The 114,396-nt window shown below is 42.9% G+C and overlaps 3 protein-coding genes across 11 annotated transcripts; 2 read left to right on the top strand and 1 right to left on the bottom strand.

Annotated features, from left to right (window-relative positions):
- Window positions 1–37,515: 37,515 nt before the first annotated feature.
- On the top strand, window positions 37,516–49,988 carry LOC135549967 (bromodomain-containing protein 2-like). Of its 6 annotated transcripts, none has more exons than XM_064980378.1 (12): window positions 37,516–39,792; window positions 43,197–43,503; window positions 43,784–43,921; window positions 44,177–44,324; window positions 44,666–44,856; window positions 45,125–45,598; window positions 45,738–45,866; window positions 45,999–46,214; window positions 46,583–46,857; window positions 47,007–47,332; window positions 47,578–47,706; window positions 47,970–49,988. In XM_064980378.1, the coding sequence occupies exons 1-12, from the start codon at window positions 39,761–39,763 to the stop codon at window positions 48,086–48,088; spliced, it is 2,484 nt and encodes an 827-aa protein (XP_064836450.1). In that variant the 5' UTR covers window positions 37,516–39,760; the 3' UTR covers window positions 48,089–49,988. The 6 variants fall into 6 exon arrangements, with proteins under 6 accessions (XP_064836450.1, XP_064836451.1, XP_064836448.1 ...); XM_064980379.1 differs by having other exon boundaries at window positions 37,517–39,792; window positions 45,999–46,202; window positions 47,967–49,988; XM_064980376.1 differs by having other exon boundaries at window positions 37,517–39,792; window positions 47,967–49,988.
- Window positions 49,989–52,036: 2,048 nt separating this feature from the next.
- On the top strand, window positions 52,037–58,532 carry hsd17b8 (hydroxysteroid (17-beta) dehydrogenase 8). The gene is made up of 9 exons (XM_064980375.1): window positions 52,037–52,104; window positions 52,844–53,046; window positions 53,327–53,443; window positions 54,859–54,954; window positions 55,064–55,149; window positions 56,471–56,555; window positions 56,639–56,681; window positions 56,803–56,877; window positions 56,986–58,532. The coding sequence occupies exons 1-9, from the start codon at window positions 52,059–52,061 to the stop codon at window positions 57,003–57,005; spliced, it is 771 nt and encodes a 256-aa protein (XP_064836447.1). The 5' UTR covers window positions 52,037–52,058; the 3' UTR covers window positions 57,006–58,532.
- Window positions 58,533–58,746: 214 nt separating this feature from the next.
- On the bottom strand, window positions 58,747–104,424 carry LOC135549965 (collagen alpha-2(XI) chain-like). Of its 4 annotated transcripts, XM_064980371.1 has the most exons (64): window positions 103,905–104,424; window positions 93,615–93,776; window positions 92,507–92,717; window positions 91,699–91,861; window positions 87,665–87,787; window positions 80,442–80,561; window positions 78,640–78,843; window positions 77,636–77,689; window positions 77,340–77,381; window positions 77,176–77,238; window positions 76,762–76,836; window positions 76,430–76,516; window positions 76,144–76,200; window positions 75,903–75,956; window positions 75,609–75,662; window positions 75,265–75,318; window positions 74,906–74,959; window positions 74,561–74,614; window positions 74,060–74,104; window positions 73,820–73,873; window positions 73,066–73,110; window positions 72,870–72,923; window positions 72,622–72,666; window positions 72,276–72,329; window positions 71,824–71,868; window positions 71,611–71,664; window positions 71,460–71,504; window positions 70,717–70,770; window positions 70,373–70,480; window positions 70,124–70,177; window positions 69,955–70,008; window positions 69,760–69,804; window positions 69,483–69,536; window positions 69,270–69,314; window positions 69,103–69,156; window positions 68,943–68,996; window positions 68,628–68,681; window positions 68,300–68,497; window positions 68,117–68,170; window positions 67,889–67,996; window positions 67,668–67,775; window positions 67,352–67,405; window positions 67,137–67,190; window positions 66,906–67,013; window positions 66,745–66,798; window positions 66,553–66,606; window positions 66,262–66,315; window positions 66,106–66,159; window positions 65,866–65,973; window positions 65,708–65,761; window positions 65,423–65,476; window positions 64,855–64,908; window positions 64,633–64,686; window positions 64,293–64,400; window positions 64,009–64,062; window positions 63,695–63,856; window positions 63,450–63,503; window positions 63,146–63,181; window positions 62,970–63,023; window positions 62,426–62,711; window positions 61,353–61,465; window positions 61,174–61,242; window positions 60,645–60,881; window positions 58,747–60,271 (listed from the first exon to the last, which is right to left on the bottom strand). In XM_064980371.1, the coding sequence occupies exons 1-64, from the start codon at window positions 104,020–104,022 to the stop codon at window positions 60,125–60,127; spliced, it is 5,310 nt and encodes a 1,769-aa protein (XP_064836443.1). In that variant the 5' UTR covers window positions 104,023–104,424; the 3' UTR covers window positions 58,747–60,124. The 4 variants fall into 4 exon arrangements, with proteins under 4 accessions (XP_064836443.1, XP_064836444.1, XP_064836445.1 ...); XM_064980372.1 differs by lacking the exon at window positions 80,442–80,561; XM_064980373.1 differs by lacking the exons at window positions 87,665–87,787; window positions 91,699–91,861; window positions 92,507–92,717; window positions 93,615–93,776; window positions 103,905–104,424 and adding an exon at window positions 82,416–83,222.
- Between the last annotated feature and the right edge of the window lie 9,972 nt (window positions 104,425–114,396).

The raw sequence follows: 114,396 nt of genomic DNA, 5'->3' as shown, positions 1-114,396 counted from the left end.
ATGGAGTTGGTCCCCCTTTAGCTGCTATAACAGACTCCACTCTTCTGAGAAGGCTTTCCACTAGATGTTGGAACATTGCTGTAAGGACTTGCTTCCTTTCAGCCACAAGAGCATTAGTGAGGTCGGGCACTGATGTTGGGCGATTAGGCTTAGTTTGCTTTCGGCGTTCCAATTCATCCCAAAGGTGTTCGAGGGCATTGAGGTCAGGGAGCTGTGCAGGCCAGTTAAGTTCTTCCATACCGATCTCGACAAACCATTTCTGTATGGACCTTACATGGGGGCATTGTAATGCTGAAACAGGAAAGGGCCTTCCCCGAATTGTTGCCACAAAGTTGGAAGCACAGAATCGTCTAGAATGTCATTGTACAGTTGACATACTTTCGCAAGGCACTGTATGCTGTAGTGTTAAGATTTCCCTTCACTGGAACTAAGGGGCTAAGCCCAAACCATGAAAAACAGCCCCAGACCATTATTCCTCCTCTACCCAACTTTACAGTTGGCACTATGCATTGGGGCAGGAAGCGTTCTCCTGGCATCCGCCAAACCCAGATTCATCCATTGGACTGCCAGATGGTGAAACGTGATTCATCACTTCAGAGAACGCGTTTTTTACTGCTCCAGAGTACAATGGCGACTAGCTTAACACCACTCCAGCCGATGCTCGACATTGCTCATGGTGATCTTAGGCTTGTGTGCAGCTGCTCTGCCAAAGAAATCCATTTCATGAAGCTCCCTACGAACAGTTCTCGTGCTGACCTTGCTTCCAGAGTCAGTTTGGAACTCAGTATGGAGTGTTGCAACTGAGGACAGACATTTTTACGCGCTATGCACTTGAACACTCGGCGGTCCCATTCTCTGAGCTTGTGTGGCCTACCACTTTGTGGCTGAGCCGTTGTTGCTCCTAATCCACTAATATGAAGGGGCGCCCACATACTTTGTATATATAGTGTTGTTGCAAAGTTGCAATTAAATAAAATGCTAAATGCTAAACCATGATGAGATTCAAACATGCAACCTTTGCATTGCTAGATTTTTGCATGATACCAATCTCCTTTCTTTTTTTCCCTTAAGTAACCTACTGTCCATGTCAAGCTTAATATATCATACTACATTGAACAAAAATATAAAGTCAACATGTTTTCATGGTCCCATGTTTCATGAGCTGAATTAAAATATCCCAGAAATTGTCCATGTGCACAAAAAGGTTATTTCTCAAAAATGTTGTGCACAAATTTGTTTGCATCCATTTTAGTGAGCATTTCTCTTTTGCCAAGATAATCCATCCACCTGACGCAGACCACGTGTATGAATGCTGATGTCAACGTTGTGAACCGAGTACCTCATGGTGGCGGTGGGGTTATGGTATGGGCAGGCATAAGCTATAGACAATGAACACAATTGCATTTGATCTACAACAACTTGAATGCACAGAGATACCGTGATGAGATCACAGATCACAGATCTTCAGATCTTCCATGGTCTACATACTCACCAGACATATCACCCGTTGAGCTTGTTTGGGGTGCTCTGGATCGACAGTGTATTCCATTTCATGCCAATATCTAGCAACTTCACATAGTCATTGAAGAGGAGTGGAACAACCTTCCACAGGCCACAATCAACAGCCTGATCAACTCTACGTGAAGGAGATGTGTCACGCTGCATGAGGAAAATGGTGGTCACACCAAATACTGACTGGACTGACTTTCTGATCCAGCCCCTAACTTTTCTTTTAAGGTATCTGTGACCAACAGATGCATATCTGTAAATCCATAGATTAGGGCCGAATGAATTTATTTAAATTGACAGATTTTCTTATATGAACTGTAACAGATGATGCCCCGGAGGGGATGGCTGCCGCTTTATTGGCTCTTAACCAAACGTGCATTTTTTTTTTTTTTTGCATTGTTTGTAACTTATTTTGTAATGTTGCTGCTACCGTCTCTTATGACCTAAAACAGCTTCTGGACATCAGAACAGTGATTACTCAGCTCAAATTGGACTAATAATTTTTCTTTAACGAATCGGACGGGAAGGATATAGTCCAAACACCCATACAGGCCCTCATCCCCAGCTTTCGCTGGAGAAAGAAACTGATATTTCATGGAAAGAGATCGGGGAGCATTGTGTGAATCAGGCGACGAGTGGCTAATCTGCCTTTGCCTTCCGTACTGCTAGCTAACGTTCAAGAGGGTGATGCGTATGGCCCAGTACATCACCGGGGCCAAGCTTCCTGCCATCCAGGACCTCTATACCAGGCGTTGTCAGAGGAAGGCCCTAAAAATTGTTAAAGACTCCAACCACCCTAGTCATAGACTGTTCTCTCTACTACTGCACGGCAAGCAGTACCGGTGCACCAAGTCTAGATCCAAGAGGCTTCTAAACAGCTTCTACCCCCAAGCCATAAGACTCCTGAACATCTGATCAAATGGTTACCCAGACTATTTGCATTGACCCCCCCCCCCCCCCCCCACCTACGCTGCTGCTACTCTCTGTTATTATCTATGCCTATGCATAGTCACTTTAATAACGCGACCTACATGTACATATTACCTCAACACTGGTGCCCCCACACATTGACTCTGTACCGGTACCCCCTGTATATAGCCCCGCTATTGTTATTTACTGCTGCTCTTTAATTCATTATTTGTTATTCTTATCCATTACTTTTCTAGGTATTTTCTAAAAACTGCATAGTTGGTTAAGGGCTTGTAAGTAAGCATTTCACTGTAAGGTCTACGCATGTTGAATTCAGCACATGTGACAAATACAATTTGATTTGATTTGAACTCTGTAAAATTTGACATTTCTGCATGTTGCGTTTATATTGTTGTATAATTTGAATGTCCCGGATTTACATTTACTATGTTACGTCAAGTCAATGTAATGTAACCTAACGTAAAGTAACATTTAATACTAAATGGAGTGGCACAGATCTTTGTCAAATATAATAATTTTTGGTCTGAGACCAGGTTGGGACACAATAGGCTGCATTAGATTACATGTCCAAAATTATAGGTCCAAAATGTTTTCCCACATTCGATAAATATGAGCAAAACAGACTGCATAAAATAAATAATATAAATACTGAGCTACAGTTGAAGTCGGAAGTTTACATAAACTTAGGTTGGAGTCATTAAAACTCGTTTTTCAACCACTCCGCAAATTTCCTGTTAACAAACTAAAGTTTTGAAAAGTCGGTTAGGACATCTACTTTGTGCATGACACAAGTAATTTTTCCAACAATTGTTTACAGACAGATTATTTAACTTATAATTCCCTGTATCACAATTCCAGTGGGTCAGAAGTTTACATACACTATGATGACTGTGCCTTCAAAAAGCTTGGAAAATTTCAGAAAATTATGTGATGGCTTTAGAAACTTCTGATAGGCTAATGATATAATTTGAGTCAATTGGAGGTGTACCTGTGGATGTATTTCAAGGCCTACCTTCAAACTCAGTGCCTCTTTGCTTGACATCATGGGGAAATCAAAAGAAATTAGCGAAGACCTCAGAAAAAAAATTGTAGACCTCCACAAGTCTGGTTCATCCTTGGGAGAAAATTCCAAACGCCTGAAGGTACCACGTTCATCTGTACAAACAATAGTACGCAAGTATAAACACCATGGGACCGGGCAGCCATCATACCGCTCAGGAAGGAGACGCGTTCTGTCTCCTAGAGATGAACGTACTTTGGTGCGAAAAGTGCAAATCAATCCCAGAACGACAGCAAAGGACCTTCTGATGATGCTGGTGGAAACAGGTGCAGAAGTTTCTATATCCACAGTAAAACAAATCCTTTAATCGACATAACCTGAAAGGCCGCTCAGCAAGGAAGAAGCCACTGCTCCAAAAACCGCCACAAAAAAGTCAGACTACGGTTTGCAACTGCACATGGGGGACAAAGATCGTACTTTTTGGAGAAATGTCCTCTGGTCTGATGAAACAAAAATAGAACTGTTTGGCCATAATGACCATTGTTATGTTTGGAGGAAAAATGGGGGAGGCCATCCCAACTGTGAAGCACGGGGGTGGCAGCATCATGTTGTGGGGGTGCTTTGCTGTAGGGGGGACTGGTGCACTTCACAAAATAGATGGCAACATGAGGGAGGAAAATTATGTGGATATATTGAAACAACATCTCAAGACATCAGTCAGGAAGTTAAAGCTTGGTCGCAAATGGGTCTTCCAAATGGACAATGACCCCAAGCATGCTTCCAAAGTTGTGGCAAAATTGCTTAAGGACAACAAAGTCAAGATATTGGAGTGGCCATCAAAAAGTCCTGACCTCAATCCCATAGAAAATTTGTGGGCAGAACTGAAAAAGCGTGTGCGAGCAAGGAGGCCTACAAACCTGACTCAGCTACACCAGCTCTGTCAGGAGGAATGGGCCAAAATTCACCCAACTTATTGTCGGAAGCTTGTGGAAGGCTACCCGAAACGTTTGACCCAAGATAAACAATTTAAAGGCAATGCTACCAAATACTAATTGAGTGTATGTAAACGTCTGACCAGCTGGGAATGTGATGAACAAAATAAAAGCTGAAATAAATCATTCTCTGTACTATTATTCTGACATTTCACATTCTTAAAAATAAAGTGGTGATCCTGACTGACCTAAGGGAATTTTTACTAGGATTAAATGTCAGGAATTGTGCTAGGAGAAGTGGAGAAGTGGCTAGGGTGAGAAATGGAACCGAGCCTGTGTCCCATACCAACACACTGACTGCCTACGCTACTACCTTGGACGTCCGTGTAGTCTTGCTTTGTATGACTTTGTTTTGGCGTTCTCGTTTGCCTAGTTGACACACACACCTTTTCATCAAGGTCTATGTATGTTTTCATCAAGGTCTATGTATATTTGCCTAGTTCACACACATTACCTTTTCATCAAGAGTTTAAATGTATTTGTTTAAGGTGTATGTAAACTTCCGACTGTATATTGTATGCTCTATTTTTTTATACTAATACAATTGCTCGGATAAATAGATTTTGTTAAGATTAATGCTTTTTTGTGTATATATATATTTGTTGAAATTATTGGCAACCCTGTTATCAATACCTCAATATCTCACCTTGCAAGGGTAACAACACTGAGCCTTTTTCTAAAATGTTTTATGAGATTATAGAACACACTGGGAGGGATCTTAGATCATACCTCCATGCAGAAGCTTTCCAGATCCTTGATCACCTTCGTCTGTGCTTATGGACTGTCCTCTTCAATTCAACCCACAGGTTTTCAATGGGGTTTAAGTCCGGAGACTAAGATGGCCATTGCAAAAACGAAGATTTGGTTGTCAATTAACCATTTCATTGACAAAAAAAGGTCCAGGCTAGCTGCCCCTCCCAGACCCTGCTGGTGATTGCTCACAGGCTGATGACCATCGAGAGGATGGATCAGATCATTCTGATTGACCAGGGAACCGTCCTGGAGCAGGGCACTCACCAGGAGTTGATGGACAGGAAGGGGGGCTACTACAAACTAAGAGAGAGACTCTTCACAGAAGACAACACGTCACATTGACCAAAGAAATCCTCCTGTTTGAACTGTAAATATTGATGTAATTCTCTCACTCTCACTCTGACCAATACTCACAACCTCCCAATATATATGGTAAATGACATGTACATCATGACATTGACATGTATAAAGCCACATTGATGTAAATATTGAATATAGTTAGAGATCATTTTCTCATTAGAAATGGAAACTTCTTTTGGTGCCATTTTGTTTTGGCCTATGAGTTGTTTTGATTGTATTGCATTGCTCTATTATTTTCTAACCTTTCTTTTGTATAAAAAAGGAAATGTTTGATTAAAAGAGAAGGGCAGTGAGTGGCCCACGCTATCTATGGTTCTTAGGTGACCCCAGTTGACTGTAAAACCATTTATGGAGCAATGGTCTATTAAGTTGCCTATCAAAGAGAAGAAGTTAGTTGACTATCAGTAAGATAGCCTTAGCATTGACCTACACTAGAGATCAACTTTGTTGCCTGTATTTTTGTTGTGTGTGAGATTTTGTCTGTGTATAGTGTGGCTTTTGGGAGTTTGATCAACATGAGTGTGTAGATGAGCACATTTGATTGTAGGACGCAATGAATGTTTCTTATTTCTACCACACAGAGCACAACATCTTGGAAAGTCCCTGAAGGCCCATCCCCTTGCTCTTTGCCAATGTTTTCGGCAGCTTGCCTGTCTGCACCACGGCCAAAGCCACAACAACATGTCAGTACTCCACTTCCCCCTACCGGAGGGTAATAACACATAGACCTTAGGCGATACTGGCAACCATTTTGTGACCAGATCTGCGACTAGTACACATCACCGTGAAGTGGCAGCAGTCGAGTCTCTATACCAATATTGAGGCGTTTCCTTTTAAGAATCCTTAACACTGATGTGCATGTGTCTTGCAGGTGTTTTGAAGTATTGACTTGGTCAGTGTCTTGTGAGAGTCTCTGCTCACCTTTACTTTTTGTGCATCTGCAGCACTGGTGCAGGGAGACATTCATCATCAAGTCGTCCATATCATCAACTTAATCAATCAAAGTATTGAGAAGAAGTGCCTGAGTGTGTTTATTTTTGGGCTGCTGCGGTTTGAGCACAGGACATTCACGAGTTAACTGTAAAGTGTCAACATTCATCAACTCTTGTATTGTCTCACTAGCAGAAGTTTGCATTGCCAGTTAGACATAGACACTATCCTCTCCTCTCCTGTCCCTTTAGGTTGGTGACTTATGGACAACAATCCACCTACCCACTGCCTGCGGATACCAACCAGGAGGGAGGGAGAGCACAACCAGGAGGGAGGGAGAGCACAACCAGGAGGGAGGGAGAGCACAACCAGGAGGGAGGGAGAGCACAACCAGGAGGGAGGGAGAGCACAACCAGGAGGGAGGGAGAGCACAACCAGGAGGGAGGGAGAGCACAACCAGGAGGGAGGGAGAGCACAACCAGGAGGGAGGAAGAGCACAAGCGGCCATCTCATCACAACACCTTCTAGTATCACAAAATGGCTGACAAAAACTTGATCTGTATCTGACATGGGGGAAGTGGCAGTTGTGTAACCACTCCATGCCGAATCAGTTGGCTTGCAATCACACCACGTTGGCAAGTTCCTTCGGCCTTTGCTTTCACTTTCCCTTCAGTGCACTTCACCAAACCAAACCAAGCCCTGGGTCATGTGATTGCTATTGAGGCTTTGACACACCATATCGCTGTTCAACAAGGACACCTTCTCTGGTTGTAATAAACAGTAGGCTGCGTTAGATTACATTACACGGACTTGCTCTGGTGTAGATATTTGATAATAGTCTTAACAAATGAAGCACAACATAGCCTCATCATCAGAAAGCGTAACCTTAGGTAAACCAATGTTGAATGGTGAGTCACAAATGTGACCTGACACAGAAGATGATATCATACGTTCTGATGGTAGTAAACAAACAGCAGAGGTGAACAGTAAGGTGAAACTAGAGAAACCAGTTTTTGGGCACAGAGGTTGAGGCACACACCAAACCAAACTAGTCAGATGATCTCTTCCTGTCTGGCCAGAGTTCATGTTTATTTTTTAGTTGATTTATTTCACCTTTATTTAACCAGGTAGGCTAGTTGAGAACAAGTTCTCATTTGCAACTGCGACCTGGCCAAGATAAAGCGTAGCAATTCGACACATACAACAACACAGAGTTACACATGGAATAAACAAAACAGAGTCAATAATACAGTAGAACAAAAGAAAACAAAAAGTCTGCATACAGTGAGTGCAAATGAGGTAAGTTAAGGAAATAAATAGGCCATGGTGGTGAAGTAATTACAATATAGCAATTAAATACTGGAATGGTAGATCGGCAGAAGATGAATGTGCAGGTAGAGATACTGGGGTGCAAAGGAGCAAAATAAATAAATAAATAAATACCAGTTTGAGGATGAGGTAGGTAGATAGATGGGCTGTTTACAGATAGGCTATGTACAGGTGCAGTGATCTGTAAACTGCTCTGACAGCTGGTGCTTAAAGCTAGTGAGGGAGATGTGAGTCTCCAGCTTCAGAGATTTTTGCAATTCGTTCCAGTCATGGGCAGCAGAGAACTGGAAGGAAAGATGATCAAAGGAGGAATTGGCTTTGGGGGTGACCAGTGAGATATACCTGCTGGAGCGCGTGCTATGAGTGGGTGCTGCCATGGTGACCAGTGAGCTGAGAAAAGGCGGGGCTTTACCTAGCAGAGACTTGTAGATAACCTGTAGCCAGTGGGTTTGGCGACGAGTATGAAGCGAGGGCCAACCAACGAGAGCGTACAGGTCGCAATGGTGGGTAGTGTATGGGGCTTTGTGACAAACCGGATGGCACTGTGATAGACTGCATCCAGTTTGTTGAGCAGAGTGTTGGAGGCTATTTTATAGATGACATCACTGAGGATCGGTAGGATGGTCAGTTTTACGAGGGTATGTTTGGCAGCATGAGTGAAGGATGCTTTGTTGCGATATAGGAAGCCGATTCTGGATTTAATTTTGGATTGGAGATGCTTAATGTGATTCTGGAAGGAGAGTTCACAGTCTAACCAGACACCCAGGTATTTGTAGTTGTCCACGTATTCTAAGTCAGAGCCGTCCAGAGTAGTGATGCTGGACGGGCGAGCAGGTGCGGACAGTGATCGATTGAATAGCATGCATTTAGTCTTACTTGCATTTAAGAGCAGTTGGAGGCCACGGAAGGAGAGTTGTATGGCAATGTAAGAATGACACTTACGGTTGCCCTGTGTTAAAGCTACTTTAAACTGGATTGTCTAGACTGGACCATTACTCAATTTGTTGTACATGCAGCAGCCGCATTTGCCAAATCCACTTCAGTAACCAAGACGACTGAAAATGGTATCCGACGTATTATATCACCACGATATCACATGATATGGTGGACCCAGCGGTATCCAGCTACAGTATTTTGATTGTCCTGATTTCTGACTAAGACACAGTAGTATCATGCATGTTTGGGGATTTGATAGCAGCCTTTTCCACCTCCTGAGAGGACGGAACTTAGCATTACATGCTTGAGGGGTGTGTCAGGTGTTGTTGTGAACCCCTAGATTTCCCTGAGGACAGCACGTGTTTATTGGCCCTTATTGGTTCATCATCTTACAAGATGACATGCAGTTTCCTGTTTCATTACAAGAAAGAAATGTGAATGTGGTCTGCTGGAAAGTCCCTATGAGTGTGTTGAATGAAGGATTACAGTAGTTAGGGAGTTGCGCCCCACAGAGGTATCTCAGCACACTGCCCCACCACGTGATTTCAATGAATTGAAACTCTCGATCTGGAATTAGGTCACTAATGTGGACAAGAAGGGGAGGGAACTGGCACAATAACAAAATTGAGGACAATCTTAAGGGATAGTCAACTGCTGTTTTGGCTAATAAATGGTCGCTCCTATTTCACCCCAGTTTCCACACTAACCCTGATTCAGATGACCATCATACCCATGCTAGATTACGGAGACATCATTTATAGATCGGCAGGAAAGGCTGCTCTCGAGAGGCTAGATGTTCTTTACCCTTCGGCCATCAGATTTGCCACCAATGCTCCTTATAGGACACATCACTGCACTCTATACTCCTCTGTAAACCGGTCATCTCTGTATACCCGTCGCAAAACCCACAGGTTGATGCCTATTCATAAAACCCTCTTAGGCCTCACTCCCCCCTATCTGAGATATTTCATCCTCCACATACAGTACCCACTCTGCCAGTCACATTCTGTTAAAGGTCCCAAAAGCACACACATCCCCGGGTCGCTCCTCTTTTCAGTTTGCTGCAGCTAGCGACTGGAACAAACTGCAACAAACACTCCAACTGGACAGTTTTATCTCAATCTCTTCACTCAATCATGGACACTCTTACTGAAAGTTGTGGCTGCTTTGCATGATGTATTATTGTCTCTACCTTCTTGCCCTTTGTGCTGTTGTCTGTGCCCAATGTTTGTACCGTGTTTTGTGCTGCTACCATGTTGTGTTGCTACTATGCTGTGTTGTCATGTGTGGCTGCCTTGCTATGTTGTTACGTCTCTCTTTATGTAGTGTTGTGTTGTCTCTCTTGTCGTGATGTGTTTTGTCCTATATTTACATTTTATTTATTTGTAATTCTTAATCCCAGCCCCCGTCCCCGCAAGAGGCCTTTTGCCTTTTGGTAGGCCGTCAATCTAAATAAGAATTTGTTCTTAACTGGCTTTCCTAGTTAAATAAAGGTTAAATAAAAAAAATTATAACAACCCCAAACAACTGCCAAGAGTTATGAGACACAAACAGATGGTCTTTGCTGACATCTAGTGGATAAAATTGGATGTAGGCATACAACCACATTATTGGCAACATTCAGCTACTTTTTTGTGACACTAATTCCGAAACAATCATAGAGAATATGATATGTCATAGGAAACACATTTTACTTTTTGAAATTGTTATAATGTGGCTACACTTAAACATATGGAAATGTCAAGGGCTTTGTAGCCTGTGAGGAACTTACAGGAAGCCACAGGTGGTAAGAGGAATATGGTTTAATTGCAGACCGCAATTACATTCACCATTAGTGACATTAATTGAATGACCATACAAAGTTGAAAACATTACAACAGTCTAACTCTAACACAACTAAACAAAACATTTGACAGTGTGTGTGTGTTAATAATAATACACACACACACACTCCCCAAGCCAGGGGTGGCCAACCCTGGTCCTGGAGAGCTATAGGGTGAGCAAGCTTTGTAAGTTACATATCAACACTAACACACCTGCTACAGCTTATCAAAGACTTGATGAGAGGTTGATATGTTGAATCAGATCTGTTAGTGCTGGGCTGGAACAAAAGCCTGCCCAATGCCATTCTAAGACAGATCCCTCAGTATCAGGAGAATGCATACCAACTCTGACATAATTATGCAACATATTATACGCTATACAGTACATATTGTGAATAAACACCAGTGACCTCACAGGGTCAGAGGCGAAGAACTGGTTTGGAATGCTGCTAAGATTGGAGGAGAGGAGGAGTAGACTTTCACCTAGGGGTTGGTATCTTAGAGCTGATGTGTAACTGATGGACTGTGGTTTGGTCTGTGTGTGTGTGTGTGTGTGTGTGTGTGTGTGTGTGTGTGTGTGTGTGTGTGTGTGTGTGTGTGTGTGTGTGTGTGTGTGTGTGTGTGTGTGTCTACCTGACAGACTTTAGTTTGACCCAGAGGTTGGACCTGCGGACCTCCGTTCACAGGTTTGTTGGTGAAAATGAGGTTGCAGAGCTTGTCCAATGTTGGCTAAGGTTCAGAGTTCGCAAACTGGGCTGCATCCTCAATTACCTTCCTGATCTCTTCATCTAGTGTATCTCCTAATGGGAGGGAGGAAGGATGGAAGGAATGACATGTATTTATTTTTATGAACGCGTGCGTGCGTGTGTGCGTGCGTGCGTGCGTGTTTCGGTGAAGGTGTGTGTACCTTGATCTCCTCCACAGAAGCCGTGTTGTTGGACAGCGCACATTCCTTCAGCATAGTGATGGGGTCACTCTTACTGTGCACTTCCTGGATCTCCTTAGGGGTATGCTACACTCTGTCCGCATAAGAGAACCCTGTTTGGTTCCAGGTTAAAGCTATTTTTGGATCCAGCTAGAACTCTTTTGTGTTCCATGTAGAACCCGCTGTGTAAAGGGTTCTACCTGGAACCAAATAGGGTTCTTCAAAGGGTTATCCTATGGGGACAGCCAAATAACCCTTTTAGGTTCTAGATAGCTACAGGAAGTTACATCACACATAGGAAGAGGGGTTTGACCTGTTTAGCAGGGTTCAGCTCCAGCTCTTGGCCGATGAGAGATTGGGATGCATCCCAAACAAACACTGCCCTACACTGAGGGTGTCTATGCAGGCTAACATAGGGAGTGAGGGAGAGTGGCAACACTCGGAGGTGGGTAAGACTAAAACAGAACAGAGTAAAGGAGGAGAGAGAACGAGGAGAGGAGGTGTGGGGAGGAGTGAGGGGGCAGAGAGAGACCAGTGGTCAGGTGACAGTTACATGGTCAGGTGTCAAAGGTCAGAGATCACATCTCACCTAACCCCAGCGGTAGAACAAGTACCCAATTGTTATACTAGAGTAAAAGTAAAGATACCTTAATAGAAAATGACTCAAGTAAAAGTGAAAGTCACCCAGTAAAATACTACTTGAATAAAAGTCTAAAAGTATTTGGTTTTTAATATATTTAAGTGTCAAAAGTAAATGTAATTGCTAAAATATACTTAAGTATCAAAAGTAAAAGCATAAATAATTTCAAATTCCTTATGTTAAGCAAACCAGACGGCACCATTTTCTGGAGTCGAGTCATGCATCCTCCGAAACATGACCTGCCAAACCAGGCTTCATAACACCCGCCTTCCTAACCCGGAAGCCAGTCGCACCAATGTGTGAGAGCGCGATGAGCCAAGTAAAACCCCTCCGGCCAAACCCTCCCCTAACTCGGACAACGCTAGGCCAATTGTGCGCCGCCCTATGGGACTCCCGATCACGTCCAGTTGTGATACAGCCCGGGAACGAACAAGGATTTGTAGTGACGCCTCTGCGCTGCAGTGCATGCGCCACTCGGGAGCCACTCTTGTATTTTTTTTTGTTATTTACGAAAAGCCAGAGTCACACTCCAACACTCAGACATCATTTACAAACGAAGCATGTGTGTTTAGTGAGTCTGCCAGATCAGAGACAGTAGGGATGACTAGGGATTTTCTCTTGATAAGTGCATGAATTTGACCATTTTCCTGTCCTGCTAAGCATTCAAAATGTAACGAGTACTTTTGGGTGTCAGGGAAAATGCATGGAGTAAAAAGTACATTATTTTCTTCAGGAATGTAGTGAAGTAAAAGTAAAAGTTGTACAGATTGCCCCAGGCTGGGGCAACTGGGTCTCAGAGCATTTCATTTTATTCTGTACGTAAATGTAAGACACTCCATTTAGTACAATATGTTAGGTTTTGTATGGTAGGTATTACTGGATGTCCATCCCCCACTTCATATGTAATTTACAAATTACAATTCCTATCATATGTTCTAAATTTGAAAAATTTACAATATATTACGAATTTGCTAAATTTATGATATGTTATGAATTCTAGCTAGGTGGCTAGCTCGCTAACGGGTGGCTAGCTCGCTAACTTTACCTAGGCTAGGGGTTAGGGATAAGGTTATAGGTTAAGTTTAGAAGTTAGGTTTAAAGGGTTACGGTTAGAGTTAGGGGAAGGGTTAGCTAACATGCTAAGTACAGTGCATTCGGAAAGTATTTAGACCCCTTGACTTTTTACACATTTTGTTACGTTACAGCCGTATTCTAAAATGGATTAATTCGTTTTTCCCCCAATCAATCTACACACCATACCCCATGATGACAAAGCAAAAACAGATTTTTAGAAATGTTTGCAAATGTATTTAAAACAGAAATATCACATTTACATTTACCCTTTACTCAGTACTTTGTTGAATCACCTTTGGCAGCGATTTACAGCCTCGAGTCTTCTTCGGTATGATGATACAAGCTTGGCACACCTGTATTTGGGGAGTTTCTCCCATTATTCTTTGCAGATCCTCTCAAGCTCTGCCAGTTTGGATGGGTAGCATCACTGCACAGCGATTTTCAGGTCTCTCCAGAGATGTTTGATCGGGTTCAAGTCCGGGCTCTGACTAGGCCACTCAAGGACATTCAGAGACTTGTCCCGAAGCCACTCCTGCGTTGTCTTGTCTGTGTGCTTAGGGTCGTTGCCCTGTTGGAAGGTGAACCTTCACCCCAGTCTGAGGTCCTGAGCGCTCTGGAGCAGGTGTTCATCAAGGATCTCTCGGTACTTTGCTCTGTTTAATCTTTCCCTTGATCCTGACAAGTCTGCCACTCTACCATAAAGGCCTGATTGGTGGAGTGCTGCAGAGATGGTAGTCCTTCTGGAAGGTTCTTGATAAGGGAATTTATATGTTTAAGGTAATGACTAAAGAATGTCACCCTGAAAAGTAATTATTAGATTATGTAACATGTATTATGAATAATTAGAGTGATAAACTTAAGTCCAAGAAGGTTTGGCCGAGACTAGTAAGGGAGAGAAATGTGTGTGTGTGACTAAGAAAATACAGAGGACAATTAAACTATTGAACTCTAAGAAACTTACGACAGGAAAGGGAGTCCTGTCAAGGTCCCTCTAATCTCGGGAGGATAGAAGTGCCAGCTTGGTAGTGATAGATGAGGAATGCGGACGGTGGGGAAAGATACATCCCACCTACTGTTTGTGTGTCTGTATTTGCGTGTAAGGAGGTGGGGGAAATGGGAGTTATAAAATATAATGTCTTTGCATTCTTGACTTTAGAACGTTCTCTGAATAAACTGTACGGAACTTTTGCATAAGCTGAGTCTTTGCATAATTATTATGAAACCACGGGTCTTATAAACCTCAGGGATTGGTCAAAGCTTAAATAATTGTTAGTTATCATCATCGGGATTGAAAATTCTCCTGACAGTTCTCCCATCTTCACAGAGGAACTTCGGAGCTCTGTCAGAGTGACCATCGGGTTCTTGGTCACATCCCTGACCAAGGCCCTTCTTTCCCGATTGCTCAGTTTGGCAGGGCAGCCAGCTCTAGGAAGAGCTGGCTGCCATTTAAGAATGGTGGAGGCCACTGTGTTCTTGGGGACCTATTATTGTCACGCGGAATGATTCTGGAGGGACGAAGCAGGTACGGGGAGTAAACATTTAATAAACAACGGACATAGACGAGACAGGGACAGCGTCAGAAACAAAGACAAAAGACAATCAATGAAGCTGCAGGGCACAGAGCTGGGGAACTGACAAATATAGGGGAGGAAATAAACAGGAGATAAGTGAGTCCAGGTGAGTCCAATAATGCTGATGCAAGTGAAGGGGGAAGGCATGTGTACATGATAGATGGCAGGAGCGTGTAATGCAGGGTAATCTGGCACCCTCAAGCGCCAGAGGAAGGGAAGAGCGGGAGCAGACGTGACAATTATAAGGCGTTGCATCCTTCCCCGGCTATGTGGATAGGCCAACATTTCAGTTCTGCAGAATGAACGAGTCGTGCGTTCCACCTGGTCATCTTGCCACCACGTTCAGCAGTCCCTTTTGCGCATCACATAACCTATCACCTTCACATGAAGAGTGGAAGCCGTTTGTGTTCAAATATTTGAAATCGTTTTGGGATGGTGATTTTGAAGGCGATGTAGCTGCCGTCTAATGCTCTGTTCGTATTTGGCAACCTACTGATGGCATCAAGTCAACGAAACACCTTTTGACTTCCACCTGTTGTGCAATGATGTAGGGGAATTGTATGTGTGACTGTTTTGCTGATGATTGCATCCAAAACATTGGCTTATCGAGGCCTGTCAGATGACCATTAGCAAGCTCCCACTGAAAAGTGTTCTTTGCATAAAACCCAAGGGTGGAAAGCACTTGGATGTGCACCGGAATGACATGTGTTTGCCTTTTAAGAGCAGGTCTTAAATTCTCGCAAAAATCCTATAAGATTGATTTGGGGAAATTATATCTGATGAGCCAATCTGTACTTCCTGTATAAAAAAGTCCTGCTTGTCTCTATGCAGCGCTTGGCAAATCTCCAAACAGGGCAAGATCTCACATTTGATTTCCCATTATCTCAGTCTTTTATAGTGTTCCAGCAATGTTTTCACTTTCACACATACCAAATGACTGTACTTTATATGGATTATTATCGTAACAAATGCACTGATGTGGTCAAATTATATAGCATGTCAAGAAGATACAGTGCTTTGGATCATTGTCTTGTTGGAAGTATTTGGCCCCCTTGAACTTTTGCAGACTCCATTTTTCTTCCAGAATTCCTGTAGGCTTCAAACATAAAATTTAAATCTTCCCTGTTTTGCTGAAGAATCAGGCCCAACAAGTGGGACACAATCATGTTTGAAGTGGAACAACATTTATTGGATATTTCAAACTTTTTTAACAAATCAAAAACTGAAAAATTGTTGCCAAAATTATTCAGCCCCTTTACTTTCAGTGACCAGAACCTTCTTCCACATGTTTGGTGTGTCTCTGAATGATCCAATGTTGAAACTAAATGACTAATGATGATAAATATGGCAATCCACCTTCCATGTTTGTAATCAATTGTCTCCGTATAAATGCACCTGCACTGTGATCTCTGCAGTCTTCAGAGGATCCGGGCCTCTTGGCTGCATCTCTGATCAGCATCATGAAGAACTGAAGGTTTACACACGGCAGGTCTTGGTAGATTTGCAGTGGTCTGATACTCCTTCCATTTCAATATTATCGCTTGCACAGTGCTCCTTGGGATGTTTAAAGCTTGGAAATTTTTTGATCCAAATCACAAAGATTTCCCAACAGTATCTCGGACCTCCTGATGTGTTCCTTGTTCTTCATGATGCTCTCTGCGCTAATGTTGAAATGGAAGGTGCATTTATCAGACCACTGGATTGTATTTATCATCATTAGTCATTTAGGTCCCTCTAAATCATTCAGCTCATACAAGGAGAAGTTTGCTGACTGAGAAAGATGCTGAATAATTTTGAGGCCCATTTTCAGTCTGAATTGTTAAAAAGTTTGAAGAGATCTAAAGCTGACTTGGGATGATTGTGTCCCACTTGGACAACAATCAGTTTTATATATTTTGAAGCCTGAAATGTGGCAAAAGGTCGCAAAGTCCAAGGAAGAGTGGCAAGACTGTATGTTGCACAAATTCACATTTCAACATACAGTGAGGATCCATTACACACCTTCCTAATATTGAGTTGCACTCCCCCCCTTTAACCTTAGAACAGCCTCAATGTGTCAGGGACTGTACAATATATTAAACGAGTTCCACAGGGATGCTGGCCCATGTTGACTCCAATGCCTCCCACAGTTGTGTCAAGTTGGCTGGGTGTCCTTTGGGTGTTGGACCATTCTTGATATACACGGGAAAAGATTGAGCGTGACTAACTCAGCAGCGTTGCAGTTCTTGACACAACCCGGTACGCCTGGCACCTACTACCATGCCACGTTCAAAGGTACTTAAATGTTTTCTCTTGCCCATTCACCCTCTGAATGGCACACGGTACACAATCCATGTCTCAAGGCTTAAAAATCTTTCTTTAACCTGTCTCCTCCCCTTCATCTACACTGATTGAAGTGGATTTAACAATGGATCATAGCTTTCACTTGGATTCACCTAGTCAGTCTCTCATGGGAAGAGCAGGCATTCTTAATATTTTGTATAGTCAGTGTATATTTTCCCCATTCTACGCGGGACAAACAGTTCCCTTATTCCACCGCTTGGCACTGTGTGGTCATGGCTGTGCGCAAATGTACACACACTCCCAAACAAACGTTCATACCGGCCGTGGTCGAAAACATGAAAACCGTGATATATCATGGGTAAATTGTGACTGGCTGATCTACAAATAATATTGAGCAGTTATTTAGACTGCAAGGTGATTTGTAGATCAATCAGTCGGCAGTCGCCTGCAGTCGCTTTGATGCTCTCAAACACGGCCATTGGTAAATCTCACACTTCGCCAGGAAATGAACCCAGGCATGGTTTAGCACAGATTTGTGCCTACGCATGATTGATAAATGAGGCTCCATGTAATTTGGTTGTGCTACTAGAGGAAGCACAGTAATAACACATTATGTTGTCATTGTATTCTCATTTGAATTTGGTTGTGCTGTTAGATTGTTGAAAGCATGGTGATAACATATCATTGGTGGGGGGGAAGTGACCCTGGGGGAAAAAACAACATTTAATTAAATAACTAAAAAACTGTAAACTGTAGACACGTATTTCCCTTCATAGTATATTTGCCTAAACTTGACCATAATCCACATACCTATTTTTTTTTTACCAAACTTTGCTTTCTTGTGTCAGTAATTGGCAGTGGTGGAAAAAGTACCCAATTGACATACATGAGCAAAGTAAAGAAACGTTAATAGAAAATGACTCAAGTAAAAGTGAAAGTCACCCAGTAAAATACTACTTGAGTAAAAGTCTAAACGTATTTGGTTTTAAATATACTTATGTATCAAAAGTAAATGTAATTGATCAAATGTACTTAAAAATATAAATCATTTAAAAATCCTTATATTAAACAAACAAGACGGCACCATTTCTTGTTTTTAAATATACGGAAAGCCAGGGGCACACTCCAACACTCTGACATAATTTACAAACAAAACATTTGTGTTTAGTGAGTCCGCCAGATCAGAGGCAGTAGATAACCAGGGATGTTCTCTTGATACATGCGTAAATTGGACAAATTTCCTGTCCTGCTATGCATTCAAAATGTAATGCTTACTTTTGGGTCATGGAAAATATATGGTGTAAAAAATACATGATTTTATTTAGGAATGTAGTGAAGTAAAAGTTGTCAAATCTGTGCGATGACGTTGAATCAACGAGGGAAACTAGAGAACAACCCACTAGAGAGGTGGCCACCCCCACAGAGAAGCCAGCAGAACAGCCCACCTCAGCACCCAACAAAAGTCTCGACACCACAGCAGAACAGTCCACACCAGACCCTGACCATAGAGTCGACATCACAGCAGAACAGACAAATGAAGAACCCCAAGCCCAGCGGCTCTCACCCCCTCTGAGCACCCCCCCTGTCAGCCACCCTGATAGCCCTTCTGACAACCCCCCCACACCCACTGAGGACAAACACAAGACACAGATTGTACTACTTATGGACTCAAATGGGAAATATATAGAATTTTTTTTTTTTTCCCAAACACAGTGTGTCTAAACTCTGGTGTCCAAACACTCAGAGCGCCATAGACCTTCTGTCTGAGGCCAAACTAGGCTCACCCAGCCACATAATAATACACACATGCACAAACGACCTGAGGGCACAGCAGGAAAGAGTGGCCACAGCACTGAAGGGAGTGATTGAAAAGGCTTCTTCTACTTTCCCCAACGCACAAGTGGTTATCTCCACCCTGCTACCACGAAAAGACTTCCACCCTGCCACAATACAGCGGGTAAACGCAAGTATTTCCCGTGACTGTGCCTCAAAACCAAACGTTTTCCTGGCCCACCACTCCATCCTGGACTTGAACAGCCTCTATGACCAGGTCCACCTCTACAAGGTAGCAGCGCCCATCTTTGCCCGAACTCTAAAGGACATCGCTCTCAAACGTATCCCCAACACTTCACACAGGAGCAACAGATCAATAGACACCCCACCCAGACCAGCGAGACACCCCCCCAGACCTGCAGGACCCCCCCATGGACCTACACATAGAGGACCCACGCCAAGAGGAATTACATCCAGACCACCGCACACCCAGACACATCCACACCCCTACCCCAACCAATCAACACCCCCCCACGTCAACCATGCCCACACCCCATTTAGACCCCCTCAGATCAGACCTATGCCACTCCCCACCCCATGCATCCCACCCCCGCAAAGAGGGCCTCAACATGGAAGCCACACATACGCCCAGGTAGTGAGCGGGCAAACAGTCCCAACCCCCACTCTCACACTCGCCCAAGCCAATGGCATGTACCAGATGCTCAGCAGGCTCTGCTCACACTTACTGGCCTGAGGCCAAACCACGTCCAACAACATTGGACACTTTATGGAACAAAAAGCCTTTACTATTTCATCCTGGAATATCCAAGGCCTGAGGTCATCTGCCTTTGGCCTGAAGAGCAGAAACCCGGACTTCACCAAAGAAATCGGTAATACAGACATTGTCATCCTGCAAGAAACCTGGTATAGAGGAGACACACCCACTGGATGCCCTCTAGGTTACAGAGAGCTGGTAGTCCCATCATCCAAACTACCAGGTGTGAAACAGGGAAGGGACTCAGGGGGTATGCTAATTTGGTACAGAGCAGACCTAACTCACTCCATTAAATTAATCAAAACAGGAACATTCTACATTTGGCTAGAAATTCAAAAGGAAATTATCCTAACAGAGAAAAATGTCCTCCTGTGTGCTACCTATATCCCCCCACTAGAATCCCCATATTTTAATGAAGACAGCTTCTCCATCCTGGAGGGGGAAATCAATCATTTCCAGGTCCAGGGACATGTACTAGTCTGTGGCGACCTAAATGCCAGAACCGGACAAGAACCTGACACCCTCAGCACACAGGGGGACAAACACCTGCCTGGAGGTGACAGCATTCCCTCCCCCGTATGCCCCCCTAGGCACAACTATGACAACATAACCAACAAAAACGGGTCACAACTCCTGCAGCTCTGTTGCATGCTGGGTATGTACATAGTCAATGGTAGGCTTCGAGGGGACTCCTATGGTAGGTACACCTATAGCTCATCTCTTGGCAGTAGTACTGTAGACTACTTTATCACTGACCTCAACCCAGAGTCTATCACAGCGTTCACAGTCAGCCCACTGACACCCCTATCAGACCACAGCAAAATCACAGTCTACCTAAACAGAGCAATACTCAATCATGAGGCATCAAAGCCAAATGAACTGAGTAACATTAAGAAATGCTATAGATGGAAGGAATGCAGTTTGGAAAACTACCAAAAAACAATTAGGCAACAACAAATTCAATCCCTTTTAGACAATTTCCTGGGTAAAACGTTCCACTGTAATAGTGAAGGTGTAAACTTGGCAGTAGAAAATCTTAACAGTATATTTGATCTCTCAGCTTCCCTATCAAATCTAAAAATCTCAAATAGAAAACCGAAGAAAATTAACAACAATGACAAATGGTTTGATGAAGAATGCAAAAATCTAAGAAAGAAATTGAGAAACCTGTCCAACCAAAAACATAGAGACCCGGAAAACCTGAGTCTACGCCTTCACTATGGTGAATCACTAAAACAATACAGAAATACACTACGGAAAAAGAAGGAACAGCATGTCAGAAATCAGCTCAATGTAATTGAAGAATCCATAGACTCTAACCACTTCTGGGAAAATTGGAAAACACTAAACAAACAACAACACGAAGAATTATCTATCCAAAATGGAGATGTATGGGTAAACCACTTCTCCAATCTTTTTGGCTCTATAACAAAGAATAAAGAGCAAAAACATATATATGATCAAATACAGATCTTAGAATCAACTATTAAAGACTACCAGAACCCACTGGATTCTCCAATTACATTGAATGAGTTACAGGACAAAATAAAAACCCTTTCAACCCAAAAAGGCCTGTGTTGTTGATGGTATCCTCAATGAAATGATCAAATATACAGACAACAAATTCCAATTGGCTATACTAAAACTCTTTAACATCATCCTTAGCTCTGGCATCTTCCCCAATATTTGGAACCAAGGACTGATCACCCCAATCCACAAAAATGGAGACAAATTTGACCCCAATAACTACCGTGGAATATGCGTCAACAGTAACCTTGGGAAAATCCTCTGCATTATCATTAACAGCAGAGTCGTACACTTCCTCAATGAAAACAATGTACTGAGAAATGTCAAATTGGCTTTTTACCAAATTACCGTACAACAGACCATGTATTCACCCTGCACACCCTAATTGACAACCAAACAAACCAAAACAAAGGCAAAGTCTTCTCATGCTTTGTTGATTTCAAAAAAGCCTTCGACTCAATTTGGCATGAGGGTCTGCTATACAAACTGATGGAAAGTGGTACTGGGGGGAAAACATACGACATCATAAAATCCATGTACACAAACAACAAGTGTGCGGTTAAAATTGGCAAAAAACACACAAATTTCTTCACACAGGGTCGTGGGGTTAGACAGGGATGCAGCTTAAGCCCCACCCTCTTCAACATATATATCAACGAACTGGCGCGGGCACTAGAAAAGTCTGCAGCACCCGGCCTCACCCTACTAGAATCTGAAGTCAAATGTCTGCTGTTTGCTGATGATCTGTTGCTTCTGTCACCAACCAAGGAGGGCCTACAGCAGCACCTAGATCTTATGCACAGATTCTGTCAGACCTGGGCCCTGACAGTAAATCTCAGTAAGACCAAAATAATTGTGTTCCAAAAAAGGTCCAGTCTCCAGGACCACAAATACAAATTCCATCTAAACACTGTTGCCCTAGAGCACACAAAAAACTATACATACCTTGGCCTAAACATCAGCGCCACAGGTAACTTCCACAAAGCTGTGAACGATCTGAGAGACAAGGCAAGAAGGGCATTCTATGCCATCAAAAAGAACATAAATTTCAACATACCAATTAGGATTTGGCTAAAAATACTTGAATCAGTCATAGAGCCCATTGCCCTTTATGGTTGTGAGGTCTGTGGTCCGCTCACCAACCAAGACTTCACAAAATGGGACAAACACCAAATTGAGACTCTGCACGCAAAATTCTGCAAAAATATCCTCCGTGTACAACGTAGAACACCAAATAATGCATGCAGAGCAGAATTAGGCCGATACCCTCTAATTATCAAAATCCAGAAAAGAGCTGTTAAATTCTATAACCACCTAAAAGGAAGCGATTCCCAAACCTTCCACAACAAAGCCATCACCTACAAAGAGATGAACCTGGAGAAGAGTCCCCTAAGCAAGCTGGTCCTGGGGCTCTGTTCGCAAACACACCCTACAGAGCCCCATGACAGCAGCACAATTAGACCCAACCAAATCATGAGAAAACAAAAAGATAATTACTTGACACATTGGAAAGAATTAACAAAAAAACAGAGCAAACTAGAATGCTATTTGGCCCTACACAGAGAGTACACAGCGGCAGAACACCTGACCACTGTGACTGACCCAAAATTAAGGAAAGCTTTGACTATGTACAGACTCAGCGAGCATAGCCTTGCTATTGAGAAAGGCCGCCGTAGGCAGACATGGCTCTCAAGAGAAGACAGGCTATGTGCTCACTGCCCACAAAATGAGGTGGAAACTGAGCTGCACTTCCTAACCTCCTGCCCAATGTATGACCATATTAGAGAGACATATTTCCCTCAGATTACACAGATCCACAAAGAATTCGAAAACAAATCCAATTTTGAAAAACTCCCATATCTACTGGGTGAAATTCCACAGTGTGCCATCAGAGCAGCAAGATTTGTGACCTGTTGCCACGAGAAAAGGGCAACCAGTGAAGAACACGCACCATTGTAAATACAACCCATATCTATGCTTATTTAGTTTATCTTGTGTCCTTAACCATTTGTACATTGTAAAAACACTGTATATATATATATATATATGACATTTGTAATGTCTTTATTGTTTTGAAACTTCTGTATGTGTGATGTCTACTGTTCATTTTTATTGTTTATTTCACTTTATATATTATCTACCTTACTTGCTTTGGCAATGTTAACACATGTTAACCATGCCAATAAAGCCCCTTGAATTGAATTTAACTAATTGGATTTGCAAAAGGTCATCCCAATAAGAGCATTTCATCTTTTTTTCACCGAACCTTTAACCTAAATCCAACGCCATTGTGAAATGTGTTTTTTTATTTCACCTTAGTTGACAACTCAACCAAACGTAAATCAAAACTAGACATCTGATGATGTCTGTGCCCAGTGGGACCTGTATATGTCTGACCACTAGATGGCACTGTAGCACTGTGTTAATGGAACATGTCATTGTGATTGGCTCTCGATGGCCTTGCAGTACACAGTGACTTGTAATTGATCCGTTCATTTAAAACGAAATAATTGGAAAATGGTGACTGCAGGGCAGGGTACCAAAGATAACATGGTACAATGTGTATATCATTAATGTGTATATCATTAATCTAGTAGAAGTCATACCAAAGATGGTGGACAAGATATCTTACTCAGGCCGTTTATCATTGAAAAACAATATCACAGTTCCGGTTTGCTTAAGGCATGGGTGTCAAACTCATTCCATGGAGGGCTAAGTGACTGCGTTTTTTTGTTTTTTGTTTCAATAAAGACCTAGAAAACCAGGTGAGGGGAGTTATTTACTAATTAGTGACCTTAATTCATCAATCAAGTACAAGGGAGGAGCGAAAACCAGCAGACACTGCCCTTCGTCGGATGAGTTTGACTCGAGGTTTAAGGGGTGGCTCTCTCATAGGCAGCAATGTGGAAGCAGCTGGATCTGGTCTGCCTCAGTGAATGTATATGAACCAGAATAAATTAGCCAGTGAAATGTCTTGCTTCCTCTTTCATCGCTGGTATTACCATAGCTAGTTAGTGATATTTGCAGGGTCAATAGTAGTACTGGGGTACATTATTTGTGTTGCACTAGCATGGGGCTTATAACAGGCCTACTTGAAGCCGTGTCCATTTGGGACATCTCTTCTCTGTGTTTTGACTAATCCACATGCATACATTACTGTCCAGCCTGGTCTCATAAACTAGACGTAACATAGTCAACGTAAAATCGAGATACTTCAATTAGTATGATATGTTACGTTTGGTATGGTTACATAAGACAAGGTTAAGGCAAAAACGAAAGTAGGGTGGTTTGTCGGGGATGATGCGTAGGCACATGTGACTCGTTTCACGAAACTAGGCGCATGTCACAAGTCATGACTTCACATGAGAGGCATTTGAACGTTTATTTAAATTTTCTGTCAAAATGTGTTTTTGGCAGAAATGCCTTCTAGAACATTTGAACATTAATTTGCCTTAATAACAAACTTGTATGCTATGTATACATATGAATAAAGTCATTAAATTATGAGCCGGGTTGGTTTAGCCACAGAAAAAGTAAGGTACCTTCCCACTAGCCATGATTGGCTGAGATAATGAATGGGCTGGATATGCCGAGAGATGAGTTTCGGATTGGTCTGCCGTGTAACATCTTCTGTCTATAAAATGAGCTGCTCGTTATGTGTAGATAATCCTTTCTACTGCAGTTTTTTTCCAAAGGATATAACGTTAGCAATGGAGAACTGCAAATGTGTTGCTCCTGCTCTCAGTAGGAAAGAGAACACAGAAGGCTGTTGTATAAAACACCTGTCCCTGGATTACATCTTCAAACTAAGGGCAACCATGGCATCCGTGACAGAGAGGGAGAAAGATCTGGTGCTTATTCTGGCATTGCACATGGTCAGTGTGAACCAGAGTGACTTGACACAACGGGCCATGCAAGCTGTACAAACAAACGGAAACGTCACAGGACGTCTTATTTAATAAAAGGGGTTGCAGGCTGCCGTGAAGCGTTCATCCATGTACGGTTGAAGTCGGAAGATAACATACACTTAGGTTGGAGTCATGAGAACTCCTTTTTCAACCACTCCACAAATTTCTTGTTAACAAACTATAGTTTTGGCAAGTCGGTTAAGACATCTACTTTGTGCATGTCACGCCCTGACCTTAGAGCTTTTTTATGTCTCTATTTGGGTTGGTCAGGGTGTGATTTGGGTGGGCATTCTATGTTCTTTATTTCTATGTTTTGGGTGTCTATGTTTTGGCCGGGTATGGTTCTCAGTCAGGGACATCTGTCTATCGTTGTCTCTGATTGGGAATCATACTTAGGCAGCCTGTTTTGCCACCTTAGGTTGTGGGATGTTGTTTTTTGTTAGCTCTGTAAAGCCTAGGGTACGTGATGGTCGTTATTCTTTTGTTGTTTTGTTTAATGTCCAGAGAAAATAAAGAATCATGAACATGTACCACGCTGCACCTTGGTCTACTTCATACGATGAACATTACAGTGCATGACACAAGTCATTTGTTCAACAATTGTTTGCAGACAGATTATTTCACTTATAATTCACTGTATCACAATTCCAGTGGGTCAGACATTTACATACACTAAGTTGACTGTGCCTTTAAACAGCTTGGAAAATTAAAGAAAATTATGTCATGGCTTTAGAAGTGTCTGATAGGCTAATTTACATAATTTGAGTCAATTGGAGGTGTACCTGTGGATGTACTTCAAGGCCTACCTTCAAATGTAGTGTCTCTTTGCTTGACATCATGGGAAAATCAAATGAAATCAGCCAAGACCTCAGAAAAAAATTGTAGACCACAAGTCTGGTTAATCCTTGGGAGCAATTTCCGAATGCCTGAAGGTACCACGTTCATCTGTACAAACAATAGTACGCAAGTATAAACACCATGGAACCACGCAGCCATCATAAAATAAAAAAAGCCAGACTACGGTTTGCAACTGCACATGGGGACAAAGATCATACTTTTTGGAGAAATGTCCTCTGGTCTGATGAAACAACTGTTTGACCATAATGACCAACGTTATGTTTGGAGGAAAAAGGGGGAGACTTGCAAGCCAAAGAACACCATCCCAACCGTGAAGCACGGGGGTGGCAGCATCATGTTGTGGGGCTGCTTTGCTGCAGGACTGGTGTACTTCAAAATAGATGGCATCAAGAGGGAGGAAAATTATGTGAATATATTGAAACACCATCATGACATCAGCCAGGAAGCTTGGTTGCAAATGGGTCTTCCAAATGGACAATGACCCCAAGCATACTTTCAAAGCTGAGGCAAAATGGCTTAAGGACAACAAAGTAAAGGTATTGGAGTGGCCATCACAAAGCCCTGACCTCAATCCTATAAAAAAGGCAGAACTGAAAAAGCGTGTGCAAGCAAAGAGGCCTACAAACCTGACTCAGTTACATCAGCTCTGTCATGAGGAATGTGCCAAATTTCACCCTATTTATTGTAGGAAGCTTGTGGAAGCCTACCCAAAATGTTTGACCCAAGATAAACCATTTTAAGGCAATGCTACCAAATACTAATTGAGTGAATGTAAACTTCTGACCCACTGAGAATGTGATGAAAGAAATACAAGCTGAAATAAATAATTCTCTCTACTATTATTCTGACATTACACATTCTTAAAATAAAGTGGTGATCCTGACTGACCTAAAACAGGGAATTTTTACTAGCATTAAATGTCATTAATTGTGCAAAACTGAGTTTAAATGTATTCGGCTAAGGTGTATGTAAACTTCCGACCAGCTGTATATGGGTGAGATTCTAGCTACAGTTTCAGATGTTATACTTACTGTTAGTTAGCTAGCTAGCTGACGTTAGGTGGCTGGGTCGCTAGCTAACATTACGTGTCAAATCAAAATCAAATCAAATCGAATTTATTTGTCACATACACATGGTTAGCAGATGTTAATGCGAGTGTAGCGAAATGCTTGTGCTTCTAGTTCCGACAATGCAGTAATAACCAACAAGTAATCTAACTAACAATTCCTAATCTACTGTCTTATACACAGTGTAAGGGGGATAAAGAATATGTACATAAGGATATATGAGTGAGTGATGGTACAGAGCAGCATAGGCAAGATACAGTAGATGGTATCGAGTACAGTATATACATGTGAGATGAGTATGTAAACAAAGTGGCATAGTTAAAGTGGCTAGTGATACATGTATTACATAAGGATGCAGTCGATGATATAGAGTACAGTATATAGGTATGCATATGAGATTAATAATGTAGGGTAAGTAACATTATATAAGGTAGCATTGTTTAAAGTGGCTAGTGATATATTTACAACATTTCCCATCAATTCCCATTATTAAAGTGGCTGGAGTTGAGTCAGTGTCAGTGTGTAGGCAGCAGCCACTCAATGTTAGTGGTGGCTGTTTAACAGTCTGATGGCCTTGAGATAGAAGCTGTTTTTCAGTCTCTCGGTCCCAGCTTTGATGCACCTGTACTGACCTCGCCTTCTGGATGATAGCGGGGTGAACAGGCAGTGGCTCGGGTGGTAGATGTCCTTGATGATCTTTATGGCCTTCCTGTAACATCGGGTGGTGTAGGTGTCCTGGAGGGCAGGTAGTTTGCCCCCGATGATGCGTTGTGCAGACCTCACTACCCTCTGGAGAGCCTTACGGTTGAGGGCGGAGCAGTTGCCGTACCAGGCGGTGATACAGCCTGCCAGGATGCTCTCGATTGTGCCTCTGTAGAGGTTTGTGAGTGCTTTTGGTGACAAGACGAATTTCTTCAGCCTCCTGAGGTTGAAGAGGCGCTGCTGCGCCTTCTTCACGATGTGTATGATCTGAGTAGTAATATCTCAGAGAGCTATTTGCATTGCTAGTTACAGCCTAATGTTAGCTAGCTAAATTTGGTTTTCAGCATCAGTAGAACACACCTGACTCTCCTCCACAAGTCATACAAGGAGAATGGTTTTATACCTCCCATCAAAAAGAGAGCTGCTCCAAGCAAGCACAGGTTACACCTGAAGCACGAGGACTTGCAGAGAGTTGTGAACTTCATCAAAAACTACACAGAGGAAAATGCAATAGTATTACCAGGGCGCCACCCAGGACACAACCACTTTGGTGGAAAGCTGCTGACATCTTGTGTGACAAAAGCAGCAGTGTGGCATCTCTACAAGGAATCGATGAGCATAAATCGATGAGCATCTACAAGGAATCGATCGAGCATAAACAACACGTTTTGATTATTGAATTTACCTCCAAAATGATTGGCACTACCTTTATTGATCTCATATTATTTGTGTATTTTCTAGAGGTACGTGTAGTCGGACTGTCTTCCTTCAGGAATCTGTGGAGAAAATTGCTGCCTCACCTCTCAAACACTAAGCCCGGGACAGACCTGTGCTGGCAGTGCCAGAGGAACAACTATCAGGTATTCAGATCTGACAATCTGCCAGAAGCTGTTAAGGAAGCCAAGCTAAAGATGCAAGGGAAGCATCTCCTGCTTGTTCAGAGTGAGCAGTCTGTTTACCAGAAGATGGTTGCTGACTGCAAGACCACCTGCCAAGACCTGCAGTTGTCTCTGGGGCCCCTACTGAACCAGCAAGCAAAGACATCAGGATGCATTACAGCTTTGATTTCGCTCAACAAGTAAGCAACATTTCCTCCTTTATACTGATTAAAGACAGATGGATAGATATACAAACACAACATTTATACATACATACATACATACATACATACATACATACATACATACATACATACATACATACATACATACATACATACATACATACATACATACATACATACATACATACATACATACAGTGCCTTGCGAAAGTATTCGGCCCCCTTGAACTTTGCGACCTTTTGCCAAATTTCAGGCTTCAAACATAAAGATATAAAACTGTATTTTTTTGTGAAGAATCAACAATAAGTGGGACACAATCATGAAGCGGAACGACATTTATTGGATATTTCAAACTTTTTTAACAAATCAAAAACTGAAAAATTGGGCGTGCAAAATTATTCAGCCCCTTTACTTTCAGTGCAGCAAACTCTCTCCAGGAGTTCAGTGAGGATCTCTGAATGATCCAATGTTGACCTAAATGACTAATGATGATAAATACAATCCACCTGTGTGTAATCAAGTCTCCGTATAAATGCACCTGCACTGTGATAGTCTCAGAGGTCCGTTAAAAGCGCAGAGAGCATCATGAAGAACAAGGAACACACAAGGCAGGTCCGAGATACTGTTGTGAAGAAGTTTAAAGCCGGATTTGGATACAAAAAGATTTCCCAAGCTTTAAACATCCCAAGGAGCACTGTGCAAGCGATAATATTGAAATGGAAGGAGTATCAGACCACTGCAAATCTACCAAGACCTGGCCGTCCCTCTAAACTTTCAGCTCATACAAGGAGAAGACTGATCAGAGATGCAGCCAAGAGGCCCATGATCACTCTGGATGAACTGCAGAGATCTACAGCTGAGGTAGGAGACTCTGTCCATAGGACAACAATCAGTCGTATATTGCACAAATCTGGCCTTTATGGAAGAGTGGCAAGAAGAAAGCCATTTCTTAAAGATATCCATAAAAAGTGTCATTTAAAGTTTGCCACAAGCCACCTGGGAGACACACCAAACATGTGGAAGAAGGTGCTCTGGTCAGATGAAACCAAAATTGAACTTTTTGGCAACAATGCAAAATGTTATGTTTGGCGTAAAAGCAACACAGCTCATCAACCACAACACACCATCCCCACTGTCAAACATGGTGGTGTCAGCATCATGGTTTGGGCCTACTTTTCTTCAGCAGGGACAGGGAAGATGGTTAAAATTGATGGGAAGATGGATGGAGCCAAATACAGGACCATTCTGGAAGAAAACCTGATGGAGTCTGCAAAAGACCTGAGACTGGGATGGAGATTTGTCTTCCAACAAGACAATAATCCAAAACATAGAGCAAAATCTACAATGGAATGGTTCAAAAATAAACATATCCAGGTGTTAGAATGGCCAAGTCAAAGTCCAGACCTGAATCCAATCGAGAATCTGTGGAAAGAACTGAAAACTGCTGTTCACAAATGCTCTCCATCCAACCTCACTGAGCTTGAGCTGTTTTGCAAGGAGGAATGGGAAAACATTTCAGTCTCTCGATGTGCAAAACTGATAGAGACATACCCCAAGCGACTTACAGCTGTAATTGCAGCAAAAGGTGGCGCTACAAAGTATTAACTTAAGGGGGCTGAATAATTTTGCACGCCCAATTTTTCAGTTTTGATTTGTTAAAAAAGTTTGAAATATCCAATAAATGTCGTTCCACTTCATGATTGTGTCCCACTTGTTGTTGATTCTTCACAAAAAAATACAGTTTTATATCTTTATGTTTGAAGCCTGAAATGTGGCAAAAGTTGCAAAGTTCAAGGGGGCCGAATACTTTCGCAAGGCACTGTACATACATACATACATGGATGGTTGGGGAGTAATGGACATGTAAGGGATTACAAAAAACGATAACTGTAATCCTTTACTTACCAGCAAAAATATTGTAATCAGATTACAGATATTTTTGAAAAACTAGATGATTACTTTTAAATTCAGAAAGGATGTTTGCGAAAAAAATCTTTGACACTGTGACACAAATCAACATTGAAAAAAGGCGCAAATTGAAATTTGTTCCACCTGAGTGAGTCTGACCACAAATCAGAGACCACTATGATGACACACCAAATGTGTTTGATGGATCGCGGGAAAAGAGCAGGAATATGCTTTTGTAGGCTACAGTCCAAACTATGTCTTCCACTTGTGCGTATGCTGTGGGGCATCCAAAGATTATGCAACTTGAATAAACGCTTGGAGGTAATGATGACAGTAATGGTGTAGTCTACGGCGATACGTCTATCATTTATTATTATAGTTATATCTACATAACGTTAGCGCATTGATGTGAATCACATTGCTACTCTCTCATTTAGCTATTTGCGTCTTACGGATTGTGGTTGTTGTGGATGGCTGTTCACAAATCTAAACGTGTATTTGAACCCAATTATGGTTGAATTCAAGAAGTTTAAGCTGCCTATCAATCGTTGTTTTTGAAACCAAGGGACAGCCAGCAAAAGAATGCGCTTTAGCAACAGCTGCAAAGTACAGATCCCAGCCTGAGGAATAAAAGTGGGGCTTTTATTGCTCAAACTAATTCATGCTGATGAAAAAAATCCATAGGCCTAATGGACACATGCTCAAACTTGCTCACTTTTGATAGAATTAAAGAGGGAATCTGTAGTTGCTACACCTATTTTGGGATTTATAAATTATATATACAGTACCAGTCAAAAGTTTGGACACACCTACTCATTCAAGGGTTTTTCTTCATTTTCTACATTGTAGAATAGTGAAGACATCAAAATTATGAAATAACACATAAGGAATCATGTAGTAACCAAATTATTGTGGAACAAATCAAAATATATTTTAGATTCTTCAAAGTAGCAACCCATTGCATTGCTGAAAGCTATGCACACTCTTGGCAAAGCATGCCATTCCATGAGGGCAGCATTTAATTTTCAACTCAAATCAATGAGCCCAATCAGTCCTCCATGACAACAAAATCATAGTAGGGTAGGGCTGGCTAATAGGTCCTTCGTTTTGGGGTAATGCTCAGGTAAAACAATTTGGATAATCTATACTTCCATATTTCCAAGTAATCTAAAGTAATCTAAAAGTAACGGAATGTAATCAGATTACGTTACCGAGTCTGGGTAATCCAAAAGTTACTTTACTGATTACAATTTTGGATTAGGTAACTTGTAACTATGTCACGGCTTTCTTCCTGGGAAGGAGAAGCGGACCAAAACGCAGCTTGGTTATAGTTCTTTAATAAGAGACACTTAACATGAACAAACTACAAAACAATAAACGTGAAAACCGAAACAGTCCTAACTTGTGCATAAAACACAAAGACAGGAAACAATCACCCACAAAATACCCAAAGAATATGGCTGCCTAAATATGGCTCCCAATCAGAGACAACGATAAACACCTGTCTCTGATTGAGAACCAATCCAGGCAACCATAGACTTACCTAGACACCTAAAAGAACACAACCCCATAAATCTACAAAAACCCCTAGACCAAACAAAGATAACTAAGGCCAGGGCGTGACACTGTAACAGATTATATTTAGAAAGTAACCTACCCAACCGTGTGTGTGTGTGTGTGTGTGTGTGTATGTATGTATATATCTATCTATCTATCTATCTATATCTATATATCTTTCTGAAGCGCTGCTTGATGAGGCTGAAGCACCAGTCGGGTGCAAACTTAATGTGGCAAACAACAAAAGAACATTAAGATAAATTAAAATAAATTGTCCCACCCCTGTCAGTCTGTCTTTACACAGCTCAGTGATATCACTGAGCTGTGTAAAGACAGACTGACAGGTGCTTCAGCCTCATCAAGCAGCGCTTCAGAAAGACCAGAGTGAACACTTTGTCTGAGATGGCTGGTGTTGTGAAGGACAGCACTGTGACAGGAGTCAATGTTCCACAGCTGTTTGGACTGTCAGACTATTGAAAATGATGCGAACAGACAGGGCTGCTGTGCTTCTAGTTCTTAGGAAACTTTGCAGCATTTAGTTTTTTTATGCATTATTTCTTACATTATTAGCCCAGAAATGTTTTTGTGTTATTTAGATTTGTGTGTATTGGATATATGTTGTGAAATTGTTAGATATTACTTGTTAGATATTACTGCACCCACAATAACATCTGCTAAACACATATGTGATTTGATTTGGAGGATGGTACGGTGCTGATGGAAAGCTATGGCTGGCAACAACACCTGACTCTGTACTTCAGGCCGCTGCCACAGGTCAAGCAGTACCAGCACTTCAGTTGAATATGATTTTCATTGCATTGTATGAGGTTATTCATCTTATCTAAACTTGGGAGGTGAATTAATGTTATGCAAAGTTGTAATGTCTTCTCAATTTTTTACATTTCCTGTTTTACAGCTTCAATGCTCTGGAGCCTGGTGTTGTTGTCACCAGGGAGCATCACTGACATCCTTCCTCCCATAGATGGTCAGCCTGTACAAGCACCACCTGGACTGGACACAGCTAGACAAACTTATCTTATTGAGAAGATCAGGGAGCAATACTTATTTTCCATCATAATTTGCAAATAAATTCATTAAAAATCCTACAATGTGATTTTCTGGATTTTTTTCTCTCTCATTTTGTCTGTCATAGTTGAAGTGTACCTATGATGAAAATTACAGGCCTCTCTCATCTTTTTAAGTGGGAGAACTTGCACAATTGTTGGCAGACCCACTGTACCATTTTGTAGCTCTGTCTGTGCTTTTATCCAATGTAAAAAAAAACACAATTTCAAATTTTGCTATATCAAGGCTGTCGGTCACAAAACGCGAACATCTAACAACCCAAAGGTTACATGTTTGAATCTCATCACGGACAACTTTACCATTTTAACTAATTAGCAATTTTGCAACTACTTGCTACTTTGTAACTGCTGAGCATGTTAGCTAACTCTTCTCTGAACCTTAATCTTAACACTAACCCATAGCCTAACTAACGTTAGTCACCTAGCTAACGTTACGAATGGATGACGGACATCCCAAAATTAATACATACCGATACGAAATGTAACATTTTGCACTGTCCCAGATTTACATGTACTATGTTACGTCTAGCTCTGAGTCCAGGTTGCTCTGCCTGGCGGGTACTGGTCAAATCAACAATGAAAGTGTTGATTCTGAACATCTATCTCAATGTGTCTTTCCCTCTGAAGTGGTACATCAGAGTGGAACTGGATTTTTGGTTGATTCACAACAGTCAACAAAACAGGTCAAAGAGCTTACTTATCTTTTGGGAAAGTATATAAACAGCAGTTTGATAGGCATAGTTTTTTTGAACAACTGAAAAGTCTTCAGACTTACTTTGACTCATTCTGCACATCCACGGTGAAATCACCACTCTACTATTCCTGTAGAAAAGCTTTAATCGCAATGATTGAATGATATGAGAATTGTGAAGAGTTGTTTACCAGTGCATTTCTAGGCTGCTCCCTTGTTGTTTTCATATCATTCTATGGAGCGGAAAAACAGGGAAACTGACACAATGGGATGGCATACCATCCATTCACACCTCCCGGCCTGTTTGTAGGCCATCAGGCTGAAGCACTATCTTTCTGCCTTCAACTTGCAAATGGGGGATAAAAGAATGAGAACAACCCTGAGAACCACCAGTCGAGCCCCTCCCAAGAAATCAGTCGTTGACTAGACATCACTGATTCAAACACACAAGTGATCTGAGCAAACTTGAGCTATCCCTGAATGAAAACATAAACTACAATCGAAAATAAGATGTACATGTGAAACCTGTCAAACAAAATATTGGTGCTTTTCTACATTACCTGATATCTTACATTTGTTTTGTATACCTGTGTGTCTGAGACATGCAGTATGCTGCAAAACAGATGGTTCTCTTTGGGAGTATACATTTGACATATTTAGCAGATGCTATTATTCAGAGATATTTACAGTAGTAAGTGCATACATTTTCTTACTGCTCCCCCGTGGGAATCAAACCCACAACCCTGGCGTTGCAAGTGCCATGCTCTACCAACTGAGCCACACAGGACAAATGAATCTTAATCTCATTCAATGTGGTGATAACTAATGAAGCTCTTATCTGTGGCTGCAGGTGTAACCAGGGACCTTAGGAGCTTCAGTAACATTCTGTTCCAACTGAGCTATTTAGCCCCAATAAAATAGCAGTGTTGGGGAAGCTACTCTGAAAATATAGTTTCCCAAGCTACCAATGACTTCACACTGGAGGAAGTTAAGCTACACTAAAGCTACCAGTAAGAAAGATATTGTTGACTTAACTTTGAAAAAGTAGTTTACTACATCCAAACTACTTTGTGATAAATTATCATATCTAAATGTGAAATTTCATAGACTACAAATTTCAAGGACAGATCACTCTGATGTCAATGTTAATAACAGAATGTAATTTAGCCTATTTAACACAGAAACTATGTTTCAAGTGAGAACTAGGCAGGTCTGATGCTGAAAAAGAAAGGAAATTCTTATCTACTCCATCCACATTTCCTTTTCTTTTTTTGCAAAAAAAGTAGTGTTGTTCCAGAAGTTAGAAAAAGTAATTAACTACTGAAAAGACTACCAAGATTAGCTTTTTATTCAACTACCACCAAGCTACTGCAAAATGTAGTTAAATTACTAGTTGAACTAGACGTAGCTGCTTACATTGTAAAATAGTTACTCTTCGAAAAAGCTTTAGTGAACTGTGTTCTACGGAGTGCTCTACACCTTGGAGTAACCATCTAAGGGAAGTACTAACTTCTATTCAGATGCTAATCATCGTTCTTGGATGCTGCCTTCCTTTCTAGAGTATGAATGCATAATTACAAAGCTGTTTTAGAGGCCTGGACACATTTGTACAAACCGTGCGGCACTACATCGCACTATATAATTTGAGTATCAATTAGTTCTAAATTAGAATTAGAGTTTGAGCCCATGGTTCAGACACATGGCTGATTTCGTGGACCTTGAGTATATTCCTGTACTTAAAAGCACTTTCAATAGAGATTCTTCATTGGGCATACTTTTTAGGAGTAGGTTTAATCTGTGTCTGGGAAATTGTCCCTTAAAATGCACTCTAGGCTTTTCAATTTGAGAGATACACTATTTGTGGCATTAGGACAGAGCCCTGTTTTAAATACAGGGTTGTCAAAACAACATCACATAGAGTAGGGCCAACCAAACGGAGAGCCCCTGGTGTTTGATTTGAAGTCAGATGCGGTCTCAATTTACTGTTCAAAGTTTTTTTTAAATGTAATATTCAAGATGTCTTGCCCATGTGGTTGCTGTGCCCCCCAATCAAATCTCACTTAGGGGTGATTTGCCTGATGAGCTTCCCTGATGTTTTCCTGAACTTTCCAATACTTTTCAAATGCAGTTCAGATACTTACTGCTGCAAATAGAAATTGTAACACCTTTCCCATATTCAAGTAATTTGAAAAATATTCAAGTTATTATCCTTATGATCTGTATGAATGTTTTTTTTTATGCATCTTTAATACCGGTAATCAGAATGTGCTATAGGTATCAAGTTATATGGCTGCAATTTGATTCATGTTTGAAGTGTGATTTTATGATTGCTTACTAAAAAGCTGTTGTTTAAAGCACCTAAAAAGCTAAATACACCATAACTATTTGTTCAGCACAGGACCAACCACTCAGATTAGATTTTGGCCCACCAAGCCCAAAACTTTAAGAGCAATGCAGCTTTTGTTTTATACACAGCCACAAACAGTCAGTTAATGCAAGGTGCCTGAGGGACCAAATGAATAAATGTAGAAGGCCTATCCCAAGTTTTATTAGGTAGTCCAAATGAAGTCACAACATTTAAGCCATAACAGTAATTGTTCATGGTATTCATAGAATGTGAAAGGAGGGAGAGAGGGTCTCGCTCAACAAACGCAAAAGAGTAAAACAAGTTTCCATAGTCATGAACGCTCATATACCCTCCCTTGTATTTTCACACTACTCTGCTTGCGTCGCCAGTAAACAAGTGGGGCTGTTGCCAAGGATGGCTCGCCAGTGAAAGAAATGACGCGTCGCGGTGGAGAGAGCTTCCCTAGCAACCACTTCTCTGCTGGCCAAGTCATCATGTGACACAGCTCATGCGCCGAATGCTTTGGTGACTCAGAGACATCTTCCTCTGGGTGAGCTCTGTGAACTGAGGGTGGGGTGTGAGCGTGCAACTTCAGCAGCAAGTCCTATTTGTCAAGTCCTGAGAAAGCACAAAGGACACTCTGTTCTCTGCTGGAAGCCTGATTAGATCACACCACAATGGCCAACTCAAGTTGGTCAGAATGTCCCCTAGATATCTCCGTTTGTGGTTCATAGCCTACTGACCTGTCATGCTATAGACATTTGAGGTTGCGGCAAGATAACAATGTAACGTTATATTTATTTGTAGTTTGGATACTAAAGAAATTCTGCATATATGGAAGTTGCACTTGTGTCTTAAACAACTACCCACAATCACAATAATTTTTCCACGATCATATAACGTTTAGCCTACAGTTACTTGAATCTTCTTTCTTTGAAACATTTTATTTGGCATTTTCAATACATCACAAATACTCATCTTCTGATAATAATCTTTATTCAGTAACAGCTCAAGGTAGAAGTTTCCTGAGTGAACACAGATCTAGGATCAGATACCATCCCCAGCTCCTAACGAAACATCTCTGCCTTCTCCAAATGAGAAAATGAATTTAGAATTGAGTCTACTCTGTATAGTGGCAATATCCCAAATAGGCTCACCCATATCTAACGCATGCGCAGTTTGATGTCGCAGTGGAACCCACAATGCTTGCAACCGAAATATGAGCTTTGTCAAGAGAATATATGCGGTTCTAACAAATATAAGGGTCGTGTTGAGACTGGACATTGATGTTGTTTGCTTGCATGGATTACTGCAGTTGTGTCAAGGAAACATTTCAATCAATATTTCTGTAAATCCAAGCCGCACCACGTGGGTTGGGTTTGTCCAATCGGTGCAAAGCTGTGATACATGAAAGTATGCTCTTTGTTCTGGATTTTGCAAAGTTATACGGTCTAATTAACTTTAATACAGCAACATGTGGACAAATGATATCATTTGTTACGGCAAGATGACAATCCGGATACATCAATATCTTTTTTTCCTGGAGCAGTTGTGTAGCCTCCAACCTTTGGCAAACAGTGCGCCATTAGCTTATTTATCACATGACTTCCCTTCCCCCCCACTTCATTGAATGAGGAAGAAGTCGGACATGTTGGAGGAAAATGTGTTGAAAAAAACGATCGTGGTGGAGGACAAGGAGATTTTTGAAGGAAAGTTTTACTCTGCGTAATGGATTTACAAATCGAGATTTTTAGTAGTTAATTTTTATGTAACCCTGGGAATCAATTTGCTAAATGTTTTTTTTCCTTCATATTTACTCACGATTAAGAACATCAATGCATGGTTTAATTCAATGTTCATTGTATTTAGAGGCTTTTAAATGTATAATTGTTGTCCGTATATATTGAACATCTTGAGATATTAGTTCAGTGACATTGGAGAGAACGTGTAACCTTGGTGTGGGGGATGGGTATTAGCATTAGGGAACCATTTTGTACAGCTCTTAACTACTTTACGAGTTTATTTTGTTGTCGGAGGTTGGCATTTTGCTGATTCATTGTAGTTTGTTGCACGTGGACTTGGTAGAATGAGTATATTGTCGGTATATGATAGGAACTGTTTGGGGATTTAGTTTGTCTGAATGTAGGTTTTCTGTTTGGGTTTTCTCTGGGCAGCTCATGTTGGGAGATTGTAAGGCTTATAAATTACGATTTAGTTGAAGTGTTCAAATCGTGGATGCGGCCTACATGGGTGTTATTGAAGCAGAGCAACATGGCTCTAAAATTCTTAAAACCGATGCAACCTTTGTGCTTGAAGTGTCTCATAGTAATTCTTATAAAAGTGATTGTTATCCAAAACTCTTATCTACTTTGATAACCATTTCAGCAAGAGTTGAGAGAAATGCTGTGTCATTCAATGGAGGGCAATTTCCTTTACCACTTTGGCTTAGGGTGGAAGTTTGCCTTATCCTGCGTAAGCCATTTAAAAAACCCAGCTTCAGTGCGAGTTATGCTATTTTATCCATCAGATGTTAAGCCACTAATAGTATTGTATGCATTTAAGTTCTGAAATTAGGCCTTGGATAATGATAGCCTTTTTCAGTTGTCTGTAAATTGTCATCTTGGTTAAATTAAGCTAGGTCAAACAGCACGTGGCTCTTACTTGGTATACGAGTAGTTTAGAGCTAGGCGTTATGATCGCCTTTGTTTCAATGCAGGGAATGGTATTTCTGGGACATTGTGACACCATCTCATAGGCTAATAATTTGTATGCAGACAGTAAAGTTCGTGTGCACTCTTTGCACTTCAAGATGGCGCTCCAACACTTGAGAAGGACTAAAATGCGGCTACTCGGAGAGAAATATGTGTCGTTGAGCGCTCGGCCTACGTTTGGCATCCGATAGATACGCGTGACCGGAATCGCTAACCAATGGCTTGCTTTCTGTTTACTCTGGAAGTTCGCGCTAGAGATTCAGCGACCAATCATTATCGTTGCTCTGCCCACGTTGACGTAATGTAATTTGATGAGTGAAAGGGCGGGCTTTGGGATGTCGCATTTCGTAAAAGAGTAGCTACGTAAAACAGCCACAAAAAAAGAACTTTTTGAGTGATGGGAGGTCTAGTCAGTGATAAGGAGAATTTTGTTTGATTGACAATAACAATATGCGAATAGGTTGGATGAAAAGTATAATAGAAAAACAAAGTTATTTGGGGGGCTTTGCTAACTCTGGCGGACGTATTCAACTGCGAATAGAAAATACGGGGCGTAGTCTTAAGTTACCGTATCCAATAGGATGAATGGTTGGTCTATAAAGTATCGGGCGTAGACGTGAGTTGCCATTTCGCTGAAGCAGTGGTCAGTCTAGTGCTGTGGGGGCTGGAGGAAAGGACGGGCGAAGCAGGAACTTGAATATTGGTATTTAAACAGAATCCGGATCCATCCTGATGGAGACGGCCATAAACCCGCCCCATGACAGGTACCGATCGGAACAATTGACTTTAAGTTTGCGATCTGACAGGATTTGTTGCATTAAGATTTGCATTAACTCATAAACCGATGTTTTCTTATTACCGACATGTACACTGGCTGTACCTCCAAAGACTGCTCAGCCGGCGTAGAGCGTTTATATATTTTTTGCAATGAAAAATTATATATTGGACGTTTGTCAGGATATGACCACTCTTCGTCAACCTGCAAAATAACACTTAATTGGGACGACTGTCGTTTACATTTTGCTGCACCGACGCCATCTTCCCAGCGTCTCGGCTAGCTAGTCCTTGCTGTAGTTTTGCCTAGCCCAGTAAGAAGTGAACTAGTTTCACGTTGTGACTGTATATTATTGCTGGCGACGATGGGGATAAGCTTGCCGTGTCAGTTAGATACGTTAGTTGCAGACGGCTATTGCTTTCGGTACCGCGCTAGCTAACTAACATGGGGTTAAGCTTGCTGTGTCAGTTAGCTAGTTACGGGTACGGCAGACGGCCATTACTTGCGAATAAGTCTGCTTGGTAGCGATCTAACAAGTAGCTAGTTTCCGCTGGCTCAAGTTGACAAATTCGCATGGATTTACTGTAGCATAATCGCGAATGTTTTCCTTAGCTACGTTACTAGCCATCTCGTCGAGTAAAAGCCGATGTTTTGCTAATCACAACACAGTAGTGGCTAACGTTAGCTCGTGATTGTGGTGGCTTGGTAGGCTTATTTTTTATTTTTTTATTTGACCTTTATTTAACTAGTTACGCTGGCTAGCCAAGGTAAGGTAGCTATCCTTACCTGTTGGGGCTATTTGGAGAGCCTCGGTCTCGTGTATTTGGATGGGAAACTATAGCTAGTTAACTAGCCAGCCGGCTAGTCCAATTTGTTTTGCGGACACGTGAAATGTTTAGTGAACGTTACATTTCATAGCTGCGTTTCGGTTACGTAATAGTGCTGATAATTTAGTCTTTCTGTATCATTTCCGCCTAATGCCAGGCCCATGCAATTTTATTTTTAACAGCGTGTGCAAGTCACGTGTCTAATTGGACGGAAATAGTTACCCATCAGTTGCTTGCAATGGCCTCACAGTCCACTTACCTTTCCACTCACCAAACCTGCAATTTAAATATATTTGTACTTTTTATGTCACCATGTTACTACAGTACTGGACATCGTTTGTAATCTGACAGTGATATATTACTGCTCACATAATAGTGAACTAGTCCAGTGCAACGTTCTCAATGGTGGTCTTCCATTTCCCCACATTTATTTTTTAAAGTTAGTGCTGCACATGTACAATTATAACATTATACGTTTTTTGTTGCTGACAAGTCTCAGCGACATAAGTGTTTTGAGTTTAAAAAAAACTTTTATAATAAAGTACATCAAATGTCAAATGTGTTTTCCAACTTGTATCATTGAATACCAGCTGATATTAAACTGTATATAGGGGAGGGGCTATCTCTGACTTGGATTGTCCTCTTGATCAGTATAGGCTACACCAAGTTTACCTGTCATCAAGAAACTCTGAAAGTCTTCATTTTGTAGAATTGGTAATGGAACAATCATGACAGCATGACCTCCACAACGGGCACTGTGCAGCAGTAGTGTTACTAATTTGTTTGGGTTCCTGTTGAGGTAAGCACGGGTGAATATTAAATTCTGCTCAAATAGTCTCCGGTGTTCACTTATGAGGAAGACACAGCCCAACTGATCTAGTCCTGAATGAAGGGACGCACAGACTACAGCATGGAATGGTTTGCTCTTTTGATATTCACTTGAGCATAAAATAGATTTATCACATGCGACGAATGCTACTGGTGTATGCCTTGTGTACTTTTCCCAACGATTCAGAGTTTATGAAAAAAATAAGGTATTATAAAATACACACAGGGAATATCAGTACTATATCAATGTGCAGAGGTACTTTAGGTAGAGATGTGTGATTAAAAAGTGACTAGGCATCTATATAGAGATTAGAGAATTGCATCAGCCAAAAAAACCCACAATTGGTTTATCTTATTTGAGTATTGGGGATTGGCAATAAATATTGAACCCCTGCTTTTGTGTCCAAAGAACACCCTGTTTCCTATCATCTGGTGTAAGCACAAGAAGACATGGTACCCAGTTGCGTCACTGAACTTTTCTATGTTTCTTAGCTTGTCTGTATAGAGGAAGTTCATTATTGGTAACATTATGAAGAAAGCACCAAAGAGTATTTGTCTATAAGTGGCTTCTAATTGCCAACAAACTGCACTCTTAAATAGTTGGTCAACTATGTACACACAGTTAATACTCAAGGCATGGAATACAAATCAAAACATTTTGGCACTGTTTTACTTGTGTATATAAACTTGCCCTTCATTCAGAGGTATGGCATATGTAAATCATTCTGCTCATAGGGCACTTGAACAGGGTTAAGGTAACTTGTGAGTTGATTGAAGATATCACTGCACTCTTGAGCCCCCCGATTTAAGATTTTTTTTGACACATGTATATTGTATTTTGATCACAATGCTAAATGTACACCACAATTGACTGCATACTTGGACTTCTACTTTGCCTCTATTGTAGGTGTTGGGGGGGGGGGGGTAGTGCCTAGTTACCATGGTTATACCATCCAATGGAACAGACTTGTTAGCTTCGTTGCCATGGCGCAATGGGCAGTTAAATGCATGCAAATGGCTTTCCCTTTTTCTGGGGCATTGCTCTCCTCAAAGGCTCTGGGTGTATAATGGCGGGAGTATTGGATCATATCACCAGTACACAATGGTCAATGCATTTGAGTCCACCGTTTCAATTAACAAGCTGCTTGTATGTTAGTTTATGTTCACTATGAGTATCACTGTTGCTGTGTATGTCCAGCCAGGCTCTTATCACAGTTAACAGATTTGTGTTTCCGTTGACCACTTCAGCCCACCGATTTTATCAGCCAGGGGCACTAAACCACGGCCGGCACAAATGTTCCTTGTCTTGGTTTATTGCATAAGCTTTTTGGCAATTCGTAAAGTGAACCACACAAATGCCTGCCTGAGGCCAGCTGTCCAGGAACTCCTGAAACCACACCCAGATTCCAGTGTCAGCTTGCTGTATAGATCACATTTTCTACAGCCTGTGACGGTACGGGTATTGAGGCTAATCTTCTAGTTTTTGACAATGCTGATGAGGCAGTTGTGACTCGTAACTGACTCAAAGCTCAACTAAAACCGAATCATGGTGAGGGAGCATGACTCACTTTTGTTAACCTGTCTTCATTTTAAGACGTTTAGAGCGGGCTAGCTAAGTAGAAGGCTAGCTCTACAAAGGCTGCTGTGTCACATCAATACCCCCTCCTTTCTCCGCCTCCTAATTCTTCTCTATGCCCCACTGCTCAATGCTTATTCCCTCCTCCCTGTCCGTCAACAGCTCCCTGGGCGGGGTCGACGTAGGCCTGCAGGGCGTCATGACGATGGAGCAGGGCCCTCCGGGCCCCGGCAAGCGCATCCGGAAACCGTCACTACTGTTTGAGGGATTCGAGGGCCCCCCTTTGCTCCCCCATGGGCAAGCGCCCCCCTCTGGGTCACCAAGGCCCCTAGTGTACGACACCAACCGGCAGGGCCGCGCCACCAACCAGCTGCAGTTCCTCCAGAGAGCCATGATGAAGTCCCTGTGGAGGCACCACTTCGCATGGCCCTTCCATGAGCCTGTAGACGCCTCCAAGCTCAGCCTGCCTGTGAGTGTCCCTGCAAGCCACTACCAGAGAGCCTAGTCACATTGTGCTTTAACTAAAAGAAGACCGCCTACTTATAGATATTCAAATAGTTATCTTGTTTGCATATTAGGATGTCCGTTTTCAGAACCAACTGTAGAATTCTTAATCTTTTAGGTTGGGAAGTTTTATAGAAGCTTTTTTTAAAGCTTGCAGACAACACAGTACTGAATAGGTCTGTAGAGCTCAGTGTACTTATTATCGGTAGAGCAGCATTAAGTAAACCTGCTCCTCTCTGCCTCAGGACTATCACAAGATCATCAAACAGCCCATGGACATGGGGACCATCAAGAGGCGCCTGGAGAACAACTACTACCGCAGCGCCAGCGAGTGCATGCAGGACTTCAACACCATGTTCACCAACTGCTACATCTACAACAAGGTGTGTGACATGCTGTAACCACAACATTTTCAGTCAGAAATAAGGCTTTGACCAACTGAGGTTACTGGCCGGACACTAGAGGGAGTCGAAACTCCAGTTGAGTAACAAAGCTCACTGTCCCCATTTATATTTTACAGCCCTGGAAGCTGTCAGAGATATGTCACTAATAAACACAGTCTGATCTCACATCTTATTTAGGGAAGTTACATGTATTCTCCAGCCGAATAAAGCTTTTCCATGGTGACTGTCTCCCAGCCAACAGATGACATTGTTCTGATGGCCCAGTCCCTGGAGAAGGCTTTCCTTCAGAAGGTTGCCCAGATGCCCCAGGAGGAGATAGAACTGCCCCCTCCTCCCCCACGGGGCAAACCGGGCAAGCCAGGCAAAGGACGCAGAGCCGCAGGTGAGCATGAGGGGGGTTGTGTGATTCTGTTTGTGTACGGTTACTGAATGCTTTTGAGTGTGATTGTTTTTTTGGGGTGGGAATACTTTTTGTATGATTATTTTGGGGGAAATGTGTTCTGTTTTGATATTGACTCAGATGATATATATATATGCCATTTAGCCATGACGCTTTTATCCAAAGTGACTTAGTGATGCATATATATTTCTTATGGGTGGCCCCAGTGGGAATCGAACCCACAAACCTTGGGCAAACACCATGCTCTACCAACTGAGCCACACAGGATCACGTGAATACGCATAATCTCCCATGCGTAATACATTTTTCTTCATTTGCCTCAGTACTAGGAGGAGTGACCACTGCTCACCAGGTCCCGGCAGTGTCCCAGTCCGCGTACTCTCCCCCCACGCCGGACACCCCGGAGTCGCTGCTCTCCACCCCCCCACAGACACTCCAGGCCAAGAGTTTACCTCCTACCCTCCACAGTACTCCTGCTATGCTAGGCTTACCCCCCACACAGCCCACAGCCAAGGTAAGGGCAGCAGTCGATACACAAATACTGTCAACTACTATCTGTGCACTGTTCACTTACCCCTAAACTACACTAATGTTGTACAACTTTACCTTATGGCCTTGCAGCTGACAGTGCTACTGTAAATGAAAGTACCTACTGATCAAAGTGTTTGCGACAATGTTAGGGCAGCAGTTGGTGACATCATCTGGCATTGTCGTTTACAATGATCTGAAATGGCAGGCTGTTCGGTCAATGACAAGAGCCCCTGTGTCTCTGTCTCCAACAGAAAAAGGGAGTGAAGCGGAAAGCAGACACCACCACCCCCACCACCATGGCCATGCCCATACCCATCACCATGGGCGTTGGCGGGATTGGCATGGGCATGGTCGGTGGACCTGACTCCCCGTTGACACTCACCTCGCTGGGGGTAGGCCAAGGCCTCGGGATGGGTATGGGTATTGGTATGGGCCGCGGCAGAGGCATGGCGGGCGCCAAAGCAGCTGCAGGGAGGCGGGGAGTCAGCGGGCGCCCTATTAAGCCCCCGAAGAAAGACCTGCCAGACTCGGTGCAGCTCCAGCCGGTGCGACGAGGAAAACTGGGCCAGCAGCTCCGGTACTGCAACGGGATTCTCAAAGAGCTGCTGTCCAAGAAACACGCGGCGTACGCCTGGCCTTTTTACAAACCAGTGGACGCCTCCATGCTGGGCCTACACGACTACCACGACATCATCAAGCAGCCCATGGACCTCAGCACCATCAAGGTACATGCCCTACCACACAGCCTGTTTTGTAATCCTTATGGACTCTAGGTAGGACTGTACATCACAGCTTCATCAAGCACCATAAAGGTAGACTGTCAGTAATTATGTGACGTTAACTTCCTCCACTCTCCCTCTGCAGAGGAAAATGGACAGTCGAGAGTACCGGGACGCCCAGCAGTTTGCCGGTGACGTCAGGATAATGTATTCTAACTGCTATAAGTACAACCCTCCAGACCATGACGTGGTAACCATGGCACGCAAACTACAGGTACGGGTCAACACATTTTACGCATGGAGATGTGTCATTTCCTGGCTGAGTTTTTTGGCCTTGCACAGTAGTTTCATACAGCTGAATGGACACGAGTGCGCTGGTCTGATATAGCCCCCCCCCCCTCTCCAGGACGTCTTTGAGTTCTGCTTTGCCAAGATGCCCGACGAGCCTGCGGCCCCTCCCGCTTCCATGGGTGGACGCTCCTCATCTTCTTCCTCTTCCTCCTCGTCCTCGTCTGAGAGCGACCCCAGCAGCGAGAGCGAGAGCGACAGCAGCCCCAGCTCGGACAGCGAGGAGGAGCGTGCACACCGCCTGGCCGAGCTGCAGGAACAGGTGTGTACACAGGTAGACTGACCCGGCCCTGCGTCCACCGCAACACCACACACACACACCATCACACTGCATCCTCACTATAATACATTGCATTTTAGTCATTTAGCGTATGCTCTTATCCAGAGTGACTTAAAGTTAGCCTATTCATCTATAGCTAGATGGGTGAGACAACCATATCTCAGTCATAGCGAGTACATTTTTCTTCAATAAAGTAGCTGTCAGCAAAGTCAGTGCTATTAGGAAAAGTCATGTATAGGATTTTTGTATTTATATACAGTGTGTATTTTATATATTTTTTTTGCAAAAGTATTTCTGTATACCTTAGCTGGAAGTGGTTGCCACAACAGTCACTGACCATGTCCTCTCCACGGCCCCATCAGCTGAAAGCAGTTCATGAGCAACTGGCCGCACTCTCCCAGGGCCCCATCGTCAAGCCTAAGAGGAAGAAAGAGAAGAAGGACAAGAAGAAGAAGAAGAAGCCCGAGAAGCATCGGGGAAGCCGGGTGCCAGTCGAAGAGGATATGCCCATCCGGCCGCCCAAAACGCCCAAGGTCACCAAGACGTCGAAGATGCAGAAGACACCTAAGACCAAGAGCAGCAAAGGGGGCTCCACACAGGGCAAGAGGAGCACTGGCAAGAAGAGCAACAAGAGCAAGTGAGTGCTCTCTGCTAGCAGCGCCTCAACATCTCTCTGTCATGATATGATTTATTGTCTCCATGCTATAAAAATTCCCCAAAAGTATTCCTGACAAAAACAAAATGTGCACCTTCAGGCTTGAATCATTAAATCACTTTCACCCTCAGGTCCTCCAAGAAGTCGCAGGCGGTGATGCTCAGCATGCACCAGATGAGCGCTGCCGCCATGCTCCCCCACTACGACTCAGAGGAGGAGGACGAGGTGTCGCCCATGAGCTACGACGAGAAGCGCCAGCTCAGCCTGGACATCAACAAGCTGCCCGGGGAGAAGCTGGGCCGCGTGGTTCATATCATCCAGGCGCGCGAGCCATCGCTGCGCGACACTGACCCAGAGGAGATTGAGATAGACTTTGAGACGCTCAAGCCGTCCACGCTGCGTGAGCTAGAACGCTACGTTATGACCTGCCTTCGCAAGAAGCCTCGCAAACCCTATGGTGAGAGAGCTTTCCTATGTAGTGCCAGATCTGTTTTCAAATCCTCTCTGGTCCCTGTTATGTGTCCCTGGATGGGCGCAACCATAGGGTTTTTCTGTCACAATTTTGGTCAAATGTCATAAAGATTTCCCCTGTTTCCAAGATTTCACTGGGTAGCATTATAGTGACTTAGTCTCCGGGTTATTTGGATCGGTTGGTGAATGCAGACATTGCATCACCTAACCTCCCGGTCTCCTCTCTGTTAGTAGGGAAGAAAGGTGGAGCAGGGAAGTCCCGGGAGGAGCTGGCTCTGGAGAAGCAGTTGGAACTGGAGCAGAGGTTGCTGGATGTCAGCGGGCAGCTCAACTCTGGCAAGAAGCCTCAGAAAACCAAAGGTGAGTCGGAATAAATCTGGATCACTGTCCACAGAGTAGACATGACAACTAATTTCAGAGCATGCATAGAGATGTGAAACTACACGCCCAAATGTATTTAAATATTACTGGCTCAGTACATTTTCACTAGCATATGGCCATGTAGACCTACATAGCATGTCATGAAAAAGTTCTGAACGAGATCAGCTCGGGTCTTTGGAAAACGTGTGGGTTATCTTAACATTATATTACAAGTATTTTATCTTGTGTGTATCGCTCAGCAGAGAAGCCCAGTGCAGTGGAGCCCCATGCCGTGGCGTCTCGCCTCAGCGCCAGCAGCTCCAGCTCAGACTCTTCTTCCTCTTCCTCATCGTCGTCCTCTGACACCAGTGACTCGGACTGAATGCTCCGGAAGGACGGGCCTGGATCCCGCAAACCCCGGATAGGACAGTGCAGAACTGCTAACAGAGCCGCAGGCGGATCAGACTATAGTCAGGACTGACCTGGAATTAAGAGAAAGCTTTCCCTGTGTTCAGAGAAGCCAAACCCAACAGAAATAGTGGATGGAGAAATATTGAGTTGTTTCATTGCTTTAGAAACCTAGAGGGTTGACAGAGAGATGATGCATCGTCTCATTGGAAAAAGTGCCCACGGTAGGATCTCTACAGGCTCTAGAAAGACGGCAGGATCTCTACAGGCTCTAGAAAGACGGCAGGATCTCTACAGGCTCTAGAAAGACGGCAGGATCTCTACAGGCTCTAGAAAGACGGCAGGATCTCTACAGGCTCTAGAAAGACGGCAGGATCTCTACAGGCTCTAGAAAGACGGCAGGATCTCTACAGGCTCTAGAAAGACGGCAGGATCTCTACAGGCTCTAGAAAGCGAGACGGGTGGATGGGTCCAGAACTCTGGGATCATCTTGTACTATGTCTTTCTCGCCACACTGTATATACTGTGTACAAATATATAAATATCTATTTTTCTTTTATAAAGAAGAATTTTAAGGAATCCTCAAATGTGGGGAGAAAGTAAAGGTGTGGAAAGGCTGGCTTTTTAGTCTTTCTGTATAGAGGGCAAAGTGTGTGAGAATGTGTGGGGCACGGCCTCGCACAGTAAACACAGTCCTGCTTAGATGTTCATCTTGTTGATGCAGGTTGTTTAAATCATTGTGCATTGTAAAGCACCTTGGCTCAGTATAAATGTATGAACTGCACACATGGAGAAACTGAAGAGCATCAAGACCGCAACATACGCATGTACTTCTACAGCTTGAGAGGGGTGTCCGTTGTACACATTTAATGAGACGTTTTGGTTTAAGCAAACTTTAACTTTTTCCTATTTTTTTTTCACTCTGTAACTGATGTGTTTCTATTTTCTTGTGACCAACCTGCAAATAAATTGTGAGGACATGTCTCCATTCAACATTTACCCACACAAACAGATTCTTCCCTTGTTTTGTTCCGTCAATTGGATACGTCTAGGATTTGTCTAGTGAAGTCTACAGACTACTGAATGGTCACATCTCTCTTGCAAGTCATTTGAACTTGCATGGGTAGTGCACAATGACTAGATTGAGACTTCACCTTTTCATTTCACTTTGTCTGGGGGAATTTTTAAAATGTTATATATATATAGAGAGATTTGATCTTAGTATGGTGCAGTGGGGTGCTGACTTGCCTTCCTTGTACCCCAGATGTGATTCCCATACCGTTGCCATACCAGTGCTTTGCGGCACAGAACCACACTATTTATTTTAACTACTTGGCCTTTTAACTTTTTGGCAGCTGGATGTTTTATTCAATTTAGCTAAATCTGGTTTGGGAAGAAGATTGTAGTGACCATTTCCTTGCTCATAGTGCGATTAACAGAAGCTGCATATATGCTTCATGAGATTCGGAGGTACTAAACTGATTTAGTTAAGAATCAAGCTTTTTTTATATATATAATAGTTTGAGAATTTAGATTTTGTACTTGTGTGATCAGTTATTTATTTCCCGGGGATTTGAATGGAATCCTGTAATCTTTATTGCATTTACTTGAAGGCAATGGAGAAAGTTATATTGGTAATAATGACAAAAACTACAAGCAAAAATGTGTACAGCTCTAAGGACAAAAGGCAAGACTTAGACTTTTTTTTAAGTATGGAGCATGTTTCTACCACTGAGGTTCCTTGTTTTGCTTTCGTTCTCTTAGTCGTTCCCCCTACAATTGAGTGGTTGTTTCTTGTGTTCGGTTTCTTTTCTAAGAAAAAAATACTTTGAACTGTCCACCTCTAAAAAATAAAGAGAGAGAGAGCTCTTTAACATTGACTTTGTGTCTGTTTTGATCAAGAAAATGGGTCCATGGAATGATTTGATACAGGGATGAGAAGCTTTCACTTATTAGTGACAATTGTTTTCAACAGTTGAACTTCTTACCATGCGGACATGGATCACTAGATGGCAGCAGTCAGTGAAGAACGTGTGCCGGCCTATTCTCATATCTGTCAGAGAGCAACACACCCATACACTATGTGGACACCTGCTCGTTGACCATCTCATTCCAAAAACATGGGCATTAATCTTGGAGTTGGTTCCCCCGCGGCTATAACAGCCTCCACTCTTCTGGGAAGGCTTTACACCACTCCGGCCGACGCTTGGCATTGTGGTCTTAGGCTTGTGTGCGGCAGTGGAGGCTGGTGGGAGGAGCTATAGGAGGATGGGCTGAAATGATTGGAAGAGCTCCTCCCACCAGCTTCCACTAGTGTGCGGCTGCTCGGCCATGGAAACCCATTTGATGAAGCTCCCGACGAACAGTTAGTGTGCTGACATTGCTCCAGAGGCAGTTTGGAACTTGGTAGTGAGTGTTGCAACCGATGACAGACATTTTTTACTCGCTATGCGATTCAGCACTCGGCGGTCCCGTTCTGTGAGCTTGTGTTGCTTATCACTTTGTGACTGAGCCGTTGTTGCTCCTAGACGTTTCCACTTCACAATAACAGGACTTATAGTTTGGGGAAGCTCTAGCAGGGCAGAAATTTGACGAACTGTCTTGTTGGAAAGGTGGCATCCTATGACAGTGCAATGTTGAAAGTCACTGAGCTCTTCAGTTAAGGCCCATTCTACTGCCAATGTTTGTCTATGGAGATTGCTGTGCTGTGTGCTCGATTTTATACACCTGTCAACAACAGGTGTGGCTGAAATGGCCGAATCCAATCATTTGAAGGCTTGTCCACATACTTTTAAATATATAGAGTTGAACAGTGCACACAGAGAGGTCCTCACTATAGTCACAATCCTCCAGCTTCTGTACCATAATGTATCAATTTAAAAGACAGGGCAAATAACACAACCTCAGCAAAATATTATTTTTATCATGATGTTAAGGTTTTCCAAAATGTCCAAGATGGAAGGAAATCTAGCCTGACAGACCTCATGGGTCCTTGGGGCAAATTTGTTCAGCTTAAAGAAAGACACCTACATATGCATTTTTAAGTCGCTACGTCAAATGGGGCGACAAATATGAGGGTTTAAGCGAGACTGCTTATAACCGTGGTCCCTATAGGCCAATCAGTGCCATTCTTTTTGACCAATTTACTCATGGCCTTTAGTTTCTGTGTGCCAAATTAGAAAACAAGTTACCGATCTATGCTTGAGTTACTTAAACATGTCATGAAAAAATAAATAAGGATTCAGACAATAACAATAGGCGTTTATGGCTTCGCATTGCTGAGAACCCTTTAAAAATCAAAAAATATTCCTGGACCATCTGCAGTATCCCACGAGCCCGAGGTTGAGAAACACTGATACGGTTTCGGCCTATTGAAATGCAATTGCTTTGTCTGAATGTTTGTGCATATAGCTTTCCATATTAGGTCAAAATATTATTATTTCTGTATTACCTGCTGCAATTAAAATTTACTGAGCAATATTAATGCTGTCTTTTTTACTCTGCAATGGCTCGTTGGCCAAAGCTTATGATGAAATGAATGGGGTTAAACGCCGAATACGGTCTGTGGTAAACATAGGTCTAGGAGATATTGTACAATTCGTGCTGTGATAAATAAAAATAGATTCTGTGTGTTTTTGAAGCGTTAATGCAATCAAAACAACACATAAAAGGTCATGTTAACACTGCCTGATATTATCTCATAGAACAAAACGTATAAAATATCCTCAGCCTGTGTTACTCCTAACGAACCCCATTCAACATTCATTTCCCCCTTAGGAATGGCTGAACGAACCCACGTTTGATTCATTCTCACCTGAGGAAACTCATTCATTTTTTTAGGACGACAAACTGGCTAGTTACAGATATGAGCTCAAACAAAATCTGTCCTGTGGCGCCATCTCCTGGATCAAGAGAGAACGACTTGGTCTTCAACGACAACCATCATGGCGGCCACCACACGGCTCATATCAAGGTTGACTGTTGTCACGGGTTAGTGTCTTCTTTCACGCTTCGTCGGCCTTTATATGCAACTTAATACATATGTAAGGTAGGCCAATATATCTGCACTTCTCTGTAGGAAATTAGTGGGGCAGATATGTTTGCTTAGCTAGGCACAATAGATTGTGTTGTTGTAGCTGACCCTTGGGCTAGTTGTTGGACTTCAATCATTTTATTTCACTGCAGGGCAATATTGTAGCTAACGGCCTTTGTAACATTGTTTCGACTAAGCTACATAACTGTTACAGTATATTATCTTCAGACATTCTTGAGCATATTTGCTTTAAAAAATACAATAATAATCTGTCCTGTGGTATCTCAACAGCATCAGCCATCCAAATCAGTTTGTTAATGAAACCTTAATGACAATATCCCAATTAAGTAAATTTAACATGCACATACATTTTCTTAAGAGTAGCCTAGGACATTTTTATTGGACAAAAATGTGTTCGTCTTCACTTTTGCCCGATGAGACAGCTGTGTCACTCTCATTGGGTCAAACGTGAATGCAACAATAATGTTGCCTTACAAGAATATTCACTCAGATGAATTAATTAAAGGCACGATAGAATGAATGCCCCCCCCCCCGCCTATAGGCGACCAACTATCAGTCCTTTATTATAGCCCTTGTGTACAGAACATCCAAGTTAGTGGTTTCGAGCTCTCTCTTTACCTGCTGTGAGCTGCAGCCGATTGCCTCCTACATTTTTGCACTACCCGTTGTCTCCAGGAGGGGGCAGCGGGATTGGCCGAGCCGTATGCCAGCGATTTGCTTCCGAGGGTGCCATAGTGGTGGTCGCTGACATCAGCGAGGAGTCAGCCAACCAGACCCTGGACAGCCTGAACCATGACCACAAAGGGCAGGACCACATGGCGTCTGCTGTGGATGTTTCATCAAGGGAGAGTGTAGAGAAACTACTCACAAGCATACAGGTGATTGACTTATGTGCAGACACACACTCACTAATTCAGTGTGTGTGTTTGGTGTAATTAAGTTATTATCCTAAACCACATGCTGGCGTCTCCTACTAGGAAAATGAGTCAATCATGTATCGTTTTTGGACCTTGACCTAAATTACTCCACTCGGTACTTTAGCAACAAAATTGAGAAGTTAGAAATTGCCTGAATCTGAAGAGACGTTTTGTGTGAGTGAGTCACTGAATGCCGTAAGTGATTAACTCATAAACAATGTGCTGTGATACCCTCCTGCAGTGTCGGTACTTCCAGCCTCCCTCAGTATGTGTGAATGCTGCAGGGATCACTCGGGATGAGTTCCTCCTGAAAATGGAGGACGAGGACTTTGACAAGGTTATCCAAGTCAACCTAAAGGTATTGCCCTTTGTTCTTATTGTCCTGACCACAATATACAGTGCCTTGCGAAAGTATTCGGCCCCCTTGAACTTTGCGACCTTTTGCCACATTTCAGGCTTCAAACATAAAGATATAAAACTATTTTTTTTGTGAAGAATCAACAACAAGTGGGACACAATCATGAAGTGGAACAACATTTATTGGATATTTCAAACTTTTTTAACAAATCAAAAACTGAAAAATTGGGCGTGCAAAATTATTCAGCCCCTTTACTTTCAGTGCAGCAAACTCTCTCCAGAAGTTCAGTGAGGATCTCTGAATGATCCAATGTTGACCTAAATGACTAATGATGATAAATACAATCCACCTGTGTGTAATCAAGTCTCCGTATAAATGCACCTGCACTGTGATAGTCTCAGAGGTCCGTTAAAAGCGCAGAGATATCCATAAAAAGTGTTGTTTAAAGTTTGCCACAAGGTGCTCTGGTCAGATGAAACCAAAATGGAACTTTTTGGCAACAATGCAAAACGTTATGTTTGGCGTAAAAGCAACACAGCTCATCACCCTGAACACACCATACCCACTGTCAAACATGGTGGTTGCAGCATCATGGTTTGGGCCTGCTTTTCTTCATTAGGGACAGGGAAGATGGTTAAAATTTATGGGAAGATGGATGGAGCCAAATACAGGACCATTCTGGAAGAGAACCTGATGGAGTCTGCAAAAGACCTGAGACTGGGACGGAGATTTGTCTTCCAACAAGACAATGATCCAAAACATAAAGCAAAACCTACAATGGAATGGTTCAAAAATAAATATATCCAGGTGTTAGAATGGCCAAGTCAAAGTCCAGACCTGAATCCAATCGAGAATCTGTGGAAAGAACTGAAAACTGCTCTTCACAAATGCTCTCCATCCAACCTCACTGAGCTCGAGCTGTTTTGCAAGGAGGAATGGGAAAAATGTCAGTCTCTCGATGTGCAAAACTGATAGAGACATACCCCAAGCGACTTACAGCTGTAATCACAGCAAAAGGTGGCGCTACAAAGTATTAACTTAAGGGGGCTGAATAATTTTGCACGCCCAATTTTTCAGTTTTTGATTTGTTAAAAAAGTTTGAAATATCCAATAAATGTCGTTCCACTTCATGATTGTGTCCCACTTGTTGTTGATTCTTCACAAAAAAATACAGTTTTATATCTTTATGTTTGAAGCCTGAAATGTGGAAAAAGGTCGCAAAGTTCAAGGGGGCCGAGTACTTCCGCAAGGCACTGTATTTATATCAGTGGAAGAAAAGCATCAAGAGTTTCTCTCTCTTTAGGCTCAGTGACTCTTTTACGTTGATGCACTGAAATCAGAGTTAAAATGTTGTTACAATAAATAGTGCTTCCTACCCTCGTCTCCCACAAACCCCTCTCTTTCCTCTCTATCAGGGTACATTCCTCCTGACTCAGGCTGTTGGCAAGGCTCTGGTTGCCTGTGGAGCTCCTAAAGGCTCCATTATTACCGTGGGCAGCATTGTGGGCAAGGCGAGTCCGACATCTTAGCTATTGGCACCCCAGGCATTATCTTTCAAACAGACTTACATTCATTCCTGCCATTCTTTAACCTTCTCTTTGTGTTTCTGGCTGTTACCAGGTGGGCAATATTGGACAGGCAAATTATTCTGCTTCCAAAGCAGGTGTGGAGGGCCTGACCAGAACTGCAGCCAAGGAGCTGAGCAGGTGAGGCACACCTGGGTAATGTTCATTAGGACAAACCGTAGCAAAATGTTTTGCAACAGAAACAAAAATGAGCATTTTAATATTGTACAAGTTGAGATGGTAACGACCCTTTTTGGGCTGTTATCTTCTGTGCTGTGTCTACTGAACTTGACCCTGCATTTGATTTCAACACCCCAAATTTGACCCATTCACCAATAGAGAGAAGATTAATAGGCTATAAACATTATTTAGTGAGGAGGGCCGGTCTACTGATAGCAATGGAATTTAATAAGCTTACGAGTGTTTTAACAATCCATTGTTCCTACGGCCAAAGATGTCACGTGTGTTTCCCAAAACACCAGGCAGAGAAAACATTCACTCAGTGCGTCGTTGGAGCCTGTGTCCATCTGATAGGATCTCTCGGATCAGCTTTCTCCATTCAAATCTTACCTTAACATTAGAATTAGTCCACAACACTGACGGTGGATCAGCTCCTGGAGATATATTATTACTTGGCTGCAAATAGAGGTTTATTGTAATGCTTACCCTATAATAACTTAATCACAGATTTGACACATCATGTTGTAATACATCAGGAAATTACAGACAGTGTAGCCAACAATCATTAAAAAAAAAATGTAACCTATATTTATCTCGGCAAGTCGGTTAAGAACAAATTCTTATTTACAATGACGGCCTACCCCGGCCAAACCCGGACGACGCTGGGCCAATTGTGCGCCGCCCTGTGGGACACTAATCAACGCCGATGTGATTCCGCCTGGATTCGAACCAGGGACTGTAGTGTCGTCTCTTGCACTGAGATGCAGTGCCTTAGAACGCTGCGCCAGTGGCAAAATAGAACTCAATTGACTGAAATAGATCGGCCCATATAGCCTTTCAGACTACTGTATGGTGTTTTTGCAGTCGGCTTGGTTTTCATTTGAAGCATGTTTTTATCTTTCACTTTGTTTGTGCCAATTGCAAAGACATTGGCGACTTTGCATTGGGCGGTCACAGAGCGACAGATAAACACCTTGATTCTATGTTTAGCGGAGACCTTCTGTGTTTAAAAGTGACTCCGAAGGGAGCAGAAAAAAAAGCGTTAAATGACCACTTTGCTGTTCTACGAGTGGTCTGAGGCGGTCAGACCACTAAATAAAGAGCATTTTCAGGTGCAACTTCAGTAACGCTGGTTTTGGGAAACAGCTTGGCGTTTTAACAATGCTCCTAGGAAGGTTCTAATGAACTTAGCCTTAAGATGCGTTTGGGAAACGGGGCCCAGGTGTGGTGTGAAGTATGAATACTGCCTAAAACCTAACATACAACTGCTCTCTTTCTCCAGATATGGGATCCGGTGTAACTGTGTGCTTCCAGGGTTTATAACCACACCCATGACTGATAAAGTACCAGAGAAAGTAATCAGTCAGGTACGACTGAGTTAGAAAGTCACCACCTCAATGTTGTTTTTGTATAAAAGTGTGTTTTTAACTTGCTGTGTTTCTGTGTGCAGCTTACGTCCATGGTGCCACTGGGGAGGATGGGAGTGCCTGCAGGTAAGAATACTGTATACATACTGTACACCTCTGTGCAGTAGAGCACATCACAAATGCAGAACTCCGTTCCCTTTATAATCAAGTTATAAGACTTAACGTCGCTCTGTCTCTGTGTGTGTAGAGGTAGCTGATGTATGTGCCTTTCTGGCTTCTGATGACTCTCGCTACATCACTGGAACCAGTATTGAAGTAACAGGTAATGGACCCACCTGAAATACATTCAAATGATTGAGTAATGTTTAACAGGAAATGCCTTTTTTTACTGCTGTCCTGTTGACAAAAAGCATTTCCTACTCACCTACAGGAGGCCTTTTCATTGGCTGAGACAACATTCCATCATCCTCATTAAGACCAATGAGGCAAGTTCCCATCTTGGTCCAGGAATGGAGTATTGCTTCAACGTTCACATTGTGCCTTCGCTTGTAATAATACAACTGATTGTTTTGTAAATCTAGTCAATATGTACAAGGTAAATGTGCAATAAATGAAAACCAATGTTTGTAACCTTTGAGATCTCGTGTTGTGAAGAGAGTTCACAATACAGAGAGCGGGTCAGTGTTCAGTGGTTTCCCAATGTAACCAAGTTACACCTCTAAACGCTCTACATTTATGTACAGTTACTATCATTTAACTAGTGAAACTTCTACTTGTCATTACTAACAGGGTTTGATTCAGATGTTTATGAACAGAAATGGCTGGCTTCACACATGCAAAGGTACTCTAATACAGTGTGCACACAGAGAAAATGCGTTGGCATGTGGTTTAATTGGAGACTTCGGACAGAAAACAACAAGCCAAGAACAAACCGAGACAGTGAAACTAAAGCAAAACGAAAACCAACAGAAAACGTGGCAAAAAAATGAAACACAAATGAAAGAGAGCAGTGGACTGTAGAGCGAGAGGGAAGCAGGCATAGATCAGAATCAAACTGGAGTGAAAACACTAGAAGGGATCTTTTGGGGTGTTGAGGTGCTAAATAGTGGAAATATGGTTGGGATGTGACTGATTCTGTGTTAACTGGAGATTTGTGAATGTGGTTGTATTCAGCTGTCTGAGCCGCTGAACTCAGCAAGTCGAGAGGGATCAAATGTAAAAAAAAAAATAGCTATTGTGTAGCCCCGGGCAACATGCAACACAAGCCAGTTGAGAGAGAATGAAACAGGAGAGGGACTAAGAAAAAATAACAAGGGAGTCGAGCAGCTCTTTTTAAAAAGATTATATATTACAGAAACAAACATTTAAAAAAAAAATACTTACATAAAATACTTTCTCTTTTCAGCACCATGTTTTGTTGAAACATTTGTCTTTAACAATAAAACTAACCAATAGATGCGATTTTCACTCGAAATCACAAGGTCATTATTTTTCACCTCTGGTTTAGTTAGGTCAACCCCCCCCTTCTCTGCAATATCAAAAGAAAAACAAATCAAAATACCCATAATGATATTCAACCCCATAGCCACATTACTTATTATAAACAAAATCGTAATAATTCTTCCCCAGGTGGTTGCTAGAATTTTCCCTCCCTCCCTCCCGCGTGCTGTCCCCTGCCCACTGTGTTCTCACAACCATAGAATCCCGGTGTCTGTTTGTCGCCCACGCCATACTCCTGCAGCACAGCGCAGCTCAGCATTGGCAAACCGCAATGAAATGTAACAGCACAGTACAGTTGATTGCTAAAGGGTTATAATGAGATTTAGCCACAAATGTTATTTTTCACCAGAACTGTTGACATGAATAGACCAATGGGGTGCGCACAGATAACTCGGGTTAATGTTTTGTTTAATATGTATTTAATTGTTTTAACCATCAAGTAAGAACTACAGGAAATAAATACAAAATGAAATACCACATTCGACTGGCATATTTGGCTTGTCGTTGTTTGAAGCACCTGGTTTGATTTCAATAAATACAATAGAATTTCACTATGTCTGTACAAATGGATTCTAATGCACATTTCCAGTAGGAGAACTGGTGACAGCATCATGTGGCTGTGATGGAGACAAACTTGAATTATTCACGCTGAATATATTAACGCTTTGGTATAATTAGCACCTTGCCACAGTTTTTGAAAGCATCCATTTATTCACTGTTGTACGAGAGAACTTTTGGCCGTCATCTATTAAGCTCATACACATATTTAACCCTGATACCGTCCCTGCTTGAAAAGAGACGGAATGTCACAAATCCTGGTATGAAACCCTGTGTTCTACATAAAACAAGAATCAAATTCCAGGCATCACACCTGTAAATACTGGACTGGTTTGATGGCATTCTGGCCTATTCGTTGGTCTCAGAACAACAGCTCTGGCCTGTGTATGACAGTTGTAACAAGGATTAAAAATACATGTACCGTACAGCACGTTCAGTACAATTTACAAGGTTAATGGCTTTTGATTCATTGGTCCTTGGAGAAGGCAAAAGACACCCTTCCGTCCCATTGCATGCAACATTATTGGCCCAATAATAAACAGCCATACAGTTCAGAGACAGTACATTGCTGTTAGGACTTTATTATTACAGTACTGAGCAAAGAGATGTTCATAGTCACATCTTAGGTTAAAGCCGCGATAAAACTAGAGATCTCAGCGCTTTGCTTCCACTCCACAAAGCACCGTAAAGTTTCTATTCACCCGCCTCTAGTGTGTTTGACCAGCTTAAGGATAACTAGGCTGATATAGTTGTTTGGTACAGAATTTCACTGTGGAGATGAATAGACCATGAACTTAGACAACATGGACGTCTCCGTTTCGTCAGGCCTGGTTGGCTACAGGCTCGGCTGTTTTCCGGTCCTCCGTGCTCTTCGTGGAACTCCTATTCATTCATTGGTTTCCCCTTAATGTGGTGAGGCAGCAAGTGAGGCGTAGGATGGGGGCGGGGCTTAGATGCAGAAGACGTACAAGTGTGTCGGGAAGGCAATGCAGAGAGGTAGAGTGGGTGAGACAACTGGAAAGAGAGACAGTGGGAAGAAGAGAGGAGTGAGAGGGGGGTCCGCGACGGTGGGCTCTGGTGTGCACGGAAGGAGGAGACGGCTCTTTGGGCCAGCTGTTCGTTGGAAAAGAACATGCTTTTATTCTGCAAATGGTCAGAAATCTAACTCTCATTCTCGCAATCGATCTTTGGTCTCCTCTTCGTGAGAAAGTTTGTGTTCTACTTTTCTCTCGTCGTCCATTTCTATTTGGGAGATGTTTTCCCTGGGCATGTACTTGAGTGAGTGCATGTCTGTTTCACAACAGTATTTGTGTGTGTGTGTGTGTGTGTGTGTGTGTATATATAAATGGTCGGGAATGAACTTGATATCATGAAATACATTTGCAAATTACTGGACATGTACTGTATATTGGTGTGTGTGTGTGTGTGTGCGCGTGTGTGTGTATATAAATATGTATGTGTGTGTGTTCATTCTATACGTGTAGGTGTTTCTCATTTCTCTGCATGGTGTTTTAGCCCAGGAAACAGACAGGTCCCACTTCAAAGCCAAATTTCTGGTTGCTCTCCCCAAAGTCTGTGATCTTGAGGTCCCGCAGAGGAAGCTGCTCCACCTGGGGCGTGTTCACCTCCACCACTGTCCTGTCGAAGCCCTTACGATACTGCAGACAGACAGAAACAGAGAGACAGGTGAGATCACTACACGTGCAGCAAGGGTATCTGCCTAGGATTCATTATTATACTTTGATTGTGTGTAATGGAAAAATACAGTTCCGTAGTAATACTTTTTGTAATTATTCAATTAGCCTACATCAGATTAAAAATAGAGCAACATTCAGGGAATTCCTTTTTAAAAAGCTAATGGGGGGATGTACCCCCGGACCCCCTATAAAATCTCAGGTTTCTTAGTTTACTTTTTGAGATACTTGAGATGCGCATCCATAACTTGAATGTCCGCACACAGAGGTGAGTAAGCTAGAAATTGTTACTGAATATGACCACACTGTTTAAATAAACCAATTAAATAAGACTCACAGAACAGCCGTCGACCAGGGCCTTGATGTACGGGCTAGTCTCGTAGCTGAGGTCCTCATCGTTGGCGCCTTGGAAGTGTAGCGCCCTCTTGTGGCCGTTATTGGCCGTGCGGTCGGCCCAGGCCACGGAGCGGTGGCAGTGGTAGGTGAGGTTTTGGCGGGCCTGGACACTCAGCAGCCGCAGGAAGCCCAACTGGACCACGCCGATCGGCTCTCCATTAGAGTCTACATACGAGAGCTGGGGGGTGGGGTGGGAGAGAGGGTGGACGCCCCATGAAATAAAAACTCAGATAAAGCCAATAGATGTGAACTCTATAATAAGCATGAAACCAGAGTGTGATGTCTCAAATCTGACATTAAATAAACAAGTTGCTAAGTGACAGTGTTATGATGATGCTTTGATCATTTTCCTGATCGACCTTCATCTTTACCCATTGGTTGATATCCAGGTCAAACATATAGCACACTTATGGACTATAATGAATGTCCCTCTGGGATTCTCCACGATGGTGCAATAAACCCAAACTAACCTTGCTGCCAGTTGCAAACTCACTGTACCAGGAGCCTGGTTTCTCCGTGGTCCAAGAGCTGAGCTTTACCTAAGAGAGAAATAGAGAGAGAATTAGACTGACGTTTAAACATACAGCTACTACAGGGTAGAGTTTGTGTGTGTGCATTATTGACTGACAGGCCCAGTCTCTCTTCTCACCGTGTCCACGCTCTTGCTGGGGTACAGGCAGGTCTCCCCACCGGCGGTAAAGTTACAGAACACCTTGAGAGAGTCGCGAGAGCAACCCTGGTTGGGGTCGATCCAGTACTCTCCTACAGGGGGGAGCAGAGAGACGAGGCACGGCTAAGTACCAAGGAACTCAAATTCAAAATGTCTTAATGTGACTAAAATGACAATGTGAAGTCGCCATTTATCTTTCTTTGCATTGATGGTGTATTAACCAAATAATTAGCATAGTACACAAATCCCCATCAAAACCCATCTGTTTAAGCTGGAGATATGTTTGTTTTGCATGGGCTGCGTCTCCATCCACCGGATCCGCCGACGCCGGCATGCCGTGTCTGGGGTGGAAGGTGGCTGAGCTACAGCGATGTTTGTCAGACCAGGAGACATCCCGAACGGTTTGGGCTGCAAACTAAGGCAGTGAGCTCCAAAAGTGTTGGGACAGTGACAAATGTTTGGTTGTTTTGGCTCTGTCAGCATTTTGGATGCGAAATTACGCAATGACTAACTATGGAACATTGTTACATGTGTATTAAAGTAGTCAAACGTTTAACATTTGGTCCATATTCCTAGCTGTTTGCTGTTTGTTTTTGGTGTTTGTTTTCGTTGTTTCCCAGATGATTTTGTGCCCAATAGAAATGAATGTTAAATAATGTATTGTGTCATTTTGGAGTCACTTTTATTGTGAATAAGATTATAATATGTTTCTAAACACTTCTACGTTCATGTGGATGATACCATGATTACGGATAGACTTGAATGAATAATGATGAGTGAGAAAGTTACAGATGCACAAATATCATACCCCCCCCCCCCAAAAAAATGCTAACTTCCATTGTAATAGGAATGGTGAGAGGTTAGCAGGGGGTATGAGGGTATGATATTTGTGCATCTGTAACTTTCTCACTCATCATTATTCATTCAAGTCTATCTGTAATCATGGTATCGTCCACATGAATGTAGAAGTGTTTTGAAACATATTAGAATCTTATTCTCATGTTAGAATTGCCACATTTTTGTGAATTGTTTTATGCCTGAGAGCCCCGTACCGTCTTTGAGCTCTGGCTGGCCGAGTTTCAGGTCCTGGCAGGTGCGTGCGGGGCTGTCCTTGGTGCCCAGAGGGAAGCGCATGGTCTCGATCTCCTGTCGCAGCGAGTTCAGTGAGCCGAAGATCTCCTCCATGCCCTCACTGCCTGTCAGGAACTCTGTGCCGGTGGCGTCGGCTGCGACCGCCTCTGCGTCTGTCTCGGACAGCATCCGGCTGGCGTCGATGGAGCGCTTGGACTTCTTGGAGATTTGGATGGGCAGCGGCTGGATGACGTCGCCTGGAGGACCCTGATTGGAGGCGGGTCACAGAGAAAGGTTATTACTGGTTGATAATCATTCATGAGATTCGTAGATTTAGGTTCAATTGAACTTATTTATGTTTGAACTGAAAACTGTAGATGTATGAGAGCATATGCTATATGCTCTAGAATGATGTAAGCAACTAACCATAGATCGAGGCAGGACTAAACTGAAAAATGGCGGTAAAATACGACTATTTAATTAGTTTCACAGAGTAAACTGATTATGCAAAGGATGGGTACTCACTGGAGGCCCGGGGGGTCCTGAGACACCCTTCTCTCCCTTGGGACCAGCTCCTCCCTGGAACACACAGACAGGAGATAGAGATTTGAACAATACAGTGCACATGGGACTCAACAGGGACTATAATATGGAAGCAGATATTCCACTAGAGAGAGTGCGGAGGAGGACGTTCTACTCACTGTAGCACCCTTAGCTCCCTTGACACCTTGGGGACCCTGGGAAAGAGGTGCAGGGAGGTCAGGGTTATCATTCAATAGACGCTAACTATTACCACTGTTATACGGCCATAGAAAAGAGGACATTTTAAATTGATTAGAGAGCGACAGAATTATGCAAGACACAAAAGGCATGGATGCATTCATGCTTAAAACTCTCTATGTTACCGTCTTTTTTTATTTTAGAATATACACAATGCAGATAGAGGATGTTACGTGATATACTGATAAAAGAACCAGGAGAGGTGATGTAGAAGTGGTTACTCACAGGCATGCCAGCAGGGCCACCAGGACCAATAGGCCCAGTGCCTCCAGAGACACCCTGAAACACACATGAAATGCATCAGCACTGAACTCAACTGTTTGTCGAAGGGCGACAGAATACATGTTCAGGAGGGACGTGTCGTACAGACACAACAACAGATTATTTTGAGTGTGCGTGTGCTCAGAGGAAATGTACGCTCTCTTTCCAAGCTCTATAATGTCCGCTAAGGAGAGACAGGTGTCACTCACAGTCTCTCCCTTGTACCCGTGTGTCCCCTGTGGCCCTGGCAGTCCTCTGTCTCCCTTCTCTCCCTGCTCTCCGGGGGGCCCAATCAGACCGATCAGACCCGAGTGGCCCTTCTCTCCCTTGTCACCGCCCTCGCCGCGCAGTCCTGGCAAGCCTGGTGGTCCCTTGAAGAGAGAGAGTAAGAGTAAGATGGTACTGTAGCTAAGGAAGTGGGTATATTCACTTGAAGCATCAATATAGCACTGTATGCCTATAGATCAACACTGTGGGAGATACAATCTATTATAGATCTATTCATGTACACATCTTATCTCACCAGTGGTCCGGGAGGTCCCTTCTGGCCGGCAAGGCCTGGAGAACCTTGTGCACCCTGGAAGAGATCATCAGAAGGAAGTTAGTGACACTCAGCCTAATGCACCAAACAGCTCAGCTACACTGTTAAGCTCATAGCTAGTAGTAGTGAACAGACGATAATAGACCCTATAGAGCAGAGGGTAAGACAGATGGACACCCGTACAGACAGACAGACTAGAACAGTAGACGGAACCACAGACTGAACAGCCCAGTCTGTCCATGGAAGCGCGGGATCATCTCGCTCACCACTGATCCAGGGAGTCCTCTGAGACCCTCCGTTCCTGGTTTCCCTGGTTGACCCTGAGGTCCGACGGGGCCGGTCTTTCCTGGAGGTCCGTTAGCACCTGGGTCTCCCTGGGGGGGAAAAAGAGAAAGGAGAAAAAAAACATTGATAAACTTCAATATTCGAAATCCCCAACGTGTGTTGTGAGTTGAGCAAATATTTGGGAAACAATTGACGGAGAAATATACATTTGGTGTTAGGTCTCTCTGGCATGGCGTGCAAACCATTACCAGAGAGATAGAAACGATCCACAGGATAAACTGCCAGTGCCAATACATTGACCGACGACCTTTGAACTCTTACCTTAGTTCCCTTCTCTCCTTGTCGTCCCTCTGGCCCTCTCGTTCCAGCAAGACCCTAGGAAGTAAGCGATGTGAAATATTCTAAACGTTATGATGCTTTCACGACCGCCTGTCGGCCACCTAGTAGTCTTCATTGAGTAGATATATGCACCTATCAAACAGAATACATTGGAAACAAACAGATATGTCTTGTGGTTTGGCCTGTTGAGCTGAACGATCTTACCCTCTTTCCAGGTCCACCAGGGGGTCCATTCTCACCCGTGGGTCCTGGAGATCCCTACAGTAGAGAGCACGATCACCATTATAACGCCTCAGTGACCTATGCAGGGTCAATAATAACTATAGAGAACTGAACCAAAATAAACATGTTTTAGAGTTCCATAATAATCTACATTCTAGACAGGCCTGAAGGGCGATCTGCTCGGAAGGACTTACAACTTTAATCTTGCAGTGTCATTTTATGTTTCAACAGGTGCTTCAACATGGGAAATACACTTTCCTAGGGCTTTAATTGAGATGGTTTATGGCTGGGACGTGCATACCAACGTCCACAGTGGCCCCTTAAGTCCTCTGACCCCATTACATTTCTCAATTCTAAATGTTTTTGGATACATCTTAAGGATGTGCTTCACATTACAAACACTACTCTTGCCGGGAGCCATTTTGAATCGGGGCGATGGTAAACAGACAACATATGACCTAATTACATCCAGTTCAAAGTGCTTAATGAAGGCTACAAGGACAGTCCTGAAGATCCCATGTAGTACCTATAGTAAGTTAGGGCAACTTACAGCTTGTCCTTGTTCGCCGTCCTCTCCCCTCTCTCCCTTTGCTCCATCTTGACCCTAAAGAAGAGAAACAGAGTCATTATCAATGATGGTAATTGCTAAGATGGTGTCAAAAGTAGATACTTTTTGGAGGTTTTAATCATGGAAAAAGATTCACAGATACACCAGCAGAGACACATCTTGCACTCACTAGGTCTGAAATGGTATGAACACCCGCATTGGAATATCTGTTTAACCACAACAAAACAGATCTAATGAAACGTGTGTGAAGAGTGTTTAGATACTCACTCTGGGACCGAGTTCACCAGGGGGACCGGGGTCGCCAGGGAAACCAACAGGGCCCTAGGAGAGAGACACAATGGCATTACGTTTGACATACAAACTTTACAGACCAAGTGTGATTTTTTTGTGACAGTGTTTTCCTATAGAGTGAGTGTTTGACATACAGGGTTTCCTTTGGGTCCGTCGTCTCCAGGGCCTCCTCTTCCACCCGCAGGGCCAGAAGCACCAGGTTGTCCCGCCTCTCCCTTGTCACCGTGCTCTCCACGTGGGCCCTGCCATTGGACAACAACACTGTCACTCACAGTACAAAACATCTATGCATAGAAACAAATATGTGTGTATGGGACAATACCTTGAGGCCCATGAGAAGAAGCAAAGAGACAGAGTAAGGATCAACCTCTCACCTTCTTTCCTGGCTCTCCTCCGATTCCAGGTGGTCCAGCTTCACCAGGCTCTCCCTGTCAACACAACGTGTTCAGTTCTCAGAACATACATGTACACACATATCATAACTACTACAACAGAATGTGGAAATCGAGTTATTGTGAAGTCATGTATACCTTATCTCCCAGGTTTCCAGGGTTACCCAGACCACCAGGAGGACCTTGAGGACCCTGAATAAACAAACAGATACACATCATAGCGTCAACGATATAAAAACAACAAGAGTCATACCCATAATAACATATATGTCTTCAAATCAACAGGACAACTACAGTAGGTATTTATGTGGGATGGCTTCATAATATCACCAGTAGCATAAAAACTCCATTACAATGAAATCATTTGATATGATTATTCTATAGTGAGGAAAGAGTTCTGGAATGTTTTGAGAGAAGATTAGTACTCACGTCAGCACCGCTGGGACCAGCAGGGCCACGAGGTCCTGGGGGGCCAGGTGGACCCTAAAGAGACAGATAGGATGAGTTTAGCAATATCCTAGTGTGTTTCATGTGAACAATACCTCTTTCCTGAACTATTGTGATTGGCTTCATGAGATCCAATCATCTGTTGGGTTGCTCCAATTTGTCGTCAATTCTCACCATTGGTCCGACATCTCCAGTCTCTCCCTTCTCTCCTGATGGGCCTGGCAATCCCTGCAAGATACATTCACAGTTAGAGATGCCATTGACCTATCGCGTCACAATCGTTTATTGTACTGAGGCTAACATCATATAGTCATAACAGAAATCAGTCATCATACCTGCAGTCCAATAGGACCTGGGGCCCCTGGGAATCCTCTTGATCCTTCATCTCCCTTGGCTCCAAATGGCCCCTGCTGACCTCTGGCTCCTAGTTCTCCATCAGCTCCCTGAACAATGGAGATATTAGTGAAGGGGACATTTCTGAGGGGCACCATGCTATGAATTCCTATGTGTCTGATGCAATATTGATGATACACTGTACGTTGATGGAGTTAAGTGTTTCTACTTACAGCAGCGCCGGGTTGACCGAGTGGACCCATTGGCCCTGGTGGACCGGGAGGACCCTGTTGACACACAATGTTTCATTGTAGCCAAATGTATCACTGTACTTCAGCAGAGAAAATCCTATTTATAGTATATTGTTCAGACACAATGGATGTAAGGAACATAACATGATCTGTGGATTTGACACGGACATCAAAATAATGGCGGTAATGTCACTCACATGCTCTCCTTTGCCGCCCTTTGCTCCCTTCTGGCCATGCTCTCCAACCTCACCCTGTAATACACAATTCACCACCAAGGCTTTTGTTACGAGAGGTTTGAAATGAGCATTTTGATAAAGTTTCAAGTGGTTTGAAATTAGCATTTTGATATAGTTTCTCAAGTGGTTTGAAATTAGCATTATGATATAGTTTCAAGTGGTTTGAAATTAGCATTATGATATGGTTTCAAGTGGTTTGAAATGAGCAGTTTGATATAGTTTCAAGTGGTAATACAGTAGTTTGGATATGTGATCGAGACAGATGATTGTTACTAGCCTTGTCTCCGTCCTCTCCTGGAACTCCGATGGATCCGGCTGCACCTGGCAGACCCACTGGGCCCTGGACACCGTCACGCCCAGCCGGGCCAATCGGACCTTTCTCACCCTGAGAAGGAACGGGGTGGGAGAGAGAACATGTATGAGACATAGAGAATAGAGAAGAACAATGACTCAATCTGACAGCTCTGTATATTGGATATGTTTTGTAAAAGTACTCACAGGCACTCCCTTCTCTCCTGATGGTCCTGGAGGCCCCTGGGGGCCGGGTCTTCCTGGGGGTCCGATGGGACCTCCACTGCCTGCCTGTCCTCTCTCACCTGGGGATCCCTGCACAGGTATGGTTACAGACATGATTACAGCCAAGGTGATGTGGACGTCAACAAATACTGTGCATCACATTCTCTTTTCACAATGATTCATTTCAGATGTAATTATTGCCAGACGTACAGCTGTTCCGGGAGGTCCTGCTGGGCCTTCACTTCCTTTCAGTCCGCCACCTCCCTAAAGACCAGACAGGAACAAGTTAAAACACTGCATGTGCAATCTATATTCAGTATGACATCTCGCCCTGTGATATAGGGAATAGTGTGCTATTTTAGATGCAGACAGAGTGTTGGTTAGCCTGCTCACCGGGGTGCCAGGCATTCCTCTCTCTCCAGGGAAGCCTCTCAGTCCTGAGGGCCCGTCTTTCCCAGGGCCACCTGGGGGACCAGGGTCTCCCTTCGTTCCCTCCTTGCCAGATGGTCCGGAGAGTCCCTGCTCGCCTGGTGGTCCTGGAGGCCCGGGGTGACCGCGCTCGCCCAGAGGGCCAGTCTCTCCTGAGGAACCCTGGGACAATGAAGAGGAGGAAGAGGAGGGAAATGAGTAATGAAGATGGAAAGTGAATGGTGGATATGATCCATAAAAAATGGATTAGACACTGGACAATGTAAATAAAAGAAAGTTGCATTAATCTTACCTGAGGGCCAACAACACCTGGAGGACCGGGTGGCCCAGTCTTTCCTTGGAATCCCTGTGGAATAGAAAATGAAATGAATTGGGCCTTGAATATAGCCTTGTGTAGCCCCTAATGCAATCAGCTTAGGCAATCATGTGTGTATCGTGTGAAGAAGTAACAGTAGAGCATGAACAGTATAATTTGAGATCAACTACAAAAAAAACAACAACAAAAAATAGAGCCAAAGGAAAACATGGCACTGTTTGTAAGATACATTTATTTCTGATAGCGTGTACGCCACATGGCCACATGTTCCGGACACGAAAACAGACTTACAACTTCTCCTCTCTGTCCAGGGTGTCCGGGCAGTCCATCCTTTCCTGGTGGTCCCTGGGTAGGAAACAGAAAGAGTTGAGGGAAAGAAGGCACTTACCGTTTCAAACTACACTAATCATTCTTAAATGATTGCTATATATAGTAGATATTGTGGCCTTACGGGAGGTCCCTTTGGCCCCGGGAAACCGTTTGCTCCTTGAGGTCCGGGCAGTCCCTGAAAGATACAATGGGAGAAGGACAGGTATAAGTCTCTCAACAACATGTATGCTATAGTGGCACGGCAAAGTGTATATAGTAAACAAATAAATGATAACTCCAACAACCTACCCTCTCTCCTGGTGGACCAGATGGGCCGTCACTTCCTGATGTACCCTAGTGAAAAGAAATAGAAGCCCAGAATTAACACCATCACATGCAGCGAACCAATATTCCAGCTTTATTATGACGTGTCTTCCCTGTGGTGGCCAGTAGGTGAACTGACAGTGCTGTTGAGCATTAACCTCCATAAATGTATTGTTGATATTCTAGACATTGTCTTACCTTGGCTCCTGATTTCCCAGTAGACCCTCTTGGCCCTCTCTGACCCCTGGGGCCCTGTTGGAGAGATATGGAGAAACGATTAGGAATGGTATGGAAATTTGGTTGAGTGTTTCTGATCCACTGCAAGTTGGTTCATCTCAGTAAACTAAACCAAACTGTTGTTTGTTCCCATTACAATATGAGCCCTGGTTTAAACAGCGATGCATAAACTATAAAGAGAGACTTTGACAATCAACAGCAATATAAATACGTGGAATTTAGTGGAGTTGAACTGTACCGTTGGTCCTCTTTGTCCTCTAGGTCCAGACTTTCCAATCAGACCCTGAAGAAACGCAGACTCAGTCAGACAGACACACAGGCAACATCAGCCACCAGAATCAACTTCAGTGCTGTTGACTTTGTACCTGGGTTACATCACTCATAGAACATACTGCGACAATTAGAGTTTTAATTTGAGTTTTAATTCCCTTACCCTTGTTCCCTTCTCGCCGTTGGTTCCAGGGAATCCTGGGAAACCAAGGGAGCCCTGAAAACACATCAAGCATTTGTTCATCTAGCATCCGTATTGTCAGTCCTTTTAATAAGATAACATTTCAATTTTTACCTGCAAACAATTAGAAGGAAATCGGGGATGTCGTTACCTTAGGTCCAAGTCTTCCAGGATAGCCAGGAAGTCCAGGAACACCAAGTTTACCCTGCAATCAGATACTGTCATTAATGACCCTCTGACGAACCTATCAAAATGACTATAAACAACAATATAGACAGAACCACCATCATGTAAAAGTTGGCCAACCAGGTAGGTGTGTTATGAGATACTTTCAAATATAGTCTCATTTTAAATAAGATAAACAAACTTCTGTTATACAGAATATGAACCCTACTCTCACCTTCTCTCCAACCAGACCGATGGGCCCGAGCTCGCCAGGGGGCCCAACACGACCCTTTGGCCCCTCAGGACCGTCCTCTCCTCTGGGGCCGGGCACTCCACCCTCTCCCTGTTAGCAGGAACACACAGGGGAATCAATCAACACTGATACATAAACCACATAATCATACATTAAATCAAATGTGAATCAATACATAAACCTTCAATAAAAAAATACATTGTATGCAAATGAGGCAAGAAACAAGGCAAATAACTTCAAACATGTAACATGACATTGAAAAACAATACATAATACTTGAATATAATTATTTGGAGGAATTATTTAATAAACAACATGTATCTTACTCTCTCCCCCTTGACACCAAAGTCTCCTTTAATTCCAGGGAAGCCATCTTCTCCCTAAAAAAAAAGGCAATTGTGGTTATAATTGAAAGCTGAAGGCCTTATACGTATGGTCAATCAAGTGTTTGGGATGTTGTCCCTAAAATGCACAAATCCAAATAAAGTCTTCCTAAGAACTCTTACAACATAAAGAATTATGAAAACCTTGGTGGAATAATATGTATAATAGTATGTACATCAAATCAAATCAAAGACAATGAACTTGACACCTGTGTGGCTTTCGTGTCTGAAAGTGTTTCACAGTGCGCCCTCTAGTGATCCTAACCTAAAAGTACAGATACCAGTGGCTGATCTCTAAAACTGCAGAACCATGGCTGTGTCATTCACAAAGTACATGTTAGTGGGCTGAGAGACATAACTTTACAACATTTCTAAACGTATGTCAAATCAATCTAACCCAAACACTAACGTAAATGTTTCAGAGGTGTTATAGCCCACGACATTGCTGTCATCGTGACACAGGACCAATCAATCTAACCCAAACACTAACGTAAATGTTTCAGAGGTGTTATAGCCCACGACATTGCTGTCATCGTGACACAGGACCAGCGTTGCACGTCACCTTCAAGATACCAGAATCAGTTCTCAAAGTGAGAGGCTACTTATTTTTTTATCTAAAAGATAAGATGTTTTATTGTCACATATACTATTCGCCAATCCCTGATACACTGGACGAGGTCACCTACCTTCTCTCCTTTGTGACCCTTCAGTCCACGGATACCTTGAGTTCCCTGCAATTACAATTGGATTAGGAGGTCAGTCATTAATCAGGCATTATCGTCACAGATTAGTGACAATTAATGACGACTTTAGCAACAAACAAAAAAATCATCTCACCTTAATGCCACGAGGGCCAGGATAGCCAATAGTTCCCTGAGGACCGTTGGGACCCTGTATGAAGATAGGAGAGAGGGTTAATGATGCACTACCTCACACAAGACACAACGTATAAGACACAATATATAGGCAGGCATCTTGGTGGGGAATTTGGCGCGGAGGTTGACTATATTTCATGAATACTGTGCAGGAGAGACGATTAGAGGATCTCACCTGGTTTCCTTTGGTGCCAACAGGTCCCTCCTTTCCTGGGTGACCCTGTGAGGTGAAGAGAGTATCAGAGGTCAAGAGAGGCATTATCAAGGGCAACTTCAATTCAAGATGTGCTGATTACTTGTTCTTACCACTTTGTTCCATGAAAATGCAATAAAGTACTTAACCTTTTTGACCAGTGGAATTCTGCGCAATGCATTATTTATTTTACCTTTATTTAACTAGGCAAGTCAGTTAAGAACAAATTCTTATTTTCAATGACGGCCTAGGAACAGAACGACAGATTTGTACCTTGTCAGCTCGGGGATTTGAATTTGCAACCTAACCACTAGGCTACCCTGCCGTCCTCTCATGTTAAAAAACCTCTGCAGATTACCAATAATGTTTCCATTGCTCTATTATAACATACAGTAAAGATGAGTCCAATATAGGTCAGTGAGTACGTAACTTACAGGGGGGCCGTCGGCTCCTGGCATTCCTGGCAGACCAGGTTTTCCTGTGGGACCCTGGGGGAGGAGATGAGAAGAAAGTCATGAGTTTACTGGACTACTGATGACAATACTGGTAACAATGTTATCATCACTCAGTCTAAATACACTAGGACCTAAGTTACAAAGTACACAATACTTTGTCTCCTTGTTAATCATTCCTGGCTGAATATTCTGAATGTGACGCTTCACTAGTTGTGACAAGTTCCGGAGACTTTACTGAAGCCTGTCGGGACGGTCAATATCTTTATGAAGGTTCATTACATAGTAATTACACACACAACAGTCATGGATCACTTTGTTCTCTTACCTTATCTCCCGGGGGGCCGTGTGCTCCCTGTGGCCCTGGCATTCCCTGAAACAATCATGTCATACGGTCAGATCTGGTCAGAGATACATCGCTTGGGGCATTATTACCACAGATTACAGTTTTTCATTGGATCATCCCACATTGTAAGGAGGAGAACATTTGAATGTGATATCCAGTCATTTGCAAGTGTTTAAATTGGCTAAAATCTGTCCCCAATAATGTGTCTCCTGCTCTGTGATGTTTCTCACCTGTGTTCCTGAAGTACCCTGCTGCCCTGGGGGCCCTGGCTCTCCTTGGGGACCCTGAGAGAGAAAAAAAGAAGAGAGAAGAGGAGGAAGGAAGAAGAGATGGTTTGAGACTTTAAGGATGGTTTGCTCTCAATGGGAATACATCAATATGTTCAACTCCACAGAGGACAAAAAGGACAGAAAAACATTCACTGACCAGGTTTCCTTTAGGACCGTGGGGACCGTCGTTTCCACGCACACCCTGAAAGAGGAAAAAGAAAATAACATAAAATAGAAAAGGCTGCTAGTTATCAAAGCTATATGCAGGGTAAACGACCTGACCTTAAGTGGCCTTCTACAAAATGACTATCTAGATGTACTAGTGATAAGAACATGATCCTGTACTTTAGGGGCTTTTTAGCTGGTGACATGAGGTTGATGTGGTCTGCTGACACTGTTGATGTGGTTCCTGGTCATATAGTTGCCTACTTTAGGGGTGCTTAGTACTTTCAGGGGTATTATGAGGGTAAAGTTGTCATTCTGGGATGTCGTGAAACTATCCCAGTGCAGTGTTTGCTTGGTCATGGTGCTGTTTTAGGGTGCACCGTCATTGGCAGATCATTTGGCATAGTTTAACCTAAAAAAGGTTTAAGTCATTTAACGTATTTCAATATATTTTTTTCCAAGATGTTTTATCCTAATATGACGCTTTAAGGTAAAATATCTTGAAATAAGATAAATTACTTGCAGTAAGCCTTTTTAGGTTAAAATAAGTGAAATGATCTGCCCAATGACGTTAGATAATTTAGCTTGGTACAAAAAAGCAAGGAAAAAAACACACATTTTAAGTTAATTATCCCTCATTTTAAGATATTTAGGCTTATATTCACTTTTGGCAGTGTAGCTTCACAGCCAAGTATATTTTGAGTAAAACTGACATTCCAGTGTGGTGCACCAATGTGTGTACTTACAGGAGGGCCGGGGATTCCGTTCGGACCTTTAGGCCCGAGCAAACCACGAGGTCCCTAAAAACAAGAGCGAAACAACAAACGAACACAGAGAGAAAAAGCCAGGAATGGGTCAATAACAAGCCAGCTAAAACAGGTAGTCGCTATAAACAACACAATACACACACTATTATCCCAAAAATGTGAACGGTGATGGTAGTGAGACGGAACCGATGTCAACAGTAGCGTCAGAAATACACTCACGGGTTCACCTGGAAGTCCTCTCGGTCCGATGTCTCCGTCGTCTCCCTGGAAACAACACACACACACAAAAGGGGAATGATAGAGACAGGATGTGAGGAAGGAGGAAGGAGTTTGAAGGATCAATGGAGTCATGTTAAAAGACCACAGTGAGAAATGTAGAAATGTAGAAATGTAGATGCAGTGTGTGTGGAATACCTAGGATAGGATAAAGTAGGATAAAGTAATCCTTCTCACCCCCCTCCCCCCTTAAATGATTTAGATGCACTATTGTAAAGTGGCTGTTCCACTGGATGTCATAAGGTGAATTCACCAATTTGTAAGTCGCTCTGGATAAGAGCGTCTGCCAAATGACTTAAATGTAAATGTAAATGTAATGTGTGTGGTTCTAGGTTCAGTGACCACTCTACTGTAGTTCTGGGCTGATATACTCATAGTTGAATAGATCTCTATGGAGACATGGGACTGATAGGTCAATGTCTGATGTTTCGCCAAACTACTTACCCTCTCTCCGTCCTCTCCAGGACCTCCTAGGGGTCCCAATCCTCCAGTATCACCCTAAAATGGTGGAATAGAGAGGGAGGAAGAACAATTAAAGCGACAGCATGCTTTATCACATTTCGATTCCACTCTGGTTTCACTCTGTTTCCGTCGATAGGACAGTCTTCCTCCTTGGGCAATAAGCACGAGTCATGTTGAGTCACAATAGTTCTAGATGGAGTGGCTTGGTTTTCCCGGTTCCTTGCTGCAACACGATTTCATTTAATGTGATACTCAAACTCTCTTTGACGAGGCCTCGACCATGTGTCTACGGTGGTGTGCTGGGTTGACCTTCGACCGTGAACTCACCCTGTGTCCTTTGTCTCCGGGCAATCCAGGCAGTCCGTCGAAACCACGGTCACCCTGCGAGAGACAGACACGTCGAGTCAGGGGGTGGAGAAAACGGAAAGAATGTGTGCGGCTGTTGGAGGAATCCATCAACAACACAGTACCGCGGCATGTTCAAGGCGCAGCAGTAAGCCAGAGCATCAAATAAAATCCGCACTGAGAATGGAAAATGATTCATGTGACCTGAACAACGATTCAAAAGCAACACGCATGCAAAGTCGAGGCCATACAGACCGTTTCAGAGAACTTACGTAAGGTCGTAGAACAGAATCGGGAAGAACAGATGATGTTTACGACAAAACAAACAGCTGAGAGCTTACCTTAGGCCCGCCCTCTCCTGGCATGCCTCTGGCGCCATCAGCTCCAGCACGACCCTGAGGGGAGATAGAGGGAACCACACAATCACATCTATTGTCACAGCATTCACGTTTATTCTAATCTGCATGGCTGTAGACATAGCATACCATTTAGTGTGAAGCTATGTATTGGGCATGCATACAACTAGCATGCTAGTATCAACACTGGAATGTGGGCAGTGCGCGTCCGAAATGGCACCTTATTCCCTATTTAGTGCACTACTTTTGACAGGGGCCTATAGGGAATAGCGTGCCATTTCGGGCGGATTCATAAATACAGTAATGGAGATCAGATTGCGCTCACTTACTCTTCTTCCTGATTTGCCGAGAGGGCCGCTCAAACCCTGTGGTCCTCTGGGGCCCTGAAAAAAAGAATAGATGTCTGTGATGAATGCCTGTCTGAATTGAGTATCGATAATAAACACATGAAGAGAAATAGTCTCTACTACTACATTACAGTTGAGGGAAAACAACCGTCTCTTCGCAACTGACCAGCACTACAGTGGTGTAAAGGAACCTGTATGAAGCTAATCTGTGGTCTGAGTCAGATATAGGGGGAAGAAATGTCCACAGACGTGGTTCTGGGATGAATATCTCTTTACCTGAGGTCCAGGATCCCCACTCTCACCCTTCAGACCAGAACTTCCAGGGGTACCCTGACATAGAACAGAAACAACCATTATTGCGGAGGGACACACAGACGTCAATCAAATAGCCCAGTCACTCTGTTTACTTTATCCCCGTGGTGATCTGGGGACCATCTACACACGGTCAATATTCTTATGATACATCGACAGACTGTGATTGGAGGATATGTGACGGAGGAAAAGGGACGGTACACACCAGAGGTCCTGTGCGTCCAGTGTAGCCCATTGGTCCGGGCGGTCCCTTCAGAGCCAGCTAAGAGAAAGGAGTAACAACAAGAGGCCACGTCAGCCCTTAGCCATTAATCAGACCATTTTGAACACATGACAACTGCCCTTAAGAACAATGACCCGAAAGAGATTGCATTCAACCTGCATGTTGTCTTATGTTGTGTTCGTTAAATCATTCGGGGTGTTTTTGTAGTGCGTGCTAAAGCTGTGTGATAAACCAGTGTGACGGACAGTGTTGAACTCTCATCCCTCACCCTGGCCTGAGACAGAATGGCCTGAGCCTGGGCTTCCTGTGCTGAGACCATGGGACCCTTGTCTCCTCCACTGCTTCCAAAACGGAACTACAGAGAGAGAAAACATACAATTATTCCCAATTAAGGCAGTTTGTCATCTTCAACCCACGACTCAGTACTGGACTCTGAGTCGGAGAAAGAAACAAACTGATGAAGAACAGGGTAAAGATTAAGACTGTTCAAAGACAACAGAGAGAGAGAGAGAGAGAAAAGGTATGGAAACGAAAGGGGAAAGAAAGAACGTAAGAGGGCCGTAGGGATGACTGTCAGACGGGCATCAGTCGTTCACTCACAGGCAGCATGACAGACGTTCCGGGGGGGCCAGGGACGCCATCGGCACCGGGGATACCAGACTTTCCAGGGATTCCCTACAGGAGGAGATACCAGCACAGCACAGTCAACCACCACAACAAGACAACTAAAGCCATAGACAAACAATACATCAAGGTTAACTTGTTCAGAAACACAGATATACAATAGATAGTAGGTAAAGTAGGACTCCCGAGTGGAGCAGCGGTCTAAGGCACTGCATCTCATGGTTCGAATCCAGGCTGTATCACAATAGAATACCGTGATTGGGAGTCTCATAGGGCGGCGCACAATTGGCCCAGTGTCGTCCGGGTTTGGCCGGGGTAGGCCGTCATTGTAAATAAGAATGTGTTCTTAACTGACTTGCCTAGTTAAATAAAGGTTAAATAAAAACTCACCCTCTCGCCAGGATCACCAACAGAGCCAGGAGGGCCAGATGGGCCATTAGGTCCGGGGAGACCCTAAGGGAGAAGAAGAAAAGTTTGGGATAAGTACAGTAAATAAAGGTATTCTATTCTATGAGACGCATTTCAGTAGAAAGAGCTGGATGAAATGCACTTACTGCTGGTCCCTCTGGTCCCGGAGGTCCCTCAATCAACATACCCTGTGAAGAATGTAAAACATGGGGGACTGAGAGACAGTGGTGGTATTTCAACGTCAGACGTTGCTACTTATTTCCATATCAATTCCATCCACAGGAAATTTGGGGAATCCTCTGGCCTTGTGGTAACTCGGTGTTCGGGACAGCTAAACTGTTTCTTGTGAAACGTATGTTGACTACTGAATGTTGTGGTGCCCCCTGTCACAGTGCACAGGAGTAGCCATAACAACGGAACGACAACGTAAATGGCAACTCACAGGCTCAAGGACAGCAGGCTCTCCCTTCTCTCCTTTTACGGCACTCACTGAGGCCTGAGGAAAACACACATGTAACCCACAATACAGCACAGTCAATGCATATGCCTACAGACCCGACACACACTCCACCAAGAGCTTGGCATGGCATGTAGCCAACAGGCTGAGGTAGAAATAATCATAGAGGTAGGAAATAGTCATAAAAGCAAATACACGAATAACAGTCGATTCCCACGTCACCCAAAGGTAGCTCAAAATTGTTCTATGGCACGACCTTGGAGAAATGCGGTGTTGTAGCGTTTGTTTGTAAAAGCAAGGGAACTATTTTAGAGGTTAACCATTTCTCAAAAGGCATCGTTTCATAGGACATTTTGTAGCTCCTTATCAAACTGGACAAATCAATGGCTCATCACCAAGTTACAGAAAACATACCTGCAAAGGATGTGTTCTGGGTTGATAATATCACATACACAACATAGTATTAATGAGAGATACATGCAGTACAGACAAAATACTGTATATACTGTGGTCTTTCCTACCAAAAGGCAAATGAGCAGAGTGGGTTTGAATCATAAAATGGTCGCCAAAAATATTGCTATTTACAAGGTTGTAGAAGCAATAAAGTTCACCTGTTTTATGTCCGAAATACTATGTAATCGCAAGAGTACTCTAAAGAGACCACAGTGTCTAAGTGTATAAACAAATAATGTAAATAAGTCCAGACCCTCGTTGGGCGCCAACTTTTATCAACTCTCCTCACTAAAAAGTCTTCAGAGCATCCTTCCCTCGGGGCGACCTATAACCTCAAGCTTAATAGCAAGTCCAAATGGAGACATACACATAGACAGGCATTAAAAACAAATGAGATCCGAGCCAGATCATTTGCTGCGCTTTTAGTACCTCTTTGTGTATGCATACTAACTAGAGTATACACCGAGTATACACAAATCCTATTTCAGCTCCTGCTAGGATTGAAAGAAAGATTTGGTGGAAGCGCAGTGACTTACGCCTCCCTCGTCTGTCACAGCGGACAGGGCGGGGCCCATGTAGCCGTCAGTCTCTCCTTCGGGCAGAGGCTCGTTGTAGTCCTTGTAGGAATAGTCGTATTCCTTCATGCCCAGGTCTCCAGTCACATACTCCTCAGTAAAGGCCTCGACCTCACCCCCTGCCTGGGCCAAATCTACCTCCTCTGCCACCAATGTCTCCTCCACCTGGGGCAGAGCGATGACGGAATGGAGGTGCCAACAGAGAGAAAAAGAGCAAAGAGAGATAGAGAAAGAGAGAAGGGAGAGGAAGACAGGAAGAGGAAAAAGATCATAGAAAAGAAATCCAAGACATTGACGAAAAGTAAAGTGACAGTAAATGATAGATGAAGAAGCAGAGAGATACCAGGAGAAAAGGAGACGGCAGAGAGTGTGGTAAGTCTTACCTTTTACAAAACACAGACACTGACAGAGGGACATAGAGCATAGTGACCCCTGGTGGACATCAAAGGAACAGCCAGTTCTTCCGGAAATTTCCTCACCAAAGCATGGAAAGCTTAAGGTCCATTCATGCTCCATTAATATCACCACAATTTTCATTAAGGGCCTTCTGGCCCTTTGAAGCCATCATCTCTTACAAATGTAGGCATATTTGTGTTTATTCTTAAACTTATAATAATGGCATGTTTCCACCAAAGCTTCTAGGGTTTATCACCAGCTTGTGTGTTTGTGTCTAATGATTGAAAAGGAAGCAGAATAATTGTGGGCTCGCAATATACTAACATTATCAAAATTAAGTGTGTGAGGGAAATAAAAGTGGTGATGGAAAAATTTCACAATTCTTTACCTAGGCAGTTTTACATATTTTAAGAAGCCATTCTACACAATGGAGATTAAAAGTTGGGTAGCAATATACTAATATTTTAGTGTACAAGACTCACTGACACACACACACAAGAATGAGGTGAAGCCCCCCCACTTTGTGAAAACAAAAGCAGCTGCTATTATGCAAAGCTATTTCTATGTTACTATTCCCTATTCAACTTACCACTGCTGGTTATGTAAAACATTATGTAACAGGTCCAACATTGATCACATAGATACAAATGACTGAATAGAATGATGGCTATTGAAATAAAAGGAACCGATTTATTTCTCAATAGAAAACAAATCTCAGAAACATATTTCCAATGATTTACCATTTCTTCTTTGAAGATAATTTTTTTTTTAAACGATTCATATAAAATAAAGAGAACACATACAACAGAACTGTGAGGAAAGAGTCACACATTCTGTCTGATAGGGCTGAGGATAGCCACTATAATTCTCTCAACAAAATGCAGTTCCCGTATGCGGTCAAACAAGAATGCATGATATCCATTCCTCTGCAGCGTATATCAAACATTCGTACGCGACTTCCATTTTCTCAAGACTGTTGTTCTTATTTCAAGACTAAGTGTGTTATCAAATTAGAATATTGATATGAGAACAACAACAAAAAATTATCTTGGGTTAGGGAAAATGAGAGCCACGTGAAAATGTTTGATACGCCAAAATGAATGTGGTTGCATTCCTCTTTGAAAAAGGGTGGCATGTCTCATGGCTCTGGTGGCAACAAAATGGGTAAGAGTGTTATGGTGCGTGACAACCTGTTAGACCACTTTGTTGTACTACCGGATGGCTGGGCTCACCTCCACATAGAGATTACTAGGAAGTATATAACAGTATCTAATAATTCTTGTTGTATTGACTTTAGCTGGGGAGTGATTTGAACTAGTGTGATATCGATGGCGTCTTCTCCCACTGTTTTGCTATGTGCGGTTTACCTGGCCAGTCGTCCCTTCTTGTCCAATCACCTCACTCTCTGGCTGTAGGACTGCCTCCTCGTAATAATAATCCGTCTCTGTAGGGGTGTGGCCAGCCTCAGAATTTGCAGTTTCTACATCCTGATTGGTCAGGTCAAGAAAAGGTTGGGGGGGAGACCAGGGTGGAGGTAGGCGGGTTTGAATGAGAAAGGGTGGTTAGTTTTAAGATGGTCAGTATTATGACTGATGTGTTTAAAGAAAAGATAAGACACATTACAGGGGATGTTTGTCAGGTAAAAAGGGCAAACATCAAATAGTTTTGCCAAAGAGTTCTCTGGTAAAACATGTTTTCAAAGTTTAGAAATGTCACTTTGAGCTAGAAATACATTTTAGCAGTTCATAAAATCTTGATGACTAGAAATGTTGCCATCCGCAAGATTTAGGAACGGTTCATATGCTAAAAATGTATTTATTGAATTCCTGAAAAACGTTGTCTGGAAAAAAAAGAGCCACAAAGCCACGATAGGTTCATTAGGTCAAGTCTGCTCTTCTGCTGATGTCAGAAGGTTGGAGAAGGCCTCAACTTGACCACTCCTGGTGAGATGGATTATCACTGTTATTAATAGTGGATGCATACTTTGTTTGGTCTCCTCTATGAAGTGGGAAAGACTTTAACCAGAGACTCGGGAAAAAGTTTCAACCACAAAAAGCAGCCTCACAGAACAAGTTCAACAAGTTCCAAATGACCTCAGAGTAGAGACATTCACAATAACTAAATACTTACTCGTTTTTCAAATCAGTACACACTTATCTGATAACTGTAATACATATGGCTTTGACATATATATATATATCTATATTTTTTTTAACCAACTCAGAGCTTCATTACATTGACATACTCGCCCATCTCAATTCGACTTGCATGTTAATAGTAACTGAGCCAGAGGTCTACGACGTGACTGGAGTTGAACTGATACCTAAGCATGTTTAGCGTGCTTAGCTTCTGTGAGACTGCTTCACTCATATTTCACTCCAAAAGGATCAAGACGGGGGGACACGTCTTCGAGAGAACCCACGTTTGAGAGGAGAGAAGAGAAGAGAGAGAGAGAGAAACGGGAATAGTTGTATTGTATTGTCTACAGATTGTGTGGGTACATATGTTTTATGTCTCCCTTTTGTCTGTGTAAGAAACGCATGCACACAGGTCAATCCCTTCACTAGCGCGCCACTCAATGACGAAAAAAAGACAACAACAGGCCCTGTGTGAACGCTGAGAACAGGTTCTGAGTTTCAGGAGCTTTGAAGGGGTGTTTGTCAGGAAACGGAGAGGAGACTGTACAGGTAGCCATGCGTCAATACGACAGTCTGTTACACCGCTATATCATATAGGTTCTCACCATCATATTGATCATATGATATGAAAACGGAGGAGAGGGTCCAGGTTGGTATGAGCCAACTTCCTTTCTGAGGACCAGGCAGTCCACCACCAAGCTAGGTTTTTCACACTCAATTCTATAGCTGTTAGTGGTTGAGTCGAAAAAAAGAATTGCAGTCCCAACGAATGCAAATTCGTCAGTTGCGTTTAACTGTGCAGTTTTAGCTTTATAGATGTTACATCCAAGATTTGTAAATTATATGTATCATTCAGGCAAGTATAAAACAGTTACTTCTTATATAGATATGAGCATGAAACAAATACGAGTCACAGCTTTTCTGTATCACTGTAATCTATGTACGTAACATACCCATAGTGAAGGTATGTATCGTTGTATAAAAACGGTTTACCAAAATCATTTGAGAAGTGTGTCTAAAAAAGTATAAACTCTTTATGCCTAAAACGAGGCACTAAAACTATCATCCATTTAAAGTAGAACTACAAGCCTGCTTGTTGAACAGACATTTGCAGTAAAATCTGGATGGAGAATGACCTGGTTCCCAGAAGGGATAGCTGGAAGATACAGCTCTGGACTGCCACCACGGGCTCTTTGTTTGTACCTGTTGATAACCGTTGCCCGTTTTCTTCTTTGGTTTTTCCGTCACAGGGACGACGGTGCCACTGTATGCAGTCTTGCCGAAGGGAGGCATTTTTTGGGTCATCGATTTGACGTTATTTACATCAAGCACCACCTTGGTTCTCTCTGGCTTCGGGGAAGCAGGTTCTGGGCTTGGCAGCTCTTTCTTCGGTGCAGGTTTTTGGAAGGGAGGAACTTTGATGACAACTGACTCTCTTGGTTTGACTTTAGTGATCTCGGTTTTCACTTCCTTAACCTTTGTGACCTCGGTTTTTACTACTTTAACTTTGACTTCGGTTTTTGCTACCACTACTTTGGTTTCTGCTTTTGCTGGTTTCACTTTGCTGACCACAGTTTTTTCTACTTTAACTTTAGCGACGTCTTTTTTGGGCTGGGCTTTAGTGGTTTCAGGTTTTGCTGCTTCGGTTTTGCCATTACCACTCACTTTCTTATCCTCAGTGGTTTTACCATTGCCATTACCACTCACGTTCTTATCCTCAGCGGTTTTACCATTGCCATTACCACTCACTTTCTTATCCTCAGTGGTTTTACCATTGCCATTACCACTCACTTTCTTATCCTCAGCGGTTTTACCATTGCCATTACCACTCACTTTCTTATCCTCAGCGGTTTTACCATTGCCATTAACTTTGGCCTCACCATTTAGTTTCTTCTCAACTACAGGTTTGCCATTGACCTTGGAATTACCATTTACTTTCTTCTCAACTATAGGTTTGGCATTGCTATTGATTTTGGCCTCACCATTTACTTTCTTCTCAACTATAGGTTTGACATTTTTTGGCCTCACCATTTACTTTCTTCTCAACTATAGGTTTGACATTTACTTTTTTTTCACCTTTTTTTGCAGCAGGTGTGGGCTTGGCCACTGGTGTGGCTGTAGTGGGTTTGATCTTGTTCAGGAGGACTTCAATTGCAGTAGGTTTGGCTTTGGTTGGTTTGGCCGGGTAAAGCTTGGCTTTGCTGGGCTTGGTGGCAGCAGGTACGGCTTTAGCTGGTTTGGCTGTGGCCTCAAGCTTAGCATGCTCTGCTTTCGCAGGTTTGGTTGAGGCAGGTTTTGCCGACTTAACTACTACAGGTTTGGGAGCCTTAACGACTATAGGTTTGTCCGCCTTAACGACTATAGGTTTGTCCGCCTTAACGACTACAAGTTTTTCTGCCTTAACGACGATAGGTTTGGCCGCCTTAACGACGATAGGTTTGTCCGCCTTAACGACTATAGGTTTGTCTGCCTTAACGACTACAGGTTTGTCCGCCTTAACGACTATAGGTTTGTCAGCCTTAACGACTATAGGTTTGTCAGCCTTAACTACCACGGGTTTGCGTTTGTAAGCGTTGCCATTGGCACCCTTCTGTTGTGCATGCGTGTCGGTTGTGTTGTAGTTTGTGAGGGTGGGTGTTGAGAGAGAGGAGAGGTAGAGAGATACATTGGGGGTTGGGAAGGGATGAAAGCACAGGGGATGGATAGATGGAGAGAGAAAGACAAAGGTGGATGTTTTGAGACAGTGATTTAAAGATGGCTTAGGCTTGGGTGATTTACTGAGACTATTCTGGCATTACTGGATACAGCAGAACATGGGCAAAGGTGCTTTACCGTTCCTATAAAGAAAAGTTGTTTCAATGTAGCACTGGAAAGATGGGAACTGAGCATTTTAAAGCCAATTGAAACCTTGACTAATCGGAGCAAGGTAGGAATGGTGCTATGTGCCAATGACAAGACTTAAATTACAACAGGGGACAGTATAGAATTATATTTTGGAAGTCAATGTAATACAATGTGTAGCCTAATACTCAGCTCGTACAGTGCAATGGATGCTGATCTCTCCAGTAATGCCATTCTCCATATTAAAAAAGCAGCATATCTGTGCTAATGACAAATGGAGCCTGTGGCTTGCGGAGGCACTGGGGATGTAATGGTCAGGTAAAGCTGTAGCCTCTGATGCACTGAGCCGTCCAACTGCGAGAGAGCTGTGAGCTCATAGCCACAGAGAAGCAGCAGCATTGGGTGTCAGGCGTACAAAAGTTTGTTTTACTGGGGCGTGATCTGATATTTTAACAAGTGAAGAAAATACACAGATGGGAACCGAAATATTCAAATTCAGGCAAATACAAAAATATGTACAGTGTGTGTGCATATATGTAGAGAAGAGCTCATTGGACATGCTATGGGAAACATGTATATTACACATAATGAGATATAGACAACAGAAAAGGGACATTGAAAAACACAGGTATTTAGACAGACATTTCAACTGAGGCACAGAGAGATTGACAGACAAATGGACAGACAGGGGCATATTTATGCCAGATCCAGGGGAAATGCATAACCATGGGGCATACAGGGGGACAGACACATTGATACCTTATATTGACCAAAAGACAGGTAGACCGATTACAAAAGTCAAATATGTGGAAGCATGCAGTAACATTTATACATATGAAAAGCAGAAATGCAGTGGTTAATCCCAGAAAGAATCAGACATGCGAATGATGTTAATACAGAAACATCTGATACATGACAGCCCTTTCTCACCCACTGCTGTCTGAGTTGAATAATGCTTCCTTATCCTCAGCTAGTCATTTTGTACAATTGCTCCGTTGTTTTGTCATAACTGAGACTCAGACTGAGACTCAGACCCAGTGATATGATGTATGTCTACCTTTAATGCCTACTTTCATACAAAACATGTACTGCATTAATTAAGTTGTTATTTCCAAGTTGAAGGTAATAATCATATGAGCAATTGCAAAAAATGATAGCAAAATATATAAAGCCCATTGTTTTGTATTCATTCATTTTCCTTCCTTCTCTTGACAGTTGGTCCAGCCCAGTGTGGCCAGAGAATAAGGGAGAAAGGGGCAGTGGGGCCAGAGAATAAGGGAGAAAGGGGCAGTGGGACAGAGAATAAGGGACAGAGGGGCAGTGTGGCCAGAGAATAAGGGAGAAAAGGGCAGTGGGACAGAGAATAAGGGACAGAGGGGCAGTGTGGCCAGAGAATAAGGGACAGAAGGGCAGTGTGGACAGAGAATAAGGGACAGAGGGGCAGTGGAACAGAGAATAAGGGAGAGAGGGGCAGTGTGGCCAGAGAATAAGGGAGAGAGGGGTGGAACAGAGAATAAGGGAACAGACAGAAATAAGGGAGAGGGGCAGGGGACAGTGTAAGGGACAGAGAAGAGAATAAGGGAGAAAAGGGCAGTGGGGCCAGAGAATAAGGGAGAGAGGGGAAGTGTGGACAGAGAATAAGGGAGAGAGGGGAAGTGTGGACAGAGAATAAGGGAGAGAGGGGAAGTGGGGCCAGAGAGTAAGGGAGAGAGGGGCAGTGGAACAGAGAATAAGGGAGAGAGGGGCAGTGTGGACAGAAAATAAGGGACAGAGGGGCAGTGTGGCCAGAGAATAAGGGAGAGGGGCAGTGTGGACAGAGAATAAGGGAGAGAGGGGGAGTGGGACAGAGAATAAGGGAGAGAGGGGCAGTGTGACCAGAGAATAAGGGAGAGAGGTGTGTGTGCTGTACCTGGTCCCCCAGTGCCCCCACATTGTAAACATACCTACACATACTCATATATACGACAATGACAACATGTAAATGACATTAATACAACATTAATAACACAATGTTAATACAATGTGATAGGTGAGGTGTGAAGAGGTGATGTCAGAGGACGAGTGGTCATGTGAATGACACCACGAGAAGGGTCGTATTACAGAGGAGAGTAGGGAGAAACAGAGTGGCAGGGAGAGAGGCATGGCGACCTAAACTTTATTCATATGATATTGAAAAAATGTAACACACAAATTTAACTTACAAAAGGGATGTCTTACAGTAAGAAAAATGATGTCATTATTTTTTAATGTACTGAGCCTGAACCTTAGTTGTCTTCACACCTCTTTCCCTGTGCCTCTCTCTCTCTCCCTCCTTTCCCTCTATTTTGATTCTCTTGCTCTTCTTTTTACCTGTTGAATGGGGCCCCTTGGTCGGGGGGAGGTTAGGTGGACAGAGGGGGGGGGGGGGGTATGTTGTTTCCCCATAATAATAGGGGTTGTCATGGTCATCTTACTCCTCATCAAAGTACTGAGAGAGATGGGGGTGTGGCCAAGAGGGTCGTGCAGGCAGAGGATTGGAGGCAGTGGAATGAAGGACAGGAGGTGCGAAGAGTGAGATTCAAAGGCAGAGAAAGGCAGAGGGGGTGGACAGGAAGGCATGAAAGGAGAAGTAAAGGGGGAAATATGGTGGGGATGAGCGCGTTGGAAAAGAAAAGAAAAGCAATGTTTTTTGATTCATTAGGACTCCATGTGTTGATTAATGTCTGGAGAGCTATTAATAGAAACACACGGAGGATCTTGATGAATGAGAAAACAAACGCAATGAATAAAACCACACCGATTTATATTCATTCCACAGCACTCATTTCAGCAGCATTTCTAACACGTTTTCTGTGATTGGTGCAATCCAACGCGATAATTATCCTTATAATCATGAAATTAAATGTAGAGAAGCAGGCTACTTGTATCATCCTCTTTCCCCGACCTTTCTGTCTTCCATTTTGTTCTAAAACAGCCTTTTATTCCAGTTGAGTGCATATCAACTGTGATTCAATGCTTGTGTGTCTATATTGAAATAAGTATTGCACCAGGATTTCAACAAACACAAACAAATTAAAAAGATGTCAATTTTCTGATGAGTTTCTCATACGTTTGCCTGTATTACTGACGTACTTACGGCATTGTTTAATGTTGTATTGTTTGTAGTGGTAGAGAAAGGGCTCTGCTTTTATTGAATTCCCTCAGAACACACGTAGGTGAGGGGGAAAGTGGGTAGATACAAACTCATAACGTGAGAGGACAGAGCAGCACTTTGATGACTTCCTGGAGCTGTCGATGGCTGGGGAGGATGAGGCCTCACTGCCTTCAGTGGGCAGAGGGGTTTGTGTGGACATCCCTTCATATCAGTGTATATTGGGGCTTGGGATAGCAGTATTGTACTGCACTATGCTATCCTGTGTTGTGTTGCACTGGGATGTGTGGTCCTGAGTAGCTTTATGCCGTGGCCGTGATGTTTGAAGTAGCTGGACTGCAAAGAGAGACTCTAGTGACGTGAGCTCCAAGTGGGAAACGTACTATAGAAAACTGTTGTGACTTGTGGTGGCGCATTGGTGAATCCTAATTCCCTTCCAGGTGGCTGTTCAGTGTCTGTGGTGTTTTGCTGTGTTACTCACGTATGTGTTGGGGTCCTGGGACTGGGTCTTGGGTAGAGGGGAGTCACAGTCGGGGCTGTAGTGTTCACAGAAGTCATAAGCAGCCTGAGGGTTGGATGCGATCAGCAGCTGTTGGATATCGCCCTGTGGGAATTAGAAAACCAAAAGAAAGCCTCATTGAAATGAGAAGTAATATCATCTGAATCAGTTCCTGAGCTGAAAGCAGATCCGTTGCCTTTGAAGGGAGAAGGGTTGATTGGGTTTTTGCTGGACAAACAAGAAGAAGAAGAACATGAAGGTTAAACGAAGAACATTGCAGTCATTGTGAGAGGTTCAGCTTGGTAAATGCCATAACATGGTAGCCAGTTCACTGAAGCAGATCTTAATGAAAGTGTTACCATTACAACAGACAGTAATGGTAACCGTGTCCCAGGAGCCTCCACATTTCTGGCCCCCTTTTCCTTTCAGACCACAAACCTGTAAAAACTTGATCGGTCAAAGAAAGAAGTTAGACCCATTTTCAGTCTTTCTACCCATTCTGTTCAGGAAGGAGAGGAGACGAGAAAAGATAGCAGTCTAATAATATTGTGTCATGTATGTCTCTATGGTACTAGGGTCATGTATGTCTCTATGGTACTAGGGTCATGTATGTCTCTATGGTACTAGGGTCATGTATGTCTCTATGGTACTAGTGTCATGTATGTCTCTATGGTACTAGTCATGTATGTCATGGTATGTCATCTATGGTACTAGGTCTCTATGTCATGTCATGTATGTCTCTATGGTACTAGGGTCATGTATGTCTCTATGGTACTAGGGTCATGTATGTCTCTATGGTACTAGGGTCATGTATGTCTCTATGGTACTAGTGTCATGTATGTCTCTATGGTACTAGGTCATGTACTAGGGTCATGTATGTCTCTATGGTACTAGTGTCATGTATGTCTCTATGGTACTAGTGTCATGTATGTCTCTATGGTACTAGTGTCATGTATGTCTCTATGGTACTAGTGTCATGTATGTCTCTATGGCACTAGTGTCATGTATGTCTCTATGGTACTAGGGTCATGGTACTAGTGTCATGGTACTAGTGTCTGTATGTCTCATGTGGTACTAGTGTCATGTATGTCTCTATGGTACTAGGTACTAGTCATGTATGGTACTAGGGTCATGTATGTCTATGGTACTAGGGTCATGTATGTCTCTATGGTACTAGTGTCATGTATGTCTCTATGGCACTAGTGTCATGTATGTCTCTATGGTAGGGTACTAGGTCATGTATGTCTCTATGGTACTAGTGTCATGTATGTCTCTATGGTACTAGTGTCATGTATGTCTATGGTACTAGGTCATGTATGTCTCTATGGTACTAGGGGTCATGTATGTCTCTATGGTACTAGTGTCATGTATGTCTCTATGGTACTAGTGTCATGTATGTCTCTATGGTACTAGTGTCATGTATGTCTCTATGGTACTAGGGTCATGTATGTCTCTATGGTACTAGTGTCATGTATGTCTCTATGGTACTAGGGTCATGTATGTCTCTATGGTACTAGGGTCATGTATGTCTCTATGGTACTAGGGTCATGTATGTCATGGTATGTCTCTATGGTACTAGTGTCATGTATGTCTCTATGGTACTAGTGTCATGTATGTCTCTATGGCACTAGTGTCATGTATGTCTCTATGGTACTAGGGTCATGTATGTCTCTATGGTACTAGTGTCATGTATGTCTCTATGGTACTAGTGTCATGTATGTCTCTATGGTACTAGGGTCATGTATGTCTCTATGGTACTAGGGTCATGTATGTCTCTATGGTACTAGTGTCATGTATGTCTCTATGGTCTAGTGTATGTCTCTATGGTACTAGTGTCATGTCATGTATGTCTCTATGGTACTAGGGTCATGTATGTCTCTATGGTACTAGGGTCATGATGTCTCTATGGTACTAGTGTCATGTATGTCTCTAGGCACTAGTGTCATGTATGTCTCTATGGTATGGGTCATCTCTATGGTACTAGTGTCATGTATGTCTCTATGGTACTAGTGTCATGGTATAGTCTCTGTCTCTATGGTACTAGTGTCATGTATGTCTCTATGGTACTAGTGTCATATGTATGTCTAGGGTCATGGTACTAGGGTCATGTATGTCTCTATGGTACTAGGGTCATGTATGTCTCTATGGTACTAGTGTCTCTATGGTACTAGTGTCTCTATGGCACTATGTATGTCTCTATGGTACTGGCATGTATGTCTATGGTACTAGGGTCATGTATGTCTCTATGGTATAGTGTCATGTATGTCTCTATGGTACTAGGGTCATGTATGTCTCTATGGTACTAGGGTCATGGTATGTCTATGGTACTAGTGGTCATGTATGTCTCTATGGTATGTCTCTATGGTACTAGTGTCATGTATGTCTCTATGGTACCAGTGTCATGTATGTCTAGGTCATGTATGTCTCTATGGTACTAGGGTCATGTATGTCTCTATGGTACTAGGTCATGTATGTCTGTATGTCTCTATGGTACTAGTGTCATGTATGTCTCTATGGTACTAGGGTCATGTATGTCTCTATGGTACTAGGGTCATGTATGTCTCTATGGTACTAGGTCATGTATGTCTCTAGGTGTCATGTATGTCTCTATGGTACTAGTGGTACTATGTCATGTATGTCTCTATGGTACTAGTGTCATGTATGTCTCTATGGTACTAGTGTCATGTATGTCTCTATGGTCATGTATGTCTACTATGTCTCTATGGTACTAGGGTCATGTATGTCTCTATGGTACTAGGGTCATGTATGTCTCATGGTACTAGGGTCATCTATGGTACTAGTGTCATGTATGTCTCTATGGTACTAGTGTCATGTATGTCTCTATGGTACTAGTGTCATGTATGTCTCTATGGCACTAGTATTCTTTATATCTCTATGGCACTAGTTCATGTTATGTATGTCTCTATATGGTCACTATGGTACTAGTGTCATGTATGTCTTGGTACTATCTGTATGTCTCTATGGTACTAGCACTATGTGTCTATGGTATAGTGTCATGTATATGGCACTAGTGTCATGTATGTCTCTATGGTACTAGGTCATGTATGTCTCTATGGTACTAGGGTCATGTATGTCTCTATGGTACTAGTGTCATGTATGTCTCTATGGTACTAGTGTCCTTTATATCTATGGTACTAGTGTCTCTATGGTACTAGTGTCATGTATGTATGTATGGTACTAGGGTCATGTATGTCTCTATGGTACTAGTGTTATGTATGTCTCTATGGTACTAGTATCCTTTATATCTCTATGGCACTAGTGTTATGTATGTCTATATGGCACTAGTATCCTTTATATCTCTATGGCACTATTGTTATGTATGTCTATATGGCACTAGTTTCCTTTATATCTCTATGGTACTAGGGTCATGTATTTCTCTATGGTACTAGTGTCATGCATGTCTCTATGGTACTAGTCTGGTACTAGTGTCTATGGTACTAGGTCATGTATGTCTCTATGGTACTAGGGTCATGTATGTCTCTATGGTACTAGTGTCATGTATGTCTCTATGGTACTAGGGTCATGTATGTCTCTATGGTACTAGGGTCATGTATGTGTACTAGTGTATGTCTCTATGGTACTAGTATGGTACCTCTTTATATCTCTATGGTACACTATGTCTCTATGGTACTAGGGTCATGTATTTCTCTATGGTACTAGTGTCATGCATGTCTCTATGGTACTGGGGTCATGTATGTCTCTATGGTACTAGTGTCATGTATGTCTCTATGGTACTAGTGTTATGTATGTCTCTATGGTACTAGTGTTATGTATGTCTCTATGGTACTAGTGTCATGTATGTCTCTATGGAACTAGTGTCATGTATGTCTCTATGGTACTAGTGTCATGTATGTCTCTATGGTACTAGTGTCATGTATGTCTCTATGGTACTAGTGTCATGTATGTCTCTATGGTACTAGTGTCATTTATATCACTATGGTACTAGTGTCATGTATATCTCTATGGCACTCGTGACTAACTGTGTGACCTCTGACCTGGAAGACCTCATCGTCCAGCAGGCGTGCTCCGAAAACGGTGATGCCCTTGGTATCCACCACGGGGCTGTTGCTGCGAGGCAGGGCCCTGGTCATGCGCTTCTTACAGTCCAGGAGCAGGGTGACGTTCTTCTTCGACACAGAGATAGCGATGCGGTGCCACCTACAGGCAGGGAGGAGGTAAAGCACAACTGTGTAATGTGCTGGAGGGGGTTGCTTAATTAATGGAAACCCCAATATGTACAGTGTAAGTTGTGTGTGTGTGTGTGTGTGTGTGTGTGTGTGTGTGTGTGTGTGTGTGTGTGTGTGTGTGTGTGTGTGTGTGTGTGTGTGTGTGTGTGTGTGTGTGTGTGTGAAAAACGTATGGGACCCCCAGCCGTTCCACGTACTTGAACTGTTCCAGAGCTAGCACACCAGATTCAACTTGTCAACTAATTATCAAGCCCTTGATAAGTTGGATCGGCGACTTAGTTCAGGGCTACAACAAAATTGTGAAACTTCTGGGGGTCCTTGAGGAGAGGTTTAAAAACCACTGTTCTGGGACACTGAGGCAAAATGGGTCAAATCTCATGACAACCCTGCAAGATCTGACTAATCAACAAGATATTCATATGATGTAACACAGTTGCATAAAACAAAAACAAGCATGCATGCAAACACTGAAAACCGTAGTCCATCAAACAAACCCAGTACACATGCAAATACTGACACAGGCACACACACACACACACACACACACACACACACACACACACACACACACACACACACACACACACACAGAGCCGCGGGATGCGTTGTTACTGACTTGCCGTCGGCCAGGTTGACGCCACTGAAGAGGGGGTAGTCCTCGGGGGCGGGCTTTCCGGTCTGGTCCTCGTACAGGAAGACGGGGGAGCGTCCCAGCTCCACACCCAGCTGCTGGACACCCTGTTCACTGTAGATGGACAACAGGAAGGCCTGGAGGCCCGCATGGGCCTTGACCAGAGCCATGATGGAGAAGTTCTCCGGGAAACGACCTGAAGGGGGAGGCATGAAGGGAGGAAAAGAGGAGAAAGAGGAATGGAGGAAAGAAATAAGAGGGGAGAGGGAGGCATTGAGGGAAGAAGGACATTAGACACAGGAGAGGGGTTGACGACTGATGACAAATTAGAGTTAGGGGTGTCTAAGTGTAGACAGATGCACATTTTATTGGATCTTAAAGTTGAGGGTTTGAAGGATTGAAGTGTGAACAGACATAAGAGGTGGGTGTCGAAAAAATCTAAAACCCAGACTAAGAAAATGAGCTTCTGACTTTTCAGGATATATTTCAACCACATAAGTGCTACTTACAATCCTAGCGCGCTTCAGGGTCTCAGACGATAGTTAGTTGGCCCTTCATTTGTTTAGGCTCTTCCAAAGGCATTTACATTTCACATGCTCTTGCACGAAATAATTATATGCCTAACGCAAAAGCAATCTAGCACTAAAGCTGCAAAGTTATGGCCCAACTAACCTCCTTATGGTAATTGTAGGATGAAAATAAACTCTAAAACCGAACAGCAATGATAAGAACCACCAAAAGAGACAAAAATAGCAATCATGACACATTACAAAAATAAATTCACAGAATGCACGTGGCATAAATTGTATGCCCCAGTCTGTGTCCATTATTTCAGCAATCCATCCCATTTACAGGTAATGTCGACCACATCTTTCCAAGTCAACCTGAGAGATGAGGTATGTTGAGGCTTCAGTCCAGTTGAGGCCTGGGACGTGTTCATTAGGGCACCCAATGGAAGGCATTTTAAAGCGCTTTGCAACGGAAAACAAAAATGAACATTTCTTATTAGGAAAGTCCATGTAGTCCCTCCCTGTTTGCATCCGTTTTCTTCCGAACAGGACCCTAGTTAGACATGGATATAGAGGTACTGTACCTGAGAAGAGCTGATTGGTGGGGGCAGAGATCTGGGCCTTCTTGGTGATGCGGTAGGCGTGGTCAGCGGAGCCGGCACGGCGGGAGGTGCAGAAGCCTGGAACCTTCCGCACCCCTTCGGGGAGAGAGGGCAGCTGCAGCATCCGCAACACATCCACTGGATCTGAGAAGAGACGGAGAAAGAGAGAGAGAGAGAGAGAGAGAGAGAGAGAGAGAGAGGTTAATAGACAAAACTGCATGGAGTTATGGTCGTGATCCTTTGTTACATCTTCATGAATGGACTCTATCATGATATAGCTTTTACATTGAAACCAATTGACTAGAATCACCTTACATATAATAATATGTTTCTTTATAGATTGTGGTCTGAGACCCACCACCACAGACAACAACCATTCCAGTAAGATTTGTAGATTCAATATTAGGCCTATATCCTACACCTACACTCATCCAGAGGTCAAAGTATCATAGACATAATTATTTCTGTAAGAAAAATACATGCAAAACGTTTTTACGGCAATAGAATGTCCCCAAGTCTAGTCCACCATCTATCTAACCTGAGGAACAGGCTCCTCTATTCAACCAGTGTCTGTCAAGCAAATATAACAAGTCCCATTAATGGGATAGTGCTGAGTCATGGAAGTCTGTGCAATCAGAATAAACCGACCGCAGACATCACCACCAATCTCACATCCTGCCTCCATACCAGGTATGACTGTCTGTCACCCATACTTTGCTTGGCTGAACCAATGGGCTGAATCCTCAGGGCCAGTTTCCCAGGCCTAAACCAATGGGCTGACTCCTCAGGGACAGGTTCCCAGGTCTACATTAAGCCTACATCTGGACTAAAAAGCACTTTCAATAGGGATTATCCATTTAGCATACTCTTTAGCTAAGACTAGGCTTAATCTGGGAAACTGGCCCTCACTCAATGTGCCACGTTGAACCTGTCTATTCTGCCCAAGTAAGAATTGGTTGGATAAGATGTGGAAATCTACAGCCTTATTCAATCAAACCAGGAAACAGAGTTTCTGAGAAAAGTCAAACAACTTCTTGCGATGCAAGAAGGCATGCTTGAATTCATGTACTCAACAAAGCACTTATTACTTCCAACATGCTCTATTACCTAGCAGGATAAATCGTTTAGACTCCACCCAGTTACCAATTTAGCCGGAATGGGGCACTTGGTTGGTTCAGGAATGTGACTAAGTTCCTAGACACTCCAACAAGAGAGCAGTGTGTACAGGCGCAACAAGATAAGCTACTCCCATCTTTCATCACTATGTTTCAGTGGAGGGACTTTTCTCAAGGTTGTATTATTGCAGTCAAGAGTTGGTCTTGGCTGCCCTGTCTGTGTTCGAGACGCTAGGTCCATTTTTTCTATACCGTTAGTGGGCGGCAACGTTTCATTTGTAGCGCACCCTGCAGTGACACTAGTCTTAATATCCTTATGATGCCAAGTCAAGCATTTTACAGGCAGGAAGTATTGGAATGACTGAATTACCACAGACCTTTAATGTTGCCATTACATTTAAAAAAAAATAGTAGGCCACATTTACTATAGCCATTTCCAGCCACTTTAATGAATAGCACTTTGAAATGAAAGAAAAAAGCAATCCTAGCCTGGAATAAGGATGTATCTTTTGATCATTGAAAAATGCCCCTAAACAAAGCACATTCATATGTAATGATATGATACTCTTATTCCCATAAGCCAGTCTGTACTCTGTATTGGAGTCGGAATGTAAAATGAACTGGACCATATGATATTATATCATTTTCATCACAATGATCCAATCCAGGCTAATTGTGTTTAGGTCACACCCTGCTAGCAACATGTTTGAAGGCCTCAGATGACAATATTTATGGTGAACTCTCAAATGGTGCGTTAATATTGACTCAGAGAATCGGGCCCACAGTCTGTTAGCAGCACACTAACTGAGAGAGAGAGGGAAAAGGAGGAGATCAACGGTGTAGCAGAGGGGGAATTCTCTACAGACAGGGAGTGTGGGAGTGTGATACTGTAATGCCCCATTAACTCTCCAAAACAGGAACTGGGATAACGAGTCGTGGGGGAGAGAGGGAGAGAAAGAGAGAGAAGGTGGTAGAAAGAGGGAGAGAGCGAAGGAGAAAGAGAGAGGATGAGAGCGACAGTGAGAGAGGGACGAGAGCGAAAGGGGACGAGAGAGGGGGGAGGAGAGAAACCGCAACAGCGCGGTCTGTGTCAGACTCCACCGCAGGATCACGCACACAATGAACACCTCTGTCTCGGCCCGCTCACCGCTGCTCTGCTCAATGGGCCCTTCCTGTCAGTAGGCCTTGGGAGAGGAGAACGAACCAAAATATAACTTCAGAAATACACAACCCCCCCCCAAAAAAAAACACGAGACAAGAAGCGGAAAATATGGAGCCAGACGGGGTTAGACAAGGCAGGCACGCAGGCAAACCCCCGCTTTCTCTTTGCCTACTTTCTTTCTTCACTCGCCCTCCCCTTTAACCACTCACGTATGGTCACAGTGTAGAGACCACCCTGTACACAGCATCACTAAATGGGAGTGCCGGGTGTGTCAAGGGAGTTAACACCCTGTGCTGTAAATGAGAATCATTCTGTTGTCCTTCACGTTGCTTTATTCACAGCAACATAGTAAAACAAAACGCGATGTGTTATTGTCACATACACCGGATAGTGAGCTACAGTGATTATGGAATCACATTGCCCAATCGCACAGTCATTGAACTAGCCTATCCATTTTCTTTCATGGAAATAGCCTACATACATGTACAGTAGTACAGTAGTACAATAGTCCATTATAAACCAGAATGTTAGAAATTGTTCATGGTGTATTTTATATGCAGGCCTAATTATGAAGAAAAATGATTCACATATAGCATTATGCCCAATCAAACTATTCTAAATGTAAGACAATTGGGAGATATAGTGCAACGTAATGGAGTGCAGGTAAAGAAATATGATTTGATTTGATTGATTTGAAACAGGAGCTGGGCGGCTGCTTTTTTAATGTAATTAACTTAATTGACCACTAGATGGGGCTAGGTCAGACACAGAACTCTCCTGACAGCTGTCAGAAAGGAGGGCGAAACGTGACAGAACGCTCAGATAGAAAAGTACTGTGTAGAGGAGACATGATTGTCTGTCAGGTAGAATAAGGACTCCTGTTAGCTCTATTCATTACATTTCTATCTGCAGTTGCATGTCTTATTTCACCCTCAACTATTTCCAAAGGTATAATTAACGCTAAAATGCAAACAATATATTGGGGGTGAAAAGCAATCTATGCCTTGATAGGATGGCATAAATCACTGATGGATATAGCCTACTGTTTCATTGTATTCGTGACAGAATGCACACTGTACAGCACACACACTAAGGCACACACCAATAAAACCATTCAACAGTGTTCATAACTGATCACAGTTTAAAGACTGAGTCCATACATCCAGGCCAATACATCTTTGACCATAAAACAGCAAACTGACCCAAACACCAACTGTCCAAACACAGAGGCTGGGAACAGACACTGTTGAAGGAGACATGACAATACACACGCTGAACAGAGCCCTTTGAAACCACTGCAGACCAGATCAGTCACACTCCAGATGACCCTCTAGACTTTTGTAACACTGTCCAACGTTAAACAAGGAGGGTGAAAACCAGGACTGAGGAGCGTTCTTCACCTCACCCCGTGGGTAACCTCTTGTTTCCCGCCTCCACCCCCGCTCCTTTCACTCTTTCTTCTGGGGCCTCCTCGTAAGGCTCCAAATACCAGACAGACCCGCAGCCTGACACATTGACCTCTGACCTTTACTGCCACACCAAACAGACATTGTTAGAGAGAGAGACAGTGAGAAAAACAAAGAGAGAGAGACAACAGAAAAGAGTTGCAGACAGGACGGAATGAGAAGGAGACAAAAATAGGATGAGAAAAGAGATATAAAACATAGATGACACGGAAGACGATTCTTGCCTTCGAAAAAGGACCCAGACCAAATCCAAGTTGGTCCTTGATTTCCTCTCTTTGAACTCTCACTCTATCGTTCTCTCCAGCCAACCACAACAGTTAGGCATGTGTGTTCAGCTCAGACTGGAGGTTAGGCCTATAATTTGTATCATTCTCTATAGTTATAATGTATTTATAATCATTCATGTACACAGACAGAAAATCCATTATAACCACCCGCACTATAAAAGGAGCTATTGAGACATATGATATACATATATTTATATACAATTCCGATTTAATATGAAAGACCGCACAACTTGTCACTGCGGTAGAGATTTCAAAGTGAGGTAAAATCTTTGGAAGAGTTGCCTGGGGTTAAAGTGTTCGGGACTACTGAAGATTGACGAACTCAACCTCAAGTTGAGAAACTTCTAACGACGTCTAACCGTCAAACCATTCCACAAAACCACTGATGAAACTTTGCCGTGTCATACAATTAAAGAAACCACCTGTCATCTGTCATGTACATGCAGTGTTGGGCACGATCAGCGTTTCAAACAGCCTAGCTAACACACCTCCACGTCTGCTCCTAATATGGTCATGGGTGTCTCCAAACACGTTTCATTCGACAGAGACGTTACTAGACAGGAGACCACATTATCAGACAATCTGTTGTAAGCCCCTGACTACAGCTTAGGTCTAACCTAGTAACGGCTGCACTTCCTTTTGTCTGAGGCCTGCAGCCTCTGGGGAAAAAAACATTCAGTAGAGTAGAAGATCACAATAGGTGCTATAAAGAAGATCACAAGTCAACGCCACAAAACGTGACATAGGAAAGCCCTCGTTCTTCTGCGTATGGGATCGTACCCTCAAGCAACTCGGGGTGAATGGTAGGGTAAGACAAGCAGGACAGCATGGTGGACAGTGGTGAATCGCAGCTCGTTCTGTTTAATATGAAGCTCGTGAGGAGGTGGATTAGCTATAGCCTGGTTAAAACAGACTTGAGTGCTACGTTCACTGATGTTTTACTTCGAACGTAGCGTTCAGTCTGGTTTAACCAGGCTCGGAAGATTTGAACCGAACTATTGCCCTACGCTACAAAAAGTAGCGCTACCCCCCGACCGGCAGTTCTACCGCAGAGTGCCAACGTGGACCGTGACGAATGTTCAGCCAGTTCAGTTCAGCCAGTGACTCAGTTGGACCTAGGACAGGATTAGCCCTTAAGGGAGGATACCCGGACCACAATATGATAGGCCTTGGTGGCCTACTAAAACATACAAGCACAAGACAGCCGCTGCCAAATAAAGAACTGAAGCAAAGTTGGAAGGCTAAGATACTGCACATGTCTTCTTGACAGTTAGGCCTAGTATCCAACAGAAGCATGAGCAAGAATCCCAACTCAGGGAGTAAGAACTTAGTGCCTTTCCATGTTAAACACATGGCTGAACTTGTCCCACATCCTAAACCAGGGGATCCACAACTCTGTTTTACATGTAAGTCCAAACGCAATGCCTTTTATAGATATACAACATAAACTGTTGTCACTTTGTAATGTTACATAGCTGCCATAACCATGAGTCTGACTGGTAACCAGTGTTTTACCCAATAAATTATTGAGAGTTTATACACAGAGTGTGCGACTCTCTTGATAAAAAAAATAAAAAACGAAAACAGTGAAATCAGACCAGACTTTAGCAAAGTATACCAAAGAGCTTAAACCCCATTTACCACTGAGACTAGGAACTATGCAGATTACAGAACAATAAGGTGTCATCATTGTTTATAGAGACCCTTGGAAACAGACAATCCGATTTGGGGAATTCCCTTCAGTAAAATCACCTAGCATTTTGAAATGTTTATCGGTGAACATTGTCTCGAATTCGAACATCATGTGAGGTGGGAGAAGATGGCAGGCTATGATTTTTCATCTCTAAATGGCCCACTATGTTATATGAAGGGGGTCAGGGGTGATATAGACCGTACAAGCAGCCATTTAAACACAGAAACGGTCTAGCTTCTCGGTGAATTGTCCACAAAAACAACCATACATTGTGAAAATCATAGGTCTCTAAAACACTTATCGTGATCAAAAACAACACTAAAATAGCAAGAGAATTCTAGATGACTAGGTCCATAAATTCTAACTACAATTCCGGATTAGACTGTACAATAGCAGAATGCATGATCTGTCATTTCTATTCTTACATCTCATGCATGTCCCACTAATGGACAGCTGAGGCCTTCAAAACATATATAAAATATTGCCAGTCTGAAATAATTGATACACACCTACATGCAAAAGTACCCATCTGAGTTCCCGGACACTCCAACACACTTCCTACAACCAGGGAAATGACAGTGATTAGTCTACCAGGAACAGTAGGTCTAGACTGACACTGTATGATTACGTTTTGGCACACTTTGGCAAGTCAATTTTCAGAAAACCCTTGAAAGGAAAGATGTCTAACTATCTGTCTCGCAAAACCCAAATCATCTCCTCAAAAGCAGAGCGCGGAAAGTGCCTCTAGTCTGACGGGGTCTAGTCTGATGGGGTCTAGTCTGATGGGCTACTGCGGGTAGTCTGACATTTATGGTAGGTGGCGACGTGAACTGGGTAGGCCCTTTTTGACACTGCAAGATTTCGGATTTACAGCTTTACATCGTTGATACGCAGTTAGGGCCTTAGGTCGTGCACGTTTAACATCTACAGTATGGCCGCGGTCTGGGCCAAACCCTAAGTCTACGCCTGGGTGTGCGGAGTGGGATGTGGGCAACTGGGGTGTGTGGGTTCATGACACATCGTGGATGACTTGATGCCCCTTTGGTTTTTCTTTGTGGGCTCTTGACCAACCCTGAACCACTCATCAACTCCAATGATAAGTGAACGGAGGAGACGGACACCTCTCATGGTACACTAACACTAGGCCCTTGTGACTGAACAGTTTCTCATAGGTAGTGTGGTGGTCTGACGAGATCTCCACCACCGCTGCTTCCTGTTGGAGGCAGCTAAAGCGGCTACGGTAGTGCTCAACTTCAGGGACAACATGCAACTGGACAAAAGCAACAAGCATGCCAAGGCAAGGAGAGAAAGAGGGAGAGGGGAAGAGAGAGTGAGAGCGAGAGAGAGAGAGAGAGAGAGAGAGAGAGAGAGTGAGTGTGAGTGCGAGAGAGAGAGAGAGAGAGTGAGTGTGAGTGAGCGAGAGAGAGAGAGAGAGAGAGAGAGAGAGAGAGAGAGAGTGTGAGCGAGAGCGAGAGAGAGAGAGAGAGAGTGAGTGTGAGTGTGAGTGCGAGAGAGAGAGAGAGAGAACAAGAAATATGTGAATAATATGTCCTACGTGGGGAAAAAAGACAAGACAAAAGGACAATAAAGGAGACAGGCATCCAGTTGCAGAGTACACATAGATGAATACTCAGACGTACGTACACCCACAAGCATGCCTGTGGCATAGGCTGAGAACAAATAGCCAGGGCCCTACTAATCGGCCCCACAGTGGCTCTATTCACTACCTCTGTGACTGCTAGGGGGGAGGAAGGGTGCGAGAGCGCAGGGGAAAGAGGGTGTCAGTGAGGGAAGGTGTTTTGTTTGGAATATGTGAGACAGACCGTTCTTTGAGAATGATTGCTTTGAAATTAGGTTGAGGAACATCCATGTTAAGAAAACATTGCCCACATATTTTGTTCATTTACAAAACCCTGCTTTCATTCCTTGTACCCTCTGTGTCTGTCGTGCTATATATGCGCACTTTTTTTTTTTTGTACCCCAGAGGGATGGGAATAAACAGTAGGGGCAGACCTTCTGGAGGGAGCCACAGCACAGACCATCTCTAATTCGGGTTTTCATTGCCTGGGTGGGGACCTGTTTTAGTGTTGAGCCTATATCCACATGCCATTTGTGAACATCATAAACCAAGAAGCTATCACGCAGTAGCATGGGTAGTAGCAGGAGTTTGAATGAATGTTTCGATACGGCCTTGTCTAACAAACGTGCGCAAGGACACTTCCGCACAAGTGTGTCTAACTATGGAAAGAACATTATACAAATCCATCGAATATTCTGTTCGCTGAGTAATTATCATAAAGAGAAAGCACTTCTGAACTTGTAAATTATCTTGTGCATTTCTGCAAGCACACTCCATCCATATAGTTCATAACGTGAGACAAAAAACAGTCCAAGGTGTCAGAGACACAGAGGTGCACATTCATTTGAAAGGGGCACTTCATCACCCGAAATGTAAAAAATATCCATAGGGTTCACAGACGTATAAAAAAACACAACTGTACAAAGCGAACATACACTCCGAGACACATACGCTTTCACTCTCCGTACCTCTCTCTCCCCGACTCGTTCTCGCAGAAGCGCACACTTCCGTATAATAACCTATTCATAAAAAGCAAAAATGTTCAGACTTCCTCCTCCAAAATACACACAGCAGTCGGACGACGGGAAAATGCAATCGGCTCGGCAATCTGAAATTCGTACTCGAGCCAAGGAAAACAGAAGAGTGCACACTAATGTTACAAACCCCCATCCGTACACTCCAGCATCTATTCCCACTTTAAACGCCTAGGGCATTAGAGCGTAATTAACCAAAACTGAAGAATAAAGTCGCATGCATTCAATGTCGCACCTGAAGAGAACAGCTATGTGTTTTGAAAATGTTGGCTATATTAATATATTACATTGCCAATATCTTGCAAGAAGTTTCCCATGCAGGCACCACAAGTAGTGCTCTTCTTACGTGGGCCTCATACATTTGGGATAAAGCTCAATATGCAATTGCTATATAAAACTCTAGGATATTATTGTTATGCTATAATATAATTATACGAGTGCCTATTATATTAGCATAATAAGGTGTCAACTTTAATGGTTCAATTTAGGCCTATTCCAATTGTCCACGATTGTTATTAGTTACCTATGTCCAAAATGAATAAATAAATAATTGATAAAAGTTAAATTCTACGGAAGTAACATTTTACTAAGAGCATAACTAGTAGCGTTGTGGGAATGAATGGTACCTCTGTGTTAATTAAACATGACGGAAACATCCAAATGCGCATGTTATAATGTAGTGGTCAATCACGGAATTACCGTCCTGCCTAGAAGACATTCTTTGACACCAAATTCTTCGAAAAAACATTGACGCTGTTGAATCGTAAAATAAATAATTATCCATGTATAATTAAAATTATTATAATCATAACGATAACTGATTAAAAAAGCTAAATTATTAGTAGACCTTATTAAAAGTATTGATCGGCTATTGTCGATTAGGGTATTGTTAAGCATAAGCTGTTGTTCGCTTTAAACTGCTTATTGTTCAAAAGGATCACATAAATCAATAATATGATTCAATCATGATACAGTAACTTAATAAAAACAATGGTAACTATTTTTAGAAACCGAAAAAAACAACAACAATAGAGGTGACCAATGTTAAACAACGTACGTTATGGGCTATCACAAGCAGGCCTAAAGACAGGATGGAACACAAAACAGCCTTCCATTGTCACAGTACATACACTGTACTACAATACAAAACCATCCTCACTCAACAATAAGAGTGATGAGAGGCGATGGTGATGGGGAGGGGCGGGGTGAAGTGATAAATATCTAATCAAGTCACCATACAATGTCCACAGTCATTACTTTGACGTTGCCACTGTATATCTACCATACCTACCTAGTAGTGAAGAGAACGATAAATCAGGCGTGAACTCCAAAGTAGCCTATCTCAGTATAATGTCGGCTGCTGAACGCACCGTCCTATCCTATGGCCCCGTCTGGAATGACAAGCGCATCGATGCGCAATGGGCGCATGAGGTTGTCAAAAACGTTCAAAAACCTAACTTAATTAATCCTGAAAAATCTTTTGCGTTTAAAGCTAAATCTAGAATAAAACATTTCTTTCGCAACAACTACAAAAAGCGTCTAAATATCCGAAATGGTTGAGCCGTTGGGCTAACTGCAATTGGGCACTGAGTGACACCTGTCAGCGCAGCGCGTTTCACTCCGGCCAATTGAGGAAGAAGACAAAGAAAGAAGCCTCAAAATATTGTTTGAGAATAACATTAAATGAGTTATAAACCCTGTTCAGAATGTACTGTTTTGGGGTAATGTTGGCTAGCAGTAGGCTAAACTACCACAGGTCACCTGTAAATCTAAGCTAGAAATCATGCCAAAGAGCATCACTTTTAGAAAGCAAATAGCACGGTATAGGCAGTCAGTGCTTGACAATTCTGAGATGTGGTACAATATGCATGGCATTTCAGACAACTATTTAGCTACAAAATCTCACTGGAACGCACAAAAATAAAAGCCATCTTACCTGCCCGAGCCACGGGTAGTTGGCACAGCGCGAGCACCAGGGTTACCAAGGCAAAAGAGGAAAAGTCCAAGCGCCATGGTCTCCGCTTCTTCCGAAAGGGGCAATCTCGAATATCCATAGTTTTTTAGTTGTTTGACGCTGGACTATAAAGTAGGATATGTTCAAATTAGATATCCTCTCTTACAGAAAGTCAGTCGAAGAGAGTTTCGACTGGACCTCCTGCGAGGCAAAAAAAAGAAGAAAAAGGCTCGCCTCTGGAGACGTGTTTTACCTCTCTTTAACGCTTCTTTAATAAGTGACCTATATCTACCTATGCTATGTACAAATTTTAAATAGTAAAAGGGGTACGGGCAATAAATATTGATTTTATATCCCTAGTGCTAAAGCTCCATTGAGTCAGCGGAGTGGATATGAGTACCCACCACGGAGAGAGCAGAGAGACCTGAAATCACTCTCTCTCCTTTCTCTTTCTCTCTCCCCCTTCCTACTTTCTCCCACGAAATGTGAGGGAGCGTGTGTGTGCGTGCGGAGAGAGAGAATGACTGAGTGGCAGTGGGGAAGGAGGGAGGGAGAGATTGTGCGTAATTACGCGCGCGGCACACGTAGGTTACGTAAACCTGTGCCTTCTTATTAGGGCCAAATTGCTGTCGCGCCTTTTATTTCCTACTTTTCATCCTTGTTTTAGTATCCTTTGCACTGTGCTGCGCTCTCTCCAGGCATATGCTAGATTTTTTAAATTACGAGCGTCCGTCTGTCTGTCTGTCGGTCAAACAGATTTTTTTCAGTCCCGGTATATCCCGACAAAACAGCCGAACCTTGTAGGCCGGATGGGTCTGTAAAAACAGTTTAGGAATTGCCGCAGCCAATCATTTCGCTGTCCGAACTCGCACACGAATGTAATCCACGCCCACATTAAGATGCCTTCGAGCTTCCTGTGCTCCTGTTGGTCAGTCCAACGTGGCGTCAGCGGCTAACCAGGTGCGACAGTGAGAACGTTTATTGCAGAGCAGGCACATTTCTCATGATCATAACTTGAACTTGTCCATTTTCATTCCCACAGCTGTATTATGACACTGGGGGTTTACATGAGTAGGCCAGTTATAACAGGGTTCGGGTTTAGAGTTGGGGTCAGTTCCTTTTTTATTAAAAACATACATTGAATATCAATCCATCCGCTGAATTGACCACTTGCAGCCTACAGGTATGTCATGATGCATGTATGGCACCTTTATAATGTCTTATAATAATCTCATAATGATCTAGACTAAATAACAGACGTTTGAGACAGTTGAAAATGATATGCATAGAAATACATAAAACATTAAAAGCCTTGCTATAAGACATTATAAATGCTTATACATGATTATAACAAGTTATAAAGCTAGCTGGATGCTTTAAGTAAAGTTTAACCAATATTATTATTATATACCTTTTAATGTCATTTTCTGATTGCCACTGATGTTAGTGTTCCCATATTTTTTCTTAGGCAGGGCAGTGGGCCCCAAAGACAAGCAGAATATAGGGCTGCCAACAACAACATTTTCTATCAATATCCATAGTTGTTTTCAGAGTTGATCGTCAGATGGATTGACGGCTACAATGGGAAGTATTTTGTGCTAGTCATTGATGGAAATGGTCAAGTATTACATCGTAAGTCCATTACAAATGGTTAGAGCTGGAAATCTGCATTGCCTAGATCTGATGATATTAGAACCCATGTCCAAAAGTATGTGGACACCTGCTCGTCAAACATCTCATTCCAAAATCATGGGCATTAATATGGAGTTGGTCCCACCTTTGCTGTTATAACAGCCTCCACTCTTCTGGGAAGGCTTTCCACTAGTTATTGGAACATTGCTGCTGGGACTTGCTTCCATTCAGCCACAAGAGCATTAGTGAGGTCGGGCAGTGATGTTGGGAAATTAGGCCTGGCTCGCAGTCGGTGTCCCAATTCATTCCAAATGTGTTCGATGGGGTTGAGGTCAGGGCTCTGTGGAGGCCAGTCAAGTTCTTCCACATCAATCTCGACAAACAATTTCTGTATGGACCTCGCTTTGTGCACATGGGTATTGTCATGCTGAAACAGGAAAGGGCCTTCCCCAAACTGTTGTCAGAAAGTTTTAAGCACAGAATCGTCTTGAATGTTATTGTATGCTGTAGCTTCAATATTTCCCTTCACTGGAACTAAGGGGCCTAGCCCGAACAATAAAAAACAGCCCCAGACCATTATTCCTCCTCCACCAAACCTTACAGTTGGCACTATGCATTGGGGCAGGTAGCGTTCTCCTGGCATCTGCCGAACCCAGATTCGTCCGTCAGACTGCCAGATGGTGAAGCGTGATTCATCACTCCAGAGAACATGTTACCACTGCTCCAGAGTCCAATGGCGGCTAGCTTAACACCACTCCAGCCAATGCTTAGCATTGCGCATGGTGATCTTAGGCTTGTGTGCAGCTGCTCGGCCATGGAAACCCATTTTATGAAGCTCCCGACGAACAGTTATTGTGCTGGTTTTGATAGCAGAGGCCGTTTGGAACTACAGGTATACTATCGGAACTCGGTATTGAGTGTGGCAGGGGTGTCCACATACTTTTGTATATGTATAGTGTAGCAGAGTTAGAGATCACTGGCTGCCTCAATCACCTCCCCTGTGACCTGAAGACAGTTATTCATAGTCTGGGGTCCTGGATGGAGGTGTATTATTTCCAGTTCTGTATACTTTATTTTGTAGTAATGTATATTTCTGGTTTCTTATGTTGTTGTTTTTTTATTTTCATTTTTACAGTTAAGTGTATTGAGATGTTTTACATTTGATTTCAATCTGACAACAAGAGGAACGGTATTGCTGAAGAGGTATTCTTTGTGTCAAAGAATGTCAAATCTGGACGTCTTAAACAAAGGGAGTTTGTCAAAACTGGCAAAGTCTGCGGCCCAGCACTAAAGAAAAAGCCAAATATACTGTTATAATACATCTCAATCGTAAGATGTTCGGTTAATTGCATCTTGCCTCTAATAGTTTTCTTTGAATGAGGAATAACCTTTCATACAAGGTTGTTTCAAAGGGCTGCTAATACTTCTCCCTGTCTATCGCAAACTTAAACATCCATATTATTCTCTATTTCAAAGTTATCATAAGAACAGATATACCGGTCTGGCTCTATGCTTTGTAAATTGCTGTATGACAAAACCTGTGTTTAGTACATATCTTTGAACGCAGAGCCAGAGGGCAATAATGAAATATAATCATCCTTTGATGTTCTTTGCTTCTTTCTCACTCCCTCCCTCTCATTTCTGCCCTATTTTTTACTTTGAGTCTCTGAAGGCAAAAAAGTTTATATTTTGTGGTATTTTGACCATCCCACCTCTCAGGCCCAATCACTCGTGTCTCGACTGGATGCTAGTCTGCAATTCCGAGGACTAAGTAAGGGATCATTTAGAAGTAGAAAGGACTAAGGTCTTTTTTTAGGGTTCTGCACACTGGCACTGTCAGGGCTTTTGCATTAAAGGCCTCTTATGAAAATCATGCTCCCCTTTATAAGAAACTATAGGGAAAAGTATTTAAAAAATACAATGAAAACAATAATTCATCAGCCAGTGTTAATACACTGCTCAATAGTCACCAACCATCAACTATTGCATCCACCAATTATGAATCAGGGATTATATGCAACAGCGCTCAGACAATATTCATAGCTACCAGCAAGACTACTATTGGAAAACCTAAAAAGGGACAACCAGAACTCATATGTGAATTGAAAAAAAAGCTTAGAGCATCTCTGTTCTTGGACAACTGAACGGAACACAATTCCTCATGCAATGGGGTAAACACAATCAAAAATCTCTCCGTGACAATGTTATGGTTTTATTTTGGATTGTAGAGCACATTGGACGCTCTGTGGTCCAAGTGTTTTTGCCCCCATAATGCCAGAGTGTGGATGCCGCAAGCTGTGAAAAGAGACACCCTAAAGAGAGACTTGGTATGTGTTTGTGCCATGCTCTGCTGGTACACTGTAGCCTAAAGGTTGTTTCCATATTAAAGGCCCCAAAATGCAGATTTTCCTGTGTTTTAAACCACATTGCACAATAGCTGATGAAACTAAGACTGTAAAAGTGTGAAATCATTTGATCAGTGTTATTTCCGGATAGTTGAAAATACAATGTACACAAGACCTTCTAATCAGCAGGTTAGCATGGGCGGGAGTTCCGGCTTTCCATGGTGACATCACCATGCATTAAATTGGTTACTAGACCAATAACAAAGAGAGTTCCAAACTTCTTTGCCAATAACAGCTAGTTTTCCTTTTTCCCCTGCCCACTCAGACTCCGCCCAGAAAAAAATCCTAGCAATATTCTTGCTTGAGAATTTCTTGTTGTTGCTAAAAAGCTATTTTTGCCCATTTGAATGGAAATCTATTACAGTAAGGTACTTCACTGTTACCCAGACATTATTTGATATTGATACAAAAATGGCTGCATTGAGCCTTTAAAATTGCTGTAATCACAGCTTTTGTTGAACCAGTGGTTCCCAAATACACAGTGGCGGGGAAAGGAGAGGGGTGGGCAGAAAAGGACAGATAAGAATGAGAATTGGATGAAATAGTGAATGGAGAATTATGTGTTGTGTGGTCATCGGCTAAGCAAGAATATCTTAGAATATCTTTAATTATGAACAACAAAAAGAAGTTGCCTTACATTGGAGAGAATACACTGGGCATTCACACAGCCATAGCAACAGTAGTCATAAGCACAATCGGGTGAATATCACTCTATGAATGTACCACAGCTTATGGATGTACCAAAATGGGCGAAAATGACTGACTTCACACACCCAGAATAAGATTTTGGCACAATGTGAAGAAGACATTTTACCATGAGTTTTGACTGTAAAAACATTATTACAGTGTAAAATCTGCTGACAAAACAGATGCTCTTCCGAGACTAAATCTGGGCAGCAGGTTTTAGGGTTCAGTCTGAACCACCAATTACTGAATTCACCTTGAATGTCAGCCTCTTTAAATTAATAAAGCCTACTAATTTGTCTGCAGTAATTTTAAGGTTAGGACAAAGACCGCAAGGCTCTGTGGTTCATCGTGGCCAGGGTTGACGTCCCACGTGCCAGATTTAACACTCAGCTAATGAAAACTAATTACATTTGATTGACTATGATGATGTCAAAGGCTGTGCTTTATCTACCAATGGGATTCTGAGTTTGTGTGCCAAATAATGATAAACCAAACGAGAGCTGGCCAGGGGAGTTGAGGGGGGTGCAAAAGAAAAGCAACGAGTGCCGTAGAGACAGACACAGCAAGTGCTTGTGGGTAGCCTGGCTATTTCCAAAACTGGAACCTTGTAATTACAATAAAGCGACCATATTCTATTGCTGACTTCCTTGAAAAGTCTGTATTTTACTGGGCAGGGCTGCAAACCGAGCACACACACCCTACTCGCCACATGACACAGAAATAGATCGGGGGGGGGGGGGGGTAAATGTAGGACGTTAGCATGGAGTGTATGTGTGTTTGACACATGCATGGCCTGGGCACACTGATAGAGGTGATGCAGGTGTAGAAGGAAATGAACGATAGAATGGGTCACTGATGACCGTGAACTCACCCAACTAACCACATGCATGCATGCACTAGCCACAGCCATTCAGAGAAGGAGAGAGAGAGAGAGAGAGAGAGAGAAGAGAGAGCAAGAGGAGTAGAGAGGGGGGTAGAGAAAGAGAGAGAGAGAGAGAGAAAGAGAGGGAGAGAGAGAGGTAGAGAGATAGAAAAAGAGAGAAAAAGAGAGAGAAAAAGAGAGAGAAAAAGAGAGCAAAAGTGGTAGAGAGAGAGAGAGAGGGTTAGAGCGAGAGAGCGAGAGAAAGAGAGCGAGAGGTGTAGGTGCAGCATGTTCCCCAATCCCCAGTGATAAATTTAGCAAGTTAAACACTGATTCGGATCATTTAGCACAATCACTATTAAAGATCATTTGGCCATTAGCAATACTCACAGAGCCACTGATGTAACATGGAGAGAGTGGCATATTGGGCCAACTACATGAACTCATTATGATATGGAGCCTACCAATATACTGGGTTATATGTGTTTATAACACCTTCAATGGGTTTCGCATCAACAAAACCCCTATTTAAAAAAAATGTGTATAATGCTTTAGAAGAAGACCCACATCAGCATACATCTAAATGTAATAGAGAGCCAAAAGATGGAGGTAAGCGATATGAGGCAATTTAAAGGGGGGGTAAGTGAGTGAGTGAGTGAGCTGGGAGGAGAAGGGAAAGCCATGGAAAGGTACAGGCAAGAAAAATCATAGGAATGAATAGTGAAGGAGGGAAGGGGGTACAGAGGCATGCAGACGGTGAGGGGGAATGAATGAGGGCCATTGACGAAGTGAGAGAGAGAGAGAGAGAAGGATCAAACAGTATTTACACAGGGAGATTCCAGAAAAAAATTGAGGCGGGGAGGGGAGAGGCAGGCAACCGGGGGGGTTCACTTCAACTGACCTACTGACTAGGGAATAGGGTGGAACTTTGGGGAAACTGATAGAGAGTGGTAAGAGAGAGAGAGAGTTGGGGGGGAGAGAGAGAGAGAGGTGGATTGAGGTAGACAGGTGGAGAGTGAGTGTGTTTAAGAGAGAGAATGACTAAACAACATGAATAAACAGTATATTTCTGCATCAGTAAAACTACAATGGTTTCATGTTGGAATAATGATTACAATGAATTCCTTCAGTCACCTCACTGTTAAAAGGACAGTTCACTTTTTTTTGTCCAGACCCAAAACACAAGCATTAAAAGGTTCCAGATTAAATATACCATCAACCACACCCTCACGGAATGAGGACGAATTAGGTAATTAGGTAGCATCCTCCTACATTATGGCTTTACAGTGATTGGTCTATTGTGCAGTATTTCTTGATAATATAGGTGCAAGAGTGTTGCAATGAGTGTTGCAAGAGTTTGCACTTAATTTAAATTTACGGGCCTGACGGCGAATGCCGAATGATCCACTCAGAAGTGATGGTAAAACTGGCTTTGACTGGTGGAGTCGAAAACAAAACAACAACAAAACATGCAAGGCGGAGACGGACAGTGAAGTGTTAAACTTCTGATCATTGATCAACAGACATTACAGCAGCCATCCTTAGAAACAAATAGAATTGTGTCTTGTTGCTGTCTGTCATTTAGTCACAGAAAGGATTATAGCTTTTGTCGTGGAAATTACCACTAAGGACCCCAAAGGCAAGCTTAAATGTATTTATGTTTATTCACGCTAGCGGAGACAGACAAACAGCACTTCTTGTGTAGGTTAGTCAGAAGCTCTGACGAGGTATTTCCCCCTCAGCGAATACTATCACTACGGGTTACACAAAGATAGCCAAGTGCATCCTTTCTCAGCAAGGCGTCTGCTCCCAGAAACTGGCAGCAGAGGAGGAGAACACCTGGCAACCACAGAGATTGTGGGAGTCCAGCCAATATTTCCAGTCCCGCTGAGCCGACCTTGTGAGAGCAAAGTAGACATACAATAGACATACACTCAGATGAGCACATGATCAAGTCCATAATATCCTTATATTAGCAACAGTGATTGGTAAAAGTGAAAAATAAATCTAAATTGTCACTGTTTCAGAAAGAATGCAGTGTTTGGTAAAGACATGGAATGCAAGTGGTTGGCTTTCGCCATACATAATGGGACCCGTTTCATCCAAAAAGTTGATTCAAACTTGCCAAAAAGAACCTGGAATGACCTGGATGATCGTCAAAATTCCTGGAAGAATGTTCTATGGACAGATGAAACCAGCCTTACTGTCAACGTGTGGTTGACTCTATAGTCCCACTGATGAAGAGCTATATACTGGTAGCTTTTACAGATGAAACCAGCCTTAATGTCAACGTGTGGTTAACTCTACAGTCTCACTGATGAAGAGCTATATACTGGTAGCTATAACTTTTTGGAAGACATGGGTCCCGTTATGTCTGTTGAAAACCAAACACTGCATTCAACAGTAAGAGCCTGATACCAACGGTCAAGCATGGTGGTGGTAGTGTGATGCTTTGGGGATGCTTTGCTGTCTCATAGTGCTGAGCGATTAACCAAAATGAGCAGCAGCTCTAGTGATGAGCTGGTGACTTGGAATGAAATAATAAAGTCATCAAATAAAACAAATGTAATATACACAACAATTTAAATATTGAATTAAAGTAATGCATATAAATGGTTAATAAGTGATAAGCAGTAATGGGCAGTCTGTGATGCTACTGGCGGCAGAGAAGTCAGGCGCAGGAGAGCGGAAACTGATTTACAACAGTTGTGTTTAATAACCATAAACCAGCGTCAACAGAATAATAAATTAAATGGGTCAAACAAAACCCGGTCAATACCAGCCTACCGTGCACACGCGCTACAACAAACAATTACGGACAAGGACATGGGGGGGAAAACAGAGGGTTAAATACACAACATGTAATTGATGGAATTGGAACCAGGTGTGATGGAAGACAAGACAAAACCAATGGAAAATGAAAGATGGATCGGCGATGGCTAGAATGTCGGTGACATCGACCGCCGAACGCCGCCCGAACAAGGAGAGGGATCAACTTTGGTAGAAGTCGTGACACAGTCACTACAGACTTTTAATAATTGTTATATTATGTGATGTAATATAGCCTTCAACCCACATAATGCACAGTGCATTTAATGTTAAAAAAATATATATATACAAAATAAAACGAAACCGAAATAGAAAACAGTGATATTTTTTTAAATATTCGAACCGAAACCGAGTGTTACGGATACAAGTATCCTGTGTGTGTGTTTCTTTTCTCTCCTTCTCCCCTCACAGGTGAAAATCGTCACTCCCCAATCAGTCAACAATCATCAATCAGAAGACACACCTCCTCCTGTTTCCTACCCAATCACCGTTCCTTTCCCTTTGTTTAAAAACCCTGCCAGTTGTTTGCTCAAGAGCTAAATCTCTCTGTAAATGCCATGTCTGTAGGTCTCTGTGTTTCACTCTCTCTTTGTGTATTAACCTCTCTTTTGTTTGAGCACCTCCATATCACTTTGTCCTCACCTGTGAGTATTGTTTTTGGTTATGGTGTTTGTTTGTTTGCTGGTGGGAAACAAGACAAGTCGCCCATGGGCATACACTACCCGTAGGTAAACTTTGTTAAATACACTAGTTAGAACTGGGTGGACCACCCACTGTACTTTTTTGGTTAGTTAGTTAGCTGTTGTTGAAATAGGCTAGTCTAGCTAAGGGGTGTTTTTGAATACTTATTATTTCTTTCCTTGGGTCCAGCTCAGCCCCTTTTCCTGCTCCCCCCCCATTACCGTGTGTTTATTAATAAACCCTGAGTTTGACGGTAGTTTTCAGTTGTCGTAGTTATTTCGTTCTCACTTTTACTTTGTCACTATTAGAATTTGTATGAGTTACGTTACGGGTCTCATTACCATCCCCCCTAGACTGTCGGGCCAAAAGGGATTTGTAACACCGAGCAGACCACAAACAGCACTAATCACACAGCACTACTACCTTAGGACCAGGACGACTTGCCATCGTTGAAGAAACCAGAGAATTCTACAGGAGAATGTCAGGCCATCTGTCCATGAGCTCAACAACACACAAAAAAGTTTACATCAGAATGGCTGAACAGTTTTGGAATGGCCTCGTCAAAGTCCAGACCTAAACCTGTTTGAGATAGAGCAGGACTAAAAACTCGAAATGAATGCTTGAAAACACACAAATGTCGCTGAGTTAAAGCAGTTCTGCACGGAAGAGTCGGCCTAAATTACCTCCACATCGATGTGAAAGACTGACCAACCATTTCAGCAAATGTTTGGTTGCCGTTGCAGCTACTGTAAAAGTGGCACAACCAGCTATTGAGTGTAAGGGGGCAATTACTTTTTCACACAGGGGCATTGGGTGTTGCATAACTTTGTTTATTAAATGAATCACCAGATTTGTCTTTTTCTTTGGAAGTTTCCAGCAAAAGACTGCAACCAACCAGCATTAAAGCTATATATCCAAATTGTTTGTCTCGCTATAGAAGTGAAGGTTGCCTCTCAGTCATGTGATGGTACATTTGATTTATCAAAGCTTGAAAAGGGCTCTTCCCTCACTAATTAAGGTCAACCTGTCACATTATTTAGGCAACTGATTTCATTAGGGCTTTACTGAGCTGATAAGCTAGCTACATAAGCAACTAATAATTGTTTGCTTTAGTCATAGCATAAGTATGAATGTGCTCCGCCATTTATTTAATGTTAACAACGGCCAAATAAAACGTATCTATTGTCACACAATATACAAATAATAATGCAGACATTGAGTAATTCACGTTTCCCTGAAGGAACTCTGTTGGTGACCCCTGCTCCACAGTCTCATGGTCAGCAGGGGCAGGTAGAGCACAGTGTCATGTTAAAGTCAAAATGACCCCCATGACTTTCCCTCTATCCACAGAGGCCAGCTGAAGTTTCTGGCCTGGCTG

This window comes from Oncorhynchus masou, chromosome 12 (genome assembly GCF_036934945.1).
Source record: "Oncorhynchus masou masou isolate Uvic2021 chromosome 12, UVic_Omas_1.1, whole genome shotgun sequence".
Classification (NCBI taxonomy): Eukaryota; Metazoa; Chordata; class Actinopteri; order Salmoniformes; family Salmonidae; genus Oncorhynchus; species Oncorhynchus masou.
The sequence above is the reverse complement of the archived record's forward strand: the minus strand, read 5'-3'. Positions and strand labels throughout refer to the sequence as shown.

What these genes read in the sequence shown, in the direction of transcription:
- LOC135549965 (XM_064980371.1), bottom strand. Translation starts at nt 104,022, where the DNA reads ATGGATATTCGAGATTGCCCCTTTCGGAAGAAGCGGAGACCATGGCGC. An exon ending in ACGGTCCTAAAGGAAACCTG is followed by an intron (nt 72,924 to 73,065) that starts GTCAGTGAATGT and finishes TTTCTCTCTCAG; the next exon opens with GGTCCCCAAGGAGAGCCAGG. An exon ending in CTGGTCCACCAGGAGAGAGG is followed by an intron (nt 69,157 to 69,269) that starts GTAGGTTGTTGG and finishes TGTATCTTTCAG; the next exon opens with GGACTGCCCGGACCTCAAGG.
- hsd17b8 (XM_064980375.1), top strand. Translation starts at nt 52,059, where the DNA reads ATGGCGGCCACCACACGGCTCATATCAAGGTTGACTGTTGTCACGG. An exon ending in TTATCCAAGTCAACCTAAAG is followed by an intron (nt 53,444 to 54,858) that starts GTATTGCCCTTT and finishes CCTCTCTATCAG; the next exon opens with GGTACATTCCTCCTGACTCA. An exon ending in CAGAGAAAGTAATCAGTCAG is followed by an intron (nt 56,556 to 56,638) that starts GTACGACTGAGT and finishes TTCTGTGTGCAG; the next exon opens with CTTACGTCCATGGTGCCACT.
- LOC135549967 (XM_064980376.1), top strand. Translation starts at nt 39,761, where the DNA reads ATGGAGACGGCCATAAACCCGCCCCATGACAG. An exon ending in AAGAAGAGCAACAAGAGCAA is followed by an intron (nt 46,858 to 47,006) that starts GTGAGTGCTCTC and finishes TTTCACCCTCAG; the next exon opens with GTCCTCCAAGAAGTCGCAGG. An exon ending in GAAGCCTCGCAAACCCTATG is followed by an intron (nt 47,333 to 47,577) that starts GTGAGAGAGCTT and finishes CCTCTCTGTTAG; the next exon opens with TAGGGAAGAAAGGTGGAGCA.